Source organism: Mesoplodon bidens, assembly GCF_964165515.1.
Source record: "Mesoplodon bidens genome assembly, chromosome: 1".
Classification (NCBI taxonomy): Eukaryota; Metazoa; Chordata; class Mammalia; order Artiodactyla; family Ziphiidae; genus Mesoplodon; species Mesoplodon bidens.
Window position 1 is genome coordinate 25,917,944 of NC_138176.1, and position 134,395 is coordinate 26,052,338.

At 39.4% G+C, this 134,395-nt stretch overlaps 2 protein-coding genes across 6 annotated transcripts; one reads left to right on the top strand and one right to left on the bottom strand.

The window, feature by feature from the left end:
- Window positions 1–8,475: 8,475 nt before the first annotated feature.
- Window positions 8,476–119,379, top strand: CFAP43 (cilia and flagella associated protein 43). Of its 4 annotated transcripts, XM_081249666.1 has the most exons (38): window positions 8,476–8,741; window positions 10,128–10,381; window positions 16,595–16,691; window positions 21,899–22,066; window positions 25,457–25,607; window positions 31,287–31,446; window positions 35,022–35,089; window positions 36,677–36,808; window positions 41,137–41,253; window positions 47,953–48,033; window positions 52,365–52,513; window positions 54,091–54,194; window positions 56,200–56,340; window positions 57,168–57,340; window positions 58,477–58,626; window positions 60,675–60,805; window positions 62,992–63,139; window positions 65,644–65,745; window positions 66,500–66,577; window positions 82,538–82,663; window positions 87,791–87,895; window positions 90,048–90,164; window positions 91,056–91,283; window positions 92,862–93,068; window positions 93,988–94,077; window positions 94,376–94,456; window positions 95,084–95,209; window positions 100,386–100,505; window positions 103,334–103,441; window positions 105,229–105,315; window positions 106,003–106,091; window positions 107,707–107,920; window positions 109,023–109,135; window positions 110,601–110,760; window positions 115,499–115,663; window positions 117,457–117,537; window positions 118,731–118,884; window positions 119,073–119,379. In XM_081249666.1, the coding sequence occupies exons 1-38, from the start codon at window positions 8,677–8,679 to the stop codon at window positions 119,237–119,239; spliced, it is 5,007 nt and encodes a 1,668-aa protein (XP_081105792.1). In that variant the 5' UTR covers window positions 8,476–8,676; the 3' UTR covers window positions 119,240–119,379. The 4 variants fall into 4 exon arrangements, with proteins under 4 accessions (XP_081105792.1, XP_081105793.1, XP_081105794.1 ...); XM_081249667.1 differs by lacking the exon at window positions 117,457–117,537; XM_081249668.1 differs by lacking the exon at window positions 10,128–10,381.
- A 3,802-nt stretch (window positions 119,380–123,181) lies between these two features.
- SFR1 (SWI5 dependent homologous recombination repair protein 1) lies at window positions 123,182–126,987 on the bottom strand. Of its 2 annotated transcripts, XM_081241447.1 has the most exons (5): window positions 126,906–126,939; window positions 126,594–126,632; window positions 125,938–126,053; window positions 124,914–125,324; window positions 123,182–123,863 (listed from the first exon to the last, which is right to left on the bottom strand). In XM_081241447.1, exons 3-5 carry the CDS (start codon window positions 126,031–126,033, stop codon window positions 123,672–123,674), a joined length of 699 nt encoding a protein of 232 aa, XP_081097573.1. In that variant the 5' UTR covers window positions 126,034–126,053; window positions 126,594–126,632; window positions 126,906–126,939; the 3' UTR covers window positions 123,182–123,671. The 2 variants fall into 2 exon arrangements, with proteins under 2 accessions (XP_081097573.1, XP_081097574.1); XM_081241448.1 differs by lacking the exon at window positions 126,594–126,632 and having other exon boundaries at window positions 126,906–126,987.
- Between the last annotated feature and the right edge of the window lie 7,408 nt (window positions 126,988–134,395).

Sequence of the window (134,395 nt, forward strand, 5' to 3'; positions counted from 1 at the left end):
GCTGGGGCAAAACTTCAAACACCGCAGATGGCGGTCGCACCAAAGTTCAGCCTGCTGGCCAAGAGGTGCTCCCATGACGAGCCAGCCCAGCCGTACAGCGTTGGGGCATTGGGAGCAGGCTTGGTGGCCCTAGGTCACCCAGAGATAATGAGGGCGTGGCGGGCTCCCCGCGGTGCCGGAGGGGGACCCTGGCCCGGCTCAGCATCTCGAGCGAGTGCAGAAGTGCGGCGGCCCTCCGATCCTCACCGCCCCCCAGTGGCCCGGGCACAGAAGAGGGGGAGCACCAGTCGCCCCCCAACCCCCGCGCCCCCGTCCCCGTCCCTGTGTGTGGCTTTGGTCGTTTTTTTGTTTTTGTTTTTTCTCCTACGTGTGGGTTTTTTCTTGGAGCTGTTTCACAGGAATTCGTGTAATAAAGACTTGGTGTTCTCTTGGTGCAATGGAAAAAAAAAATGCACAAATGAAGCTCAGAAGCCTCAGAGCCTTTCCCTGACCCCGATGGATGGTGGTCTCCAGTCTGCCGGCACGTGGGTCCACACCGGATCCAGACCCTGACCTCCCACACCCCGCGCCCTGGCAGCAGGGACCCGTGCCCAGGCCCCAGTCACGTGGCTCCAACTTGGTTGCAGCTCTCCCTCTACCCAAAGGCTGCCCTTACTTCAGAGCCTGTGGTCCCCGGGGCCAGTGCTTGCTCAAGGTTCCAGAACATGCTCTCCTAAAGTTCCTTTCCATAGCCCAGGGTCAGGTCGCCCAGCCACCTGGAGAGCCATTTCCTTTTTCTGTCTGTACTAATATGACTACTGGGGAGGGTCACTGTCTCTACTGTCACCCTTAGGACACATCCTTTTAATTTTAACCCAAAGGAAACAGCACAAATCTGGATATTACTAATCTCAGAATGATGATGCTGCTTTCAAAAATCTCTTAAATACGGGGATTTTGAAGCCCTAGTAGGGGCACATGCTTAGAGTCAGGCAGGTGGGTTATTGAATTTAGTCTGCAGGTCTATGAAAAATGTCTGGCCAGATCATTCACTCAGTTAGCCCCCTCAATTAGGAAAGAGGGGGTTCCAGGGCACGTAGTACAGATACTGTGTGTATCTGAAAAGAGTAGTCAATGTCTTATTTGTCTGCAGAGATTTCCAAGCTGGTACCTCCTGTGCTGTTTACTTGGGCAGGAAGGAGCAGGGAGTGTTTTTATTTTGATTAGCTCTGTATTTGGAGCTGCAGAGTGAGGTGATAAGCAGGCCCATCTTGGAGACTTCCTGCCTGAGTTTGATCCTGACTCCATGCCTGTATTAGTTTGCTAGGGCTGCCATTAACAAAATACCACACACTGAGCGACTTAAGCGCTGGAAATTTATTCTCACAGTTCTGGAGGCTATAAGTCCCAGATCAAGGTGTGAGCAGGGTTGTTTCCTTCTGAAGACTGTGAGGGAGAATGTGTTCTGTGCCTCTCCTCTAGCTTCTGGTGGTTAGGTGGCAATCTTTGGTGCTCCTTGGAGTGTAGAAGTATCAACAAATAGCTGCCTTCATCTTCACATGCCCTTCTCCTTGGGTGCATGTCTGTGTCCAAATTTCCCCTCTTTATAAAGACACCGGTCTTTGGATTATGGGCCCATCCTACTCCAGTATGACCTCATCTTAATTTAACTAATTACAACTGCAATGAACCTTTTTCCAAATAAGATCACATTCTGATGTACTGAGGGTTAGGGCTTTAACATACGAATTTATGAATTCATAATTTATAATTTAACTTATGAATTTATTATGAAATCATATGAATTACAATGACCCCTTATTAACCATGTGAATGTGGGCAAGTTCCCTCTGTGTTTCAGTTCCCTCTTCTGTAAAATGTGGTGGTAGAAACTTAATGCCTCTCTTATAGAGTTTGAAGAAACATTAAATTAGTTAATAAATAAGAAATACTTAGTTCGTGGCACAGAATGAATGTTAAATAAATGTTTGTTATTATTAGATACTAAACAAAAAAATTAGACCACATTTCTGCTAAAACATGAGTCTTGCTTAACTCTTTTTTAGAAAATTAACTGTTTAGAAGGCCTTTAGTACATTAATGATATGCAAATTAACCCTGTGAATTTAAACATAGCAAGGCAAAACCTCTGGTTGGCCAAACTAGTGATTCCAGGTGTAGGGATTATTTGAGAACTTTTATTTGGAATGGCTCGTCCCCTAATTAGTATGAATAGTGCAACATTTTGTTGCAAGGATGAGAAAGATCCAGTTAATCAATAAAGTAAAATGTTAATTCCTCAAAGAAAGAAGTTGAGACTCACTCCCTCTTGTGAGAGCACCGGAATCACAACTAACTGCTGAACAGTCATCAACAGGAAGACACTGGAACTCACCAAAAAAGATACTTCACATCCAGAGACAAAGGAGAAGCCACAATGAGATGGTAGGAGGGGCACAATTACAATGAAATCAAATCCCATAACTGCTGGGTGGGTAACTCACAAACTGGAGAACACTTATACCACAGGAGTCCACAAACTGGAGGGAAGGCTCTGAGCCCCACGTCAGGCTTCCCAACCTGGGGGTCCGGCAACAGGAGGAGAACTTCCCAGACAAGCAGACTTTCAAGGTTAGCGGGATTTGATTGCAGGACTACAACAGGTCTGGGGGAAATAGAAACTCTGCTCTTGGAGGGCACACACAAAGTAGTGTGAGCATCAGGACCCAGGGGGAAGGAGCAGTGACGCCACAGGAGACTGAACCAGACCCACCTGCTAGTGTTGGAGGGTCTCCTGCAGAAGCAGGGGGCAACTGTGGCTCACCGAGGGGACAAGGACACTGGCAGCAGAAGTTCTGGGAAGTACTCCTTGTTTTGAACCCTCCCAGAGTCCGCCATTAGCCCCACCAAAGGGCCTGTAGGCACCAGTGCTGGGTCGCCTCAGGCCAAACAACCAACAGGGAGGGAACTCAGCCCCATCCATCAGCAGACAAGTGGATTAAAGTTATACTGAGTTCTGCCCACCAGAGCAACAGTAAGCTCTACCCACCACCAGTCCATCCCATCAGGAAGCTTGCACAAGCCTCTTAGATAGCCTCATCCACCAGAGGGCAGACAGCAGAAGCAAGAAGAACTACAATCCTGCAGCCTGTGGAACGAAAACCACATTCACAGAAAGACAGACAAAATGAAAAGGCAGAGGACTTTGTACCAGATGAAGGAACGAGATAAAACCCCAGAAAACAACTAAATGGAGTGAAGATAGGCAACCTTCCAGAAAAAGAATTCAAAACAATGATAGTGAAGATGATCCAGGACCTTGGAAAAAGAATGGAGGCAAAGATTGAGAAGATGTAAGAAATGTTTAACCAAGACCTAGAAAAATTAAAGAACAAACAAACCGAGATGAACAATAAAATAACTGAAATGAAAAATACACTAGAAGGAATCAGAAGCAGAATAACTGAGGCAGAAGAATGGAGAAGTGGGTGGGAAGACAGAATGGTGGAATTCACTGCTGTGGAACAGAAGAAAGAAAAAAGAATGAAAAGAAATGAAGACAGCCTAAGAGATCTCTGGGACAACATTAAACGCAACAACATTCGCATTATAGGGGTCCCAGAAGCAGAAGAGAGAGAGCAAGGACCTGAGAAAATATTTGAAGAGATTATAGTCGAAAACTTCACTAACATGGAAAGGAAATAGCCACCCAAGTCCAGGAAGCACAGAGTGCCAGGCAGGCTAAACCCAAGGAGAAACACGCCGAGATGAATAGTAATCAAACTGCCAAAAATTAAAGACAAAGAAAAATTACTGAAAGCAGCAAGGGAAAAATGACAAATAACCTACAAGGGAACTCCCATAAGGTTAACAGCTGATTTCTCAGCAGGAACTAAATGTAAGACTGGACACTATAAAACTCTTAGAGGAAAACATAGGAAGAAAACTCTTTGACATAAATCACAGCAATATCTTTTTTGACCCACTTCCTAGAGTAATGGAAATAAAAACAAAAATAAACAAATGGGACCTAGTGAAACTTACAAGCTTCTGCACAGCCAAGGAAACTATAAACAAGACGAAAAGACAATGCTCAGAATGGGAGAAAATATTTGCAAATGAATCAAGGGACAAAGGATTAATCTCCAAAATATATAAACAGCTCATGCAGCTCAATATTAAAGAAACAAACAACCCAATCAAAAAATGGGCAGAAGATCTAAGTAGACATTTCTCCAAACAAGACATACAGATGGCCAAGAGGCACATGAAAAGCTGCTCAACATCACTAGTTATTAGAGAAATGCAAATCCATGACGTATCACCTCACACTGGTTAGAATGGGCATCATCAGAAAATGTACAAACAACAAATGCTGGAGAGGGTGTGCAGAAAAGGGAACCCTCTTGCACTGTTGGTGGGAATGTAGATTGATACAGCCACTATGGTGAACAATATGGAGGTTCCTTAAGAAACTAAAAGTAGAATTATCATATTACCCAGCAATCCCACTACTGGGCATATACCCTGAGAAAACCATAGTTCAAAAAGACACATGCACCCCAATGTTCATTGCAGCACTATTTACAATAGCCAAGACATGGAAGCAACCTAAATGTCCATCGATAGACGAATGGATAAAGAAGATGTGGCACATATATACAATGGAACATTACTCAGCCATAAAAAGGAACGAAATTGGGTCATTTGTAGAGACGTGGATGGACCTAGAGACTGTCATACAGAGTGAAGTAAGTCAGAAAGAGAAAAAGAAATATTGTATGTTAATGACTATATGTGGAATCTCGAAAAATGGTATAGATGAACCAGTTTGCAAGGCAGAAGAAAGAAGTTGAAAGAAAATTTACTGTCCTAGGAAACTACAGCTCTGTAGTACTGCTCTGCATTATAGTGAATCATCTCCAAGGCCTTTGTGGTTGTGTGCATAAGATGTGAACATCTAGATACACACTGCTGTTAGCCACAGGTAAAACGGCACAGTAGTTGTAGTTTTTGTAGCTGTAATTGTCAGTCATGTTAACCTGAGGAAGCTAAACTGAACTGATTCTGCTGGTTAAAGATAAAGAGTTAGAGGTCCTCGTGGTAAGAAATAGTTTTCTTCCTTCTAAGTATCACCTGTTTTTATTGCCCATATACACCTACTTGATAAGAACATTCTTCTGTGAATTTTCAGGAATGCAACTGGAATAATTTTATACTATCTAATATATAAGAAATTGATATTAATGAGGTGTTTTTATACATGCTCAGGTCATGCCAGGTTTCTACCAGTAAAAACTTATAGCCACAGGACATGTTGTTTTTTGGAAAGCATTATTTCTTTGTCTCCAGTCTAAGGGAACACAGTACACAGACCTTAAAGGCAAAGGAAATTGAAAGGAAGTCAGATAAAAGGATATAAAATGGAAGGTACTGATGGATTTTAGTGCTTTTAAACTTTCACTTTTGTGAGAAGTTTCAATGGAGAATTTAATGCAGATGAGACGAAGCTTTTGAAGAGGATCTTAAGACTTGATGAGATTATTCAAACTCAAATCCTGAATATGTAATGATGGTAAACCACAGTCTTCAAAATTTTTTGTACTTAATGCTCTCCTAAAGTGCTATTTTAAATGCTATTTGTGCCACAATGCAAATTGTCTCCTGTTTTTGCCCATGAATGGCCCTTGGAATTCTTTAAATGATGTCTGTGTTAGAGTCCATAGATACCAGTTCTGCAAAATTGCCCCAAGCAACCTCACAAGCCTCCATGGTGAAGCCCCTCTACCTACAGGTACTACCCACAGGGATAAATACCTAACTTTTTGTTACACTGTAATGTATTTTATCATACTCCTTAAAAATAACCCCGTTTTCCCCTTTCATCAGCCGCTACAAAGTCTTCCTCTGACATTATCTTGTCTTTCACTAAGTACCTGGTTTGTCAAACATGTGACATAGTGCCACCCACAAATGCAGCAAGGGGTGCTCTGGCCATGGGTCCCCTGCTTTAAAGGACTCAGGCCTCTGTCATGGGAACAGCAGGTAACAGCACCCAACATTCTGCCAGCACCACTGCTGTGATTAACCCCTTTCTGGCTCCAGAGTTCTCAGCTTTTTTCTCTTGAATGCTGTGAGGTTTGTGCTTTGTGCCCCTACTGATACCAGTACACCTTTCACAGTGAGAACTGGAACTCATTTTCCTTATTTCTTTCTCCCAGTCCATTCTCTGGGATAGTCTATCTTTCCTCTTCCTGACTAAGAAATAAAGGCCACTCATCTTCCTCTGATCTGCATGGTGCAGAGGTCAGGGCACCTTCTCCTGAATATCAGCCACAGATATTTCCCAGAAACCCAGCTGGAGACCTCCGTTTTCATCTAAAACCCAGTCAGGATTTCATGGAGTAATATAGCCACAAGATTGCTTTTTCAATTTGATTCTGTTCAGTTCCTCTTGCTCTAGCACAGGGCAAGTTCAGATTCCCAGAGTCATAGCTGATTGCAGCCAAGGTCAGTATTTGTTTCCCAGAGTCCACACTTCCTGCCCACCTTACATACTCTACCTACCATTTACTCTGGGAACAGTGACAGGACTTGCCTCATCACATTCTTCTCTAGCGGTGGCTTTAAAATGCTCAAGTTGTAGTTAAAGGTATATTGTGTTTTGCAGGGTGGTGCACGGAGAGCTTGATGGAAATACAAATCAGCCAACTAGTGAGGGAGTAGCAACAGAAACTGCCCAGAGCTTAAGAAGCACTAGAGGAGAAAGCTTGACTGTTGTCCAACACACTTCTCCCTGTGACTCAGCAATGTTGGATTTTGTCAGCCAGTTTTGTGTTTGGCATTCACACTAAGCACTGCCTGGGTTTGCCACTTGCATTTCAGCAAAGAAATTCTTCAAGGCAGAAACACATAGCTCCACTCCTTCCTCATGCCACCTCAGCAAAGGACACAACCATCTCTGACTGTGATGATCAGACACCCAGGAGCATCCTGGATTCTTCCTTCTCTCTTACCCCTCTTTATCAATCCATCAACAAAGTCTACAGGTTTTTACCTTTAAGATATTTTTAACACATGGACTCAACAGTGGCTTTCAACTGGGCGTGATTTTGTCCCCCAGGGGACATTTGACAATGTCCAGAGATATTTTTGATTGTCACACCTGTGGAGGTGCTACTGGCAGGGATGCTGCTAAACATCCCGCAAGGCATGAGACCCACCCCACCCCCACCCCCATCCAGTCCCAAATGCCAGTAGTGCTCAGCCTGACAACCCTGCTTTGCTTCCCTTGTTGGGACCATGAAATCGACTCCTAGCAGATCTTCCTACTTCTATTCTCTCTACTCTCCTACACAATTGATTATCCTCCTGCAGCCAGAATGATCTTTTATAAACATAAATCGGATCATGTCATTCCTCTCTTTGAAACCATTTAATATATTTCTGTGGCTCTTAGGATAAAGACCAGAATTCTCAACTTGGCCTTTACCTTGTGCTTTGCTCCTTCTCCAGCCTTCAGTGTTTTCTACTGATCACCCTCTGCTCCAATCACACTGCCCTTCCCAGTTCATGCCATCTGTTTTCCTGCCTTAATTCCTTTACAAAAACTGTTCTCTGCCCATTCCCCATCCTCTACCCGCAGCAATCACTCCTCATCCTTGAAATCTCAGTGGAAACAGCACATGCACACAGAAACCAGCTCTGACACTACCCATCCAACCAGGAGAGGACCACAACACAAGCCCTATAATATCATGTTCCTTTTCTTCTTCATTCAATCTGCGGTTCCTACATTTGTGTAATGGAGTGGATGTCTATCCCTCACTCCCTGGGTCCCACCAAGAAGGAAGTTCTTCTAAGTTCCATGAAGGAAGGCACTGTATCTGGTTTGCTCACTATTTTGTTCCAAGCAACTAGCACAATGCACAGTAATACTGGGTAAATATTTGTGAGTGAAACGAAGAGAAGGTGGCAAGATGGGAAGGAGAGACCTATAGAAGGGAAGAGGAGAGGACTGGAGAGGGGGCAGGGCAGAAGGAAAGTAGGGGAGGGCAAGAGGGTGTAGGAGAGGGAAGGGAAGAGGCAAGGAAAAACTGCTGACCTTTTGATCAGTTACTTCCAGAAGATTTCTGCCTCCTTGAATAGTTGAGGGTCCATTAGAGGGTGTAATAAGTAATTAAAGGCTTGAAGCTCTAGATTTAGACTAGCTCTGGCTTTAAGTCCCACTCCGTTTTGTAGCCTTGGACAAATTAATTCTCTTATCCTCTTTTCCTTTTCTATAAAATGGGGCTGATTGGGGGGTTTGAATATTAAATGAAATAATATCTGACCGCGCTTGGAAAGACGTCTGGCACGGTCACCACTCAATATTAAAGTCTGCTACTGATATTTATTAATTTTGTAATTATATGCCCCGTACTGGGCCGCTCCAGCACCCACCTTGGGGCCAGCCCCTCTCTTCGCTCTCCGCTCTCCCATTGGTCAAGACCGTCAGCGCTTCCACCAATCCGCTTGGCTCGAGACGGAGCAGCTGAAAGGACAGAGCCAATGGGCGCAGGCGTTGCGGTCTCCCGGATACGGTGTAAGCAGTGGAGACCGCCAACCCAGCAGCCCGGGGCCTCAGTGTAACCGTTGCCGACGCTGGCCTGGGTCCGGCGTTTGCTGCCCCCGGCCCGGCTGAGAGACACACGGCCCATGGCGCAAGGCCGGGAGCGAGATGAAGCCCAAAACGTCGCCCTCGGCGCGTCCCTGTCTGTGAGGTGCGGCGTTCGCGGCCCCGCGACTTATTCGTCTAGTGGAAATTCTTCCCTCACAGCTGCATCCTTTCCCTATCCTCCGCTTCCTCCCATCCCTGTAGACCTGCTTTCACGCAAATTCGACCTCTTTTCTTTCAACCCCCAACGCCTTCCTGCAGACTTCCTTTCTCTGTGACTTCTCTCCATTCCCCTCGTCCCCTTATTCAATGACCACATTTCCAGCTCTTTCCACGCCCCCCCGCGTCCCTCACTATGCTGTGACCCCAACCCTCGCTGGCTTACCCAGTACTGCTCTCCTCCACCCTCCATTTCTGCCTCCTCTTTTTGGCTATTACCTTCAGTGATCCGTTTTGCTTTCATATATATTCCCCACTCCCCACCCCCATCCCAATGACAGCCCTCCTCCCATCCTAGTGGGCTTTGGTGATTTTCCCCGAAGTTAGGGCCATCAGTCCCTTCCTTCTATCTCCTACCCACCGACTCTGCATTTGTTTGCACTTATACTGGCCTTTGAAAAGCATAAAGCGCTGCCCAGGTGTAAGTTGGTATTGCTCTCCTTCCACATTCTGGAGTGTTACCTGCACTATGTTCACGCAGCATCCTCCACCAGTCCTGGCTGTACTCTCCATTCCCATGAAGTTTCTCTCCAAACCAGTGTCTTTCTCTTGCCCTCTCCACCATCTTTAAGCATATCTTTACTATTTAAATAGAGGTAGACTCTCCCCATCTTCTCAGTCTCTCTCTCCTTGGTCTAGCTTACACTCACCAAACACTCCTTACTTAAAAATATGTGACTTTTGTGTTCTAATCTTTTCATTCATGTTGACTTATTCCTTTTACTTTCTGCATTTATCTCTACATTTGAGATCTAAAATATGGCTACACATGCTCCATCTTTGTAAAGAAGTAATTTCCCTACTGGGCTCACAACCATAAACAGGCAGTCCTATTCAAAGTTGTTTTTTTTAACGTTTATTTTAAAAATCAAAACTAATTTTAAAGGTAAGGACCAGGATGCACCCTGTTTTCAATTAGGACCAAGCTCTTTTCTCTCTCTGTTGTTTTTACTTTTTCTTTTCCAAGTATACAAGACCCCAGGAATCCTTCTGAGATTTTTTCAAGTTTGAACAGAGGTTGTGCTTCACTGGAAAAGCTCTCTGAAGAAGGTTCTTGAGACCTATGGAACTTTAGGTGGCATTTAAGTTTCTGTAGTGCCTGGACTCAAACTGGTCTCACAGCAACCTTGTGTGTTTGGGCAGAAAGGGAGTGAAAAGAGAATAGATATGTTTCAAAATTTTTGATGATCTTTTGTTTACTTTGTTTAAAAAAGAAAGAAAGAAAAAGTATTTGAAATGCATTTTATTGATGTTGATGTATCTTTTCCCAAAGATGGGTGCAAGGATTCCCCAGGCAGAATGTTCATTTTGTCAACGACAGCACCATTTGCTACCCTTGTGGGAATTTCATAATATTTATTAATATTGAAACCAAGAAAAAGACTGTACTCCAGTGTATGAATGGAATTGTGGGTGTCGTGGCAACTAACGTTCCTTATGAGGTTGTGGCTTTTTCTGACCGGCGGCTGAGACCTGTCATCTACATATACAACTTTCCTGGATTAACCAGAAGGACCAAATTAAAAGGTATCTTACAAGACGCTTCCTCTGCCATGACTGAAGGATTTTGTTTTAAGACGTGACCAGATCTAGCTCTTATACATGAAATTTTTTTTGAAGGATTGTTTTTTCAGTTTTGGTGGGTTTTTTATTTGTTTTGTGTTTTGGTAATACACATTTATAAGGAAGGAATCAGGCTGATCACTTAGAATTTAATTAAGTAGGCTAGAACCTTGCTACTTAATATGTGGTCTGCTTACAATTAGCATTGCGTTACCTAGGATGCTTATTATAAATGCAGAAACTGCTGTCATCCAGGACCTACTGAATTGTAATCTGCGTTTTAACCAGGTTCCTTAGGTGATTCATACGCACGTTAAACTTGAGAAGCGCTGGGCTAGAACACTCTATTAGAGCACTAAATGTTGTTCGTAAACCTTTTTCAGAACAGTATTTTCTTTCCTTATGATTTATGGAAAATCTAACTGAATGGATGTTGTATAACTTCTAAAGCTAAGTCTCTGAGCCTCAATTTCCTTATCCATGAAATGGGGATAATGGTATCTACTGTTAAGGCTGTGGTCACAATAAATGAAATTATGTGTAACATATGTAATTATATAATACATTTCATATATATATATGGAATGTATATATATATATATATATAATATATATATGTCATATATACAATGTCAATCAATGTTTCCTACCATTTAAGTTATTACTGACTCATTCATAGATACAGCTGACCCAGGCTGCGCTGTTGCACATATACTAGGGCCTCCATGTAACGATTCCCTCATTTCACATATCTTGGACAGAAAGCTTAGGAAGGCTTGAGGCTGGTCTCAGTTCTATAGCTTATGATCAAAGAAGTGTTTTGATCATGCCAAGGATATTCACTGTAATTTAACATTTTATTTGTGGGGAAATTTGTCTGTGTTCTTAACAGACTAAAACAGCATTTAAAACATAACCCATTCATACATTGGGAACCGTCTACAGGCATATCTTGTTCTGTTGTGCTTTGCTTTATTATGCTTCATAGATACTGCATTTTTTACACATTGAAGGTTTGTGGCAACCCTGCATTGAGCAAGTCTATTGACACCATTTTTACAATAGTATTTGCTCACTTCTTGTCTCTGTGTCACATTTTGGCAATTATTGCAATTTCTCAAACTTTCCCCATTATTATTATATTTGTTATGTGATCAGCGATCTTTGATGTTACTATTGTATTTGTTTTGGGGTGCCACAAACTACACCCAAATAAGATGGCAAACTTAATCTCTAAATTTTGTATATGTTCTGACTGTTCCACCAAACAGCCATTCCCCTGTCTCTCTCCCTCTCCTCAGGCCTCCCTATTCCTTGAGACACAACAGTATTGAAATGAGGCCCATTAATGACTCTACAGTAGCCTCTAAGTGTTCAAAGGAAGAGTCGCACATATCTCACTTTAAATCAAAAGCTAGAAATAATTAAGCTTAGTGAAGAAGGCATGTCAAAAGCCCAGAAAGACCGGAAGCTAGGCCTCTTGCACCAAATCGTTAGCCAAGTGGTGAATGCAAAGGAAAAGTTCTTGAAGGAAATTCAGAGTGCCACTCCAGTGAACACACAAATGATAAGAAAGCAAAACAGTCTCATTGCTGATATGGAGAAAGTTTTAGTGGTCTGGATAGAAGATCAAACAGCCACAATATTCCCTTAAGCCAAAACCTATTCCAGAGCAAGGCCCTAACTCGCTTTAAATCTGTGAAGGCTGAGAGAGGTGAGAAAGCTGCAGAAGAAAAGTTTGAAGCTACCAGAGGTTGGTTCATGAGGTTTGAGGAAAGAAGTCATCTCCATAACATGTAAGGTGAAGCAGCAAGTGCTGATGTAGAAGCTACAGCAAGTTATCTAGGGCTTCCCTGGTGGCGCAGTGGTTGAGAGTCCGCCTGCCAATGCAGGACACACGGGTTCGAGCCCTGGTCTGGGAGGATCCCGCATGCTGCGGAGCGGCTGGCCCCGTGAGCCACAATTACTGAGCCTGCGCGTCTGGAGCCTGTGCTCCGCAACAGGAGAGGCCGCGGTAGTGAGAGGCCCGCGCACCACGATGAGGAGTGGCCCCCACTTGCCACAACTAGAGAAGGCCCTCGCGCAGAAACGAAGACCCAACACAGCCTTAAATAAATAAATAAAATTAAAAAAAGAAATGTGTCTCTATGTTGCCCCTGGCCTTTAACCTATCTGCAAATTTTCAATCCTGTCTCCATTCCATAAGGGCTGGAGGCCAGATCTAGGCTCATACTCCACTGAGACCCATTAACTGTAGATTGTCCCATGGGCCAGGCAGCTGCTTGCCTGATACGGGACCCAGCTGAACCTAAAAAAAAAAAAAAGTTATCTAGAAGATCTAGCTAAGATAATTAATAAAGGTGGCTACACTAAGCAACAGATTTTCAATGTAGATGAAACAGCCTTATATTGGAAGAAGATACCTTCTAGGACTTTTATAGCTAGAGAAGAGAAGTCAATGCCTAGTTTCAAAACTTCAAAAGACAGGCTGACTCTCTTGTTAGGGGCTAATGCAGCTTGTGACTTGAAGTTGAAGTCAATGCCCATTTACTATTCTGAAAATCCTAGGGCCTTTAAGAACTGTGGTAAATCTACTCTGCCTGTACTCTACAAATCCTGGATGACAGCATATCTGTTTACAACATGGCTTACTGAATATTTTAAGCTCACTATTGAGACCTACTGCTTAGAAAAGAAGATTCCTTTCAAAATATTACTGCTTATTGACAGTGCACCTGGTCACCCAAGAGCTCTGGTGGAGATGTACAATGAGATTAATGTTGTTTTCATGGTTTGCTAATGCAACATCCCTTCTGCACCCCATGGATCAAGGAGTAATTTCAACTTTCAAGTCTTATTATTCAAGAAATACATTGTGTAGGACTGCCATAGATACTGACTCTTCTGATGGATCTGGACAAAGTAAATTGAAAACCTTCTGGAAAGGGTTTACCATTCTAGATGCCATTAAGAACATTTGTGATTCATTGAAAGAGGTTAAAATATCAATATTAACAGGAGTTTGGAAGAAGTTGATTCCAACCCTGATGGATGACTGAGGGGTTCAAGACTTTAGTGGAGGAAGTAATTGCAGATATGGTGGAAATAGCAGGAGAACTAGAATGAGAAGTGGAGCCTGAAGATGTGACTGAATTGCTGCAATCTCACTGTAAAACTTGAAGAGATGAGGAGTTTCTTCTTATGGATGAGCAAAGAAAGTGGCTTCTTGAGTTGGAATCTATTCCTGGTGAAGATGCTATGAGGTTGTTGAAATGACAAGAAAAGGTTTAGAATATTACCTAAACTTAGTTGATAAAGCAGTGGCAGAGTTTGAGAAGATTGACTTTAATTTTGAAAGGAGTTCTACCCTGGATAAAGTGCTATTAAACAGCATTGTGTGCTACAAAGAAATCGTTCATGAAAGGAAGAGTCAGTTGATGTGGCAAACTTCATGTCTTCTTTTAATAGATAGCCACAGCCACCCAGCCTTCAGCAATCACCACCCTCGTCAGGCAGCAGCCATCAACATGGAGGCAAGTCCCTCCACCAGCAAAAAGATTATGACTCACTTAAGGCTGAGATGATGCTTAGCATCTTTTGGTAATACAATATCTTTAAATTAAGGAAATTACTTTTTTAGACATAATGATATTGCACACTTAATAGACTACAGTATAGTGTAAATATGACTTTTATATGCACTGGGAAACGAAAAAAATTTGTTACTTTATTGCAATATTTGCTTTATTGTGGTGGTTTGAAACCAAACCCATATCTCCAAAGTATGCCTGTACATGGACCGTAACTACCCTTCATCTTTAAAATTTCCACAGCTTTACAGAAATAGAGACACAGATGTAGAGAACAAACTTATGGATACCAAGGCGGGTGGGGTGGGATGAACTGGAGTTTGGGATTGACATGTATACACTACTATGTATAAAATAGATAACTAATGAGAACCTGCTGTATAGCACAGGGAGCTCAATGTTCTGTGGTGACCTAAATGGGAATGAAATCTAAAAAAGGGGACATATGTCTACATATAACTGATTCACTTTGCTGTACAGCAGAAACTAACACAACATTGTAAAGCAATTATACTCCAATAAAAATTTTTTTAATTAAAAATAAAATTAAAAATAGTTTCCCCAGCTTTATTATTTGGCTGTAGCCCTGTACAAGCAATTGAAAGTTAATTCAAACCAATAGCCAACATTAGTTTTGAATAATGAAACTCTAAAGACATTTATAATAAAATTAGGAGTAAGTCATCAAGGATGCCTGTTGTTACCACTAATATTAAAACCAACGTGGAGTTTCTAGCCAACGCAACCAAATATGAAACTGAAAAATTATACCTACGGGAAAGGAGTTAATGCATAATAGTGTACTGGGACTAATAAAATAATGCTCAGTAAGATGCTGGTTTCCAAATAAATATCCATACAATTAGAAGATTTAAACACTTAGGAATACTCCAAAGAAGAAATGTGGCTGACCTTAATGAAGAAAACTACAAAAATCACTGATATAAAATATTTAAACATAGAGACGCATATTCCTGCATAGAGAGTCCAGTTATTATAAAAATATTTCTGATATCTTCACAGAGTATAATTCATAGGTTTATCCTATGTTTTAGAGAGCCAGGAGTACTTAAATGAAATGAGTATTCTTCCAGAACAAAAAGTAGAGAATGGGAATAATTTGAAAGAGCTTGATGCCAAGGCAGAGGGCCCTCTTAGCATTATGGTGCTATAGTCATGTAGAGTGTTGTATTGGTTCAGGGATCACTCCATCAATGGAAGAGTTGAAGGCTAGGGACAGACTCTAGAATGTATACAGCTAAGTATATGATGAAGATGCTCCCCTACACATACACACACAGTAGATGATATGGATTATTCAACAATGGTATTAAAACTATGAGAACAAAAGTATCAAGTTAGGTACTCATACTGTACATCGAAACATATATCAAACAAAAATAAGAGTTCATTATAAACAACAAACCCATTGAAATGTAGAAAAAGCATGGTAGAAAACAAATAATTTGAGGATGGGAAAGAACTTTTCACACGAAGGATAAAATTTTAAATAGACATGGTTTTGACTACATACAAATTTAAATCTTATGAACATCAAAAATACATGAAAAATTAACAGGCAAATAATAAACTGAGGGAAATATTTGGAACAAGGATGACCAAACATTTTCAGAGCATTTATGAAACAATAAGAAAAAAAGACAGATATTCATTAGAACAATGGAACTTGCCCAAACCACAAGACTACCAACGACCAAAAACATAAAAACTCTTCCATCTCAATATTCATTCTAAAAAGTGTCTTTTAAACCAAGATGAAGTTATTCTGCTTATCAAGGTCACAATTTTTTTAAAGTTCATAATTGCTAGGCAGAGTGCAGTGAAATTGATAACGTTCTTTTTTGTTGAAGGTGGGGGTAAAAATTGATACAAAGACATGAATGTAAAGACAGACATAGGAGAAGGCAAAGCTTGCATCTATGGAACCACACTGAAGAAGAGCAGATAAAGGAGGGGAAACCAGAGGCTCATATGCAAGGAGTCAGAAGCCGACATTTCCCTGTTTTAGCATCCTCATGATGCACATTTTAAACACATTGCTAAGATTTTTAATATCACGTTTCATTTCTTCAACTGTAGGTACAAATGAGAATAGACCTTGTATAGTTGTTCCAAGAACTGGAAGATACTAAGCTAAGGGCCAGATATGGCCTAAGAGTCAGAGATATGGAAGTATGCTAGAATTATTCAACTCCCCAGGGTTTTTCAAGTTGTTTGAATAATTTTTCTAATTACCATGTTTCATATATTTATGGAATATTTTATGGTTCTTGGGCCGTTTCAAGCCAAATGGGGACATACATGGTGCAGCATGCTCAGTTTTGCACTGAAGACTAGAGAGAGTGACCTTGTGGTCTTAATTCACTCTAAAATCTTTTAAGCATGTATCTGAACTTAGCTCATAGCTTTCTGTTAATAGTGTTAGAAATCAACCAAGACATCTCTTATTCCAGGAGCCAAATGCTTTTGAATTATGTAAAAATTATTAGATAAGGGAAATTAAACTATAAGACTCTAGTTAATCTAACATAATGATTAAATCCTTGTAATGGATTTTGTATTTTAGGCAATGTTCTTCTGGACTACACTTTACTTTCATTCAGTTACTGTGGCACCTACCTGGCTAGTTACTCCTCCCTCCCAGAATTTGAACTGGCCCTCTGGTAAGTTGCAGCCTCCTGCAGAATTTCTTTCATTGGCTCACATTTTAATCCTGTCCTTCTGGATTGTATCAAAGGACATATACATGAAAAATCCAGAACAAGGAAAAATGGAAGGAATAAAAGTCCTAATCATAAGGCTTAATATAGTCACTACTTTCAGGCAGAAAATTGGCAGGGCAAAAGCTAAAAGAGATTAATTACCGTCTCTCTCTTTTTGTTAACCTGTTATAATATTTCCTTTGTCAGGTACAGAACACATGGATAAGTACATAAAGTTTCATCTTTTCTTAAAACAAATTGTACCTTTGAATTATTTTCATATTTTCCACTAATGTTGAAATTAAGATGGTCTCTATATTAGAGCTCAGTTTGAGTAATTGTTTTTAGGGACATTAGAACAATTATATGTTCAGAGAATGGAACATTATATCCCATTTTCCAGCTGTAGGGGAAATACTTGTGAATAAGGCACATGCCTGGTCTTTTCTGGGTCAGTTCATGTGGCCACCTTCAAAGCTGCACTCACTCTTCCATCCATAATATAAACTGCTTCAGGGGGGAATTTATCTTATTAAGGGGAAGAACAGAATGTTCCACGAATGATTGAGGACACTCCTTACATACCAGCATTTCTCAGGAAAAAATGTAATAATCTAGATTCTGAGAACAGCATTTAGTTTATGCAGAGTTACTTTTTTAAAAAACAGCTTTACTGAGGTATGACTGGCGTATAATATACTGCTCACACACACACACACACACACACACACACAACTTGATAACTTTTGACTTACCCATAAAATCATCACCATAATCAGGATAATGAATATATCTATCATCTCCGAAAGTTTCCCTTTGCTCTTCAGACCCTTCCTTACTGGCTCTTGCCACACATTCCTGTACACCATGGTTGCCCTGCCCCTTGCCCCCAGGGAACCACTGATGTGTTTACTCACACTCTGGATTACTTTGCTTTTTCTAGAATTGCACATACATTATATACTCTAATTTTTGGTCTGGCTTTTTCCATGCAGCACAGTTATTTTGAAATTCTCTCATGTACTGTGTGTTTCAATAGTTCATTCCTTTCTATTCCGTAGTATGGATGTACCACAGTTTGTTTACCCACTCACCTGTTGATGGTTGTATTTGTTTGCTAGGGCTGCCATTAACAAAGTACCACCAACTGAGTGGCTCAAACATAGAAGTTTATTGTCTCACAGTTCCGGAGGCCAGAAGTCTGAGATCAAGGTGTCAGCAGGGTTGGCTCCTGCTGAGGACTGTGAGGGACAATCTGTTCCGGATTGTGAATAACTGTCTTCGTGTTCACATGGTGTTCTCCTTGTATGTGTATCTGTCTCTTCATTTCCCCTTTTTATAAGGATACTAGTCATATTGGAGTAGGGCCACCCTAAGTGGCTTCATTTAATTCAGTAAAGACCCTCCTTCCAAATAAGGTCACATTCTGAGATACTGAGGGTGAGGACATCAACCCTTGAATTGTGGGGGACACAATTCAACCATAGCAATACTTAAAGGATGAGTAGGAATCAGCTTTGTGAAGAGGAAAAGGAAGAGGATTCTAAGCAGAGGAAAGGCATGTGCAAAGTCCATGAGGCCAGAAAATATGGCGAGTTTGCAGATTTAATTAAGAGATCATAATGATGAGAACAAGAGATCAGCCACGAGAGGCAAGCTCAGAGGGACAGTCTGAGGCCAGCTCATGAGCAGCCTTGTAAATATGTGACCATGTGGTTCACCATCCAAATCAGGACACATGTGAGAGTGAAAGGGGTATGTTACCAATAATTAACACAGAAGGATACTCACCCTATGTATAAGTCATGCTAGTAGGCACATCCTTTATCCTAGAGACATTGGGAGACTATTAAGGATTTTAACCAGGGATGTGACATGATTAGATCTGCATGTAAGGACACTCCTTGTAGTCACATCATGGAAGGATATTGGAGGGAAGTAAGCCGTGAACATCAATTAGGAGGCTGTGGTGGTCCAGATGAGAGATGGTTGTGGCATGGACTGGAGTGGTGAGTATAGGAACAGAGAAATGTGGAGATGTTTAGGAGGCAGCACCATGAGGCTTGGTGACCGACTGAATGTTGGGCGTGGTGCTGAGGGAGAGGGACAGCTGAGGGTTTTACCCAGAGTTGTGACTTGGGAAACTTGAGGATGTTACGGTGCTTGTTGTGGTGCCGAAAGATACAGAGAGCATGGGTGGAGGGAGGTTGGACGAGGCAATGGGGAAGATGAGTTGGGACAGCTGAGTGTGCCTGAGATGAAGAAATGGGGATGTCTAGTTGGCAGTTGATATATCAGTTAGGATTTAGGTTCAGTTGCTGTCACAGAAACCCAAATCACCCTAAAGAGGTGGCTTAAACAAGACTGAGGTTTCTTTCCCTCCCATGCAGCAGTCCAGGTATGAGCAGCCCATGGCTGGTCTGGTGGCTCCCCAGTGTCTGGGACCTGTCCACCCTATTTTGTTGTTCTCCTACTCCTAGCGTGTTGCCCTCACCTCTAGTCTGAAGTGGGGCACCAGCCATGTATTCTGGGGAGCCATGTGGAAAGGAAAAGCATAAGGGGAAGGGCACAAACATTTGTTGGGATGCCTAGCCTGGGAGCTGCACACACCACTGCCACTTAGATCCCACTGGCCAGCTTAGTCACACGTCAAATCAAGCTACAAGGGAAGTTGGGAAATATGGTCCTCACTGTGGGTGATGTGTGCCTGGCTAAAAGCCAGGGGTTCCGTTACTCAGAGGAGGAAATGGAGAACAGATGTTGAGAGACACAATTTGTCACTGTCCTAGATAGCCAGACCCAGAGCCCAGGAGAGAGGGCTGGAGATTAACATTTGGGTGTTGTTAAATGAGATTCGTAATCAAAGTGCAAAAAGTGGATTAGAGCACCTACAGAGGAACCTCGAGACAGAACCTAGAGGTTCTAAAAGAGATTGAAAGAGGCAGAGGGATCTCCCAGGACACTCAGAAGGAGCAGTCATGGAGCAAGGAGGGACAGAGGCATGGAGGTTCCCGAATATGCCTCAGCCTGGATTCCAGAGAAAGCAGAGCCTGAGGCAGAAGCTCACCAGCAACTTCTTCAGGAGGGAGTAAAGTTCCAGGTGGGAGGCAAGCTGGAAAAGGGGGCAGGGAAGGGGCAGGAGCCAATGTGAATGCGCATTGCTTTACTGGGCACCACTTGGCTGCTCTGTCCCGCAGGTGGTCTTCTGAGAGGCTGTAATGGACTCCTGTGAACATGGACAGTCCCTGGGCTATGACACAGGGGGCTGGGGAAGGGAGAGGAAGATACGGGAACTTACCCACCTAGTCCCGTTACCCTATCGATCAAAGTTTCCCTGCCCAGGATATTAACTCTGCCACGCTTTCAGACTTATTGCAACTTGGGATGGCCCTGTGCGTGTGGAGCGGGCATGAGGTGTACCCGTGAAGTTAGTTGAAGCCTACACTGCTGGACAGCCACCGAGTCAGCTAGGCAGAACAGGTGGTTCAGGTCCCAGAAACAGTGTGAGGCCGACAGGTATGGGGTGTCCCATAAGAGCTGTGTGACAGAGAGTCCAAGAGTCATCCCAGAAGGTAGTTGTGGTGAGCGGAGTCCAATCCTGCAGAAGTGAAGTTAGACAAGGACCGAGAAGTGCCTGCTGGGTTTGAGATGAAGGTGGATGTCAGTGGATCTTGGAGACACACAGCTTTGTCGATGGAATGGTGGTGACAGGATGCAGATTTCCTGGAATGAGGAGAGAGTGGGCGTGAGAAAGAGGAGGCGGTGAGTTTAGAACAACTCGCTTGGGAAGTCTGGCTCGAAGGGCGGGAGAGAGACGTGGAAGGGTGAGACTGAGGGAGGGCTTTTTTTTTTTTTTTTAAGATAGTACAGATGAGCGCTTAATTTAAGTGCTGACAGGGAGGAGTCAGGAGAGAGGGAGAGTCTGAAGATGCAGAAGAGAAGGAACAATGGATAAACTAACGTTCCTAAGAAGTCAGGACCTGTAGGGTCCAGAGCACAGGTGGTGAAATTGGCCTTAGGCAGGAGGAAGGCTATGCCTTCATTGTAACAGAAGAGGAGAGGGAAAGAATGATACAGATCCTGGCAGGTCACTACACTCGCTAGCAGAAATTTGGAGGGATTCTCAGCTGATGGCCTCTGTTTTCTTTGTGGAAATCAAAGCCATTTACTGAGAGTAAGAAGGAGGTGGAGGAGTTTGAGGCTTCAGGAAAATGGAGAGTATCAGAAAACCAGCACTTTAGAGAACAGGAGAGAAAACCAACCAGAGAGACATAGCAGGACTGGAGGTGGTATAGTGGGTCCCCGGGGTGGTAACCACGAATTCATAATGTCACTGACACACGTAGTCCTGTGATCTTTCTTCTTTTCTCTCAACTGCCCAGGCTTTCAGTCGTATCCATCCAGGGTTGATGGGTTTTCCCAGGCATCTGAGGCAGAAAGTCAAAAAATCCAGGGAACCAGTGGTACCAGCAAGAGAATGGTTGATATTGATGGATGGGACCTTTGTGACGGGGACAGAAAGAGGTGGAAGCAGGAGGGAGCTGATAGACAAGGCGAGCTCCACACCTATTAGTTCCAATTCGCAAACCACAACCCTGAATGGAGTTCTGGCTCCATTCAGGAGCCAGACAGCTCACATTAATTTTTTTTCTGTATATGTCATCAAGCAAAGGAACTTGCTCATGATAGGCATTCAAGATATTCCCTCAAATAGGTAAATGATTTAGTCTGTTTTAAGGTACTAGTACTGTGACTTTAAAAGCTCAGTAAATGATCTACTGGCATCAGTGTGTACAGCACGTCTCGATCTATGAGGGGTACTCATGTGTACTAAGAGATTTAGGTACCTACACTTACTTTTCAGCAAATGCGATGATATATTCCATTTTCTAGATTTGAACGGGTCAAATCCAAATTTGATAAGGAGATAAAGCAGCCTTAGTAGCATATTGAAGAGTGATATTTTAAAATAGTTATTTTGCTTTCCTAGGAGGGCACACTATAATGATAAGCATAATTATTTATACATTTGATATTAAGATCATAGATTAATAAATTATATCATAAATTCTCAATTTATGTAAATTGTTTTCAAATAATTAGATAGATGTTCTCAAGATATGAAGTTCAAACGAATTATTTTTCACCAAACTCAATTTTCCTCTCAGGAACTGGGAATCGGGCGTCATTTTGTGCAAGAAATCACAGCCCGGTATAGATGTGAGCCAGATGACTTTTAACCCCATGAACTGGCACCAGCTGTGCTTGTCAAGTCCAAGTGCAGTGACTGTGTGGACAATCGAAAGAAGTAACCAGGAGCATTATCTCAAAGCAAAGTAAGAGACTTCATTACAACACAGCAAAGTGGGTATTTTTGTTTGCGTTCATGTAACGTGATTGGATCACTTTGGTGAATTAAGTGGCTTTATACGTGCATCCTTTTTGTTTGTTTGTTTTTTAAATACTTTTAAATTAAGTTTTATTGGAGTATAGTTGATTTACAGTGTTGCATTAGTTTCTGCTGTACAGCAAAGTGAATCAGTTATACATATACATATGTCCGCTCTTTTTTAGATTCTATTCCCATATAGGTTATTACAGAGTATTGAGTAGAGTTCCCTGAGCTATACAGAAGGTTCTTCTTTTTCCCTTCCTTCCTTCCTTCCTTATTTATTTATTTATTTATTTATTTATTTATTTATTTATTTATTTAAAGCAGGTTCTTATTAGTTATCTATTTTATACATATTAGTGTATATATGTCAATCCCAATCTCCCAATTCATCCCACCACCATCACCCCAACCTCCCTGCTTTCCCCCTTTGGTGTCCATACGTTTGTTCTCTGCATCTGTGTCTTTATTTCTGCCTTGCAAATGGGTTCATCTGTATATACGTGCATCTTAACTTAAAACGTTCTGTCTACATATATCAGTATAATTTCCTTGGAGTGGTTGTTTGCATTTCGAAAGGATTCTCTGTGCTTTGATTTCCCACTGAGTTTCTTTTAAATATCAAGCTTTTCCCACATGGCTTACTTTTCCAAAATTGTATTTGCTCTTACTATTTCAAAACATGCCTATTGTGTATATATATATATATATATATATATATATACATATATATATATATATTTAAAGGTCATGTTATCACTCTTTGCTCCTATTACTTTGATGCCCAATTGAAATCTCAAAACTAAGAAAACTAAGAAATTTTTAGATATGGGAAGTGTGTAGATTATACCTTCAGCCACATTATCTGTAAACAAAAGGGTAGTTGCATGTAGTGAATTCATGGAATTGCCTGTTTAAATAGAACTGGGTCAAAGAGAAGTTCTATGACCAATGTCCTGGTGATAGCTGATAATAATGGTAACTTTGTTGAAAAGAATTCAAAGACTCCAGGTGCCCCTGAGCTGACCATTCTCATCATACTCCCCAAAGTCAAAGACTAAGGAAATGTTGGACATACACATCCTTGAAATTGCAGTTTTTGAAACACTGCCTTCTTGAAGAGAAATGTAAAGCTAGTACCTGAAGTTTTCGAATGGGAAACCCTAAGAGAGGCACTTCGTTCTCCTCAGTATTCTTTATGTCTCAATTTCATCTTTACAAGGACCCACTGAAGAGCCAAATCTGTCTCAAGGCAGCGTTGACAACACTGTCCCTTTTCATACAGTGGGTAATGTCTCTGTCAGATCCTTGCCACGGCAGGCAAGTAACTTATCACATCTTCCTCTCCTTTTGCTTCCCCTGAATATGCTTCTTTAGTTCTGAATGTTGAGTTGTGATTTCTCTATAGGCAAATAAAGTGGGAGGCAAAGTGAGTGGATTGTCCTGGATCAGGAAACAAGCAGGATTTGAAAATACTTAGTTAAGTCTTGCATTGGAGTAGTAAGTACTGTTTTTGCATGATCATTTTTCAAAATTATTCATCATTCATAAAACATAACCAAAAACATTTGGAGTTTAACACCTAAAGCCATGAATTCTCTAAACTCACTTTATAGCCATGTTGTGGTTTAAAAGTAAATATTTGGCAAATCTGAAAATAAATTCTTGATACCAGAGGTTATAAAGGTAGCTGAATACAGCCTACATTTATGGGTTTTTTGGTCCATGTGTGTTGCCAATATTTAAAATTTGAGAAATTTCTCGTAAATATACAGATTATGATTTTCTCTTGAAATTTTGGAACCAAAGTTCTCACAAGTCAGCAAACCCTCTTGGTTGGAACTGAGTGGTGCCGGCCAGCTTTAGGGGGGGTGTATAGAGAACAAAACTCAGATTTTCTTTTTCTATGTAGGGAAGAGCCTAGTTCTTCCCTACTGTGTTTTTCTTCCCCATGAGTCTCCTTTACTATTCACAGTGAACACTTCAATTCTGACATTTGTGGAGGAGGTTTTTCCCGGCACCAAGCAAGTCTCCTTGATACCAGCTGGGTGTCTTACCATTCAACTCAGTTCTGACGCTATCTACCCAGAGACAGAATCAGATTCCACAGGCCAAGGGTTCAGTCCTACAAGACTGACCTCCCCTTTCCACTTCAGATGCTAGCTGCAGCCCAGGTTGTTACCTGTACTTCTGACTAAGTGGCTATAGTTAGAGGTTTCAATGACCCCCTCCTTGGGTTCCATTAATTTGCAAGAGCAGCTCACAGAACTCAGGGCAACACTTACTTACATTTACTAGTTTATTAAAGGATATGATAAAGGAGACAAATGAGCAGCTAAATGATGAGACACATAGGGCGAGGTCTTGGACGGTCTTGAATGAAGGGATTTCTGTCCCATGGAGTTGGGCTGCGTCACCCTCCCAAGTGTATGTGTTCACCAACCCGGAAGCTCTCCAGACTCCCCACCATTGTGATTTTATGGAGGCTTCCTCGTGTCACATGATCAATTATTTGCGGCATTTCCAGCTCCTCTGCTGTCTCTGGAGGATGGGAGTTGGGGCTGAAACTTCCAAGCTTCTAGTCACGGCTTTGTCTTTCTGGTGACCAGCACCCATTCCGGAGCCACCCAGGAGCCCACCTAGAATCGCCTCAGTAGCACAGAAGATGCTCCCGATGCTCTTATCACTTGGGACTTACAAGGGCTTCAGGAACTCTGTGCCAGGAAACTAGGAAGAGACCTATATGCATATTTTCCACTGTCTCACAGGAGGGAAAACACTTTCCCATCTGCCACAGTCCTACCTGGCCACACATCACCTGCCTAACCCTTGGCAGTGTTCAAATTTACAATTCCTGCTTTACATATTAACTTTAAAATTTTTTGAAAAATCTCTATATACTTAATTTATGACTGTGTATTACTTGTACTTTTATGATATATATATATATTTTATTATTTTTTATCTTTATTTTTTTTGTGGTATGTGGGCCTCTCACTGTTGTGGCCTCTCCCGTTGCGGAGCACAGGCTCCGGACGCGCAGGCTCAGCGGCCATGGCTCACGGGCCCAGCTGCTCCGCGGCATGTGGGATCTTCCCAGACCAGGGCACAAACCCATGTCCCCTGCATCGGCAGGCGGACTGTCAACCACTGCGCCACCAGGGAAGCCCTATGATATATATATTTAAATCTAGTATTTGGTTTCATCTGGTTTTTGCTAGGTTTTTTTAATGAGTTGTAACACCTCCCATTTTGCTTACCACTGATATGCAGCAGTTCCATCAATGACTTGTTTCTGTTAATCTGATTATTCTGATGTCTCTTTTATCCACAGGTCAGTAAAGCTGCCTATGGAAGATGGGTCATTTTGTAATGAAACAGATGTAGTTTTTCCCCAATCATTGCCCAAAGATCCTATCTATGGACCTGTGCTCCCCGTGTCAGCCATTGCCGGACTAGTGGGTGAAGAGGCAGAAACTTTCAGGGTAATGACCTGGCCCCGCTCCGTGTTTGCCTATTTGCATTTATGACCATCCCGTGAGCCACGCAGGATAGAGAGGCTCTTCCTGGTTTTTATTTCAGACTAGCCCTGGAGGCCACGAGAGATGAAGGCTCTGGAGTTTTGAGGTTGGGTGACTAGGAAGAGGATGGTCTTGCTAACTGAAACAGGGGGCCCAGATGTGATTTCAGTTTTGGACATACTGACTTTGGAGTGCTGGGCAGCATCTCGGTGGAGATGCCAGGTGGAGATGCCAGGTGGAAGCTGGCAACTTGGACCTAGTGTCAGGGAGGAGAAGGCAGGGCTGGAGACACAGTGTGTGGTCAGAGTCATTCCCCCAGAGAGGATAGTGGGAGCGTGGCGGGGGGCAGGGGATAGGAGGTGAGGAAAAGGAGAGAGAGGGTGTCAGGGAGGAGAGCCGGAGAGGAAGGAGTCAGCCAAGAGACAGGAGGAAGAAGAGGAGCCTGAGGAGGAACAGTCACAGAAGCAGGAGCAAATCCAGGAGAAAATGAGGCCATGGAGAATGGTGGAAGAAAGCTTCATAAGGGAGTTTGCCAACAGTTACTCAGTTTTTTTCATTCAACAGATACTTATCAAGCTCCTTGTAGGTAGCAGGCACTGTTTCAGGCAACAGGGTCGTATGGCGACCAACCAGGCATAACCCTGCTTCTCGGAGCTTCCGTTCTACCAGGGAGACAAACAACCAGGCAGCACCACCAACACCAGAAGTAAAGAGATACAGCAAATCGTTGTGAAATGTGACAGTTGTTACAACAGGATAAATGAGAGGTGGGCGTGGAGGTGAGGGAGAGATTAACATGCTGCTCAAGGAAGGCCTCTGGGGAGGTGACTGAAGGACAAGGAGGCGCTCCTCCTACTATAAGCAGGGTAAAGAGTGTTCAGGCAGAGGGAACTGCGCCTGCAAAGGCCCTGGGGGAAGAAAAGAACTCAGTATGTTTGAGGAGCTGAGAAAAGAGCCCTGTGGCTGGAGCAGAGTAAGTGAGGGGGAATGAGGTGCAGTGATGGTCAAGAGCGAGGCAGGGAGCAGAGAGTTACACATGCAGGGCCTTTGGGATGAAGGTAAGCAGCTGGATTCTGCTGAGCCTCTGGAACCTGCGTTATGTGAATGCTTGTGTGAAAGCTCCAAGCCCAGGAGAACCGAAGTAGAGTTTCCCCAATGTTTCTGAACACTGCAGAGAATTAAGCTATAGATGTTTAAAATAGTTGCATGTGATAATTAGTTTATCAAAAAATCTCTGGCCAGCAAGGGAAAAGGTTGTATGCTCTTAGTATTTCCTCTAAAGGATGACAATTACTCACTTTTTTTAAATTACAGAAAATAATTCCTTTTAATAGTACTGGTCTTAACGCTTGGAAATGCAACCACGCTCAGCCACAGTGGGGCAGCAAAGTAAAACCAAACACATCAGCCATCAAGGTTTACAACTTGAAACAATGTTTCTATGCTTAGTTTTTGATGCCAAAGAACCCACATTTTCAACCATCTCAGATTTGTGTGCGTGTGTGTGTGTGTGCAACAGATTTCTGTGGGAGCCCCCATCGTTCACCCTTTGTGCCAACTCGATGGTTCCTACATAAAACATTTAAAATTCAAGCAATTGTTCTTGTTATTTGAAAAGTGCTATGAAATGCCACTTTTAAATAATTAAATGTGGAGTTACCATTTTTTAAAATGCTCATAATAAACAGACATCTTTATTTCCTAGGACTTTTGTAATTCAGTGCATTTTAACCTTTTTCTGAAATAGAAATTTAATATTCAAGTATGACATCTCTAAATCATACAGGGAATATTATTAAGGCCATTTACTTTACATTTAAATTAGAAATCAACTTTCCCAGTATTTACTTCTTTCATCTTATAGACAAATAAGGTGAGAAAAATTGCTAAAACATTGAGTAATGTCTATACAATGAGTGAAAGCATAACTAAACTTAGATCTCAAATGTCTTGATTCTATTTCTTCCTGTGAATGAAATTTCTTGTGACCCAGTACCAATGGCAAAGAAACCAGTAATGACTTGACCTATTTAAGGGTCTTAAAATTTGACAAATGTGGATTTTTATAAAATTACAAATGTTAAATACTCCCCTTATTTCTCTTATAGCTAACACTAGAAAGACACATTAAATAGGACTTTAAATAGGCCCGCATCACGTTACACAACTTATTTGGGGCATTAGAAATGGTATCCAGTAGTAGCATGGGGGAAATCAAAGGCAGGTGTTATCTGGGCAGAAATTGGATCCAAGATAGTGAATTTAATCTCAAGGGTCCAGTTTTCTTTTTCCATCTACTTTTTTTTTTTTTAAGCAGAAGTTGCTAAATAGAAATTCCTTTTAAAACTCAAGTATTCTGACACATATTCAGATGCTTACAATTTCTAAAGCAATATTAAGTTGGGCTTGAGTTTTTTATATTTGGTCCTCAAGTGATCAAAATGTTTGATTTCAGAGGACTAAACAAGGAGGTGGTGTTACCAACAAATAGTTTTAAACACTATTGGCACCTTTTCTTTTAAAATTCTCAATTTCCAGCATTGAAAATTATTGTTTCTGCTTGCACCCCATAATATTACATTCATTTTTAAATGGCCCAGAACATATTTACTGATGAAAGAAAGTAATAGGAAGACAAGCCCAGGTTTATCTTAAAGTAAGAAAAGCCACACACAATACTAGTTTAATATACCAAGGCAAGAAAATTCCAAGTTTTAATTCTCACCTTCTGTGGCATACATACAGATTCACTGGTATTGTGAGAACCAGATATGTGTGGTTTTTTAAAGATTTTTGAGCCCATTGCCATACGAGGTAAGAGTCTGTCTTTTTGTGATTTATAGTCTAAGATCATCAAGACAACCCAGGCAACTTTTAAATAATGATGATTAAATAATGGTAGTCAGTGAGTAACTCTTTTCCCTCTGAGTCAAATCTCAGTTTAGACACCACAGAAATGTCATTAATCAGCAACAGTTTAATCCTTTTGAGTGGTTTTGTCCCCTTTCTTTTCCTGCCCACTGGGTGGCGAAATTGTTACTCAAGTATTTATTTTCTAACAATCCAAGACTATGAGGGCATGCAATAGGCCAATCATACAATTAAAGACAATGTATCCCTTAAAAAAATTATCATGTGGAGTGCTTCTATGTATGATTTCTGCCTTAGTCATATTTCCAGGTCCATCCCAAATGATAATTCTCTCTCTGTCCACTTCCTTCACTCTACCAAGAAGAGCAAATTGCTCTCTCATAGATTCTCTTGTAATAGTTAAACACTCTTCTACTATAGCCTACTATGTTTTCTGATTCTGATGTTTGTTGATACTACTTCTTCCCTTGATAGGTGATTATCCTATTGAGAAGAGGGTTCTCTTAGCAGTTGGCACAATACCTGCTATATAATCAACATTCAATAAATGTTTGTGGAAATATCAATTATGCAACAAATTTATATCGGTTGGGAATCCAGCAGAATAATTACTTTGGCAGTGCTACACCTGCTTTACCTTGAATCTGTAAACCTTTCCTAAATTAAAGAGCAGTATATATTATTCAGATAACTGAGTATTTATTACAACTTGGTGGCTTGCATTATCGAAGAGTTTTGAATGAAAAAATGGCTGTTTATATAGGTTTACAGTATTCCCCAACTATGAAACCTATTCCACCTTCCCCTGCTTTATTTTTCTCCCACAGCACTTTCAAAACATAACATTCCATATATTTAACTTCTTAACTTATTTTTACTCTGTTTTCCCTCACCAGGATGTAAGCCCCATGAGGGCAGGTTTGTGTGTGTGTTTGTGTGTGGGTGTGTATTTTGTTCACTGCTACATCCCTGTAATTAGAACAGTGCCTGTTATGTAGCATAAGTATTTGTTAGATGAATGAATAAAGGAATGAAATACATACGGAGCTCTCAAGGAATTTAAGAATTCTGTTAATTTGGCCATTAGCTTATTAAAAATGTTTTCTGTCCCAAATAAGGATATACCACTTTTATAATTAGAAACAAATAAAAATATTATTAAAAAATGTTTTCTGTTCCTATGGCTGTAAGGATGCCTAAAGAAAACAAAGACGTTATGTTGTAGCTAATGCAATTCTAAATAATAGTATAGCATTAAAAAAAGACTAATATAGTATTAAATGTTATATTGCAAACAAATGCATCTGTAAATAGATAAATAAATAAAAGTAAGGTAGTATGTTTGACTTGTTTAAATAGAAAGGAAAGAATGCCATGTTATGTTATGTTATGTTATGTTATGCCATGTTATGGTACCCTGAATTCAGGATCTTAATCAGTGCTGTGGAGGGCACATGCCCAGAATAGCTGCCATGGCTATTTTGACCTCTGGGAAGGAAAGCAGGTGGTCCAGGGCTTACAAGGATGACTGTTCTGTGTGGACAGAAAGGGGGAGTGACCTCTCCCCTGCTGGACACAGTGTTTAAGGCTGCAGGGGGCATAACACTGAGATATTATCATCTAAGGCACAGATCAGCAAACTGTCACCTGCTTTTACATGGCTTCAAGCTAAGACTGTTTTTTACTTTTTTTTTTTAGTGATCTTGGGGTCTTCTTTATTTATTTTTATTTTATTTATTTTTGGCTCTGTTGGGTCTTTGTTTCTGTGCGAGGGCCCTCTCTAGTTGTGGCAAGCGGAGGCCACTCTTCATTGCGGCACGCAGGCCTCTCACTATCGCGGCCTCTCTTGTTGCGGAGCACAGGCTCCAGACGTGCAAGCTCAGTAGTTGTGGCTCACGGGCCTAGTTGCTCCACGGCATGTGAGATCCTCCCAGACCAGGGCTCGAACCCGTGTCCCCTGCATTAGCAGGCAGACTCTCAACCACTGCGCCACCAGGGAAGCCCCTGTTTTTTACATTTTTAAGTGATTAAAAAAAAAAGGGATATGTGACAGAGACCTATGTGGTTTGCAAAGCCTATTCTCTACCTGGTCCTTTACAGGAAAAATTTGCCATAGACCCTTGGTCCATATTATTTTTAGTTCCCCAAACCAACATTTCTTCTAGGTACGTCCCAAAGATTTTGTGCATTTCTCTCTGAGTTTTCCACGGAATCAAAGTCAAGTAGGATGTTTCATGCACTAGAGAGGCTACCAGAGGCAGACAAAGTGTCCTCTTATTCCCCGTGACAGTTAACCAAGCAGAGGATCGAGGCCAACCTCTCCATAGCCACTCAAGGAAAATCACATTCATGTCCCCCTGCAGAACCAGGAGGGGAAAGGTTGACCAAAATCTTCCTCAAATGGTGTGATTTTAGCTAAACAATGACTTTCTTAGATCCAAGATATCAAAAAGTCCACCAAGAAACAGTGTAGAAGTTATTACTCAAGACTTTTGTGGGACTTCCCTGGTGGTGCAGTTGTTAAGAATCCGCCTGCCAATTCAGGGGACACGCGTTCGAGCCCTGGCCCAGGAAGATCCCACATGCTGCGGAGCAACTAATCCTGTGCGCCACCAACTACTAAGCCAGCGCGCGTAGAGCCCGTGCTCCAGAACCAGAGAAGCCACCGCATGTTTATCTGTTTTGTCTTGGAAATTGTTTTTGCTGAGTATTTCTCTGGCTCTTCAGCCATGACTGTTGTCTTAACACAAGGTTTTAAATCTTTCCTTGAAGCCTAAAGATGATCTATATACTTTGCTTCACCCGACTATGCACTGCTGGACTCCAACAAGTGACCTATATGTTGGCTGTGAACAGGGTCATCTTTTAATGATTAGTGGAGAAAACTTGAAGGTAACTGTGCTTAATAAGATAGAAGATGGACCACCAAGGGGTAAGAAACTGCTTTGCTTTATCTTCCCAGAACTGTAGCCATTGGTGATGGTTTTGCACTTGACAATGGATGTTTTGTTGCCTATTTTTCTCTTTCTAGAGACATCTTTGATTCCTCCTTCTTTATCCTCTAGTTCATTACCAAGTCCTCTGGATGTTTCTTGTAGCTAACTAATGTTTATTGAGTGCTCTATGCTCTAGACTTCCTGCTATCACTCTATATGTATATTTCACATACTCCTTAAAACAAATTTGTAAGGAAATACATTTTTATCTTCACGATATAGATGAGGAAATGAAGGCATTAAGAGGTTAAGAAACATGCCCAAATTCACGTAACTAGTAAATTATGGAGCTGACACCTGAACCCAGACAATGACTTCAGAGTCCAAGTTCTTAGCTACTATGCTATATCCTTTCCCATACATATATGCCTGTTGTGTTTAATCAGCTAATGTGCCTTCCACAATGACCCTTTCTCCACAAGACCTTCTTTTAAGACCAACTTCCGCCTTGAAAATTACTTTTTGTTGCTTGGTTAGACTTTCTGAGAGAATTTGACCTATTCTCCTTGGATCTGGTGTCCATTCCTGGTCCCATCAGCAGTGGCCAGAGTTGGGCCTGAGTCAGAGAAGCCAATGTCACCTTGTGGGGGCCTATGTGTAGACACTTTGAGAAGGGATTCTCACCAGGGCAAATTCTCCAACCTGACCAATGCACTCTCCACTCCAATTCCTCTTATTATTTCACACCTTGATTTCTGCAGCAACCTTAGGGCTGACTTCATTGACCTTAATCCACAGCTGACCCAAATCAGGCATCTCATCCCTGCCAAACTTGAAGACCATTTTCAACGTAAAACTCAAGGACTACTTGCCTTGATTTCAAGCCCTCTCTAATCTGATCTTACCTGCGCCATTAATATTATTTTAATAATATTATTAAATATTATTATTAAAAATATTATTATTTTAATAATATTATTTCCTGCTACTCCCCAGTATGAGTCTCCTGATCTAGCCAGTCATTTCTTCCCATCATTTTACAGACATGCCACCCTGCTCATTCCCTTGCCACCTTACTCTCTGTATCCTCCAGTTCCCAGCTCAAACACCAGGTCCTACAGCAAGTTTTCCCCAGCTGCATGTCCCTTATCTGCTCCCTCTCCTGTTCCCTGACTCACTCCACTGAGAAAGTGAAGCCATTAGGTTCAACTTTCCTACCCCAGTCCCCATCTCTCTTCCCTTTACTGTCACCTGTACTCTCCAGGCCCAGTCCACCCTCTGATCTCATGTCCACAACGCCATCCCTCAGCTCTCTAAAAACTAAGCCTCTTTTCTGGCCTATCTTTCCAGTTTCAGCTCTCCCACTTGATCCTTTTAGAAGTTCTCATCATTCCTGTGCTCTCTCTAAATTCTGCCTGCTGGCATTTCATTGGTAGTTACCTTTGTCTAGGATGCCCTTCTCTTCCTTGTCTACCTGGAAAATTATCCATTCTGGAGCCTTCCTCTGTCCTCACTCCAACCTACAGGCAAAATCAGGTGCCCCATCTGGGGTTCCATCAGACTCACTTCTTTGTTAGAGCCTCATCCTGTGCTGTTACAACGCCCCATGTGCCTGTCTGTCTTTGCCACTAGTCACCAACTCTTTGAAGTTAGGAACTGTGACTTACTCAAACTTGGCTCTATAGTTTGATTCCAGAGATTGCTAGGGAGTAAACTGGCACTTCTGTGTGTTTGTAAAGTGAATTATCAAGCAATGTTTCACATTTCCAAATCCCTATCACACTTGTAATGTTTTACACAATTTAGGACTTAGTTGTATGTAGTCTTTTTTTTTTTTGGCCACACCTCGCGGCATGCTGGATCTTAGTTCCCTGACCAGGGATCGAACCTGCGCCCCCTGCAGTAGAAGTGCAGAGTCTTAACCAATAGACCACCAAGGAAGTCCCTGTATGTAGTCTTATAGTGTTCACTATTTCCTTCCTGTACACTATTTTTTATTATTTTCATGATACAAATACTTTCAAATAAATATTTATCTAGCTTCTACAGTGTGGAGGACATTAAGCAAGGTGCCTCCAAGTTGACATAGGTGGCAAATATATAATCTCATAGTCAGCACCTTCAAGATGCTGATTTATATTTTATTAAAGAGAATAAGGCAAGTTGATAAATAATTGCAGCCAGGAAAATTAAGATGTGAGGAGAACTTCATAAAGTGCTATGGGAATTCAGATGAGGGAAAACTGCCAAGTTAAGTCATTTTGTAGGTGGCATTTAAAATAGCCCTTAAAGGATGGGTTCAAAGAGATGAGGGTAGGTGGAATTTGGGGCAATGGTATCTGCATAAACAAGAAAACATGGGGAAGGCTGAGAAAAATAAGTGGTGCAGTTTGTCTGGAGCATCGAGTGTTATGCAGGAATAGTGAGTGGGGAACAAAGGACATCTATCTGATACCATATCTGACCTTGAATGTCTGACTAAGGCATTTATACTTAATTCAGCTGACAGTGGACTGACATCAACTCCTGAATGGGGATGTGCCCCAATTGGAATTGTGCTTGAGGAGATTAATTATCCATAGTTCAGGGAAGCACAATCCTAGAAGCGGGTGGCTATAAGTAGCAGGCACCTAGACTAGGCCAGGAGTCATAGCAACCTGGACTCTAGTGGCAGTTGGATTGGAAAGAAGAGACTGCTGGGGTGAATAATCTTTGAAGGAAAGGACAGTATGTGTCTTAGCATCTGGCAAAATGCCAAGCATGTAGTGTTCAGTAAGTAAAAGTCTGATACATGTCTCTGAGCCTTTGATCTTGTAGTTCTTGTGGTTTATCTACGTAAAAGGTAATATGCTTTTGTTACTTTCCCCAGGACAATATTTTATTAATAACAACGTTCTTTTTTTTTTTGCGGTACGTGGGCCTCTCACTGTTGTGGCCTCTCCCGTTGTGGAGCACAGGCTCCGGACGCGCAGGCTCAGCGGCCATGGCTCACGGGCCTAGCCGCTCCGCGGCATGCGGTATTTTCCCGGACCGGGCACAAACCCACGTTCCCTGCATCGGCAGGTGGACTCTCAACCACTGCACCACCAGGGAAGCCCCAATAACAAAGTTCTAATAGATCACTTTTTCTTTTTACTTTTTTAAGTCCACTGTGTTTTATTTACTGAGGTATAAATGTATGTACCATAAAATGTACAAATCTTAAGTATACAGCTTAATAATAATACAGTTTTTGTCTTTTTTCTTTCTGACCCCTTAAAATCTCTGATAATTGCTTTCCTAAAAAAGAAAATATATTAACTATATAATTCCACAATGTTACTTCCATAGATCTGATGATACAGAACATTAAAAGAAAAAAACTTGTGTGATTTACATCAGTAGTCATTGCAAAGCAGCTTTTATTCTGCATTGTTTGAGAAGCATAGCGCATATCCTGATAGGAAGTTGATTTGTGGAAAGAAGAATTACAAAGAAATGAATAGTCCTAGGAAAGCAAGTGAGATTAATTACTCTGTACAGCACTTTTAATTATGTGTCACCTGTTTTACCTTGTTTTTCTTTTCCAAAGTGGGAAGAAATCTTGTCAGTCCAGTCACCATGGCATATCAGAAGGGAGGCGTGCTTGCTTCTGGAATTGTAATGTATTTTTTTCTTCAAAATTAATTGCTTTCAAGAAAATATACAAACATCTGAAGCTAACACAACGTTGTAAATTAACTATACTTCAATTAAAAAATGGTTAAAAATTTATTTCAAATAGAAAAAAAAGAAAATATACAATTTCCATTTGCTGCCATTTTCTATGATGAGCCATAATTTGGGATGTCAAGTTCTGTCAGATTATTAATTAAAATTCTGTTTTGGGGAGATGTTTATTGTAAAACTTTTTATTATGAAGAATTTCGAATATATACAAAATTAGAGATAACAGTATAATGATCTATCATATGTCTATCTTATTGCAAATAAGCAAAAACAGGATTAAAAAATCCAACCCCCCAAACACACACACACACACACACACACACACACACACACACACACACAAAGGAGTCAAGTCTTACAGAGTTCACCAGCCAGTAAGTGGAGAAGCTGGGACTTGAACCCAGGTGTGGCAAACTCCAAAGTTCTTGCTCTCATTTATTACGGCACACAGCCTCAGTAAGTATGAAAAGAGGCCAGACCAAGTTACATTTCCATGTGGTTGTAATCAATACTAAGGTTTGGAGCCGACCTACACTAAAATCTCAAGTCTACTGGTAGCTGTCTCAGAACCCTGTTAGCTTTGTGTCTTCTTTTGCCACAGATCACATCTCCAGGAACCTAAGGGCAGCTAGGCAATGATGTCAGAATGAGAGATGTAGCTCCACCAACAAGAAACAATCTGGAACTCATTAACCTACATGTAGCTTGTAATCTCCTCTCCCCAGCCTTGCAATGGACTACTTCCTCCTACATTTAGTCTGCATTTGTCCTTCTCAGGGCCACCCTTGGTGTGTTTTTTTAACCTAGTTTAAAGGAGAGATTGGAGCATCTGCTCTGGTGAGGGATGGAGAATGATGATGGGCTTGGAGAAAGCACCTTGCACATTTCTCCCCCCAGGTCTCAAGTCTGAACCCAGCCGTTTTTCTTGAGAGTAGTTAAATTAACCTAAAGCTGTTTACAACTAACTGATCAACATTTAACCAACCCTTTTTACTGGATACTTGCCCTGTTTCTAGCGCTGTGTGAAAAACTAAAAAAGAAAATACAAGGGAAACAGCACACTCCCTAACTTTGAGTCATTTAGAGATTTAGGAAATGCACATAATGATGATTATACATACATTAAGGCTAAGGCCTTTGAAGTAAGGAGACTTCTGGATACCAGCCAAACGATAAACTCTGCCTCATCTGCCCCACCTCCTATATAATGAAGAATGTGGTAAGAAGATAAATGCTAAAGAAGTTCAAAGAAAGGAGAGATCAGTCAAATTTTAGGTAATTGAAAAAGGTGTCACAAAAGAGATAAAATTGAAAATTGACCAGGAAACATGGTTAAAAGTTGGCTAAAGGTAAGAAACCACGGCATTCTAGATAATGTAAACATAGATGATGATTCCAAACATGAATAGTAGATGGTAATCAATAATTCTTAGCTTGTTTGATGAGGAAAGTGTATTGAATACTATGCATTGATCAAGTCTAATTTTCTTCATTTATCTCATTGTTTTTGGTCTCTAGGATGGCTTTGTGTATTCTTTTCTTATTAAAGATACAAATTACAAAGTAGAGGATTTTCTTGAGGTTGAAGGGCCTGTGGAACATTTGATGTTTTCTCCCAGTTACAGAATGTTGCTGATTCAGACAGACAAGGTATGCTAGATGGTGGTTTCTTGACATGAAATTTCAGATATTATTATTATCATCATTGCACGACAGGAATGAAGGGCAGAGTGTGTTGCATAATGATACACTACTAGTCAGGACTCTTTAGCTTGCAAATGAAAAAATACCCAATTTAAAAGACCTAAATAACAGAGGGATGTTTGTTTTTGTGTGTATATCTGAAAGCAAGCAAGGAATTGATATAAATCCAGGAGCTCCCGTGAGGCTGCATGCCTTGTTTTTCTGCCATGTCTTGGCTCTGTTTCCTCTTTGCTTCCTCCTTTTCTATGCAGACTCACCCCTGTGGTGTCAAGAGAGCCTTCTGCAACTCCAATTTTGTATTTTTATCCTCTTGGTGACCCTGGTAGAAAGATACCAGTTGGGAAAAAAATGTCCTGGAATCTAGACTCATTGTACTAACTTGGGTCACCTCTCTACCCCTGGGTCAAGTACTATGTCCAGAGGGATTCTAAACTCTCATTGACCAGGCCTAAGTCACATGTCTACCCTTGGACCCTGGGTAGAGTCAATCCACCCAAACATGAACTGAGACTGGGGTCATGGGTGGTTCTCTAAGGAAAACACAGGTTCTGTAAGAGAAGGAAGGGAGGGAAATAAATACAGGATAAAATCAAATGCCTACCTGAATTATACTGTTGGGAAGACTCCTAGGTCAGGATATATTAGTTTATATTGTTAGGCAATGATTTTAGATGAATTACAAGTAAAGTTCAATGATTTTCTGCCTAAAAGAAATTTAAATTTAAATATGGAAAGACTTAAGTGTCTGTAATTACCAGAAGTTAAACTGTGTTAATGATGTTTTAATAAATGACAAATTTAAAATATCTATGGAGAACAGGAAACAATAAAAAAGTAACATAACAGAAGGGAGAAAGACACAAATAGAAGTTCTAAAAAAGAAAAATATACTAACAAAGAAAAAATTAAATGAATATGTCTGACAGAAGACTGGAGAATCAATGAACTGGAAGGTAGATCAGAAGAAGTTGTCCAGAATGAACTCAAGTGACAAAAGTATGGGAAATACAGAAGGGAGGGTAAGAGAAATGAATGATACAGTGAAAAGATCTAACATGTATTTGATTGGAATCCCAAAGAGGAGAGAGAGTGAGACAGAGGTAATATTTAAAGAGAGATTTTCCAGAACTGATTAAAGACATGAATTTACAGCTTCAAGAGGCCCAGTGAATCCCAAGCAGGAAAAATATACACACTTAGACTTAACAAAGTGAAATTTTTGAAAACCAAAGACAAAGAGAAAATCTTAAAAGTAGTCAGAGAAAAAAACAGATTATTTCAAAGGACTTTCAGTTACACTAACAGCTGACTACTCTGGCAATAATGTAAGTAAGAAAGAGTGGAATGAGATTTTCCATGTAGTGCTGGGGTCAGGAAACTGTAGACCATGGGCCAAAAACAGCCTGCTGCTTGTTTTTGTAAATAAAGTTTTACTGGAACACAGTCAGACCCACTTGTTTATGTATTGTCTATGGCTGCTTTCACACTACAATGGTAGAATTAAGTAGCTGTGAGAGACCATATGGCCTGCAAAGCCTAGTATATTTACTAGCTGTCCTTTTATAGAAAAAGTTTGCTGACCCCTGATTTAGTGAAATAAGGTTACTACCACCCGGAATTCTATACTCAGGGAAAATACTTTTCAGTACAGGGGTAAAAAAAGACTTTCTAGACACTCCAGGATTGAGAGTTTGTTAGCACATCATCACTAGAGAAAATTCTGAAGAATGTACTTCAGGCAGAAGGAAAATGACCCCAGGTGGAAGGACTGTGATACAAAAAGAATGAAGAGCAGTAGTAAATGCGTAGAGAAATGTAAGTGAACACTGACTGTATAAAACAGCACAAATAATTCAAAGTTGGGTTTAAAAATTACATTGAATTAAAATTCCAGACAACAATAATGTAAGTTGGAGGGAAAGGAGTAAATGGAATAATGTATTTCAAGTTTATTTTATTTCCTGGGAAGAGAGTAAATGTTTTAAGTAACTTCTGATATTTATAAGCTAAGTATGCATGTTCTGACTGCTAAGGTAACCATAAAAGAACTGAAACATCAGATGAAATTTCCACATCATAGAGGGGCGAAGTGAAATGTTAAAAAAAAAAAAAAAACAACCCAAAACAAGGTAAGAAAAGAGAGAAAAATAAATACAAAACAAGTGAGAAAATAGAAAGCATGAATTAAAATGTAATGTTTAATCTCAAATATACTAGTAATTACAAATTAAAGCAAAACAGAATAGTTGGTCTAGTTAAAAGGCAAAGATTACCATCTTTGATTAAAAAAGAATCCAGGGCTTCCCTGGTGGCGCAGTGGTTGGGAGTCCGCCTGCTGATGCAGGGGATGTGGGTTCGTGCCCTGGTCCGGGAGGATCCCACATGCCACGGAGCGGCTGAGCCCGTGAGCCATGGCCACTGAGCCTGCATGTCCGGAGCCTGTGCTCCGCAACGGGAGAGGCCACAGCAGTGAGAGGCCCGCGTACCGCAAAAAAAAAAAAAAAAAAAAATCCAAACCCAACTCTGCACTGTTTTCAAGTGACATATCTAAAGCATAAGATTGAAAGTAAATTTAAAAAAAGACAGTAACATTGAAAATAAATTAAAAATTGAAAGTAAATTTAGAAAATGGGAAAAGATATATCATGCAAACATTAACCAAAAGAAAGCCTTTGGAGATATATTAATATTAGGTAAAAAAGACTTATAGGCAAAAATCATTACTAAGAATAAATGGGCTTATTTTAGAATAATAAAAGGTTAAATTCACTAGGAATACATAAACTTTTAAAATATATATGTACCAAATAAAATAGCCTCAAAATATATAAAGCAAAACATGACAAAATGACAAAGAAAAACAAAATCATGATCTCAATAGGAGATTTTAATATACTTTTCTCAGTACATGGTAGAATAGACTATGTGTACTCAACATAGCAGCCAAAGTGAGCAAAGCATCTCTCTCTACTACTCAGAGCCCTCCAGTGATTCCCCATGTTATTCTGAGTAAAAGCCAAAATCTTCACTATGCTTTACAAAACCCTTCATGATATGGACTCCACTCCCCACACTGGCCTTATCTCCCATGACTCTTCTTCTTATTCACCCTGCTTCAGTCATGCTGGTCATCATGCAGCTTGCTTATACGCACCAGGCATGCTCCTCCCTCAGAGTGTTTGCACTGGCTGTTCCTTCTGTCTGGAATGCGTTTCCCACAGAATCCACATGAATCCCTTCCTCATTTCCTTCAAGTCTTTTCTCTAAACACACCTTCTCTGTAAAGCCTTTCTTGGACACTCTTTAGAATTTCATCCTCTTATTTTGCCATGTCATATCCTCTTTCCCTGCTTTATTTTTTTCTTCTTACAATTATTGCTCTTTAACTTACAATATATATTATTTAGATACCTTATTCATTGACCAAAGTCCCCAGTAGAATGTAAGCTCCATAAGGGCAGGGAACTTTTGTCTGTTTTGTCCTCTGATGCAGCCCCAGCATCCAGAGCTGTGTCTGGCACAGTGTATCCACTCAATATTTGTTGAAGGAATTAATGAAAGGTAAATGAATGAAAGGTAAAAATCAGTAAATACCTACCAAATTTTAGACTTTACAGAGTTGTATTTTTTAGATAAACAGGAGCAAAAATATTCATGTTTAACCTAAATAAACTTGAAGAACTTGTGATCAGTTGAAAACAGACTTCTTATTGCTAGTTAAATAAACATACCATATTATAGTTACTTGGCAGGGATGCATAATGTACAGGGTAGATTTTTTGGAGAGGTGAATTTGGAACCTGAGAATGATAAACAAGTCATAAGTAACAGCTTCAGCCACACCTCTACAATTTTCACAAATGTACATTTAAAAGTTTTTGTTAGTGCCCACCGTGGTCTAGTATGTGATAGAAGTTAGTTCATCTTAACAACTTTTCTGGTTTTCTATATTTTCCAAATTTTCTGCATAAATAGACATTATTTTTAAAGTCAGGAAAAAGTGCTTTGTTATGTATTGTAATCTTTAAAAAAATGCTTGGAAATGGAGAAAAGAAGAAAGTCTTATTTATTGATTATTTTAATTGAGGAATGAATGAATGAATCAATAAACATTTATATTTTAAGCTCCTCAAGGTCAGGGCCTTACTGAGTTTATCTCTACTTTCCCACTACCTTTTCTCACACAGTGCCTTGTTCACAGTAAGCATGTAATAACTATTTGTTGAGCTGAACACACAATTGCATTGTTTTTTTCTTTTTTGGTATATTTACAGGGATCTATTTATATTTACACTTTTGATGAGGAGCCAACCTTTGAAAAACTCCTAGCAGCTTGTGATGGGAAATTTCAGGCAACAGACTTTATCACACCTGGAAATGAATACTGCATGGTGAGGAATATTGTATTGTTTCACAGTAGGATTTATGGGTAAGATTTTGGAAGTTCATGTGCAACCTGTTGTAAATCCTTGCATTGGGATTGGGAGCAAGAAGTCTTAACCACTGGACCACCAGGGAAGTCCCCCAAGGGTACTCTTGAAGATGTGGTAGAAATGCCAACTGCTTCCATCATCAAATCTACTCCCCAGTTAGAATGACATCGTCATATTGTGACTTCGTAATATTAAGTCTCTGAACATGACCGAAGCAATTAAAATCTTAGGAGCCATCCTGTTTGTTTGTTTTTATTTTTTAACCTTTTTGTTTTATACTAGAGTATAATTAACAATGTTGTGATAGTTTCAGGTGTACAGTAAAGTGATTCAGTTATACATATACATGTATCTATTCTTTTTCAAATTCTTTTCCCACTTAGGTTGCTACATGATATTGAGCAGAGTTCCCTGTAGGAGCCATCCTGTTTGTATTCACCATCCAAGTTTTCCAAGCCAGATCGTTAAACACATTCATTGCTAATGAGTTGTCAACACTTATTAAACTATTGGTGTTTACCCTCTCAGAGTGATGCAGCCCAATCTGAAAATGAAAATGAAATAGTTGCCATGCACAAAACATGTATTCAGTCTACTTAGAAAAAAAAAAACAAACCTTCCCTCTACATGCAGAAAAGAACATTTTTTTGTGGTGTTTAACTGCTTACTTTTAGTTGATCTCAAGAAACATATTTCACTTTTCATATGATTCATCAACAAATCCATTAAGATTTTGGGAGTTCTAGCAAATAAAAAAATACATAGACTATGGAATAGGTAACACTTAAGGTTTCTTCCAATCTTCAGATTCTGATTATGTGATTTTTCTTCCAGATGTTCTCTGATAAGAATTATGTCTGTTTTTAGGGTTGTTTCAACTCAATAAAAAAGTTTAATACAAGATTTTCATGTTTAGGATTTAGATACTTGATCCATAGTATCATGTTACCCACTCCCTAGTATTCAAGAAACAGAATTTAAATTGTATCACATTGCAGTTACTTTAAGCTGCTTTCAGTCTTGATCCTGCGAAAGAGTCAAAATTATCTGTAAAAATGAATATGAACTTTGGGCTTCCAGTCCAGCATGTAAAGAACCTCACAACAAGAAAAAAGCTGAATTGGGCTTCCCTGGTGGTGCAGTGGTTAAGAATCCACCTGCCAATGCAGGGGACACGGGTTCAAGCCCTGGTCTAGGAAGACCCCACATGCCGCGGAGCATCTAAGCCCGTGCACCACAGCTACTGAGCCTGCACTCTAGAGCCCATGAGCCACAACTACTGAAGCCCATGTGCATAGAGCCCATGCTCTGCAACAAGAGAAGCCACCACGATGAGAAGCCCACACACCACAATGAAGAGTAGCCCCCACTTGCTGCAACTAGGGAAAGCCCATGCACAGCAACAAAGACCCGATGCTGCCAAAAATAAATAAATAAAATTAATTAATTAATATATCTTAAAAAGAAAAAAGCTGAATAAGTTTAAAATCAACAATTCCTCTTAGACCCATCAGAGAATTGAGGTCACAGGGAAAACCACTCCCCCCAAAATTATAGAGACAGACAGGCAGATGCAAAGAATTACAGCTTACTGGAGCAGATGCCCAGAAGTAGAAACCACCACTGGAGCCAGTACCCAGGGGGATTATGACTGGAGAAACTGCACATCTCAGACCAAAACAAGGACACCAGAGGAAATTTTAGTTTCTGACACATTCAGCTACAGCAAACAGTAAACACAGTCTAACTCCTAGCCAGATAAACATAAAACTTCACACTACAGCCTATTTAATTCATGTTCTTTTACCCAGTACATCATGTCCAGCTTTGAACAAAAATTATAAGGCATACTAAAAGACAACAACAGAACAGACACAGAGCAAGCATCAGAACTAGACTCAGATATGACAGACATGTTGTAATTACCAGGCCAGAAATTTAAAACAAACTATGTTTAATATACTAGGGATTCTTATGGAAACAGTGGACAACTTGAAATAATGACTGGATAATATGAGCAGAGATGGAAACTCTAAGAAAGAAAAAAAGAAATATTAGAAATAAAAGGCAGTAGAACAGAAATGAAGAATGCCTTTGGTGGGCTCATCAATAGACTGAATATTGCAAAGGAAAGAATCAATAAGCTTAAAGAAATGTCAGTAGAACCTTCAACACTGAAATGCAAAGAGAAAAAAGAATGAAAAAGAAAGAAGAGAATATCCAAGAACATGGGACAATTATAAATGGTATAACATACACATAATAGGAATACCAGAAGGAGAAGAAAGGAAGGAAGGAACAGAGGAAATGTTTCAAGTAATAATAGCTGAGAATTTTTCAAAATTAATGACAGATCCAGGAAGCTCAGGGAACACTGGAGGGATAAATACCAAAAAATCGACACCAAATCTTGTTATATTCAAATGATAGAAAATCAAAAACAAAGTAAAAATTTTGAAAAAAATCCAAAGGGAAAAAAACCTTACCCTTGAAGAAACAAAGATAAGAATCACAGTGGTCTGCTCTTCAGAAATCATGTAAGCGAAAGTAGAGTGAATATCTAAAGTGTTGAAAGAAAAAAAACCAACAACCCAGGATTCTATATCCAGCAAAATTATCCTTCAAAAGTGAAGGAAAAAAAATTTTCTCAGACAAATAAAAATTGAGGGAATTTGTCACTAGCAGAACTGCCTTGCAAGGAATGTTAAAAGAAATTTTTCAGAGAGACAGACCAGCAGGCAGAAGATCAAAATCATAGGTGAATTGAACAATACCATCAATCAACTGGATCTAATTGACATCTATAGATTACCTCATCAAATGATAGCATAATATACATTCTTCTCAGGCTCACATGAATTATCCACCAAAATAGATCACATTCTTGGTCATAAAACATACCTTAACCATTTAAAAGAAATACGTTCTCAGGCTACATGGAATTAAATTAGAAGTAAATAACAGAAAGGTAGCTGGAAACTCCCCCAACCCCAAAATAATTGGAGCGTAAACAACACACTTCTAATAACACATGGCTCAAAGAAGTCTTAAGAGTAATTAAAAATTTGAACTAAATGAAAATGAATATACTAAATATCAAGATTTATGGGATTTTGCAGTGAATACAGGGCTTAGAGGGAAATTTATAGCATTCAGTGCATATATTAGAAAAGAAGAATGTTTAAGATCAATAATCTAAGCCCCCACTTTAGGAAATAGAAAAAAAAACAAAATTAAATCCAAAGTAAACAGAAGAAAAGAAATAATAAAAATGAGAGCAGAATGCAATGAAACTAAAAATAGGAAATCAGTAGAGAAAATCTAAGAAACCAAAAGCTGGTTCTTTAAAAAGATCAATAAAATTGATAAACTTCTAGCCAAGTTAACGAGGCAGTGGGGGCAGGAGGGAGAGAGAGAGAGGAGATACAAATTACTAACATCAGAAATGAAAATTAAAGAGGGGTCATTACTACTGACCCCAGGGACATTAAGAGGATAATAAAAGAGTACAGTCGGGCTTCCCTGGTGGCGCAGTGGTTGAGAGTCCGCCTGTCGATGCAGGGGACACGGGTTCGTGCCCCGGTCCGGGAAGATCCCACTATGCCGCAGAGCGGCTAGGCCCGTGAGCCATGGCCGCTGAGCCTGCGCGTCCAGAGCCTGTGCTCCGCAGCGGGAGAGGCCACAACAGTGAGAAGCCCGCGTACCGCAAAAAAAAAAAAAAGAGTACAGTCATCCTTCAGTATCCATGGGGGATTGGTTACAGGACTCCCCGTGGATACCAAAATCCATGAATGGTCAAGTCCTTTATATAAAATGGCATAGTACAGTCAGCTCTCCAGATGCAGAACCCACAGATACAGAGGGCCAACCATATTATGAACAACTCTATGCCTACAAATTTGATAATTTAGATGAAATGGACCAATTCTTTGAAAGATATAATCTACCAAAACTCATACAAGGAGAAATAAATAATCTGAGCCTATATCTATTAAATAAATTGAATAAATTGATTTATTAATAAATTGAATAATAATTGAATACATTAAATAATAAATTGAATAAATAATTAATAATAACATTACAAAACAAAACCTCTCAGCAAACAACAAATAGTGGGTAACTTCTTCAGTCTGATAAAGGACATCTTTAAAAAAGAAAACCTTAATGAAATCAACTGGAAGTCCTAAATGCAATAAGACCAAAAAAAGGGGGGGTGGGTATGGGGAATAAAAGGTATTAAGATTGCAAGGGAAGAAATAAAACTTTGTTCTTAGATGACCTGATTGTCTATGTAGAAAATCCCAGAGAATCAATAAAAAATCCTTCTGGAGCTAAGTGATTATAACAAGGTTGCAGGGTACAAGTTTAATATACAAAAGTCAATTGCTTTCTTATACAAGCAGTGAAGAATTGGAATTTGAAATTTAAAACACAATACCATTTACATTAGCCCTGAAAAAGTAAAATAGGAATAAATCTAACAAAATATGTACAAGATATATATGAGAAAAACTATAAAACTCTGATGAAAGAAATCAAACAAGATCTAATAAATGCATAAATATTTCATGTACATAGGTAAGAAGACTCAGTATTATTAAGATGTCGATTCTTTCTAACTTGGCTTATAGATTCAATGCAATTCCGATCAACATCCCAGTAAATTATTTTGTGGATATCAATAAAATGATTCTAGAACTTAGTGATTCTAGAATTGGGTAGGACTAACACTACCCAATTTCAATATTTACTATAAAGCTACAGTAATCAAGACAGTATGGTATTCATGAGAGAGTAGACAAACAGATCAATGGAACAGTGTCTAGAAATATAGTCAACTGACCTTTCACAAATATGCAAAAGCAACTTAATTGAGAAAGCATAGTTTTTTTCAACAAATGGTGCAGGAGGAAATGGACATTCACATGCCAAAAAAGAAAAAAATCTAGTCACAGATCTTACACCCTTCCCAAAAAATTAACTCAAAATGGATTGTAGACCTAAATGTAAAATACAAAACTATAAAACTCCTAGGAGATGACAAAGGAGAAAAATCTAAGTGACCTTGGGTTTGGTAATGACTTTCTAGATACAATACCAAAAATGCAATCCATGAAAGAAAAAATTGATAAGCTGGATTTCATCAAAATTAAAGACTTCTGCTCTGCAAAAGACACTGTTAAGAGAAAGAAAAGACAAAGCACAGGCTGGAAGAAAAATCTTTGCAAAACATATATCTGATAAAATACTGGTATCCAAAATATACAAAGAACTATTAAAACTCAACAATAAGAAAATAAACAACCCCATTGAAAAATGGGGGAAAAAATCTGAATAAACACCTTAACACAGAAGATATACAGATGGCAAATAAGAATGATGAAAAGATGTTCAACATTTTTCGTCATTAGAGAATTGCAAATTAAAACAATGCTACACACCTATTAGAATGTCTAAAATCCAAAACACTGACAATACAAAGTGCTAGTGAGGATATGGAGCAAAAGAAACCCTCATTCGCTACTGAGGCAAAATGGTACAGCCACTTTGGAAGACAGTTGGCAATTTCTACAAAATTAAACGTATTCTTACCATATGATTCAGCATCTGGGCTTCTTAGTGTTTACCCACATTAGTTGAAATCTTATGCCCACACTAAAATCTGCATGTGAATGCTTATAGCATCTTTATTCATAATTGCCAAAACTTGGAAGCAATCAAGATGTCCTCCAATAAGAGAATGAATAAACAAACTGTGGTACATCCATACAATGGAATATTGTACTAAAAAGTACTAAAAAGAAATGAGCCATAAAGCCATGAAAATACATAGAGAAACCTTAAGTGCATATTGCTATGTGAAAGAAGGCAATCTGAGAAAGCTGTATGGTTCCCTCTGTAAGACATTCTGGACAAGGTACAATTGTGGAGACACTAAAAACAATCAGTTGTTGCCACAGGTTCAGTGGGGAGGGAGGGAGGGATCAAGAGGTGAAGCATAGAGGATTTGGGGGGCAGTGAAACTATTCTGTATGATACTGTGATGGTGGTTACATGTCATCGTACGTTTGTCAAAATCCACAGAATGTATAACACAAAGAGTAAACCCTAATGTAAACTATGGCTTTAGTCCATAACACTGTATCAATATTGGCTCATCAATTCTAACAAATATACCACAATAGTGCAAGATGTCAGTAACAGGGAAAATTGTATGGATATTGGGAAGGGCAGGGAGGGAAGTGCAACTCTCTACTTTCTGCTCAAATTTTCTGTAATCCTAAAACTGCTCTTAAAAGCAAAGTCTATTAATTTTTTAAAATACCAATTGTGATTTTCTATTTCTAGGCTTATTCACTAGGAAATTCATTGAATTTCCAAGTAACTTATTTCAATTATGTTACACAGAAAAAGAAAACTTTATTTCACTTTTCTAATCCTAATTAGTTATTATGTGTTACTTAAATTGCATTAAAGGTAATAGTTAGTATTTGTTCAAATCAGAAGTATTGACATTGAAATTGTAATTTTAATCCACATAAATAAAATGAAATTTTATACTAAATCATCAGATTGACATACTAGAAAGGAATTTAGAACATACTCCCATAGCAAAGTCTTGTTTTCCATTTGAGTTTTCTTTTTCTTTTACAGACTCTCACACAGTCAGGAGAAGTTTGTGTTTGGGACATAGAGGATGGTGCTCGTGTCAGCAGGATTTATCTGAATATCCCAGTAAGTGTGCCTTATAAATGAATTTAAAAATATATGTATTGAATTGTACTCCAACCTACTTTTTCATATTCACATGTCAATAGGCTGTGGAAATACTAATTACAGAGGCCTTATTGCATTTTTACCTTATATATTAGAGTAATTCTTGTGTATAAAGTATATTCCACAGCCCAGAGGGTGGAACATAAGATACTCTATTGGTGTATGGGAAAGAACAAGATTTTCTGTGGTGGCAGTTATTCCTGAAACTCTAATGGTTTATATCTCACTCAGGCTGTAAGTTCATTGTGGATTGACAGGTTCTCTGCTCCACACGGCCTTTCAGGGAACAAAGTCGACAGAGGCTCCACCAGCTAATAGCTCCTCAGTGCCATGGTATGGGAAGAGTGCTGGAAGGTCTTGAATTAGCAATTAAGTGCTTTTACTAAAAAATGAAACATCTCCTTGGCCATAACTAGATAAATGACCCCATCTAACCTCAAGAGGATCAGTTAGAAATGAAAGAAAGGGACTCCCTGGTGGCGCAGTGGATAAGAATCCACCTGCCAATGCAGGGGGACATGGTTTCAAACCCTAGTCTGGGAAGATCCCACATGATACAGAGCAACTAAGCCTGTGTGCCACAACTGCTGAGCCAGCGCTCTAGAGCCCGTGAGCCACAACTACTGAGCCCGCGTGCCACAACTACTGGAGCCTGCATGCCACAACTACTGAAGCCCGCGTGCCTAGAGCCCATGCTCCACAACAAGAGAAGCCACCACATTGAGAAGCTCGCGCACCGCAATGAACAGTAGCCCCGCTCGCCAAAACCAGAGAAAGCCCGCGTGCAGCAACAAAGACCCAGTGCACCAAAAATAAATAAATTAAAACAAACAAACAAATGAAAGAAAAGTACCACTCTAACCAACTTGAGCCAAAAATTAAAAAGTGGGGGTTATTGACTCAACTATAAAGTATAGAGTTTGTCTGGGCTCAGCTGTGGCTTGATCTAGCAACTCAAATGATATTACCAAGGATCTTGTTTTCCTCTCTGTCTGTATACTATGTCTTTAGTTTCATCTTAGGCTGCATTTAGTGGTACCCAAATGCCACAGGTACCAATGTCACATCAGATCATCAGGGAAGAAAGCCTCCTACAGTGGGAGGAGGAAGAGAAAAGAAGTTTCTCCTTTTCAGAAGGCTTAGTAAATACCTCCTAATGTCTTAATAATAACCCTGAACTAATCACTGTAGACAGGGGGATGAGAAATGCTAACTGGCTTAAAATCAGCCATGGAAATGGGAGTCAGATCTGTTCCACTCAACCCTGAAAATAGGGGAGAGATGGTTTCTCAATGGATATTCAAGAAATTTTCCAGAAGGAAGGTGTATTGATGCTGGGTGGCAAACCACAATTCCTTACCTAAACCTAACCCTAGCCTACCATAAGGTGATACCATTCTTTCCACCATGTTCATGGTGTGTTTTACATAAAATAATATTTTTAAAACTATAAAAAGACCAAGAAACAGTGGTAATGCTATTTTTTCTTAAATTATCATTTTCTGTATTACACAGTTCTAGATGAGATATGGATCTTGGTAGTAGGAAGAGAAGTTACAATCCTTCTCTGCTATAAATTAAAATCCCAGTTGTAATACAAGATGAAGTGTCATACCTCACATAAGAGGATTACAAGATGCAAAAGGATGCAAGAGGATTACAAGATGCATAAAATTCAATGAGATAAAAAACTCATCCTAAAAAGTAAAGATAAAAATTCTTACCTGGAAGAATATGTGTAGACTCCATAATCTATGTGACAAGGTTTATATGTATTCATTTCCGTTAGAATTACTAGAACTAGAAAAATCTTAAAGCTCATCTGATCACACCTTTTACAGTTGAGAGCCATATGGATGTTTAACAACCCACCCAAGGGTCTGTATAATCAGGACTTACCTTGCACTTCCTGGCTAAGGAGGGACATAGGTACCACCGAAAGGCCCTCTTTCTGCTTCAGATATCTTCCCTTCCTCTGATCAGAGGGGAGAGATTTGGACGACTGTCACAGTTAATTAGACAACCCTTCATTGAGCTGCAAACCAGGCATTGTACACTCGTGTAGTTCAGCTCTTATTGGGGAGAGTCAGTGGTTTCTCCTTACTGGAGGATACTGCTGCCCCATGGGGAAATGATAAGTGGATTGACCCAGCAGTGCTGAGGCCAGATCTCCCTGCCTGTGCCGGGGACTGTGTTCCCCATGAACATTTTAGGCAGTGGTCCTTAGAGAACCCTGCTCAGCATCATGATGGCGGGATGCCTGAACACTACTGGCTTCCCCTGATGGTGCTTGCTAGGTAACTAAGACCCTCCAAGCATTGCTGTACATATTTAGCCTAGTCCACAACAGCCCTGGAATGGAGGGTAATTTCAACTGATTATTTCGAGGAAACACAGACACACAGACACACGTACACACACACACACACACACACACTGAGATCTCCCATAAAGGCTTTTAGCTAAAAAAACAAACCCTCACCACTTCGTTTCCAGTTTCATACTGAGATACCACTAAAGACTCAAACTGGTCTTTAAGGCTTGGAAAATTCACTTTAAAAAATAAAATGAAAACCTGCTCAATGGGGAAACTGTGCATTCTAATGGGGCAGGACACCTGAGTTTTCCTCTGAGCTTTGTTACAAGCTATGGGATCCTGGGGCAAATTGCTACATTTTTCTTTGCCTCCGTTTTCTAGTCTGCAAAACAATGATCTCTTTAAGATCTTTTCTATTTCTAACATTCCATTATTTTATTCAAAACAAACTACAAAATGTAATTATGTTACCACCCCTTTCGAGTTGGGCCCCAGTAGGGGTCCTCTTCTCTGGTGTTGCCCATGCCAATCGATTGAGACCGAGTTTGGTTCAGAAACAAAGGAAAGTTTTATTCTTTGATCAGAGAACGGAGAGGTGGGAGCTCTCGCTCTAGAGCACAGGTTTTTGGGACAGGGGATGGGTGGGGATGCTCTATATGGTTCTCCTCATTGCGGGGACGGGGCGGGGGGGTTGGAGCTCTCGCGGGGCTAGTGCGGCTGTGCTGCTCTGGCTTCACATCCAAGTTCTGGGTGCAGTGTCTCTGCGCACTGCCTGCTACTGCCGCCATCTTGAATTGCGGTGTCACTGGCAGCGCTTCTCCACACGGCCACGGAGTCGAGGTGTCACTTTCCTGGTCTGAAGTGCTGGGTGCAAGACTGCGGCACACAGCACCCTATGAGCAAGTAAAACTAGATGAAGCACAAAAGAAGAGGTTAGACCTTATCACCTAGATTCCATCTTATTTTTCCCAGAAAACCCAGTGGGCTTTGTCAGTGACAACTATAGAGGAATGAATCTGATTCCTTAAGTATCATGACAAAATATTTATTCTCTTAGACATCATCTTCTGTAAATGATTGCGACATAAGCAGGAATCTGTGATGCATTTCTTTGGTGACAGGCCACATGGTCCAGTGATATATTGGGTTGGCCAAAAAGTTCTGTAACATCTTATGGAAAAACCCAAACAAACATTTTGGCCAACTCAATAGTTATTTTCTTAAGTCTTCCTCAGTTATGCCAGCATCTCAGGATCTACCATTATCCAGCAGTTGAATGCTGATTTTTAAAAATCGCTAACATTCTATAAAGATGTCCAAAAGATGCTAGGAATATATTTTAAATTTCTTATTTTATTTTTCATTATTATCAGGTATAATCATTTTGCAATCACTTAAGGATAAAAATGAAGCCATGGTTTAAAGTTCAAGCAATTTCCTTATATTTTTATCATTCTAATTTTAGGATAAAAGGGGATGATGTACAGATTGCTGTGACTTCTTATGCTACTGATTAGCTGAAGAATGTTGAGTGTATAATTTGTAATACCACACAACACTTGCCACTCTTCTTGTTCTGCAGGCTCTTCAAATAAACCGTAGAATTCTTATGTGAGGGAGAGCAGGTTTCATTTTCTGGCACAGTGAAGTTGAGCATCTGGGGGGTTATTTTATTTTATTTTATATTGAAGTGTAATTGATTTACAATACTGTGTTATTTTCAGGTGTACAGCATAGTGATTCAGTATTTTTGCAGGTTATACTCCATTATAGGTTATTACAAGATAGCAGTTATATTTCCCTGTGCTCTACAGGATACCCTTGTTGCTTACCTGTTTTATGTATAGTAGTTTGTGTCTGTTAATCCCATACCCCTAATTTGTCCCTCCCTCCTTGTCTCTTCCCTTTGGTAGCCACAAGTTTGTTTTCCATATCTGTGAGTCTGTTTCTGTATGGCGTTTATTTTAAACAGGCAACGGTTCTGGCTTGCTCTCCCTCCTCCCTCTCTGCAGCCGTGGGGACCGAGGGTGGCTTTGTCCACTTCCTCGACATCCAGGATGTTGAATCCCCTCGCTCAGTTCATAAGGCCTATCTCTCTGAATCGCCCGTGCAGCATCTTCTGTAAGTAGTACCTGCTTCTGGCAGCAACTTTGTCAGGCCTGTGTGTTGAGAATTCCAGTGAAGCCCTAATTTCTTTCAATTTTAAGTTTTACATGTGTTGTTCTGAAAATTAATATATTGACTCTGCTCTACCTTCAAGAAGTACAGAGCAGTGTATGGTACAGTTTCCCACGCTTGTCCCTGAATACCCAGTTCTCCTCGCTGGAGGCAGCTTGTTACCAATTTCTCATGTCTTTTTTCTGGATATATTTTATTCACAAACAAGCAAAAAAGATAAGTACTTCCTTTTAATTATATGAATACATATCAAGCACTTAGAGTGTGCCAAGCACTTCTGTTGTATTAACTTCATGAGATAGATATTCTTATTGTGTCCATTTTAGAGATAAGGAAGACGATGCACAAAGAATTTAAATAATAATTAATATTACACGCGTAGTAAATGGCAAGTTTCAGGATTTGAACCGAGGCAGTTGGGCTCCAGAGTCATTGCGTTGGCTCTTACAGGGCAGCAAACCATATACAATGTTCTGCACCTCAATTTTTTTTTTCCACTTAATGGTATGTCTTAGAGAAAGTCTTCTATCCACACACGAAGACCTTCCTCATTCTTTTTTACAGCTACATAGTATTCCATTATATGGGTATACCATAATTTTAAAAAGACAGTATACTGATGGACATTTAGTTGATTTCAAATTTTTTGAAGCAATACTTTTAAGAAGACAGCACAGAGCATTGGATTTAGATTCATGTTATTATTCTTTCTTTCATTATATCCTAATAGTCAGTATTAATAAGAAATGACATTTATGCCCTGTTTTACAGCTTGAGGTGCCGTCACACATTGTAGCTTATTGAGTGTGATATTTGCCACACGTTCAGAAAAGTATTATGCTCGTTCCTATTTCACAAGTGAGATAATTTAGGTTCAGAGAGGTTAAGGGAAGCATTTGCCCAAGATTACTCAGCTAGTGCCGGGAGGAGCTGGGTTTCCACCATCTGTGTTGTTCCTACAAGCTCTGCTGCCTCTGGCTCAGTGGGGAAGAATCTGTAGTCTCCCTGCATTTACATTCTGCTCCTCTGTACTGTATTTTATGGTGCTCCTTTTTCAGATCTTTCTCTCTTACCCTAATAGGCATTTCCCACTTGTTCCAATTTGATGATAGGATAGAAACATTTCACTACATTCTTCCTCTTTCTGCCAGGATGGGTACTGAGAGGCATTGGAATGTTCCACTCATCACTACTTTGACAATTGCTTATGTCCACTTGAAATATTAAGAAAGCTTTACTGTTATATTTCATTTACTTATGATGAAATAGTTACCCATTTTTAGTGAGTCTTCTTGACCTTATACTTATAAGTTGCAACTGGGAAACAGTATTAGCCTAGAATGTAATGATTACGTTTATATATAATCACTTGCCTTTTATAAGGTCTGATAATATTAAAAATCACAAACCATAAGAATAACTGGTTTTGGATGTATCTCCATACTGTCATTCAATAAATTTGTTTACCATCTTATTAGTGAAACAAGTAGAATCTGATAATCAGATTTCTTCTTTTCTAGGTATGACCAGAGAGGAATGTATCTATTAGTTGGAACGTCAGAAGGCCACGTCTTTGTTATCAATGCCAAACCCTCAAGCTTATTTCAGATTCTTGGATTCATAGGTACTTACGTAGAATGCTTATTAACCTAAAATATTGGTCACTTTATTCCAAAGAATTTAAAGTTGTGAAAATGGGGCTATGGTGAAACAATTACTTGTAGCATGTTTTCTAAAACAGAAACATTTAAATAACTGTTCAAAGTTACTTAAGAGAATTCCCACATCATATTTAGAGGTTCTGATACATGTACTTGGTACATAGTTGATGGTAAATAAATCTTCTTGAATCAATTAATGAATTAATGAAATGGCTAAATGTTTCTAATATTACTACAAAGGAACGTTGGGTTGGTTTATCCCTGAAACACTTTTTAAATAACATTTGATCTCTATTTAATTAAGATATCTAAAGAAAGTTTTGTTCCATGCATCTTTAGAGTTTCCTCTTTAAACAAAATGACATCCAGCTTTTTCAGTAATGTGCATCCAAATGCCCAGGTAAACCACAGATTTGGTAGGTGAGATAGCACTTAGGTGATAAATAGTAAGAACTAATACTTTTCTTTCTGGCTTTACATACCAAATATGTACGTATATTTTAAAATCTATGTATTGGTTTTTAAAAATTGAGTGCCTGCTAGGTGTAAGATGCTGAACCTAGGCTCTGTGGGAGCATGGGAAGGTCAAGGAGACAATTTAGTGGAAGAGTAATAGCAGAGAGCTGTGTAGGCTCAGGGGAAGAAGCAATTAATTCTGCCATGTGTGAAGAAAGGAGTCGAAGTGATGGGGTGGCACAGAGGACTGGGGGAGAGTTTTCCAAAGACTTAAAGTAGTGGAGGATGGGGCTTGTTGGTATTCTAGCTTGGGACAAAAGTTTGAGCAAAGGCACTTGGAATGGTAAGAAGTCTGGTGTAACAGGTAAATAAGAGTTTGCTAGATGATGATCATGGTGACAAAGTCTGAAAGAAAGTGGAGCACGCTGAACATCATTCCAAGGAGTCTGGACTTTGTTCTGTAGTTAATGACACATCATCAGATGTTTTCAAGATGGGACTGGTGTGATTTGACTTGGTTTTTAGAGGATGACTCTGGCATCACTGTGAAGGCTGGAGCAGAAAGGCAAGAGAATGGAATAAAAAAGACGAGTTAGGAAACTATAACATTACAGTAACTTAGGCAAGAAATGATATTAATCATAACAATAGCGAACATTTATTGAGGGATTCCTTGCCATGTGATAGCCAGTGTTCTAAGTACTTGGCAAGTGTTAATTCATTTAATTCTTACAGACAACTTTTATGAGGTAGAGACTACTGTTATGCCTAATTTAAACATAAGACAATTGAGGTACAATGAGGTTAAGTATTTGTTCAAAGCCGTGAAGGTAGGTGGTGGTGGAGCCAGGACTCAGACTCAGGAAGACCGGCTCAGGGCTTGTGCTCTTTTCCACAATGTACGAGCCCATGCAGCAGTCATGGGAAGAGAAAGGAGGGGACAGCTCTGAGTGATGGAATTGGTAGGACTTGATAATTGATTATATGTGAAAGGGAGTGATCAGCAATGACTCCAAAGTTTCTAACCTGGATGGTGGAAGTTTGTGCTGTCATCAATTGAAGTAAAAACTCAGGGAAAAAGAATGTTATGGAGGTAGAGGGATAGGGTGAGCTGACAAGCTCTGTAGAGTTGAAGCCAATAAACTCTTCATTTGGGAATCTTTACCATAAATTTGGAAATGAAGATTCGTAGTTCAAAGTTTAATGATAGAATTCTGATCTTGAAATCCTAGAAGCTGATGAGATGGTTTAAGACAGAGTTGAAGCAAATCCAATTGTTTAATGAGGTCAAACAGGTAACCTAAATATGTAAATTAGATGGAGAAGCCTCCATCTGTTCATCAAAAATGTTTCCATCACTTATGTTTAAAGGTCACTTAAATATCCAGTAAATAAATTTGGATCTAAAGATTTAGTGAAGGCAGTTCTATAATGTGATATCTTACCTGAGTATAAAAGATTCTATAAACTTATCAGCGATGACTTGTGGTGTTGATTTCCATTTGCTTTCAGAGGTGGGCAAAGGCATTTTACAAATATCCACAGTGTCTCCTTTGGAAACAGATGTAGTAGAAGTGATGGTGCTTTCCCCACTTCCAGAAACAGGAAGAAGCAGGCTGGAAATATTTACTCTGCCTAAAATACTACCACAAGGTAAAGAAAAAAATGAGCAACAAATTCTGTCCTGGGCATCCAGTTGAATAGCTGCTATAGCTTTCCTTCTTTTTTTTTTTTTTTTTTTTCCTGGTGATAGCATTTTTTTTTTTCCTTTTAACATGTGAAGAGGTTTAAAATGGCCACCACCTTTTCTGTGTCTTGCAAAATGAAATTGATGTGGCTGCTAAATAACATGAAATGTGGACTTTCCTCTAGGTCCTGTCATTCATATGAATCTGTCTTATTATCAGAGAAAAAACAAGATCAACTGTCACTTTTGTCAAATTGATTTGTCATTTTGTGATGTCTCTTTTTTGTAGCCTTAAATATACATAGTCAAATTCAGATAGGTTACTGTGTAGTTACTTTCACTGATAAAATTATAAAGAAAGCTTTCAGGATAAAAAGGTCTGATAAAATAGACACTTTCTTTGTTTTATCAATAGATAACAAATATATCTGGGTAGCTATTTTGCAAATATATAATTATAGAGTATAAGAGAGTCAAAAACCTCAAAGTACTTTTGTGTCTTAATTAAGACTCTCTAGACCATCATGAGTTTCTTTTAATGCTGTGTCTCTACTTAACTGATAAAATTAACCAAGGCTTTATGAAAGATATTTTACTCACTATTAGTCATTTAATACTCAAGTATTTCTAACAGAGCCAAGTTGCTTTCCAACCATTTTTATCTCCTAAGAGTTTCTGCATTAATTGAGCATTTAACTTTTTAATTTTGCTTTTCATAGTTTTCAGAACAATTTTTAAAAAATAAAATCAATATATGGTGCAAGTGATTTCTCTTCTTCCCCAAATCTTATAGTTTCTGCAAGCTTTGCTGATGAACGAGGGAGGCTGAGAGATGCATTCATTCATAAGTTCGTGTATGAGATAGAGCACACTCTGTCTTCAGCTGTCTTGAACTTTCAAAGTAACCGAATATATGGCTTCTGTAACCAAGTGCCATACATCTGCAGCTATCTTCTTCCTGAAAAAGTATGCCAAAACTTAAGCGTGCTATCATTTTTCTTAGCTGTCAAGACTGACACATCGTATCAATTAGACGTGACCCATGCTTTAACACTCTAGTCCAGTTAACAAATGTCTATATTATAGTAACATAATTTCTTTGAATTAGATATATGTTAGCATGATTTGTTAATTCATCATAAAATACATTTGAGCAACCTCACACTTACAACATCATACTTGTCAGATAAAAGTGCAGATGACACGATATTAGTTTAGTGCGTTTCAAAACTATTTTTTAAAAATCTATCATTAGAAAATCTATTCCACAGGTGTCAGGAGCTACAGGATTGATGATTTTTGGTGGAACTTTGTACCTGAGTCCTAAAGAAAATTGCACAAAATACCTAAACTATGTTTCTGGCATCCTTTCATCATACTCTCTTCAAACTTCTCCCATACTGTGTCATTTCCTGCTACATATACTGACCCAGATTATCTATCACCCTTGCTTTTCTAAATCCTTCAATCAAAGGGCTCCTCTCCCAGAGTAGACAATGTCAGTAAGGTCTGAGACAAAGACATTCAGAGATGGAAGAAATGGTTTATCGTAAGGAGGATTCAAGAGAAGCTTCCTGGTCGAAGTAATATTTGCACTGGACTTTGAAGAATAGTTCAGATTTAGACATGAGAAATATTGCATGCAATCTTGGCAGGGAGGTGGGGTTCCTGATGTAGGGAGGGGGGCCAAATTGGTGGGGATGGGATGGGGAAGGGCATTCCAGACAAAAGTCACAACACATGCAGAGGTTTGAAGGTGGGCATACATGAGAAACATGGGGGGAAATTGACTCATTTATTTTCACTTGAGCACAGGGGTATATGAAACAGATTAGTGAGAAACAAAGATTGTCAGTTGTAGGCTGGGATTTTTAATGGTAGCTAATATACAAAGAAGACTTTTCTTAGTTGGCCAAAACGAACTTTTACTTGCCATCAGAGATGGAAAATGTGGTGCAAATACAGGTGCCCACTTTATCAGGTATCAGTTTATTTACAATGACAGTGTTTTGGGATTTGAATCTGACTCTATATGCTCAACTGCAAACCCCAAGTTACCACTCGCCTGATCTTTTCTATAATGTGGTCATTTTCTTTGGCAGGAACATAGTGGTATTTGCATTCTTAAGTCATACCAAAAAGTACAAAGCAAACAATATGGACCTGGAATGCTCTCTCTGTCTCCGCATGGATCGTGGCTCATAACAATAGCTAAATGTGGAATTCTGTGTATCCGAGATATTCATACTTTGGTAAACTCCTTTTTTTTTCCAGTTATGGGATGTGTGTCTTGATCTTATATAAGGAACAAAAGCTCTTACAATAGGAATTGGAACTCTTAAGTAAATTGACTCACAACTTATTTAGCCCTAATGGTGTTATTGATTCCAACACTGGGTGTATTTATGTGCTAAGGTTTGAGTCTCTAAGGGAGGAAATGCCAACAAATAGACTGAGATCTTGCAAAGAAGGAACATGGGGCTGGGATACAGTAGGTGAGCTCCAGCCCAGCTCCATCACCACTTACTGTGTGTCTTGGAAACTCACTGAGCCTCACTGAGCTTCAGCTTCTCCTCTGCAATTTTAGGGAAGCCTTGCCTGCTCTCACCCTGTGGGATCCTGGTGAGAGCTGGTGAGAGGGTACATGCAAAACTTCTTTGGAAATAGTGAATTGCTGTGCAAACCTAGGGTTGATTATGGCTAGCTCCCTGGCCTGGAGGGCCTCTAGGCTGGTTGCTGCCACCCCCCCACCTGACTCTTCATGTGATGCTAGAGCATAAGGGAGAAGGGTGTGGCCCTTACTGAGTCCTCCCCTATCACTTGCAGACCTGGATGTCACCAGTACCACTACCATTTCTGATTTCCATTTTTCTCAGATCTCTGAAAAAATGGAAATAGTTTCTTCTCCCAAAAAAGTGAAAGATCCTTTTCTAGGTTTTGAGACCAAGTAGTACTGGTTATCAATTTAATTTAATTCGGTCAGTTATTTTTACCCAGGGATCTACCCCACACACCCGAAGCATCACAATCACCCCACATGACACTCTCCCATGGGGCCACAGGTAAACTGGGCCCTGGCTGTGCATATCCAGCTCTCCTTGGTCACTTGTGCAAGAAAGCGTATTTGGAATATAGTTGGGCAAAAGTGATATTATATAGGAAAAATCCTAAATCCCTTAGAAATTATTTTTAGGTGAACAATGTGCAAACACTGCTACATTGTCTCTTTTTCAAATGATTTGTAAATGTACGCTACAACTGATAGTGGCAAGACGTCAGAGTTTTTCTGGGTGAGTCTATGCAAAGTACCTCATATAGGAGGTTACTCATGGCAGTACTGTTTGTAAAAGCAACCTAATGTCCATCATCAGAGGACTGGATAAATAAATAATGATACATAAACAGTATATAAATAAAGTATGGAATATTATGCTGTAATACAGAATGAGGAAATCTTTATGAAACGGTATGAAAAGAATCCCAAGATATATTGTTAAGGAGGAAAGGCAAGGTGTGTAATATACGTTTTATGTTACAATTTATGTTAAAAATTGTTTGTATAAAAATTTGTTTATGTACATTAAAAAAACTCTTGAAAGGATATTGAAGGTACTAATAATATTGATTGCCTTTGGGAGGTGTTGGGGAATGGGGGCAGGAAGGAGATTTCACTGCATACTCTTTTATAGTTTTTTAATTTTGAAACATTTGAATGTATTGCCTATTCAAAAATTTAAAAAATTTTAAAGGCATCATGGTTGATAACTAGTGTGACAAAGAAATCTCAGTTTTTAATCAAAGAGTTTAAACCATTGCACTGTACCAATTAGTGATTTGTTCGGGTTCTAATTAAACTGGTTTAATTGGCATCCTCTGTCATTCTTCACAGAGCCCATCACCTTCTCTCATCACACCCAGCCTCTCTGCACATAAAGGGAACTTGCCTAATCCTTGAAGGCATCTGAATTTGCCCGCACTGCTTGCTCAAGGCCCCTTCTCGTAGTCTTCAGCAAGTCCATTCACCTCTCTGTGTCTGATTTTCCTATTATAAATTGATGATAATAATCCCTCTTCTTCCATATTACACAGAAGGGTGAACAAACCAGTACTGGTGAATGTATTTTGTACTAGGAATTTTCAGTGCTATGTATTATTAAGAGGCTACTCCATACCAACTAAAATGCTGTTAACAAATAGAAAAAGGTTTATCCACAAGCAAAAGTGCACGTAACCCCCTTAGAAAAACCATGTGGTAGAATCGCATTTGTAATTTCTGCACTTTGTTCCTAAAACTATTAAGGAAACATTTGTTCGGTGTCGGAGTCATTCTCACCAGGGGCATGGAATTCAATCGGTGAGAATTTCAATGGATGGACAAAGCATTCTGGTGAATGGGAAGGATGACAGCACGCTTGTTAACCTGAGGTGGAGGTGAGTACAGTATACAATGAGCAACCTCACATGATACGGTGTTTTAAAATAAAGATGTTGTTATTATTTAGGTAATAGCAAGGCCAACACAACAGGAGACAACTGCCATTGAAAAGATTGTTATACTAATGATCCCAAGAGGAGGGGATAGGCCATGCTATGGGGGGGCCACATGGGGAAGCACCAGGGAGGGTAAGGAGGCAGAGGGAGCAGGGAAATGTGGGCAAGTGTCTTCATTATGGTTTCTATGGGAAGGAGCAGGCAGGCTTAGGATTGACCAGTTTGGATAATTTCAGTGGGTTCTGGGCCATAGGGGCTGCTGCTAGTTTTCTGGTACTTGACCCAGGGATGATTAGGATAGAAATAGTGGTCCCAAGTGTGAAAGCCCAATAGAGGATTTGGTTGGGGATGTGGGCTCTGAGTTGGTGGGTTTGCATTTGAAAGGTGAGCTCCAGATGAGTTGTTTACCATCTCTATGCATTGCTGGTCCTGGGAGGGGCATTTCCTCCAAGGTTATTAGCAAGACCCCAGATGTCAAAGCATCAAAATACAAAAAATAAAAAGACCCAGTTAAGACCTATGAAGTGACCAGTCCTCCCTTTCATAACATCTGTTGGAGGAGCACAAGGAATGAGGACAATTCTGAACGGTAGATCATTTTTAAAACTCCTATTTATCCCTAAAAAACCTGACATAGGTATGTACGTATCTGTAAACACATACGCGTTTACTTTCCTAATTAGACTTTGCCTAGACAATATTAAATTATTTAGACTTTGCTTAGACTAAAATTAAAGTTCTAAATAAACAAATATTAGCCAAGCATACAGATAATGGCCAGGGCATAGAGAACATGAAGGTGACACCTTGGACTTGAAATGTTACTTTGTTTGATCTGCCGATGCATGTCACTAGTCAATGTGCAATTCATTTCCACAAAAATACTATTTCACGGTGCCTCCTGTGAGCAAAACAATAATAAAACATGGCGTATCTCAGTGACACTGTGAAATGTTACATATTATGGAGATTCTATATCATAGCAATTTTGGTCACCACTTATTTCAAAGACCCATTTGACGACTGACTGTATCATCATGCCCATTTTATACGTGGAATCCTGAATAAAACACCAACCTGTATCTCACTATATAAATCCTAATGCGTTCTTTGTAGTAAGGGATCACATAGCATCTCAAGTAACAGCAAACGTGCTGGAGCCCTATTTACAGCAGTGAGGACATTTCCATCCATTGGCAGTTAATCTCATGGACCTCTGACTCAAAAAAACAGTTGAGTTTGAAAACTTGGTCCAGCACTTGTGACCTTAGGCATCTGACAACCCCTCTAAATCATCTGTAACCATGTTATTCAAGGTGGAATCTGCAGCACCTGTGAGCTTGTTAGAAATGCATATTCTTGGGCCTCATCCAGACTTTTCGAATCAGAATCTCTATGGGTGGGGCCCAGGAATCTGTTTTTTTTTTTTTTTTTTTTTTTTCTTTTTGCGGTATGCGGGCCTCTCACTGTTGTGGCCTCTCCCGTTGCGGAGCACAGGCTCCGGATGCGCAGGCCCAGCGGCCATGGCTCACGGGCCCAGCCGCTCCGCGGCATATGGGATCCTCCCAGACTGGGGCACGAACCCGTATCCCCTGCATCGGCAGGCGGACTCTCAACCACTGCGCCACCAGGGAGGCCCAGGAATCTGTTTTAACAAACCCTCCAGGCCATGCTGATGTGCCTGAAGTTTGAAATGCCCTGGTGTATTGAGTGGAAGTAATAATACTTTCCTGAGTGTGGGGTGGGGGCTATGAGGACTGAATGTGGTAATGTGGTTATATATGTGAAGCAGCACAGCACCTACTATCTCTGAGGGTTCAACCAGAGCAGTGGCTCTTCTGCACAATGACCGGGGTGGATGGGTACAGAGGGCATGTAGGGTAAGGGTATGGGGACAGTGTGAAGAGAGATGACCCCAGGGAGGTCAGGAAGTTTGTCATGTCCTGGAGCCCATGAAAGTACTGTCCTCTAAGAAGCAGAGTCCTAATAACTACAGGGCACTGCGGAGAACTATCCACATATTTCTTTGTGTAGAAATGGTTAGGTATCTGGAAATAATACTGCTAAATGTGTCTTTTTCAAATTGTGATTTTGTAGCCTATGTGTTTTCTTTTTTATTAATATAGGCAGTTTGGAGGAAACTTAGCCAATGAAATTCTTGAATATAGTCAGCAACTTTCAACTTACCTGAAGAACACCATGGACGAGGAGAATGATTATTTAAGTATAGCAAAAAAAGATTCCTTGGGTTTGGGATCAGAACCTGAACATGCAGTTGAGTTTCACTATAGTTTTCTTTCTCCTTCCTTCCTCCCTCCCTCCTTTCTTTCCTTTTTTTTTTTTTTTTAATTTTATTTATTTATTTATTTATTTTGGCCATGTTTGGTCTTTGTTGCTGCGTGCAGACGGACTTTCTCTAGTTGTGGCGAGCAGGGGCTACTATTCCTTGTGGTGCACGGGCTTCTCATTGCGGTGGCTTCTCTTGTAGCAGAGCATGGGCTCTAGGTGTGCAGGCTTCAGGAGTTGTGGCATGCAGGCTCAGTAGTTGTGGCTCGCGGGCTCTAGAACACAGGCTCAGTAGTTGTGGCGCAGGGGCTTAGTAGTTCCGTGGCATGTGGGATCTTCCCAGACCAGAGCTCGAACCCCTGTCCCCTGCACTGGCAGGCGGATTCTTAACCACTGCACCACCAGGGAAGTCCCTCTTTCCTTCTTTTTTCCTTCCCTCTTTCCTTCCTTCCTACCTTCCTTCCTTCCTTCCTTCCTTCCTTCCTTTCTACATCAGATATCAGTTTTCAGTTTGTGGTTTTCTTTTAGCAGATATTTTAGTAATATTCCTCTTTATCCAGCTACCTCATGATTTTCAAAAAGAGCATACACTACATATAAGAGAAAATATTCAGCCTTTCTCAAAGCAATCACAAATATCACATTTCAGATCTCATTTAAACCATAGTACAAGATCTGTCTGGGCTTGCATGAAAAAAAAATCTACTACAATTCTGGCGCTTGTTCAAACTAGTCTCTCTATACTTTTACATCACATACATTATTTAGGATGTGTCTAGCCAGAGAACATTTATTCACTCAATCATTTAACAAATATTTATCGAGTGCCTACAAAGTGCTGGCCTCTGGGGGGTACAGGCATGAAAAGATAGGAAAAGTTTCTGCTTTCATGGAGCTTACATGCTAATTGGGGATTGGGTGTGAGCAGAGAGAGATAGATAAATAATCAAATAAATAAGAAGAAAATAGGTAGTAACAAGATCTATTTACCAAATAAAAATGGTTTGGTGTGATAGTGTTTGGCTGGAATAGCCCCTCCACGGAGAAAGGCTGTGATCTGACTTAAAAGAAATGTGCCAATACGTGGGGGAGGGGCAAGCACTCAGGGCAGAGGGAGAAAGCTTGGCACATTTGAAGACCTAAAAAAGGCCTGTGCAGCTGAAGTGAGCAAGGGAGAGAGTGGTAGGGGATACGGTCCTGGAGGTGGGAAAGAAACAGGTAAAGAAGGGCTTTGTCAAGCAGGTAGCATTTGGACATAATTTTACATGTAATGAGAACCTATTAAAGTGTTCTGAGCAGAGGATTTACAAGATCTTATTTACATTTTTGAAATGATTACTTCTGCTGTGTGGAGAATGATTCCTGTAGGGCACAAGAGTAGAAGCAGAGAAGGAGTTAAAAGGCTTAGGTACCAGTGATAGAGGTGCAAGAGTGTTGTGGAGAGGTGGTAGTTTCCAGGCCGTTTGCAGAGGTAGAGTTGACAGAACTTCTGATGAATTGGACATAGAGGGAAAGGGAAAGAAAGGACTCAAGGATGACTCCTAGATTTTTTACTTGAAGAACTATGTAGAAGAAGGTACCATTCACAGAGAAGGGGAAGACGGTGGGGAGAGGAGCCACTGTGGGGAGGAAGAAGGGAATCTAAAATCAGTTCCCTGGACTGAGCATGAGAATACTGTTAGACATCCAAGCGAGATACCAAGTACGCCATCGTGTAGATGTTCTGGGGAGAGTCCAGGACTTGAGATGTGGATTTGAGAGTCAGGGGCATATGAATGGAATTTAAAGCCATAAAACTGAGTAAGATCATCATGGAAGAGTGGATGGTGAGAAACAGAAGGGGACCAAGATAGAGCAACTTCTAGAACTCCAGGAGAAGAATTCAGGGAGGCGAAGGAGATTGAGAAGGGGCAGCCAGTGAGGTTGCAGGAGAACCAGCAGAGGGTGACATTCCAAACTCAAGATTTTTTGCTGCAAAGGGAACACAGAAATGGGGTGGCAGCTAAAGGGGAATGTGGTGGTCAGTGGAGAGTAGCTTTCCTGGGACAGGAGATTCCAGAGCATGTTTAGATACTGTAGGGAAAGATTCAGTAGAAGGCAGAAATGGATGATGCAGAAAGGTGATGGAAATTTTTTTTAAGTGCCAAGGCTTCAAGAAGGAGGAAAAGATTAAGATCCTAAGCACAAATGGTGGGGAGGGCCTTGATAGGCAGCAGCATTTGGTCTACAGTAACAGGAAGAAGGCCAAGAGTGATCTGGTGAACGTGTGACCTGTCTGATCATTGCTGCTTTCTCAGTGAAAAGTGTGGCTGATAGAAGCACAGAATGGAAGGAATAAAATTAACTAAACATTACATCTTGAGCAGGCAAAATGTTTGGTAGTATATTTTAAAATGCAACAAGTGAAGAGGGATCCAAAGCAATTAAATGAAGTAGGGTAGGAGGATAACTTGATGAATTTTTAATTTAAGATATGTCTGTCTTCTTCTAAGATAAATGAGAATGTGAGGTTAAGCATTGACTCATTACAAGAGGAATTAGTCAAAGTTGATAATACGGCGGAAATTCCCTGGATACAACAAAAAAGCCAAGAGGTATTTATAAAACATGAGAGAAGTTTGAAATAATGCTTTGTAGGGGTGCCAACTAGATTCGTTTCCCGTGAAACCCCTTGGAAAGTTAGAAAATGGAAAGAGATACTACTTGGCAGACCATTACATCGTATAAGTGTACCTTCCCTGATAGCAGGCAAACACACTAAACACGGCCCAGTCTTTTAGATTAAGTTATATGAGCTTTAAGTGCTGTACTTAGGCTAATACGAAACCCGAGAAAAGTGTCCACATAGGCCAAAGCAAAGAATGAACTAACATACGTCATGCTGAAGTACATTTGGGGGGATGCTGCAAGGTAGGCTTAAATAAAAGGGGTGGGCCCGGAACAGAAGAGACATTGTGGCTTCTGATGTGCAGAAAGGTGACATAGGTGGCAGCCTGTGTCTGGATTTAGCCTGCTTATCGAGTCTCACTCAAGTTCCCAATAAAATAGCAGACTAGTTTTCTGTTATCAACTGTTCTTTAATTTTTCACTAAATTATTTTCTTTCTGTTGGCCTTATCATTGACCTCAGTTCCAAGTTGCTTCAGTGGCCACTTACATAGTAGCACTTTAGACTTAAGCAAAGTATTGCAGTGGTATTATTTCATGTACACTTTATGAGTCTTTAATTTTTTTCCTTATTTCTGTTTCTAGGGAAGTGCTATCTATGTATCTAAGTATGTACATATGTATCTATCATCTCGCTATCGTCCCTGTTGCTTGTTTAAATGATGTACTTTCTCCATTCCAGGCCATCAAAAATGAGGTTAAACTGTTTTCCAATAAAAGGAAAGAGATAAAAAGAGGAATCAAAGCACTTGCTAAAACTGTAAGTGTTGCGATTCCATATACTAATACATTTGGCCCTCGGTCTAAAGTTACGTTTTGAACTTTATTTTGTTCAACCCAGCATGAGACACTACACCCCTTTTTTTTTCTCTGCCTGTAAGCTTAGTTTTCTGGGGCACTTTAATAGGGTATAATTTTTATCATAGCATACAACATATAAACAGTGGTTTTCTTCCTGTCTTCCCCAAATACTGTCTTTAATACTTATTTTTGTCAAAGTTATACATTTACATTTTTACAAATTAAATAATACAGAGTTATGTAATTAAAAATAATGTTTTTGGGGCTTCCCTGGTGGCACAGTGGTCAAGAACCCGCCTGCCAGTGCAGGGGACATGGGTTCGAGCCCTGGTCTGGGAAGATCCCACATGTCGTGGAGCAACTAAGCCCATGCACCACAACTACTGAGCCTGTGCTCTAGAGCCCACGAGCCACAACTGCTGAAGCCCGTGCGCCTAGAGCCCGTGCTCCGCAACAAGAGAAGCCACCGCAGTGAGAAGCCTGCGCACCGCAACAAAGAGCAGCCCCTGCTCGCCGCAACTAGAGAAAGCTCGCGCACAGCCACAAAGACCCAATGCAACCAAAAATAAATAATAAATTTTAAAAAATGTTTTTGTAGCAGCATCTGCTCTACTTTTCTTCACTATGATTCCTACAGTCCTGAGGTAAATGTTTTCAGTTCTTTCAGCCTTTTTGTTTGGATATTTACCTCCATCTTTTTTTTTTTTTTGCGGTACACGGGCCTCTCACTGCTGTGGCCTCTCCCGTTGCGGAGCACAGGCTCCGGACGCGCAGGCTCAGTGGCCATGGCTCACAGGCCCAGCCACTCCACGGCATGTAGGATCTTCCCAGACCGGGGCACGAACCCATGTCCTCTGCATTGGCAGGCGGACTCTCAACCACTGCGCCACCAGGGAAGCCCTCTCCATCTTTGTAATGGTCTTCTTAATGCTTCTATTTCTTGATATTTCTATTTTGACACTCACTGTGGGCTTTCTGGTGTGGAAGATGAGTACTCAGGCTCTTTTACACCCTCTACCATTACTGTATGCACATAAATCAATACTCAGTAGGTACACTATTATAGTTATATAAATATTCTTCAAAGCTGAGCCACATGGTATATTATGATTACATTTCCATTTCTACAACTTTATTTTTCCTGGAATTAATAATTGCCTTTGTTTTAGATTAAGCCTTTCTATTCCAACTCTCTCAAAATGCTAGATACCTGAGGTAATCAATCTGTCAGTGCATTTGTGTGTGTGTGTGTGTGAGACCTCCCTTCTAGAGCTTTCTATCTTCCAGCACTAGTCTACGCACCTTGCTCTCTAGACCAGGCACACAGCTGCTGTTCTAGGGACTTCTCTTGTCCATCTTCCTGGGAAATTGTCTCACCTGCCTCCTGAGTTAGAGCCCCTGTTTCCAGAGTCCTGTGTGTTTTTCTTTGTCTTCTTGGTGTGCATCTTCCAGTAGCTTTCTAAGCAGGACTGCTGTGCAGGCCCATACTTGGGAACGTCATTTATCATGCAGCTGTGCTAGTGTCATTCAAATGTAATACAGTGTGAGGGGTGCCTGCCCCCTAGAGGTGTACAATGCTTTGGCTCTGTTCTTGAGAAAGGGTACATAGGAGGTACATTTTTTGAGATGTGGTTTTTCTCAAATACAATGATTTACCCTCAGAATTTTGAAGACTTGCTCCATTGTCTTTTAGCTTTCAGTGTTTGCTTTAGAGAATTCAATTTCTTTTTGATTCCCAGTTCTCTAGGTAACCAGATTTTTATCTCTGGAAACTTACAGGATCCTTTCTTTTTCTCTGGTGTTTGGAAATTTTACAATATGCACCTTCATACCTTTGATGGATATTCTTGATTTGCTGGTGCAGACATACTCTTCACCCTTTTTCACCCTGCTCCTAGCCCCAAGAGGCTGGCCTCTGTGGATGGCATCAGTGAGCTCTCTTGCCTCTGTCTTCTGTTTGGGTTTAGACAGTGAGTGGCATCAGCAGACGATCAAGGGGCAGGAGAAGACAAGGTCAGGGTCTTTATTTCTCCAGTTTCCTCTCTGTGGTGTTATGAGTTGGCAGTGACTGCTAGCCCTCTCCTACAGCTACTGATCTCCCCAGGTTCTAGTAACCACTTCCCATCCTTGCCTTTCAGACCTGGGAGTGGTGATAGCTTCCCGTGGTTGCTCGCCTGAGATGCTTTATCATGCCTTGCTGATTTCCCTTACCATGCCAAATCTGTTTTAAAGGTCCCTCTCCCCATTTTATGCTGTTTGTGTCATTCTGTTTCATACCAGGACCCTAGCTTGTTTGGGCTTTCTTGTCTCTTTTATGTGCTAAGCACTGGAGCACTTTTAACAAGAAACCTGTCTCTTTCAGGTCTGGGAAATGTTCTTTAATTATTTCTTTGGTAATTTCCTCCCCTTAATTTTTGTTTTCCTGATTACTAATGAGGCTGAACGTCTTTTCATAACTCTGAAGACGGAATTTCCTCTTCTATAAACTCCCTGTTCATGTCCTTTGCCAATTTTTCTATCAGGTTGCTGGTCTTTTTCTTGTTGATTGTAGAAGTTCTTTACTTTTAGTTTTAGTTTATATTTCTTTATAATAATTAGCATTAGCTAAGCTGTGATAACAAACTCCAAAAATATAATGGCATAGGGATGAGAAGTTTATTTCTTTCCTATATAATCATTCTGGGTAGGTGTTCAGGTCAGCAACTGCTCTGTTCCATGCAGTCATTCAGAGACCGAAGCTGACAGAGATTCTGCTGTCTCTAGCACATGGCTTCTAAGGTTGCCTTGCTTGATCTCATTCCACTCAGCTGGAAGGGGAAAAGAGCATGGAGGCGTGCATTGGGCAAATCTGGAGGTAGCCCTTATTATTAGGTTGAACCACATGAGATTGCTGTTTTATATGGTTCAGCCCAATATACTACAAATATTTTCTGTTTTGTCTCAATTTTTATACTGTGCCTTTTAATTTATTTTATATATAAATTTATTTATTTTATTTATTTTGGCTGCGTTGGGTCTTTGTTGCTGTGCGCAGGCTTTCTCTAGTTGAGGCAAGCCGGGGCTACTCTTCATTGTGGTGCGCAGGCTTCTCATTGCGGTGGTTTCTCTTGTTGTGGAGCACAGGCTCTAGGCGCATGGACTTCAGTAGTTGTGGCATGTGGGCTCTCTAGTTGTGGCTCGCTGGCTGTAGAGTGCAGGCTCAGTAGTTGTGGCGCACGGGCTTAGTTGCTCCGCGATGTGTAGGATCCTCCCAGACCAGGGCTCAAACCCATGTCCCCTGCACTGGCAGGTGGATTCTTAACCACTGCACCACCAGGGAAGTCCCTATACTGTACCTTTTTAAATGCAAAATTTTAAGATTATGATCCAAGTGTATTGATCATTTAGAGCTTTTGCTTTATGTGCATGATTTTTAAAGCCTTCCAAATCGCACGTATTTTCTCCTGATACTCCTTTATTTCACCTGTTATTTATTTTTGTGCGTGGATATGAGGTATAGATATAACTTTATTTTTTCAAATAAGTAGCACATTTCACCAATGCTTTTTATTGAATATACCATCCTTTTCCCGCTGATTTGCAGTGCCTCCTTCATCAGTCCCTGGATTCCCATGAATACGGAATTATTTCTAGACACTCTGTGTTCTGATATCGAGCACTGATCTTTTCCTTAGCCAGTTCCAAACTATTTTAATTGCTATAGCTTTATAAAATGTTTTTATATCTTGAAAGTAATTCTCCCTTTGCTCTTCACTTTCAGAAAATGTTGGCCTCTTTATGCACACTTACTTTTTCATCTGAATTTTAAAATTAGCTTGTTGAGCTCTGTAAAAATCTCTGATTTGATTTTAATTGAGAATAACTGCTTACAGTGTGATTTGGTGAAGAATTTATTTGCCATCTCTGAAATTTATTACATATCTATTGTATATATTTATAAAATATATAAATCTTATATATTATATATTACATATAAATAAATATATATCTTTATTCAAATTTTTAACAAGTTCTTTAGTGAAGTTTTATAGTCTAAAAGTGACTTTGTATACATCTCTTATGAGGTCTTTTGTGAGTGGAATATTTTCTATAACATTTTCTAATTGGATACTACTGGATATGAATGTTACTAATTTTATATATGACCACCTTGCTGAATTCTCTTTTTAGTTCTATTGCTTTGTCAATTGATTCTCTTGGACTGTCTAAGTAGACTATCATATATTCAGAATATCACGTGTCTCTTATCAATCTTTATATTACTTTATTTCTTTTTTTATCTTATGGTAAGGGCTTCTAATGTAACAGTGGTCATTGACAGTGGACATGCTTGTCTACTAACCTTAATGGAAATGCTTCTAACTTTTAAGTGTGATGCCTGCTGTAGTTCCTGCTAGATAGCCTTTAACAAGTTAAAGAAATGTCATTCTATACCTTGTTTTCTAAGTCTTTTTTCTGTGGTTTTTTTGTTTTTTGTTTTTGTTTTTCCTAATAAAAATGTTGGTTTATTCTGAGGGTCAAGTGAAATGATATATTTTAAAAATCTAAGAGTTTTTATTGTGAATTTTATTTTGAAATTTATCAAATGCCTTGTATTCTTTGTATTCCTCAGATAGACATTGGTCATTTTAAGCAGTACACCACATTCATTTTGCTAATATTTTATTTAAGAATTTTTAATTTCTAGTTGTAAATAATATTGATCTAATTTTCTTGTACTTTGTTTAATTATGGTATCAGCATTATCAAGTGATTGAGTAGCTTTCTACTTTTTTCCCCATTCTCTGGAATAGTTTGTATAGAATGGGAATTCTCCTTTTCTTTAAGGTTTGATAAACAACGCCCTCCTCCCCTCCCACACACATATAAAACTATCTGGGCCTGATGTCTGTTGCAGAGTTAATTTCTTCTGATTGTGTCAAGTTCTTCTGTGGTCTTTAGTTTTATCAAGTTTTCTATTTCTTTTCAGGTATAGATTTGATAAATAATATTTTCTTAGAAAAGTGTCCATCTAAATGTTTAATATAAAATTATATAATATTCTTTTTTTTATATTTTTGTAATTTTATTGTTTCCAAGGTTTTTATTCTTTATACAAAATTTTGTCTCAGTACAATTTTGATTAAAAATTGTATTTAACAATGCAAAATTTAAAAAAAAATCTTGTTTTACTGAATTCCATTGAAATGTTTTGCTTTCAAACTGCCTTTTTTTTTTTCTAGTAGGTCTGTGTCTTTATTCCTGTCTTACCCTATGTTCTTCATGACATTTTTTTTTCTTAAATTCCATATATATGTGTCAGCATACAGTATTTGTCTTTCTCTTTCTGACTTACTTCACTCTGTATGACAGACCCTAGGTCCATCCACCTCATTACAAATAGCTCAATTTCATTTCTTTTTATGGCTGAGTAATATTCCATTGTATATATGTGCCACATCTTCTTTACCCATTCATCCGATGATGGACACTTAGGTTGTTTCCATCTCCGGGCTATTGTAAATAGGGCTGCTATGAACATTTTGGTACATGTCTCTTTTTGAATTATGGTTTTCTCAGGGTATATGCCCAGTAGTGGGATTGCTGGGTCATATGGTAGTTCTATTTGTAGTTTTTTAAGGAACCTCCATACCGTTCTCCATAGTGGCTGTACCAATTCACATTCCCACCAGCAGTGCAAGAGTGTTCCTTTTTTTCCACACCCTCTCCAGCATTTATTGTTCCTAGATTTTTTGATGATGGCCATTCTGACTGGTATGAGATGATATCTCATTGTAGTTTTGATTTGCATTTCTCTAATGAGCAAAGATGTTGAGCATCCTTTCATGTGTTTGTTGGAAGTCTGTATATCTTCTGTGGAGAAATGTCTATTTAGGTCGTCTGCCCATTTTTGGATTGGGTTGTTTGTTTTTTTGTTATTGAGCTGCATGAGCTGCTTATAAATTTTGGAGATTAATCCTTTGTCAGTTGCTTCATTTACAAATATTTTCTCCCATTCTGAGGGTTGTCTTTTGGTCTTGTTTATGGTTTCCTTTGCTGTGCAAAAGCTTTTAAGTTTCATTAGGTCCCATGTGTTTATTTTTGTCTTTATTTCCATTTCTCTAGGAGGTGGGTCAAAAAGGATCTTGCTGTGATTTATGTCATAGAGTGTTCTGCCTATGTTTTCCTCTAAGAGTTTGATAGTGTCTGGCCTTACATTTAGGTCTTTAATCCATTTTGAGCTTATTTTTGTGTATGGTGTTAGGGAGTGATCTAATCTCATACTTTTACATGTCCCTGTCCAGTTTTCCCAGCACCACTTATTGAAGAGACTGTCCTTTCTCCACTGTACATTCCTGCCTCCTTTATCAAAGATAAGGTGACCATATGTCCGTGGGTTTATCTCTGGGCTTTCTATCCTGTTCCATTGATCTATCTTTCTGTTTTTGTGCCAGTACCATACTGTCTTGATTACTGTAGCTTTGTAGTATAGTCTGAAGTCAGGGAGCCTGATTCCTCCAGCTCCATTTTTCGTTCTCAAGATTGCTTTGGCTATTCGGGGTCTTTTGTGATTCCATACAAATTGTGAAATTTTTTGCTCTAGTTCTGTGAAAAATGCCAGTGGTAGTTTGATAGGGATTGCATTGAATCTGTAGATTGCTTTGGATAGTAGAGTCATTTTCACAATGTTGATTCTTCCAATCCAAGAACATGGTACATCTCTCCATCTATTTGTATCATCTTTAATTTCTTTCATCAGTGTCTTATAATTTTCTGCATACAGGTCTTTTGTCTCCTTAGGTAGGTTTATTCCTAGATATTTTATTCTTTTTGTTGCAATGGTAAATGGGAGTGTTTTCTTGATTTCACTTTCAGATTTTTCATCATTAGTATATAGGAATGCCAGATATTTCTGTGCATTAATTTTGTATCCTGCAACTTTACCAAATTCATTGATTAGCTCTAGTAGTTTTCTGGTAGCATCTTTAGGATTCTCTATGTATAGTATCATGTCATCTGCAAACAGTGACAGCTTTACTTCTTCTTTTCCGATTTGGATTCCTTTTATTTCCTTTTCTTCTCTGATTGCTGTGGCTAAAACTTCCAAAACTATGTTGAATAAGAGTGGTGAGAGTGGGCAACCTTGTCTTGTTCCTGATCTTAGTGGAAATGGTTTCAGTTTTTCACCATTGAGGACGATGCTGGCTGTGGGTTTGTCATATATGGCCTTTATTATGTTGAGGAAAGTTCCCTCTATGCCTACTTTCTGCAGGGTTTTTATCATAAATGGGTGTGGAATTTTGTCAAAAGCTTTCTCTGCATCTATTGAGATGATCATATGGTTTTTCTCCTTCAGTTTGTTAATATGGTGTATCACATTGATTGATTTGCGTATATTGAAGAATCCTTGCATTCCTGGAATAAACCCCACTTGATCATGGTGTATGATCCTTTTAATGTGCTGTTGGATTCTGTTTGCTAGTATTTTGTTGAGGATTTTTGCATCTATGTTCATCAGTGATATTGGCCTGTAGTTTTCTTTCTTTGTGACATCCTTGTCTGGTTTTGGTATCAAGGTGATGGTGGCCTCGTAGAATGAGTTTGGGAGTGTTCCTCCCTCTGCTATATTTTGGAAGAGTTTGAGAAGGATAGGTGTTAGCTCTTCTCTAAATGCTTGATAGAATTCGCCTGTGAAGCCATCTGTCCTGGGCTTTTGTTCGTTGGAAGATTTTTTATCACAGTTTCAATTTCAGTGCTTGTGATTGGTCTGTTCATATTTTCTATTTCTTCCTGATTCAGTCTTGGCAGGTTGTGCATTTCTAAGAATTTGTCCATTTCTTCCAGGTTGTCCATTTTATTGGCATAGAGTTGCTTGTAGTAATCTCTCATGATCTTTTGTATTTCTGCAGTGTCAGTTGTTACTTCTCCTTTTCCATTTCTAATTCTATTGATTTGAGTCTTCTCCCTTCTTTTCTTGATGAGTCTGGCTAATGGTTTATCAATTTTGTTTATCTTCTCAAAGAACCAGCTTTTAGTTTTATTGATCTTTGCTATCGTTTCCTTCATTTCTTTTTCATTTATTTCTGATCTGATTTTTATGATTTCTTTCCTTCTGCTAACTTTGGGGTGTTTTTGTTCTTCTTTCTCTAATTGCTTTAGGTGCAAGGTTAGGTTGTTTATTCGAGATGCTTCCTGTTTCTTAAGGTGGGATTGTATTGCTATAAACTTCCCTCTTAGAACTGCTTTTGCTGCATCCCATAGGTTTTGGGTCGTCGTGTCTCCATTGTCATTTGTTTCTAGGTATTTTTTAATTTCCTCTTTGATTTCTTCAGTGATCACTTCGTTATTAAGTAGTGTATTGTTTAGCCTCCATGTGTTTGTATTTTTTACAGCTCTTTTCCTGTAACTGATATCTAGTCTCATAGCATTGTGGTCAGAAAAGACACTTGATACAATTTCAATTTTCTTAAATTTACCAAGGCTTGATTTGTGACCCAAGATATGATCTATCCTGGAGAATGTTCCATGAGCACTTGAGAAAAATGTGTATTCTGTTGTTTTTGGATGGAATGTCCTATAAATATCAATTAAGTCCATCTTGTTTAATGTATCATTTAAAGCTTGTGTTTCCTTATTTATTTTCATTTTGGAAGATCTGTCCATTGGTGAAAGTGGGTGTTAAAGTCCCCTACTATGATTGTGTTACTGTCGATTTCTCCTTTTATGGCTGTTAGCATTTGCCTTATGTATTGAGGTGCTCCTATGTTTGGTGCATAAATATTTACAATTGTTATATCTTCTTCTTGGATCGATCCCTTGATCATTATGTAGTGTCCTTCTTTGTCTCTTCTAGTAGTCTTTATTTTAAAGTCTATTTTGTCTGATATGAGAATTGCTACTCCAGCTTTCTTTTGGTTTCCATTTGCATGGAATATCTTTTTCCATCCCCTTACTTTCAGTCTGTATGTGTCTCTAGGTCTGAAGTGGGTCTCTTGTAGACAGCATATATATGGGTCTTGTTTTTGTATCCATTCAGCCAATCTGTGTCTTTTGGTGGGAGCATTTAGTCCATTTACATTTAAGGTAATTATCGATATGTATGTTCCTATTCCCATTTTCTTAATTGTTTTGGGTTCGTTATTGTAGGTCATTTCCTTCTGTTGTGTTTCTTGCCTAGAGAAGTTCCTTTAGCATTTGTTGTAAAGCTGGTTTGGTGGTGCTGAACTCTCTCAGCTTTTGCTTGTCTGTAAACGTTTTAATTTCTCCATCAAATCTGAATGAGATCCTTGCTGGGTAGAGTAATCTTGGTTGCAGGTTTTTCTCCTTCATCACTTTAATTATGTCCTGCCACTCCCTTCTGGCTTGTAGAGTTTCTGCTGATAGATCAGCTGTTATCCTGATGGGGATTCCCTTGTGTGTTATTTGTTGTTTTTGCCTTGCTGCTTTTAATATGATTTCTTTGTGTTTAATTTTTGACAGTTTGATTAATATGTGTCTTGGCGTATTTCTCCTTGGATTTATTCTGTATGGGACTCTCTGTGCTTCCTGGACTTGATTAACTATTTCCTTTCCCATATTAGGGAAGTTTTCAACTATAATCTCTTCAAATATTTTCTCAGTCCCTTTCTCTTTCTCTTCTTCTTCTGGAACCCCTATAATTCGAATGTTGGTGCGTTTAATGTTGTCCCAGAGGTCTCTGAGACTGTCCTCTGTTCTTTTCATTCTTTTTTCTTTATTTTGCTCTGCAGCAGTTATTTCCACTATTTTATCTTCCACCTCACTTATCCGTTCTTCTGCCTCAGTTATTCTATTGATCCCATCTAGAGTATTTTTTATTTCATTTATTGTGTTTTTAATCGATGCTTGATTCATCTTTAGTTCTTCTAGGTCCTTGTTAACTGTTTCTTGCATTTTGTCTATTCTATTTCCAAGATTTTGGATCTGGGAAATAGAATCTTGGATCATCTTTACCATCATTATTCTGAATTCTTTTTCAGGTAGACTGCCTATTACCTCTTCATTTGTTAGGTCTGGTGGGTTTTTATCTTGCTCCTTCTCCTGCTGTGTGTTTTTCTGTCTTCTCATTTTGCTTATGTTACTGTGTTTGGGGTCTCCTTTTTGCAGGCCGCAGGTTTGTAGTTCCCGTTGTTTTTGGTGTCTGTCCCCAGTGGCTAAGGTTGGTTTAGTGGGTTGTGTAGGCTTCCTGGTGGAGGGGACTTGTGCCTGTGTTCTGGTGGGTGAGGCTGGATCTTGTCTTTCTGATGGGCAGGTCCACGTCTGGTGGTGTGTTTTGGGGTGTCTGCGGACTTTTTATGATTTTAGGCAGCCTCTCTGCTAATGGGTGGCGTTGTGTTCCTGTCTTGCTAGTTATTTGGCATAGGGTGTCCAGCACTGTAGCTTGCTGGTCGTTGAGTGAAGCTGGGTGCTGGTGTTGAGATGGAGATCTCTGGAAGATTTTCGCCGTTTGATATTATGTGGAGCTGGGAGGTCTCTTGTGGACCAGTGTCCTGAAGTTGGCTCTCCCACCTCAGAGGCACAGCACTGACTCCTGGCTCCTCAATTTGGGATGATTTGTTGTCCATTCATGTATTCCACAGATGCAGGGTACATCAAGTTGATTGTGGAGCTTTAATCCGCTGCTTCTGAGGCTGCTGGGAGAGGTTTCCCTTTCTCTTCTTTGTTCTCACAGCTCCTGGGTCTCAGCTTTGGATTTGGTCCCGCCTCTGCGTGTAGGTCGCCAGAGGGCGTCTGTTCTTCGCTCAGACAGGACAGGGTTAAAGGAGCAGCCTCTTCGGGGACTCTGGCTCACTCAGGCCGGGCGGGAGGGAGGGGCACAGAGTGCGGGGCGAGCCTGCAGCGGCAGAAGTCGGCGTGACGTTGCACCAGCCCGAGGCGCGCCGTGCGTTCTCCCAGGGAAGCCGCCCCTGGATCCCGGGACCCCGGCAGTGGCGGGCTGCACAGGCTCCCGGAAGGGCGGTGTGGACAGTGACCTGCGCTCGCACACAGGCTTCTTGGCGGCGGCAGCAGCAGCCCCAGCATCCCACGCCCGTCACTGGGCTCCGCGCTTTCAGTCGTGACTCGCGCCCGTCTGTGGATCCCCTTTAAGCAGCGCTCTTAATCCCCTCTCCTCGCGCACCAGGAAACCAAGAGGGAAGAGAAAGTCTCTTGCCTCTTCGGCAGCTCCAGAGTTTTCCCGGACTCCCTGCCGGCTAGCTGTGGCTCATTAGCCCCCTTCCGGCTGAGTTCTCGCCGCCAGCCCCAGTCCTCTCCCTGCGCTCTGACCGAAGCCCGAGCCTCAGCTTCCAGCGCCGCCGGGGCGAGCAGACAAGCCTCTCGGGCTGTTGAGTGCCGCTCGGCACCGATCCTCTGTGCAGGAATCTCTCCGCTTTGCCCTACCCAGGTATGTGGGGAGTTTCTTGCCTTTTGGGAGGTCTGGGGTCTTCTGCCAGCGTTCAGTACGTGTTCTGTAGGGGTTGTTCGACGTGTAGCTGTATTTCTGGTGTATCCGTGGGGAGGACGGTGATCTCCGCGTCTTACTCTTCCGCCATCTTACCCGGAACTATAATATTCTATTTTTTAAGTCTCTTCTGATTTTTCAGTTATAGTTCTATTTTATTCCTAATGTTGTATGTTTATGCCTTTTATCTTTTTTCTTGATCACACTTTCCAACAGAATTTCTATTTTATTAACATTTTTGAAGAAGCAGGTTTAGTTTTATTGATTTGACTCTGTTATTATAAGAAAACTATGCAGAATTTTATACCTATACATTTATAAATTTAGGATTTGATCAATTTAGAATTTTATTCATTCTTCCTTGCTTCATTCAGGTTTATTTTTCCTCATTTTGTTACCTTTTTTAGTTGAAAATGTGGTTTATTTCCTTTTTTTTTTCTATTATGCATGTGGCCATAAGTATTCCTCTGAGTACCACTTTGACTAGATTGCACTGATTTTGATATGCAATTTCTCATTATTGCCTAGTTGTAAATATTTCTAATTCCATTTTGAACATATCAACCAAAGGGTTTTCTACAAGAGTGTATGTATTTTTCTATTTTTAATTTCCAGATTGTTTTGTCTATTATTTATAGATTGTTTTGTATATCTTTCTGTTGCTAACTTTGAACTTTATTTCACTATGCTCAGTAAATAAAGCTTGTTGAGATTATCTCTGTGGTCTTGTATCTGGTCTTTTGTGAGTGTTCCATGTGTTTGTAAAGAGTATTTATTCTCTGGGTTTTTGGAGGGGGAGGGTGGGTAAAATGTTCTTTAAATTCCTATTAGATCAATCTAATTTTGTTAGTTAAGTTAGCAAAGTTCATGTTTTTGCTATTTAAACTGTTTTCTAGGATACGATTAAGTTTGGCAGTTTATCCTTGTATTTTTATCATATGTATGTTAGATACAAAAATGTACATGACAGATCGCCTTGGTAGATTGTTTCTTTTATCCCTATGAATATTTAGCTTTGTCTCTTTAAATGTTCTTAACTCTACATTTTGATTTTAAAAACTTTTTTATTATTATATTTTTATTTATTAATTTTTTTGGCTGTGTTGGGTCTTCATTGCTACGCACGGGCTTTCTCTAGTTGCGGCAAGTGGGGGCTACTCTTCATTGCAGTGCACAGTCTTCTCATTGCAGTGGCTTCTCTTGTTGCAGAGCACGGGCTCTAGGTGCGCGGGCTTCAGTAGTTGTGGCACGTGGGCTCAGTAGTTGTGGCTCGCGGGCTCTAGAGCGCAGGCTCCATAGTTGTGGCTCACGGGCTTAGTTGCTCCATGGCACACGGGATCTTGCTGGACCAGGGCTCAAACCTGTGTCCCCTGCATTGGCAGGCAGATTCTTAACCACTGCACCACCAAGGAAGCCCCTTGATTTTTTATATTAATATTTTTTGCTGTATTTCCTTTTGCTAGCACTTATTTACATATCTTCTTCCATTGCTTTATTTCCAAGTTTCTTCTGTGCTCTAATCAGTATATAGCTGGATTGTTTTCTTTAAATCCTATCTAAAAGTTTTAATAGGTGAGTTTAGCCATGTTTATTATAATTATTGATATGTTTACACATAATTCCTGCCATTTGATTTTGGGCTTTCTGTTTAACCTATTTCCAAGTTTTTTCTTTTTCCCTCTTTCCTATCTGCTTGGATTGCTTGTGCATTTTTTGTTATTCTTTTTTCTTTTTTTTTCCAACTATTTTGGGAGTCATAAATATATTCTTTTTATAAAATTCTAACTCACATGCTTGACCTCCTATTTTTTTTTTAACATCACCTGGTGCCTTCCTACTCAGTGGTATAGAGCACAGAAGCATTGACACCACCTGGGATCTTGACCCCATCCCAGATGTCCTGAAACAGAATCTGCTATTTTCACAAGATCCCCAGGTGATTCATAGACACATTAAAGTTGGAGAAGCTCTGGTTTAGCATGTATCATACCATATCTGCCCTCCAGATAAGAACCTCAGTATGCTTATGTTGTTCTCAGTTTTTACGTTTTCATCTCCTTCTGCTTCCCCACTTTCTCTCATTGATATCATTTAGAATTATAGTTTAAATTGGTACCTTTAAAAACTCTTAAAAATGTGTAAATCTTATTTAGACTTAATAAGTCTTTCTGCTTACCTTCCCTCTGGCTTCAGTACGTCCTTAATAATCCTTTCAGAGGGGTAGGTATTAGTGAACTTTCTGAGCCCCTGAATTTTTACAAATGACTCTACTCTATTTTGACCTCACACCTGAATGATGGTTTGATGACTATAGAATTAGAGATTCAAGGTTTTTCTTTCACTTAAAACTTTGATCCAAAGCTATTGATCCATTGTATTCTTGCGTTCAGTGTTGCTGATGTGAGTTCTTCTATTAGTCTAATTCTTCTATTTTTGTGATACTCTTTTCCTCTTCAGAAATGTTTAGGATTTGGTTCCTTAGTTTCCCGACATTTCTTTCTGTAGACCTGGGCTGGCTCAACACTTGTTATACCCTTTGAATCTTGAGTATTCATGCTTCATTGTGTCTTTAAAAAATCCTCCCTTATTGTTTCTTTAAACATCATGGCTCCTGTTCTCTTTATTCTCTCCTTCTTAAAGTCATATTAGTAACAGGTACTTCTAGATATGTCATACATGTTTATTAATTTTTCTTTCACATTTGCATCCTTTTATCCTTTGTTACACTCAGGGAGAATTTTAACTGACTTTTACAGATCATTAATTATCTTCAACTGTGTCCATTTTGCTATTCAGCCCATCTGTCGAATTTTTTGTTTGTTTCAAAGATTAAACTTTTAAGTTCCATAATCTCTTGGTTTTTTTTGTTTTGTTTTGTGGTACATGGGCCTCTCACTGTTGTGGCCCCTCCCGTTGCGGAGCACAGGCTCCGGACACTCAGGCCCAGCAGCCATGGCTCATGGGCCCAGCTGCTCCGCAACATGTGGGATCCTCCCGGACCGGGGCACGAACTCGTGTCCCCTGCATCGGCAGGCGGACTCTCAACCACTGCGCCACCAGGGAAGCCCCTCTTGATTATTTTATGATCTAATATTTTGCATCCCTAGTTACTGTAAAATTCTACTCTTCTTGCTTAATTAACTCTTTCTCTTTGCATAACAAGTTTTCTGTTTATTAAATTTATTGTCTGTCTTCAATGGTCTTGTTGTTCCCCAAATATTTTGTGATCCATTTTTATTTTCCATTTTATTGCATGCTCATCTTTTTTATTTTTTTAACATCTTTACTGGAGTATAATTGCTTTACAATGGTGTGTTAGTTTCTGCTGTAAAATAAAGTGAATCAGCTATACATATACATATATCCCCATATCTCCTCCCTCTTGCGTCTCCCTCCCACCCTCCCTATCCCACCCCCCTAGGTGGTCACAAAGCACAGAGCTGATCTCCCTGTGCTATGCGGCTGCTTCCCACTAGCTATCTGTTTTACATTTGGTAGTATATATAAGTCCATGCCACTCTCTCACTCTTTATAATTGAAATTCCCTATTAGAATTTCACTACACCAGTTCAGCAAGCTTGGGAAGAAGATGTGTAGGAGATCTGACTTCAGCAGGTATTCCAGTCTACCTTATGCTGAGCTGTCCTGGGGACCCATGGGGCCATGATGCATCATTCAGATCCAACTGATTTTCATCCTTCAGACTTTACAGTTTCCATGCTATTGAAGGATCCTTTTTTTCTCCCTCTTAATTGCAGTGTTGGATTTATTGATTTATTATACACTTTTTTTCCTCTTAATTTTATGGATTGGGGCAAGAAAGGAAGATTATAAAGCCCATTCTCAGTCAATTTTGAAACTGAAGTCCTCATTTTTTTCTCTCATATTGTCTTTGTTGTTTTTGTTTATTTGTAAGGGCTCTTTATATTTTGAAGATATTAATATTTTGTCATATATGTTGTAATGTGTGCCCTTTGTCACTGAATTGTTTAGAAGCTATAAACTTTTAAAGATATTTTTATTATAGACATGTTCAAATATATATAAAAGTGGAGGGAATACTAATATAATAAATCTAATCACCAATATTTTTGCTTCTATACACCATCCACTATCCTCTCCCCTGATTGTTTTGAAAAAGACCCCAGATGTCATATCATTTCACCTTTAATTATTTAACTATGTGTGTCTAAAAGATAAGAACTCTGAAAATACTTAATAATAATACTACTAGCACACCTAAATATCAGTAATTCCTTAATATCATTACGTATTTTTGTTGTTTTTAGATGAATGAACTTTTATGGATTAAACCTTAAAACCTAAATAAGCCTATTACCTAATTCTTTATTTGATAGTTACATTTAGATAAACAGAATATCTTTTTTTTTTAATTGGTTGCTGTCTGAAGAGACTCAGAAAACCATCCGTTTAAAGTTTAATTCTTTGCTTGTCTCCATCCTTTACTATTGGAAAATTCAGATTCTGGACATGATGGAAGAAAATGAAGCAGTAGATAATATTGCAAAATTAGAGCAACAAGAATTTGGCCTGGATCTTGAAGAACTGGAAAGACTCCACGATGAAAGTGAGGAAGAAGTGGCAAAGGTATGGAAAAATCTGATTTAAGCACCATAAAGATTTAATAAAGAAAGTAAAAAGGAAATAGGAAGGAAAACTTTTCTAGGATAATGCAAATAAAACAAAACTTTTCCAGCATGATGTGAATACAGCAAATTCAGTGCATACAAATGGAATGAGTCAGAGAATTATTGAATTTGGGATTCAGGGGAAAGAAGAACATCTAGACCAGCCAGACATCTGATGTTTGTCTCTCCCCCATGACATTAATGCCAACCATCTTCCACCATATATTTGAACATTTTTAGAGATCTCTTCAGCCACTTCATACCAACTTCAAACTGATTTTTGGTTTAGTAAGCCCTTTCTTATTTAGAGTTGAAATCTTTCTCCCTGTACTCACTGATTCTTCTACTCTTTGAGCACCATCTCTATAGCCACTGTGAAAGTGGTTAGAGAAGACTAGCAATTACCATGTTTCCTATGTATCTTGTCTAGGCTAACTATCCCAGCTCCTATGATATCATATACTGTAGTTTTAATAGTTTTATTATTATTGTAGTTTTCCTCTAATTTCGTTTTATTTCTGTATGGTACCCACAAAAGAATTTTAATTATTATCTTTCCAGTTTAGAGAAAAGCATAAACTGAAACCTCCATTTTTCTAGGTACTGTACTTCTATTAATTCACCCTTTGCACTGTTGTGTGACAGTCACAACACATTGCTTACTCATATGGATTTTATTTTGGGTAAAAGCCTTAAGAGTGTTTTACACAGGATGTTCTTAAGCAAGCTCTCTCTCAACCTGCACAGTACATTTGATTCTTTGAGTGTGCAAGTATAAATACATTTCCCCCACTGAACAAGAGAATTAAATAAAGCTGGATATAAGGACATTTAAGTGGATTATAGTTGGTTAAACGACTACACCAAAAAGAGACTTGTTATTTGACTGATGATTCTAGGAGAGAAATCTCCAATCATGTGCCCCAGGACTCTGTCCTGTTAAACATGTTTATTAATGACTGGAGTGAAGATGTGAAAATGAGGCGGGTCTGTCCAAATGGTAAATGACATGAGGCTGAGAATGAGAGGAAATATATTAGATAACAGAATTAATACCAAAAGTACCTCAAGGGACTAACTCAAGGAGATAAAATTCATCTGGATGTTCATTCGCCCATCCATTCATTCATTCTGCAACATTTATTGAACACCTATTACATGCCAGGCACTACTGTAGGTGCTGGGGATACAATGAATAATACAGATAGGTCCCACCCACATGGGGCTACTCTAGTAGAGAACAGAGACCATAAACAAATCTCTATATATTATATGATGGAAACAAACCAGATTCGATAATAGATGTGGGGGATCTACTTCTGTGGTCAGAGAAGACAACTTTAAAGAGGGGACCTTTCAGTTGCAAACTAAGAGAAGAGAGGGAGCTGGCTATACAAAGATCTGAGGAAAGAGAATGTCAGGCAAAGGGAGCAGCAAGAACAAGGGCCCTGAGGCAGAAATTGCTCAGTGTATTCCAGGGCCAGAAAGGCCAGAAAGGCTGTGGCACAGTGGACAGGAGAGGGCCTCACAGAATGAGGTGGGAGAGGTAGGCAGAGGCCAGCTCTGAAGACCTTGTATGTTGTGGTGAAGAATTTGGCTTTTGTTTTTAAACATACAATAGGAAGCTATTAGAAATGATCCCTTTTTCTTATTATAGCAGATAGGCACCAATCTAGGGGCTTTTTGAATGTTATTTGATCATCACAGCAATCCAAAAATGTAGGTTATTGTTCTCCCCACTTAAGGAAACTAAGGTTTAGGTGCTCGAGTCACTTGGCTAGGAGCCCACAACTCGAGTCTGAGCAGGTAAGCAGTCCTGGTCTGCCCACCAGACTTCTGGCTCATCCTCCTCGGCCCTGGCCTCACAGGCCTGGAATGCCACCTCCTATTCTGGCACCACATCCTCCCAGCCCATTCATCTTGGTCACTCTAAGATGAGTTCGGCTTAGGTGCCTGCTGCTATGCTCACCCTCCCATTGCTTTTTTCTCCAAGCTCTTGTCTGACCACTCAGCCCCATGAACCTGCTCCTCTGGACTGTTGACCTACTGACCACTGATGAAGCCACTCTGCCCACCTGACCCCCACCCTGTGCCTCTGCCCCAGATGCCCCATCCCTTGCTGCTTATCAAATTCCTGTGCATCCCTCGAGGAGCCTCCTTTATCCTCTGTCGCAGGTTTTGGTACAGAGAAAGGCTCTTCACATGCTCATTTCCCTCACGTTGTTTAGTTTTCCTGAGCTCCGGGCTTTTGAAGAGATATCAGCCCTAGATTGGGCGTGATAGTAGAACCAGACAGTCCAGAACAGAACAGTGCTAGCAGATGGCGCCATAAATCCACCTGGGAGCAGAACACTAACCCCTGGGAAGAGCTAAGGATCCCAGTCCTAAAGGGACCAGGCTACTAGCCCACCCTGGTCAGGATCTCAACAATAGGGCAAAGACCAAAGCCCAGTAATGACCACCTAGACACAGTATTCACATTATTCTGGAGGGATTGATCAAATAGCCTCAAGAGTAGCAAGGGGAGGAATGGAGGAGCCTGGGAATCAGACAGGTTCTGACAATTAATATGCCAAAACAGCTGTTTAAGGAAAAATAATTTAAAACTACAAAGCTACAGTAATCAAGACAATATGGTACTAGCACAAAAACAGAAATATAGATCAATGGAACAGGATAGTACCCTCAAAATGTATTAGAGACCTAAATGTAAGACTGGACACTGTAAAAAAAACTCTTAGAGGAAAACATAGGAAGGACACTCTTTGACATAAATCACACCAAGATCTTTTTTGATCCACCTCCTACAGTAATGGAAATAAAAACAAAAATAAACAAATGGGACCTGATGAAACTTAAAAGCTTTTGCACAGCAAAGGAAACTATGAAGAAGACGAAAAGACAACCCTCAGAATGGGAGAAAATATTTGCCAACGAATCAACGGACAAAGGATTAATCTCCAAAATATATAAACAGCTCATGCAGCTTAATATTAAAAAAACAAACAACCCAAACCAAAAATGGGCAGAAGACCTAAATAGACACTTCTCCAAAGAAGACATACAGATGGCCAAGAAACACATGAAAAGCTGCTCAACATCACTAATTATGAGAGACATGCAAATCAAAACTACTATGAGGTATCACCTCACACCAGTTAGAATGGGCATCATCAGAAAATCTACAAACAGCAAATGCTGGAGAGGGTATGCAGAAAAGGGAACCCTCTTGCACTGTTGGTGGGAATGTAAATTGATACAGCCACTATGGAGAACAGTATGGAGATTCCTTAAAAAACTAAAAACAGAATTACTGTATGACCCAGCAATCCCACTTCTGGGCATATACCCAGAGAAAACCATAATTCAAAAAGACACATGCACCCTAATGTTCATTGTAGCACTATTTACAATAGCCAGGTCATGGAAGCAACCTAAATGCCCATCAACAGAGGAATGGATAAAGAAGATGTGGCACATATATACAATGGAATATTACTCAGCCATAAAAAGAAATGAAATTGGGTCATTTATAGAGACGTGGATGGATCTAGAGGCTGTCATACAGAGTGAAGTAAGTCAGAAAGAGAGAAACAAATATCGTATATTAACGCATATATGTGGAACCTAGAAAAATGGTACAGATGAACGAACCGGTTTGCAGGGCAGAAATAGAGGCACAGATGTAGAGAACAAACGTATGGACACCAAGGGGGGAAAGTGGCGGTGGCAGTGGTGGTGGTGGTGTGATGAATTGGGAGATTGGGATTGACATGTATACACTAATATGTATAAAATGGATAGCTAATGAGAACCTGCTGTATAAAAAAATAAATAAAATAAAATTCAAAAAAAAAGAATCAATGAAATCAAAAGCCGATTCTTTGAAAAGATTGATAAAATGAATAAGCCTATAGCTAAGCTAAGAAAAAACGAGATAGGTACAATTACTAATGTTAGGAATAAAAGAGGGACATCACTACAGATTCCATGGAAATTAAAAAGGAATAAAGGAATTCTATGTTTTTGAAGATTCTATTGTTACATTCTCTAGCTCAGAGATTCTTTCCTCAGCCATGTCCAGTCTACCGTCATGTCCAGAGCCCATCAAATACCTTCTTTATTTCTAAATAAAGAACATTTTTGATCTCTGGAAAAAAAAAAGAAGAAAAAATAATTTAAAACTGTATTAGCCATTAACTCAATGGGTAAAATAAAAAATAAGTAAAATGCAAATTAAACAAGGTATTTGTTCAGACAGTGAATAAAATAAACGTGAATAAATGAGTAAATGAATGAATGAATAAATAAATAAGACATTTTCTAATCTGGGAGATATTATTTTCAGCTAGTTTGCTAACGATCTGCCAACAAAGTGAAATGCAAAAAAAAGAGGTTCTGTACAACATTGTAAATCAACTATACTTAAGTAAAAAAATTTTTTAAAAAAAGTTTCTGAAGAGGACCCTAAGGACTAAGGATTGTTAGGTGTCACTTTCATGCCAGCTCTTTTGGCAAACTTTATTAAAATAAGAATACTTAATCACGTAAGGAGGTAAAACTAATTGACGTAACATATGTTTCTAAATGGCAAAAGGTACATCATACGATCCCCAAGAATAGTGGAACATTCATTTCACAGTGGACATAAACAATAGAAGAATATAGTGCAATAAAGACCCCAAGACAGAGGTCACAAAATGCCACTTCAAATATACATTGACAAGGATTAAACCAACATTTACATATTTCAAACTCTTCTAATAAAACAGGAAGACTTGGCACAGTGGGTTTGCTTTACCACCTTGCGCCAACCAGCCAGATCTGTGATGGTGTGTGTGTTAGCTATCCAGCTACCATGGCTGTGCAACTGCCCACACACCTGCCTTGGCTCCTGTGTAGGACCTGCCTGCCTTAGTGGTGTTTGTGTTGACACCCTAGTCCTCAAGGAATGGAATCCTAAGCCTCCAGACTAAACCAAAGACAGGGAAGTATCCCCCTCCAAGTGCATCTGGTTTTTACAATTGAGATTGTTTTTGAGGCCACATTTTCATTCTTACTTTTCCCTTCATTTGTGTTCCTTAAGATAAGAAAGGATGCTGAGATGCAAAACCTAGCCAAGAGATATTTGGCTGAACTTATCAAAGGAGAATGCTGGAATTCGATGGCTGTGAAAGGCCGAGCTCTTAAGGTAACAGATAGAACTTCAGGTACAACACCTTTGCCAATGAAAATTTTCATGGAAAGTCTCATGGCAGAAAATTTTAAAAAGAAAAAGTTTAAGAAAATCCATATATAGGAAAGCATTCGAAGCACACGTTGTCCCTTCTTGTACTGACTCCACCTCGATGTGTCATTTTCCCTTGTCTCGTTCTTTACTCTCTGCTCAGTCCCCATGTGCTTCTAAGCCAGCATCTCTTAAGCTTTGTTTCAGCACCTCTTTCCCTCTTTCCTCTACGACACCACCTGCATCCGGGTCTCAATATCTGTCTATTCCAAAAAGCCACTTCACTCACATTCCACACAGATTGAAAACTAGACATAATATTATTCACATTTCATTTATTTAATTTATTTATTTTTGGCTGTGTTGGGTCTTTGTTGCTGTGCACAGGCTTTCTTTAGTTGTGGTGAGTGGGGGCTACTCTTCGTTGCGGTGTGTGGCTTCTCATTGCAGTGGCTTCTCTTGTTGTGGAGCATGGGCTCTAGGCACACGGGCTTCAGTAGTTGTGGCACGTGGGCTCAGCAGTGTGGCTCGCCGGCTCTAGAGCACAGGCTCGGTAGTTGTGGCGCACGGGCTTAGTTGCTCTGTGTATTATTCACATTTCTACCTGTACCTACCTTCATATTTTCTTTTTTTTTTTAATATTCACAGTGAGATTTTTATGATCTTTTTTTTAAATTTATTTTTTTATTTTTGGCTGTGTTAGGCCTTCGCTGCTGTGCACGGGCTTTCTCTAGCTGCAGTGAGGGGGGTCTACTCTTTGTTGCAGTGTGTGGGCTGCTCACTGTGGTGGCTTCTCTTGTTGCGGAGCACAGGCTCTAGGCACGCAGGCTTCAGTAGTTGTGGCACGAGGGCTCAGTAGTTGTGGCTCGCAGGCTCTAGAGTGCAGGCTCAGTAGTTGTGATGCACAGGCTTAGTTGCTCCGCGGCATGTGGGATCTTCCTGGACCAGGGCTCAAACCCATGTCCCCTGCATTTGCAGGTGTTCTTAACCACTGCACCACCAGGGAAACCCCTGCCTTCCCATTTTCTAAAGGACTGTGTTTTGTGCCTTTTTATTGAGATTCCTCCCAACACAGTTTCCCTCTTTGTGTAGGGTGACCAAGAGTCCTAATTTATGCCTGTGGTCCTAGAGTAACTATTAACAGCGCCTTTTTCACTTTCAAATATGCCCCCTGTTTAGATAATGAAGTATTGGTCACTCTCCATTTATGTGATTGAGTATTGCTCTAAAACAGGGTTTCTCGAGAATGGCACACTTGGGGCTGGATAATTCTTTGTTGTAGGGGCTGACCTAAGGATTGGAGGATTTTGCAACATCCCTGCCCTCCATCTACCAGGCCCCAGCAGACTCCACCACCCCAATCAGTGACAATCAAAAATGTCTCCAGACATTGCCAAATGTCCCTGGGGGGCTGGAGAGGATGGGGACAGTAGCCAGCAAAATCACTTCTGGTTGAGAAGCACTGCTCTAGAAATAAATCTATCACAAAAGCACAGTATTTTTTATACAAAGTTTACACCAATACTGAAGGCATACATTGTTTTATTTTATTTCTTTTTTTTAAATTGAAGTAGAGTTGTTTTACAATGTTGTGACAATCTCTGCTGTACAGCAGGGTGACTCAGTTATACACATATAGACATTCTTTTTTTATTTTCTTTTCCATCATGGTTTATCACAGGATATTGAGTATTGTTCCCGGTGCTATACATTAGGACCTTGTTGTTTATCCATTCTAAATGTAATAGTTTGCATCTATCAACCCCAAACTCCCAGTCCATCCCTCTCCCTCCCTCCTTCCTCTTGGCAACCACAAGTCTGTTCTCTATGTCTATGACTCTGCTTCTATTTTGTAGATAAGTTCATTTGTGCCATATTTTAGATTCCACATATAAGTGGTATCATATGGTATTTGTCTTTCTCCTTCTGACTTACTTCACTTAGTGTGATAATCTCTACATTGTTTTATTTTAAAGAAAGCTTCCATGGGCCACTTCACTCATGCATGATAACCTATGGATTAATTTTGATGAGAGAAAACATGCCCCACTCTGCCCCAGATACACACAATTGTTCTAAAAATGGATTTATTTCATTTTGCTCTTTTTTTCCCAAGTGCTTTCACAACCCATGTGTGGTTGAGAACTTCCCAATGAAAGAACGCACAGATGAAGAGTTGAAAGAATTGAAGAGAGTTGTGCAGCAAAAAAAGACTGAAGCGGAGTGTCTTAAAGTACAATTTTAAATATATATGTGTTCATCTAAGTGACATGTTTTGTTTCAAGATTTCCTTCATACAGATTTGAGTTGGAATACTACTTAAAATACGTTTAGATATTGTTTGTGTTTATATTTATATTCCTTGTTTATGTGTAGGAATATATTCTAATGAATATAGGAGCCTATATCCATGTACGGAGCCTATATCCTAACAACATTGGCTATCCCTCAAATATGATGATATACTTTTAAAATTGAGATTTGGGATTTTGTTCTTGTCCCGGTCAGAAGTTCTTCATCCACATATACTCTTTTTACCACCTCTTATCACTGGGGATTGTGTTTTAAGATAGTTGGCCAAGGATGAAGTAGAATCTGTTTTGGTGGGATTTATGGTTTTCCTAAAGCAATCCTAGCTTTTTTTCCCCAGCAATCTCTGTCAAACCACTTAAAAACACTGCCCAATTGGTGTAGTTTCATTTTGGCCAGAACTTTGCGTCCATTCTTTTTCTAAAACGGAAATGAAGGCATGCTTAATTCTTTTTACATACACATACCAGTCCTATGTGAATAAGTTCCTTTGTAAAATAGGAAGAGAAAGTATATTTTTTAATGCTTAAGTACCAAGAAAGACTCAAAATATTTACAAGCAGCTGTCATCCTGACAGAAAAATATGAATATTACACACTATCAAGAAGAACTTTTACTCTTATGATTTATCTACCGTCTATCAATTTCTGAGGTTTTCTCTTCAGCAGGTTCAAGACATCACTTTAAATTCAGTTGTTGGCAAGACAATTAACATCTTAAAATGATTGTTGAAATAATTAAGTTGTCCCAAAATTGCCCTTTAGAGAATTCTTCTAATTGCATAACTTTCATTTCATCTTTTTCTATATTTAGCTACAGAAGGAAATTGTAGAGGTTCAGTCTGCAATTACCTTGGTTAAAAAGCATCATGAAGAGGAGGATGAAGAAGAGGAAGAAGATGGGACAGCAAAAGATACCAACTTGCCCAATTACCTGCTTGGTAGTCTGAGTACCGATTTTAGGGTGCATACCTCTTTGTTGTCAAGCCAACTGGAGCTTCATTCCAGAGAGGAGAAAATCAACCAGATTATATTACTGAAAGTGGGTGAATTTTTTCTTTACCCTTGTAAATCTCTAAAACTTTCCATGAGGTGTCTTGCAAAGGCTCAAACTGAAATCTAATGCCAATCAAATGATGTCTTTAAAGTACACAGAGAAATATCCACATGGCTAGCATCCATGTTCTTTAAACAGAGCTCGTGGACAAGAGTTGTTTTCATCCATTTGGAGTGGGTTCTGTGATACCAGGTTTTCTAAAGAGCACCCTCCACTGGCTAACACCACAAACCATTTTTCTACTTAGATCTTCGGGAAACTCAAAGATAAAAGAAATCCTTGAATGCCACCTTCTAGGTAACCCAGATATCAATTAGGACCTCCTTGTAAGATCAAGATGTGAATGCTTATCTATCTCCTTAATCTAGGAAAATACAATTTCCTCTCTAAGATTTCTGTAAGTGCTGGGGCTCAGGGATAAGGTATGGTGTCCTTCAGGCTCTAAGCTCCTACTCCTTGCTTTCCACCAAACAAGTCAGTTTCAGAACGCACCTGTACATGCCTACTGAAGGTTTTTGAAAACTCAGTAACTGAGATTGCACCAATGCAGATGGTTTGAAATTTAATGTTTGGCCATTCGTATTCCTGAAGGTCCTTCAGCCATGTCTGCAATTTGAGTTCTAGCCTCCTGCTGTGTTACTCTGCTCTCCCTTCCTATCTTTTTCTCTTCTTTGTCTCCTCCAATACCTAAAATTCGTGTTCATTTATACTGAGAACTGTTGAGTTATCCCTTTTGTTGCTTAGCTTCTGCTGACCTATGCCCTCAGTGTCTCACCTTCCTGCTGCTTTATTAAGGTGTTTTCCTACAAGAAAGTAATCTCAGCCTGAGAGAAATTCTGGTGCCAGCCGTTAAGATCATTTTCTACCCTGCTTTAATGGTTTCATCTTCAGTAGGATAAATATATAGACTGAAGTCTGATGGTAAAGTCAGACTTTTAGTTTGACCCATCATTCTTCTCATCAGCAGAGCTAGGGGCAATCCAGTTGGACCCACATCCACCTTAGTAACTGGCTGATCCAACTGGACAGCTTGGATTCCCTTTCTACCTGAAAATGACCTGTCCATACAGGGGAAGAATATTGTGTGTAGTTGTTCTTCTCTGGAAGATTCTCCAGATCTCTAGAGGCCATCTTTTCCTCACCTCCTCTCCCCAAACCTGGATCCAAAGAAAAGATATTTCCCAACTTTAATACCGAATATTGCTTTTTAAATATTTTTATGATGGATTTTTTTAAGAACATACACAAAAGTAGAGAGAATAGCCCAAAGAGCCTCCAAGTAGCCATTACCCACTTATCAATATACCTGCACACTGAGTTACCTCATACATTTCTGGAAGTACGTTGTAGTATAACAGTTATGATGTTGCTTAACCTTACCCATGGTGGGATGCCACTATAGATTACTGAACCAAGAAGTGACTTAATATAAACAGTATTTGAGAAAGATTACTTTGCTTATAATTTGTAAAGTGATTTTGGAGGGGAAGTAAAGCTGTGGGACCATGTTGCCAGTAAGGGTATAATACATGGTGTGTTTATAATAACATATTGATATTTTAGGATATTATTTACAAGGTAAAAACTGCTTTCAATAATGAGTTTGATGCGGCATATAAACAAAAAGAGATTGAAATTGCACGTGTGAAGGAAAAAAATGTAAGAATTCAAGAAATCGTTTTGGATCTGGAGTTGGAAGAATCAGTCTGGCAACCAGAATTTGAGGACTGTGAGAAGCCAGAGAGAACCCTTATTGTGGAAAGTACTGAGGTACGATTATCCGTACATCATCTCTTCCCTTCTTTCTCATGACATTTTCCAGGCTCTTATTTATTCTTCTTGTTTTTGCTACCAGAAGCAACCGTATAAGGTAGCATTCTTGGTTACAAGTAACAAAAACAGTTAACATAGCCCCAGCAATAATGAGGATTTCTTCTATGAATGCCATAGAGTCCAGAGAAGATTTGGACACCAAGAAGCAGGAACCACACACTGGAACCTAGTGGAGAGTCCAGAAGTACTCTTTCTTCATCTCTTGACTCACTTCTCTCTGCATTTCAGCTGTCTCTAGCAGTTTCTATGTTATATCGCCTATGCTCAAGAGAGCAACTTGTCCAAACTATAATCTCTTAGTCTTAGTTCTGGATTCACCTGGGAAGGGGCTTCTTGGTCCAGCTTGGGTCCAGCACCTGTACCCATGGAGGTTGGGTCACATAATGGGAATGAGGCTGATGGAGCTCCAGTAATTATCTAGCCATTAGAGTAGTATGGGTCCCAGAGAAAGGGACTCACTGGACAGCCTTCTTAAAAGGTGTTTGGCACAAATGCAGTTACAAATAAATGCTTAAAGAAAACAATTCAAATATAATCATATTTCATTTATAAAAAGTAACTCAAAGAGAATACCCTTGCTCACATGAAACCATCTTGATTACTTTGGGGCAAAAGATAATAGTGTTGCTTAGAAGTAATAACAAACACTTATACAGTACCTGTTAACAGTAACTATCTATTTTTCTAACTCTCTCATTTTGGACCTCATCTTCATTCCAAGATAGGAAATTGGTTGCAAAATCTGGATAGTCCCTCTATCTCCTTAATCCCTTCTAACCTCCTCCTGGTGTGTGGAAAGGAGGTATGGCTTGAATTTTGTAAGAATAACAGCAGGAAACCACATTTTCTCTTTCAGATTATAACCCAGAAACATATTAATCCATGGCAAAAAGCCAAAACAGAATTGCTTGTGACCCGTGAAATGGAGCGAGTGCTTCTGTCACAGGTATGCAGTTTGTTTTCAAATGGTACCTAAGACCCTTTTCCTTTTAGGGATATTTGTTCCTAATTTGGTTGAATAGTCTTGTACTCCACTATAGAAACACATCAAGGCATTTGTTGTGGTCAGAAGTCACTGGAATCTCAGTGGCCTCCTCTTCTCCCCTCCATGCATGCCACTGCCCACCCTCCCCAATCCTAAATGCAGTCATTCTAACATTGGGGACAGGGGGGCTGTCTCCAGTGCCACTGGAGTGTCAGATCTCTGTCTCAGTGACCCTCTCTGACCTTGGCTTTTTCCCAAGGGCCCCAACACAAGACGCCGAGCCCTCATGGACATGATGGGAGGAGTTCTGGAAGTCAAGAAAGAAGACATTTTGAGAATGGTGAGATTCCTGGTCATCCTTGTGGAAGGTGGAATGGGATGGAAAGAGCTACTTAAATGTGACCATTTTTTCCCATGTGAACCTGAGTTGTAGAAATTCTACAGCGACAAATATACCACCCCCCAGTACCTTATAAACTTACCACATCAGGCAAAGAAGAGGAAGTTTGAAACACCAGGCTTGCCTTCCAATCTGATGAAAAGCAAACAAATGAACAACAACAACAAAACAACCACAGTTGTTTGGGTCTCTACAGAAAGCAGGGATAATACTGCACCTCTAATTCTCCAGATACACCAAGAAACATTCCCTTTGATACCTGACATAGGTATCCCTGGAGCTCAGGCATAGTTCTAGCTATGAAGATATCAACTCACACTTCTGAACTTGTCACCCAAGAGTCAGGGTATATCCCAAAATGCTTGCCCTCGCTTAAGTGACAGAAAAACCATTGTAACATTTTTTCATATCCTTTGGTCAAAGTGTTAGGTCATTGCCTTGCCAATGTGAAGAACTATACCCTTTTAAAGGGCTCTTTTTTTTTTAACTGTATCAATAACTCTGAGTTTTACTGTATTGCTATATTTATGTTTAACCTAGAATATATGCTTTCCTTTATCTCTTCAGGTGATTCCTCCACCTGCTTTCATGTCAAAACCTGATGCTTTGTGGTCTGAAGAGGAAAGGAAACAATTCAAAGAGTATGAGAAAAAAGTCAAGGAATTAAATGAAGAAAGAGATAAGTATAGAAAGGTCAGAAGAGCAAAGAATATAACCTACCTTATCAAGGGTTTTGTTTCAGTATCTTTTCAAATGAAGTGCTCTTTATTTTCTCAGTGTCTTTAGTAGCCTAGGGATGGTGTTTTGGCTTAAATTCTCAAGAGAATTTGAAGAAGCGAGAGGAGATAAATTTAAAGGCTTAGTACAATTTAAAACGAAAAGAACATATAGCAATTTTTTAAAGTTCTTACTGATTTCAAATTTCACATCATTACAGTTCATTTGGTCCTTCCTTCATTCTTCAAATATCTAATGAACACCTATGGTAGTATGTTCAAGGCACTGCAAGATACTGCTCTCTATTGTCTACATCAATTTGAGTTGTATACTGTTGCTTGACTTGCTCTCAATTTCAAGGAAGAGACTTGAGAGAAAAATGACACAGTCAATAAAGTTCTAATTTGAGATTTTTGCAATGCAGGTCTCCCACTTTTATCCTTCCATCACAAAGAAACATTCCCACATTAAAAGTGCTTACAATTATAATAGAGATGTAAAAGGTGATGGTATACAACCAAGTAAATGATATTTATTCTTCTGTGAAGAAAGTAAAATCATACCATCATTTGAGGCAAGGCAGTTTGTCAGCTTTATGGTGAACAATTCCTTTGAACGTATTGTTAACTTGTCCCTGTTTTTATTCACTGCAGTCCTCTAACAATGTCTTTGTGTATTATCCAAAATGAGTAGTTTTGAATGCAGTAAAGATTTCAAGAAGTTACAGAGTATAGATGCCTAAAGTGGTGCCATTTACCCCACAGTCTTGCACTGTAAAATAGTCTGCTGCCTACACCTTCACCCCCTGCTCCTTGGCCATGCTCACTTGGTAAAACCTCAGCCTTGATTAAACCAGGACTCAACCTTCTCTGCACCTGCACCATGCAGTGGGTAAAGGAAAAATACTGACTGGTTTCAGTCTAATGACCTTAATCTTTATTGGGTCCCTAAAGCTGCTCAACAATGCTATTACCCCTAGCTTTCAATTTCCCCCTAGCTTAATCCACATCACCTGGGGGATCTTTTTTAAAATACAAATTCAGAGTCCGTCATTCTGAGGACATAGAAGGACCCTGAGATTCTGCATTTCTAACAAGTAACCACATGGTGCAGCTTCTGCTGGTGGGTGGACTACAAGATCCTAGCAAGATCCTAGAGGGCCACTTCATGTGTTCTCCCCTATCCTCAAACCTCCAACACCTGACTGTCAACTTACTCTCACCTTATTTTCTTTTTCACTGGGAGAGGAGAAGCAACTAAAAGAGATTTTCCTTACGCCTCTCCCGCCACATCTACCACCTACCTGCATTGCATCCAGAGATCCTCCCTGCCTTTCTGTTCCTTATGGGTGAAATGGCCTTGCAGCTGCCCAAGCCTGGTCTTCCACTCGTGCACTAGGTCCCATCCCATCTTACCTGTTCATTGCTGTTACTCCAGCAATTTGCCCCTTTTCCCTGCATCGTCAGTTTTCCCTCTCTACTGGATTTTTCCATAGACACATGCTATACACATTGTATACATCTCTCATCTTATAAAAAAGAAAAAAGGACTCCCTTGAACGGGATTCTGGAGTTCTTTCTATTATTCTTGTGACTTTGGGGTTAGTCTGAATTTATTTCAAAATAAAAAGTTAAAAGAAAAGAAAAAACAAACACTCCCTTGACTCCACTTTCTTCTCAATCCACTGCTCAATGTCCCCTCAAAAAACTGATGTTCGCTGTCTCTAATTCCCCTCTTTTATAAGAATCTTTTTTTAAAAAAACTTACGTTATGGAAAATGTCAAACATATATGACCCCGTTATGCAGCTTCAACAATTATTGACTAATGCAAATCTTATCTCATTTTATACCTCTACCTACTTCCCTGACACTGAATTATTTTTTCACTCATTTGTAAAAAAATTTTTTTTTTAATTTATATTTTGGCTGCGTTGGGTCTTCATTGCTGCGCGCCAACTGTGCTTTCTCTAGTTGCAGCAAGCGGGGCCTACTCTTCATTGCGGTGCGCATGGGCTTCTCATTGCGGTGGCTTCTCTTGTTGCGGAGCACGGGCTCTAGGCGTGTGAACTTCAGTAGTTGCAGCATGCGGGCTCAGTAGTTGCGGCGCATGGGCTCAGTAGTTGTGGTGGCCAGGCTTAGTTGCTCCATGGCATGTGGGATATTCCTGGACCAGGGATCGAACCCGCGTCCCCCACACTAGAAGGTGGATTCTTAACCGCTGGACTACCAGAGAAGTCCCGGGAATGGGAGAAAATCTTAATGTGATGGATTCTGCATTGTATATTCATCCTTCCTACTTGGTCTCCCATCTCTCACCTCCCCTGCTTCTCGTTTTTCAGCATCTGATACAGACATTTTTAGACAAAATTAGATTCCCCCAGGAATGTTTGAGGGAAAAACTTGTGTTTTTAACCAATACTCTTTGAGTTCCCACTATGTGCACTATGTTAGATCTAAGGGACACATGGTGAATAGAAAGACACAGCCCTCAACCCTCAGTGTTCACTATCTGGTGGTGAAGGGGGTTATATATTAACTGGACATTCACAAAATAATTACTTAACTACAGTGTGATAAATTAGGAAGGACAAGTTCACATGCCATCTATAACAGTAAACACAGAGGCACTGACTTAGATCAGGGTGTTCACCTGGTCCCCTTTACAGGCTGGCCTACCCATCCCTTTGCTGCTGTGAGTGCTGCAGCTAAAGGCTTATACCCAAGGCCACTGGAGTCTTGTCCTTGGCTGACCAAGGGGGCATTATTGTCCAGAGACACTGCAAGGTTATACCACTGCTCCCACCCAGAACAGCCAGCAATTGACTGATGAGATGGGGGTATGAAAGTCCAGCCCTCTCGGCTCAAATTGGGACAGGTCAGCAGAGCCTCTCTATCACCCTTATACCCCTGAGAATCAGGCCAGGGCTGGGCCACCTGAGAGCACATCATAGCTCAGCTCCTGCCCCTTCCTACCTGTTTCCCTCACCCCCATATAGGTGTCAAAAGAGCACTCCCTCCAGAAAGCATGTGCACCGGAATCCTGTACCAGACTTTGCTGCTAAGACTCAAGATAGTGCCCAAGACAGGACCCAAGAAAGGCTTCCTTGAGAAAGTGGCATTTGTTCTCACATTAGAAGAACGAGAAAGAATGAACAGTTTGAAGAGTGAGGGAGGGACAGCCGGCAGATGGAAAAGCATGGAGAAGGGCCTGCAGTGATCAGAGTGTGGGGCATCTGAAGAACAGTTTTAGCAAAAGGCCTTTTTGATATCATAAAAAGTTCCTTTCATACCAGAGAGCTTCAAAGGCCTGAAAACTCAGTGTTTTAAAGAAGGGGACATAGGGGACCCTTGGACAATCTGGCCTCAGGAGGCTGAGTCTTTGGCCATTTGCCATATAATGATGCTGCCATTATCCAGAAACACCTGAACTTGATAAACAACTACTAGGAGGCCACAATTCATAGGATTTTTCCATTCCTATGAGATAGTGTCATAAATTATTATAAGCAAATTGGCCCAGAGCTGTATTTGTTTTATTTTTAATATTTCCTCATTGCTTAATTAGCCTAATTTAGGCGGTGTTTCTCCTTGTATCATATATTTCTATACATTTTGCTAAACTTCTCTCTCCATAATCTTCCCAGAGTTAGTCTCTTCCTTTATTAAACCAGCATAGAGAAAACTTGGTTTTTTAAAATAAATTTAAAATAATAACGACATTCTACCATCATAGTAATAGTTGATTCAGTTGAGAATTATCAATGGATGCTAAAAGTTTGTTGAGAAACAAGATTTTTTACATAGTCTCAAAGTATTTTCCCACAAGTCAATTACAAATGGAAAAGCGGGAATGGTACAATAGAGAAACTAGCAGACGCTGCCTAACCCCGTGATCAGAGTTAACATCAGCCAAAGTGAAATGAAGCAGCATTGTGTCTCCTGAAGTGGTGCACTGGGAAGGATACAACATGATTTGTGGAGCATTCCTGCTAGAAATGTACATGCTGATCTAAGCATAGGAAACGCCAGACAGACCTAACCTGAGTAGCAGACCCCAAAATAACTAGCCTGTATTCAAGTGTCTGCAGCTTATTCTGAAATGGTTGAGAGAGAGAGAGACAGAGAGAGAGAGAGAGAGAGAGAGAGAGAGAGAGAGAGAGAGAGGAAGGGGGGGAGATTTAGCAAGCGATAAAGGAAATGGGGTAGAATATTAACTGTTGATTAATTTGGTTAAAAGCATATGAGAATTCTTTGTCCTATTCTTGCATCTTTTCTGTAAATTTGAAGTTATATCAAAATTTAAAAGTTACCAAAAATTTCTTAAGGTAAAAATAGTTTGTAACAGTATGTCTAGGATTGATCTGCAGATGTCATTCTCTTTAAAAATGTAAATTTATATCTTTCTACTTACCTACTGTGTGCTTAGTGCTAAGTCTTGCTGGAATTTTAAAGAAGGAGGTGGTACTTTTTCCTTCTGATGTAGAATTATTTAGAGGGAGAAAACATACAGAAAGCAAGAGAGAGTATAAATAACGTAAATATGTATATATACAGTTCACCCCTAAATGACTCAGGCTTAGGGGCCCTGACCCTCCTCACAGTCCAAAATCCGAGTGTAATTTTACTGTTGGCCCTCCACATCTGTGGATTCAACCATCCGTGGATGGTGTAGTACTGTGATACATATTTGTTGAAAAAAAATCTGCGTATAAATGGACACACACAGTTCAAACCCATGTTATTCAACCACCAACTGTATTCATAACTTAAAAAAACAAACCAAGGTTTCTTAGGGCCAGATTGTGTGCCTGGAAATTTCTGTCCTGCATAGAGAGTCAGAATTTTCTGGAAAACTTTGCTGCAATTTGTTTTACTAGACCTCTGTCTGCTTGCATCATTAGCCCTGATCACTGATTTTAACTTTTTTTTTTCCAGTGTAATCTTTTTTAAGCAAAAATCTCAGATTCACAATATAACAGACCCAGCAGAAACATCTCTGGTTAAAGGGGGAGCCCAGAGTACCTCAGGAGGCCTGCCCTCCACCTGCCCCTTTGTTTTAGCAAAATGTAAACAACCACTTCCTAGGTTGTTTACATCAAACAACCACTTTGATGTTCCTAAATGTTAACTTTGCTGTTGATTTCCTTTTAGTCATTAGAAACAGAAATGAAGAAACTTCAAAACTCTATTCAAGAAAGCACACAGAATTTTGATGAACATTTGAAAAGACTCTTTGAAAGGAGAGTGAGGGCGGAGATGGTTGTCAGCCAGGTAAATAAAAGCTTTACTTATATGACTTGTTCTTTTAAGGAGCCTCCAGGGCCTCTCATTGCTCTTAGGACAAAGACCAACACCCTGTCTGGCATCCAGGTCCTGCACTCGCTGGCCATGACTCCTGCTCCAGCCTCATCTGTGCCCACCCCCTCACTTGCCATGCTCAGTTCTCTGCCTCCTGTTCACATCTCCTTCCTCCCAACGCGGCAGTAAGACTCTGCCCACTTCTCTGCTTCCTGGGCTACATCGACTCATCTGTCAGGCTCCAGACTAGGTTAGATCTTCTTGTTATATACTCTGTTCTTTTACTTCCTATCACTTATTACAACTGAATTTTAATTTATTGTGAATCACTTTTTAATGCTCCCAAGACTATAAGCTCCATGAGGGTAGGGACTGAGTCTGTCTTGTTCATTTTTGTATTTCCAGCAACTAGCAAAGGGCTGGGTTCATCCTGTATGTTGAATGAATGAATAATGTACATGCCCCAAAAGATCAGATGAAAAATCTGACTTAATTTGATTCAGCAATAAGAATATAAATGAAGCATACAATAACTTAGAAGCAAGAAGACCAAGAATGAAGGCTTTAAATTCTGAGGGAAAATTATTCCTAACATTAGATTCTATACCTGACCAAACTATCAACTGAATATGAAAGGAGAATAATATTTTGAGAAACGCAAGGTCTCAAAAATTTATATGCACCCATTCTCTGGAAGCTAATGGAAGACGTATCTCACCAAAGCAAAGGGGTCAACCAAAAAGATGAGAGAGGTTAAGGAACCTCCAGGAGGATGTCTGTATTGTCAGGGTCCTAATAGGAATGGTACCCTGAAAGGGTTACATTTAAGAGAGGTAATGCAGGGACTCTTCACTGAGGTATGGGCAGGGTTAAGAGAAACAGTAAAGAATGGTGAAACAGCCGGAGACTAGAAACGATGGGAAGCCAGTGTCATCCCTAGAGTTAAAGAGGCAAGGGAAGGGCACTATTACCAGGACCCAGCAAGACCCATAGCCATGGGAGAGGGACTGTGCCTCAGTTATCATGGCCACAGATAGAAGAACATAATCACTGGCCGAGCAGGGAGGGGATGTATGCATATGGTAGTTGGGTGGGGGGAGATTGGGAATGAATGCTCCAGCATTAGTCTTAAGAGTGCATTAGTCATAATGGCCAAAAAGTAGAAATAATCCAAATGTCCAACAACTATGAATGGATAAATAAAATGTGGTTTATCCCTATAATGGCATACTATTCAGCTACAAAAAGAATGTAATAATACATTCTACAATATGGATGAACCTTGAAAACATGCTAAGTGAAAGAAGCCAGACACTCCAGGCCACATACTGAATGATTCCATATATATGAAATGTCCAGAATAGGCAAATCCATAGAGACAGAAAGTTAATTAGTGGTTGCTTTGGGTGGAGGCACGAAGGCCTCTGGGAGGTGTGGGGAGAAATGGGAAATGGCTGCTAACGGATTTCTTTTGGAAGTGATGAAATATTCTAAAATTGTGGTGATGGTTGCACAACTGGGAATCTGATTTTTAAAAACCACTGAATTACAGACTTTAAAGGAATGAATTGTATGGATTGTGAAATACATCTTAATAAAGCTGTTATTTTAAAAAGATATACTTAGAACATCTTTTCATACAAGACAATGAGGAAACTATCAAAGACTACTAAGTAACATCAAAAGGACTCAGGAGTCAACTTTAAAAGCTCCCCTAAATGGGACAATTTAAGATTCAACAATAATAATAATTGCAATTAACTGAAACCTATCAAATTTGTTAGATTAATGAATGTGTGATATTTTAAAAATAAAAATGCCATCAAAGGATAACAAATTTATTATCTAAAAACTAATAAAGAGCAAGTGTCAAGTATTTACTGTTTTCCTGTATGAACTACACTGCTAGGTAACCAAATAGATAGGGAGAAGCATCCCTTTGTAAGAGGATTTCAATCAGTAAGTGAAAAAGGAATGCCAGAAATATAAAATCACCATTTTGCAGCTCCCAGTGGATTAATGGACCCAGGCATTGAGATCTACAGCTGCTAACATCTCAAAAAGAAAGACAATTTGATACTACCTGTTTCCTGATCCAAAAGCACAATATCCTTTATGATCTTCATAAAAGGATCAAACATAGGTCTGATCTGTCCTCTGATTTAGCTGCCAATTTTCAGGAAATACATGGGATAAAGGACCCTGAAAAACTTGCCATAAGTATGCAGTTAGCAAAACCCAGACTAGGTGAAACTACAGATAACTGCAAACAAATGTGAGGAAAAGAAAGGGCTGAAAGGGAACCTGTGGATTATAAGAGACTTTTAAAATGTGACAGTTTTTTCACCAGCATGTTATACAATAGTGCCTAGAGATACATATTTGGGTAATAATACTGCAAAGAAACATAAAGAGGTGATTACTATAAAAGTCAGGACAATGGTTATTATGGGGGTTGAGATTAGAATGGGGACACATGGAAAGGGCTCTGGTAAAGTGGTAAAGTTCTAGTTCTTGAGTGGTGATTACAAGTGTGTTTTGCCTTTATAATAACTCATTCAACTATACATTTGTTTTACGTATTTTCCTATGTATGTGTTTTATCTTACAATGAAAACTGAAAAAGGTAAAAACAACTGGGCAGTTATTGCAAGTTTATATTCCCTTCTTCTTAATAAGAATTTCTCTTACTTGTATGTCATAAACTTGCTTGATGAGTGCCAAGTCTGTGACCCTCAATAGGAAATCCTTTCAAAGGTAGGCATATTGATCATTTTCCCCCTTTTTAAATATTTCTATAGGAGGAATTGAAAATAAACAACCTTGTGTTTTCCTTACTGTTGGATGAAGAAATAAGCTCCAGAGAAGCCTTCCTGCAGAACTACCTTGCAAGGAAGCAGGAGGAGAAAGTAAGTATAGTGTCTGATACCTGAGTACAAGCATCTTCTGACAAAGGGGATCCCTCTTAACAAGAGCTCACATGCCTAGCCCCTTCCTTCCTTCTACATTCCTACTCAACTGTGTGCGTTCCTTGGCTCCCTGTCTGGGACTTTGCCCCAGGGTCAGATGAAAGTGCCCACTCCAATCCGTTCATAAAGTTATGTGATTCTGCGTCTGCAATCATTTAGTCAAACAAACTATGTAACTTTCATATGACATATGGTTTATAAAATGAGGCCATGTGGCTTCATGGTTGAAGGGGCCCACTTTTTTCTTTTCTTTTTTTTGTGGTACGTGGGCCTCTCACTGTTGTGGCCTCTCCTGTTGCGGAGCACAGGCTCTGGATGCGCAGGCTCAGTGGCCGTGGCTCACGGGCCCAGCCACTCCGCAGCATGTGGGATCTTCCCAGACCAGGGCACGAACCCGTGTCCCCTGCATTGGCAGGTGGACTCTCAACCACTGCGCCACCAGGGAAGCCCCAAAGGGGCCCACTTTTAACCACTGACTAGCTATGGGACCTTGGACAAGACACATAACCTTTAAAGCTATTTTCAAGCTCTTCTCTAGGGAATATTGTTCTCTCTGGACCATTTGGCACCCTAAGTTTCACTAAATATATAAGTAATGGGTTAGCTTATAGAATGAAAAGCTGTCATATTTTGAAAAACTCAAATAGGAGCATGAATAGATATGTTTCATTAAAGAGACAATGAATACAAAATACATGTCACATAATAATTTTCAAAAGATGTCAGCTTTTATTAGTATTAATAAATGACATTTATGAATGATATAAAGTATCAAATGACATATGTAATTATTGTTGCCAACAGTCTGTTAAAGAGCATATGCAAAGCACCTTCTAAATACAACCCTACTCATAACAACCCTGCAGAGTATGGGATTTCTTTTGTAGATGAGGAGTCCATCTCAGAGAGACTGGTAATAGGCTAAGTCACTCACTAGTGTGTAACATACCAGAAATTGGAACTGTAGATATAAATAAAGACCCTCCAAATGAGAATAAGCAGACTATTTATTCAGAGCTTGGTATAGTAAGGGAATTAGCCACCATCACTTGTGTTTGGCAGACACTCGAAGGCAGGCAGGGGATAAGAAAGCTTTATAATGAATAGAAGAGAGGGCTTCGGCTACTCCCTGATTCGAAGTAGTTGGCATGGAGAAGCCTGGAGCAAGTTAATTAGAAGCTTGGCAACCTATGTGCCTGGTTTAGGAAGCAGCTTTGGCTTTCTCTGGTTGGTCCTAAGTTGAAAATGGTGGCAAAAATTAGGAAAGCTGAAAGTTATTGACCAAGTCCTGGCAGTTTAGGGCCAATCGCTGCAGAGGCTGTGGTTTCACTTCCTGGCTGGTTGTAGGTTATGGGTCAGGGCTCTATCTTTATATACGGTCTGGCCGTTGTCCATTTATACATTCAGTCTCTCAGAACCAAGGTCCATGCAACTCCCAAGCCTGTGCAATTTCATCATCCATACTGCCCTGCCAAGAGTGTAGTGTGCTCCCTAGTCACTTACACACTCACATACAGAGCTGGCTACCCTTCGAAACAGGTGAGTGGATGTTTGTCCTTTCAGTCTCCAGTCAGTTTACTTTCTTCTGTGAACGTTACCTGTAATCGATACTTCACTTCACATTTATCTTGTACTAGGGAATTCCTTGTTCTTTTCAGTATCCCCAATATTTTTGTTTATCCTGAAAAATCTCCAGTTCCAATCTTCTATTCCCGATGTTATTATAGAGCCAGACTACAGAGGCCATCCGGAAATCTAGAGAAGACCTCGATATGTACAAGGAACACTACGACAACTTACTGGCGGAAGACAAAGTGAGAGCTGTTGTCTCACCCACTCGCTAATGCAACAGAGTTGCTGCTGCCTGGATTTGGGGAAGATTAAGAGGGATATAATTTAATTTCCTCATAGATTTTTCTCCTACTGTAATTCACAGTTATGGGTGTACTTCGTTCTATGCCACTGTGTATTTCTAAAAATCACTGTGTAAAATAAATTTTTGTAAACTTCTCTCGTTCAAGCTTTCTCTTGTACAAAAAAGAGAGAGCTCATCTAGACTTTGGAGCTTTTTGAACTTCAGGTTGCAAGCCCCATTAGTTGGTTATGAAATCAATTTAGTAGGCTATGATCAGCAGATTTATAATGGAAAAGAATAGGATAGAAAAGCAAACAGAAGAATAGAATAGAACGGAATAGAATAAAATAGAGGTAACTTGCATGTTTTACAGGTAAATATCATTTTGTGAAACTTCAGTTCTGAATGATTTCTAAGACCTCTTATATGAAGTAATGTTTTAAATTTACTGAGGTGCTTCTTGTTCAAAGTAAATCTTTGTTAAATCCTTGCACAGTGAGTGGTCACCCTCTAACAAGGTTATAAACCAAGTTTTCATGGATTTTTAAAATCAAAGTGATACAACCTATATTTTAAAGAGTATTGTCAACACATAAAAGCCTTCTGAACAAAGTTACAATCCTGTCAATGATATGTTTTCCCTTAGGTTCTAGATCGCAGCTTTAAAAAGGAATTTTCTGAAATTCCCAGTCATCAGGTGGATATACTCTACAAACTTTTTAAACGCCGACCAAGGTTTGTTTCCTCTTTGCTATCATGTTTTTGAGAAAAAAAATTGTAAGCGTTATTAGATGTCAGCTTTTTCTCCCAATTAGTTCGTAATACTCAGTGTAACATCTTTTATGTGAAAATGTTCAAGTGTCTTGATCATAACTCAGTTTGTTAAAGATCATCCTTATATCTTACAGTAGGCAATGAAGACTAAGGATTTCTTTTTTACTATTTAAAAATAAAGTATCTAGGTAATCATAGTGCTATTATAGGTTCTATTTTATACATGAAAGTAGTTCCTCGTAAGACACAAATGGCAGACAGATTTATAAACTGTTTTTCCCAAGATGTGTTCCAGTAAGTATGAGTCCCTTGCAGTATGAATTGGAATTACCCATAAAAGGCTTCCAGGACAAAATAAGTTTAAGGAAATGCTGGGTTGAAAAAGATAAAGTTAAAAGATTTTCTTTACTGAAGAACATTTCAGAAGTTTTTGTAGCCTTTGCATCCCCAAGTATAAGAAATAGAGTAGGAAATGTTTTCCAGACTTATTCCACCACAAATACCCTTTCCTCAGAGCATCTCATGTGATTTGTGTTCAAGACAAAGTTTGAAAAATGCCAGTATAAATGATTGAAAATAACCATTATCAGAAGAGTTCTAAAATATCTGATTTTTATACCGAGAGTAGCATTAGAATTACATTTCACACATTTCCAAATTTTTATCAGTTCAGATTTCCATAATTTTTAATCAGACATAATGTAGGAATCATGGAGTTTGTCACAAAGATATAGGTTCATTTGTGTCTGAGATGCAAACTCATTCTCTCACCTTTGACAGGTTACATGCAACCTGAGGAATTCAGTCTAGAGCAAGCCTTATGTCTTTGTTTCCCTATTTTAAAAGGAGTGAGTTACATAAGCCTGTGAAGAAAGAAGTGAGACCTCCCATATACTGGGAGGCAGCAGTGGAAAAAAGCATAAACTCTATTGTCCAACAGAATTAGCTTTAAATCCTAACTCCACATCTATCAGACCTGTGGCCTTGGCCAGTCACTTCTCTCAGAGCCTCACTTCCTTCATCTAGAGCAAGAGGATAACAATAGTAACTTCATGGCGTATTGTAAATCACCTTGAGAGTGAGTGCCTGGTACAAATCTCTGTACCCTTCTCTTCCCAGCTGCAGGTCAGGGAAACAAAACTAATCCATTAATGTAGATAAAAAGAGGCACTTCTCCAGTTGCACATATATCTGAACATTTTCCAGGCTACTCACCTGCAACAAGGATACCAGCAGAGGATATATGGGGCAGAACCCGGGGACATCCACGCTTCCCTCAGGCATTTACCTACCTGCTTAAAATGCCCAGAAGGGAGACATTTTCTAGTGCAGGTAAAACTGCCAGTGCTGACAGCAACTGGGGACATCTATAGTCCAGCTGAGGTCATGTCTGGGGATCCAGAGAGGATGGAAGAAGGTCCAAGTGGGTGCTTTTCTCTTTGGGGTCATCCACCCACTAGCCACAGGAAACTGTCATGCAGTGTCACACCTCTGCTAAGGGTTACATTAATTTAACAGTGATTTTTTTTGTATGTGAGAATGTGAAAAGTTGATGGGCTTTTATTGGTAATACCAGGATTCACAAACAAAAAGTGCATTCCGATACGACCAGTCTTGTGCCTTTTGGAGAGCGACCAGGATCTGGGAAATTGAATAAGGATGCCTTTGCCCAGTTAATGAAAGCCATGGATGACTTGGACAGTATTAATAACATGCCAGAAGGCTTGGACCCCTCCGTCTGGGAACATTTCTGCATGACCAGACGAGCGAAAGTGGAAAATGAACAGAAAGTATATAATAACATTTTATTATTTTATTTCATTTCATTTAGTGTACTAGTATCAAATATATAGTTTATGGTGGTCAGTGCTTCTAGAAAAGCTACTTATATTTAGGTTTTCCCACTAGGGTAGTAGTTAGTAATATTAATAATAATGATAAAGAAATAAAATATTAACCTCAGTCCTATTGAGGGCTAAGTACTTGTAGACCCAAACTGATGGCCACTAGCCACACGGGGTTATTTTTTACTTGAAATAAATGTGGACAGTTCTAATTGAGACATGCTGTAACTGGAAAATACACACAGATTTAGAAGACTTAGCATGAAAAAAAGAAGGGAAAGTGTCTTAATATTTTTTATATTCCTTACAGGTTGAAATGATAATGTTTTGGATATATTGTATTAAATAAGATAATAAAATTAATTTCATCTGTTTCATTTCACTTGTATAATGTGGCTCCTACAAAATTTAAAATTACATATGTGGCTTGCATTGATGGCTCACACGACATTTCTCTTGGACAACACTGTTGTAGATACAACTTCTCCTGTCTGCTCTGGTCCTGAGTAGTCCTCATCCCTTTTTGCATAGAAGAATTATATTTCACCAGAATCAGCTTTATAGTTTTACTAGAATATTTTGTTAATGTGACAAAGGGTAGCAATTTGAGATTGTGTTTAATTAGGAAGAGACTCCTTCCTCTTGCTGCTTCTTGACCACACCTTGCCCCCGCCCTGCTGCCAGATTACCTAAATTGTGTGCCGCATGCGTCAGGCTGTCATATTTTTGTTAAAGTATCCATGATTGTAAAACTTTATCTAAGATGATAAGATATAAGAAAAATTCTAGTTGCTTGCATATTGTCTTTCAGTGAGAAGCAAATTTGATAATTTTCTAATTATTCATGGGAGGTACCATGTAAGTTTTGGATTTCTTATCTTGCATAATGGCAGGATTTAAATTTTTGTTTATTTCTTAGAAAGTTGGACTTGTTAAGGTTTTGTAACAAAGTTAAAAGATGTATATTTTTTAAAGTTCTTTAAAATTAGTTTGCTTTTATTTCTAAAGCTCCGTATGTTCTGAGATGTTGGTGGTTTGGTTTCTTCAGGTAAAGCAGAAAGCAGCTGGCTTAACAGAAATGGTGGCTTTCCTCCAGAGGAGAACTGAGGATGATGAGAAGGTGCAACATGAACTTGAAAAAGTGTTCCATGAGCTCATCCTGTAATTTGAACCTTTCATTCATGTTCATTTATTCAAAATCTAGGGCTAAATTAGGTTGTGTTATCACAGGGAGAGAATGCTGACTCACTGGCTTACAGCTGGCACTGGCTTACCTATATTCATGGCTTTGTAACTTCTCTTTGAGAAAGTGCATTTTGTTACATAAGACCTTATTTCAGAATGAAATTTGCCTACATGCTCCACTGTTCTTACTGCAAATGGTCAAGGTTTTTTTTTAACTCTTCAATTTTGTTTTTTCCCTTTTTTAAAATTTGAAGCATAATTGACTTACAAAATTAGTTTCAGATGCGCAACATAGTTATTTGATATTCCTATACATTACTCAATTATCTCCATGATAAGCCGTTACCATCTATCCACACAAAGTTATGACAATTTTTTTTTTTTTTTTTTTGCGGTACACGGGCCTCTCACCACTGTGGCCTCTCCCGTTGTGGAGCACAGGCCCCGGATGCGCAGGCCCCGGACGCGCAGGCCCAGCGGCCATGGCTTACGGGCCCAGCCGCTCCGCAGCATGTGGGATCCTCCCAGACCAGGGCACGAACCCTTGTCCCCTACATTGGCAGGCGGACTCTCAACCACTGCGCCACCAGGGAAGCCCAAAATTATGACAATTTTATTGACTATATTCCCTATACTATACCTCACATTCCTGTGACTTAATCAAATAGGCAAACTTGGGGAAAATCTTTTATTTTAATCTCCTTCCACATGTTTCTGCTGGTAAGTACTTTTAAGCTCAAGCCACACAAGCAAACTGTATGGAAAATTAAGTAGATATCCAAGATATTTCCATGTAGATGCCTAAGTAGCTAATATTTTTTCTTCAAGGGAGCTTGTTGTATTTTCCAGAGTAATTGGGATACTGTTTTAAGTCCTTGCTTCACTTTTGGCCATATTTACAGCCACATTGATAAATACTCCTCTGATGTTCCCAAATTCATCATTAAACATCATTTTCAGATCTAGGTGATAAGTAGGAATATGAATTACCTAAAAATAGATTTGATAAGTAGCATGCAGATTAAACATTGTTAATATAATATCAGAGATCAATACATAAAGTCAGAACTTTAACAGATTTGTTATTTGGTAGCATCTCTATTTTTTCCACTTACATTCAAAACCATATTAATCTTTTCTTAATCATGAAGTAAAACTTTATGAATGTGTTTCTGTCCATACCATTCTTTGAGCAGCCCAAGTGTAATTCCACATCAGTAAGAAGAGGTACCATAGAGACCTCTAGGAAAGCTTGTCATTGGGAAAATATTTTCCACATTAATCTCCAGCATGTTTTCCTTCAACTTAAGGAAAATTAATTTTGAATTTTATATTCAATTTTTATATCATATATTTTATCGAATTTATATATCAGATGATAGATGAAATTTGGAATATAAATATATTACAACTACTTACTTTAAAGTCTTTTTCAATTTAGATTACAGGAAGACAAAGTGAAATTCCAGTTGAATTTGACAATCCAAATCCTCCTTAAACAAGGGCAAGTAGAACTGGAGAATTTCCAGTTACTGCTGGATTATTCTGATGCAATCCTCATCAACAAGAACATAATTGAAGCCTTGAATTCTGTGATTCGGGTAATTATCATGCTTTAAGGAGAAAAAACCAACATATCACTTGCTGTACCAAATATTTTTCATCTTCTCCCATTTCTATGGTAAATCATTTTCATTCAGTTGAACCAGTGGTTGCTAACTCTGACTCTACATTAGAATCACCTGAACAAGTTTACAAATGTGTCCAGACCCCACCCCTAAGCATGGATGTTTTTTAAAAGCTTGCCAGGTAATTCTAATGTAAAAGAAGTTCAGGACCACGGAGTTAAATGTTCATCCTAATATACATACTATTATTTTGTTAGAGTAAATCTCTTCGCTTAATGATAAGTTTGATAAGCTTAGGGAATTGATTTCAGACCTTGCTTGTTTTCTGATATAAACATTTAATGTTATAAATTGCTTTCTATGCACTATTTTAGCTGAATTCTGCAAATTTTGATATTTTGTATTTTTATTTTCTTTCCATTTAAAATATTATCTAATTTCCCTTGTAACTTCCTATTAGAAGTTACTATGGGTTATTTAGAAGTGTGTTATTTAATTTCCAAATATTTGTGGATTTTGTGCTATTTGGGAATTATGTGCTAATGTTGCTATACATATTACTTTTATAAATGCTCTTAACCCACAATATATTGTTATTATTGTTGCTATAGATAGTTATCTTTTAGAGTGATGAAAATAAGAAAAAAGCATTTTCTATTCCCCTTCAATTTCACTATTTCAAGAGATCTTTCTTTGTATAGATTGAAGTTTCTGTCTTGTATTATATACCTTCTACTTAAAAAACTTCTTTTAACAACTGAATTGCAAGTCTGTCGGTAATAAATTCTCTCTGTTTTTCCTTGTCTGAAATTGATTCACCTCTATTATTGTAAGATATTTTGCTGGGTTCCCTGGATTGACAGATTCTTTCTTTCTCCCTCTCATTCTTTTCACTTTAAAGGTGTTCATCTTCTTCTGGCTTACGGAACTTCTGACAAGATGCCTACTATATTTTTTTAATCTTTGTTCCTCTTAATGTGTCTGCCTTTGAGATTTTTCTCTTTATCTTTGGTTTTCAGCAGTTTGAACATATGTCTATGAGTGTGTGTGTGTGTGTGTGTGTGTGTGTGTGTGATCCTTTTAATGTACTGTTGACTTTGGTTTGCTAATATTTTGTTCATGATTTTGGCATCCATGTTCATCAAGAATATTGACCTGTAATTTTCTCTTCTTGTGGTGTCTTTGTCTGGCTTTGATAATCAAACAGGGTAATGTTGCCCTCATAAAATGTTTGGAAATATTCCCTCCTTTTCAATTTTTTGTTAAGTGTTTGAGAAAGATTTGTATAAGTTCTGGTATGTTACATTTTCACTTACATTCATTTCAAAGTATTTTCTAATATCACTTATTTCTTTTTTGACCTCACTGATTACTTAATAATGTGGTGTTGAATTTCCACATATTTGTAAATATTCCAGCTTTCTTTCTGTTACTGATTTCTAGTTTCATTCCCTTGTGGTCAGAGCAGATACTTTGTATGATTTCCATCTTTTAAAATGTATTGGGATTCATTTTATGGCCTAACACGTGATCTGTATTTGAGAATGTTCCATTTGCACTTGCAAATAATGTGTATTCTGCTGTTATTGAGTGATGAATTCTGTATATGTCACTTATGTCTAATTAATTTATAGTGTTCAAATCCTCTATTTCTATATTGATCTATGTACTTGTTCTATCCATTAGTGGAAGTAAGATATTAAAGTCTCCAATTATGGTTATTAAAATGTCTATTTCTCCTTCAATTCTGTCAATTTTTGCTTCATATATTTTGAAGCTGTTTTTAGGTGCATATATGTTTATAATTGTTATATATTCTTGAAGGATTGGCCTTCTATCAGCATATAAAAGACAATTCTTGTGTTGAAGTTTATTTTGTCTGATGTTAGTATAACTATTCCAGCTGTTTTTTGGTTACAGTTTGCATAGAAGATATCTTTCCATCCTTTCACCTTTGAGCTACTTGTGTCATTGGATCTAAAGTGAGTCTCTTCTAGACAGAATATTTTTGGATCTTTTTTGAATCCATTGTGTCTATCTTTGCCTTTTAATTGTAGGCTTTAATGCATTTACATTGAACATAATTACTGGTAAAGAAGAACTTACTGCTGCCATTTTGGTATTTGTTTTCTGTATGTCATATTTTGCGGTTGTTCAGTCCCTCCATTATTGCTTTCTTCAGTATATAATTGGGGTTTTTTGCAGAGTACCATTCTGATCCCCTTCTCTTTTCCTTTTCCCTATACGTTTCCTTTTCTGTATGCTTTCTTAGTGGTTACCCCTGGGAATTACAATTGACATCTTAATTTTATAACAGACTAGTTCAAATTAACACCAACTTAGTTTCAGTAGTATGCAAATCTCTGCTTCCATGGAGCTCTGTTTCTCCCCCAGTATGTTACTATTATCATGAATTACATCTTTATATACTATGTGTCCATTAACATAGATTTTAATTATTATTTTATGCATTTTTCTTTTAAACCACACAGGAAAAATAGTACTTACAAAAATAGAAGAATACTGGCTTTTATATTTACCTATGTAGCTACATTTTTTTTTTTTTTTCTGTACACGGGCCTCTCACTGTTGTGGCCTCTCCCGTTGCGGAGCACAGGCTCCGGACGCACAGGCTCAGCGGCCATGGCTCACAGGCCTAGCCGCTCCGCGGCATGTGGGATCTTCCCGGACTGGGGCATGAACCCATGTCCCCTGCATCGGCAGGCGGACTCTCAACCATTGCGCCACCAGGGAAGTCCTACATTTTTTATTTAGTTTTTTTTTTTTTCTTCTTCTGGCTTTGAGTTACTGTCTACTTGCTTTTTATTTCAGCTTGAAGGACTCCCTTTAGCAATTCTTGTAGAGCAGTCTAGTAACGATGGACTCCCTCAGTTTTTGTTTATCTCCGGAAGTTTTAAATTCTCCTTCAATTTTTGTTGTTAGGGTAGGAGTAACAATCATCAGATTTGTTGATGGACTGAATGTGAAGGGTCAGGTAAAGAGAGGGATCAAGAATAAATCTTAATATTTTGGCTTTTGAGCAACTGAGAAGGTGATGGTGTCATTCACTGACATGAGAAAGACTGGGGAGATGTAGCCTTGGCTGGGGACATAGGATGAAGAATGTTGGCTTTTGTTAAATTTGAGATACCTATAGAACACCTCAGTGGAAATATCTAATAGCCAGAATTCAGGGTTGAGATATATATTTAGGAGTGTTCTATATGTAGATCACATATATTTAACTACATATGGATTATTACATATAGATATCTGCATATAGATAATTTATGCCATAAGATTGCTTGAGACCACGTAGCAAGTGGGTAGATAGGAGGAGGGTGTTTGGGCCAACACCCAAAGTCCAACTCTGAAAGATCTAGCAGAGAAGGAGTTAAGTGAGGAGACTGAGAAGGAGCTGCCAGTGAGATAGAAGGAAACCTAGAAACCATAAGAGAAACAGTTCCAAGGAGGAGGGAACCATGCACTATGTCAATTACTTGACAAGAGCAGTCTTAGTGGAGGTTTGGGGCAGGAGCTCAATTGGTGATGGCTGAAGAAACAATATGAAGTGAGGAAGTTGAGACCAGGACTATAAAATAAATCTTATGACAAAGTTGACTGAAAGGAAAGGAGAGAGGAGATGTGGTAGTTCGACAGAAGTGTTTCTCAACCTCAGCACTACTGACATTTTGAGCTGGATGATTATTTGTTGGGGAGAGATGTCCTGTGTATTGTGTGAAGTTTAGCAGCCTCCCTGGCCTCTACCCACTAGATGCCAGGAGCAATGCCCCCCTACAGTTACGTCAGCCAAAAATGTCCGCAAACATAGTTGAATGTCCCCTGGTGGGGCAATATTTCCCACATTTGGGAAATACTGCTCCAGAGAAATGCTTGACCTCAAGATTTTGGAACTGGCGATGACAAGATCAAGGGTATGATCATGGGAGCTGGGTGGCTGAGCAAGATAGAGAAAAGAGCATTGAAAGTGGGAAATTCAAGGAACTGAGGCCAAGCAGTGACCAAAAGATGAAAATAATTTTTAGAAAGAGTAGCAGTTGGTATAGTCCACTAGTGGCATGAACTTGAAAAAGCTAAGTTCTTGAAGCAGAAGGGAAGAAAAATATAAAACATTAACTGATGGAACTCACATACAAATTTATTTTAGAGACATAGTAGTTTCACTGTTAGCAATCTGGGAGAACAACTCCATGAAAGTATTCCTGAACTTCATGTAGGCAATTTGAAATGAAGTACAAAACATCTAAGTGTTTAAATATCATATTTAACCCATTGAATTTTTTTGCTTTCCCATTAGCTACCAACAAGATACTGCTGTGCCTAGTTGCATTAAATTACAATCCTTTATCTATAGTGTCAAGAAGCAGGGCAGACTAGGGGTATAAACGCATACAGATTGGTAGATTGGTGATGGCCAGAGGAGTTCCTGCCTAATCACTGACATAAAAGTAAATTGGCTATGCCATTCAAATGTATCTTCTAATCCCTTCTGTTCAGTAACTACCATGCTTTATAGTGATCAGATTGTGCCCATCAAGTAATTTTCTAATATCTACTACATTTTAAGAAAGAGGATAGAATTATCTCTGCATTCCAAGCATTTTCTAAGAAAAGCATTCAGCTTCAAATATTCTGTATTCTGTATGCAGAATCATATTATATGAATATCGGAATGTACTTTTTCTTTAAGACTCAAGGACAAAAGAAAGTTGCTAGCATGATGGAAAGTAAAGAAGTCCACAAAGGAATAGTTCAGATTGAATGGGAACATAAGAAAATGGAGATGGAAATGGAAGATCTAAATCAGAAGGCTTGGGATATTCAGATGCTGTTTTTTTCAAGAGATCGTCAAAAGGTAAGTTCTCCCTGCCCCCCACTATATAATTTTAATTTCATTCATTAATGTATTCATTCATTCAACCAGTATTTAATAAGAAGCCTCTGTGACGTCAAGCATGTTCTGTGCCAGAAGTAGTTCATAATGTGACTATGAATTCTGTCTGTTTCTTCTGGTAGTTTACATTTGCTGCCTCTGGTTCTTTGTGACCCATTCAGTAGTATGGTTCCGTTTTGCAGTTCACCAAAAGTTTCCTAATTGTCAAGTCTAGTGGTCCCTTTCCCAGTCATAACCATCCCTGTAGCATTTGTCCATCTTCTTTTTTTTTTTTTGGCCGCGTGGCATGTGGCATCTTAGCTCCCTGACCAGGGATCGAACCTGCAGTGGAAGCATGGAGTGTTAACCATTGGACTGCCAGGGAAGTCCATCCATCTTCATTCTTAATTACCCATTGTTTTGGCTTTAATCATCCCTGTTTTCTCCTGTATTTCTTCCAACATGTCATACCACTCTGCCTCTTTTCCTCATTTCTCTTTTGTTTCTCTTAAGTATAGCTATTTTTAAGATTCTGCCCTCAGCTCTGTGTTTCTTTCCATGCCCTCTCCTTTGATGATTTCTCTTTTTCTGACTTTCATGATCACTGCTAAGACTCATCCAAGCTTTCTGGATTCCAATTAAATTCCAATTCCAATCTAAGCTCTCTGAACCTGACCTTTCTCAAGCTCTATTTCTGTATTTCCTACCTCCCAACAGCTCCTCTTCTTATTTTGCTTATTTCTGTTCTTTCAGCCATTCACTCAGGGTTAAAGTTGTTGTCCTTTTTGATTCCTCTCTTTCCCTTGTCTTCCAAGTCTTGACTAGTTTATCCATTTACTCCCTCATTCTCTATGCCCACTGCCTTTACCTTGCTTCAGTCCTTCCTTTTCAATGGTTTAGAGTATTTTACAATAATCTCCTAACTAGTCTCTGACCTTGGGTTTTTCTCTTCTAATTATACTGTATACTGCTGTCCCATTCCTATTCAGGTCTAATAACATTACTACTCTGCTCAAACATTTTAAAGTTCCTCTTCTTACCTGGCACATGAATTCTGAAGTCCTTAAGTGGCGTTCGGTGTCCTTCAAACTATCTTTTGAAATTCATTCCCACTCTTCCTCTTACACATCAGTATTCTCAAACCAAACTGATTTTATTTTCTAGGATTCTACCTCTGTACCTTTGCTTATACTGGTTCTTCTACCTGCAATATTTTTCCGCATTTTTTTTTCACATCCCTAATCTATCTATTTTTCAAGGTCTGGTTTAAATGCCACCTCATCCATAAAGCCTTTTGATTTCCCCAGTTCAGGGAAACCATGGCCCAACTCAAACCACCTTTTAATTTGCATGTCACCTTACATACATTCTGACAACTAATCATACTACATGTTCTCTTTTTCTTGAAGTCTCTGTCATGTTATCTATCTTTGTTATCTCCCTCAGTATCTTTAACTGGGACATTGTTAATATAGGGCTTAATGAGACACTCTCAAATGAGACACAATAAATATTTGGTGAGTTGAATAAGTGAATGAATGAATGAGAAAATAAACTCTAGGCATTTGTAACTGTTAATATATGGATGAGTGTGTCAATAGCCAAATATAAATAAATAGCATGACACTAAAGTCAAGTCAATCCTAACTTGGATAGATAATTTTTATGAGAAACAGTAACTTTCAAAACTAAGATAATCTTTATAAAATTGTCTACTGAAAGAAATAGAGAAAAATATCCTTACATACATTGTGGGGTTTTTTTTCCTCTTAAAGTACCTAAATGAACCAAACTATGAGACTCTGATTGCCATTCAGATTGGAATATTGGAGCAAACCATTGCTGTTTTAGATAAGGTAGGTCTCAAGGATACTGATCATTATAATTACAGTAGTTGTGAATGATTTGAACAAAGTAATAGTTTGCAAATCATGAATTCAAATAGAACCTACCAAAATCTTGGTCTTTTATACTGGTATTCAGGATGTAATTAGAGGTCTCTAAATAGTGTCTTTGCAACTGTAAGCAATGTGGTAGCCTGAAGCACTTCTTTTTTTTTAATTTTTATTTTATATTGGAGTATAGTTGATGAACAGTGTTGTGTTAGTTTCAGGTGTACAGCAAAGTGATTCAGTTATACATATACATGTATCTATTCTTTTTCAAGTTCTTGTCCCATTTAGGTTATTGCAGAATATTGAGCAGAGTTCCCTGTGCTATACAGTAGGTCCTTGTTGCTTATCTGTCTTAAATATAGCAGTGTGTATATGTCAGTCCCAACCTCCCAATCTATCCCTCTCTCCCTTCCCCCAGTAACCATAAGTTTGTTCTCTAAGTCTGTGAGTCTGTTTCTGTTTTGTAAATAAGTTCATTTGTATAACTTTTTTAAGATTCTGCCTATTAGCAACATCATATTATATTTATCTTTCTCTGTATGACTTACTTCACTTAGTATGATAATCTCCAAGTCCATCCATGTTGCTGCAAATGGCATTATTTCATTCTTTTTAACGGCTGAGCAATATTCCATTGTATGTATGTACCCCATCTTCTTCATCCATTCATCTGTCAGTCATTTAGGTTGTGAAGCATTTCTTTTAACATTTGAATTAACCCCTTGGGAGATATCAGAGTGTAGGTGAATTTCCTGGTTCACATTAGGTTATGATTTATGTAGTAGAAGTGTTGATAGTCTTTCCTTTGCATTGTAAAGGCTTTGTTTTACCCTAATTGCCTAACAATGCTCAGTTTTGAGTGTTTAACATATATAAGATGGAAACAAAGTAATCTCAAGGCTATGTGTTTTTTAAATCTTCTCTTATTTCTAAGAATATACAAATTTTTTTCTAAAATGTGTATTAACATACCATTCTATCTTTCAACAAATAATTTAAGTACCTACTATGTGCAGGCATTGTGCTAGGTACTAGGGATATGATGCTAAGATGTCCGAATGATGACAATGTATTTAAATTTTAAGAATAATGTCTTTATATAATATATTTTTTCAAAATTATTTCTGTGGGGTGTCACGGAACAAAAATTTCAGACCCACAAAAAGAATGTGGAAAACTGCAAAAGGCTGCTTAAAAAACTGAGAAGGTGCAGCAATCAAAAAGATGTAGCAAATTATACCCTAAGCTGCAATTTACGAGAAGAATTGGTGGCTGTCTCAGAGAGAAAAGACATCTGTAATGCAGTGGGTAAGATTTTTTTCTTTAATCAACTGTCGGTTTCTTTTAAAAGTGATCATAACTCCTAAAATCCGTACAGTGGTTATAAAGCTACCAGTATTTGTTCCATATGTTTAAATGATTCTGAGTACTGTTTCTGTATTTAAAAGTATAGATAATAAGCCGAATAATTCCTTCTTCTTCATTTCTGGGATAAGGGTCTACACTGACTTGTGAAAAGATTGCCAAAGAACGATATGAAAACATGATGAGACAGCAAAAGTTAACAAAAATCTCAAAAGAACAAGCTGAGCAGACTTCAATACTACAGGCTGAAGTTGAAAGATTAAAGATGAAAACATTTCCTGCTCTCGTTCAAATGTAAAAATGCTGGTGGGAAACATAAGACCAAATCAGTCATTTTAAAAATAATTTCATTTGGTTAAAATGACTTCTGTTTCTCTTATATAAGGAAATTTAAGTAGAGTCTCCTCTTAGTGGCATATTTTTAATAGCAAATTGCTTGATTTTAGCCTTAGTCATTATAAAAATGTTTGTCCTACATGAATAAATGTCTAAAATAACATGAATGATTTTTATTCAAGAATGAACACGATTTTAACTCAGAATATATTCAAGATCTACTTTATTAAGTCTTAATTTGATCAAAAATTATTTTCACCGCAGTAATATAGAAAGTCTTAAAGACAAAAAATTATTTTTAGCCACTACTGGTATTTCTAATTTTATAAAATTACCAGAAATGTTATGAGATTATGAATGATTTTTATCTTTTATACTTTTCTATATTTCCCATTTTCTTCAGTAAGCATTTCTCTATCATCAGAAAAAAAATTAATAGAATGTTTAAGATTATTCCCTGTCCTACCAATGGGAACAAGGTGAATTGTTTACTTTTACCAGGCCCTAAATCATTTGTAAATTACAACATATTTTCTTCTACATAGACGTTCTACATAAACATGACATAATCTTCTATATTCATATGTATTGCAACAGAACTTAATTTTGTGCCCCACACGATAGTTTAGTAAACAGAAAAAAAGCATTTTCTCATTTTGTGATATTGTGATTTATAATAAGAAATATATATATTTGGTCTTTGACACCATTCCTGGCACAGAGATCCTAAAACCCTCGGAATTTCCTAAGTGATGAGAGAGGCACAGGTGTCTTTTTATGTTAATGAGGTGACTTTTGGATTGCACCTAAGGATGGGGGCTGTTTGCCAGGAGAACCAACCCTGTGTCCCAACCTCCCATCCACCCACCCACCCTTACCCACACCCACCCTTACCCACACCCACCCCACACCCCCACCTCTAGGAAGGGTAAAGGGGCTGGAAGTTGATCACCAATGACCAATGATTTAATCAATTGTGCCTATGTAATGAGGTCTCCATAAAAGCCTAGAAGGACAAGGTTTGGAGAGTGTGCCCAGAGAGAGCAAGCAAGCTCTGAGCTTTTCACCATAACTTGCCTTATGCATCTCTTCCATCCCAAGGTTCCTGAGTTAGAACCTTTTACAATAAAATGGTAATCTGATAAATAAAATGTTTCTCTGAGTTCTGTGAGCCGCTCTAGCAAATTAACTGGACCCAAGGAAGGAGGGAATCTTGGGAACCTCTGATTTATTGCCAGCCGGTCAGAAGCACAGGTAACAATCTGGGTTTTCAAATGGCATCTGAAGTGGAGGGCGGTCTTGTGGGACTGAGCGCTTAACTTGTGGAATCTGATGCTATCTCCAGATAGATGTGTCAGAATTGAGTTGAATTGTAGGACATCCAGATGGTGTTTTGAGAATTGCTTGGTGTGGAGAAACACAGACACACACAAAGGAATTTGGTGATCAGAATTCTTACATTTCCATGAAATAGTTTATCACTTTATTCATGTAGAGGATGATAAATAAGTAATGAGAAGATTAACTGTTCAGAAAACTGCTTTGCCTTTCCATAGCCTATGGACTGCTGCATTCCAAGGTAATACCATTGGGATCATTAACCTCAATCTCCAAAGGGTGTCAATGTCTCGATGTTCTGCAATTTGTGAATTAAATGTTAAGTTTAATTAGTAACACCATATCCAATGTACACTGGTGTAGGTAAAGCAAGAGAGCAATTATAAAACATTCTATTTAGAAAAAAAATTTAGAAGTTTTAAAACCTTCTATTTAGAAATTGCCAGGATAGTACCATAATTGATCACCTGTAGAGTGATCAGTGGTGGGAATGGTAAGGAAAATAGAACCAACGTCATTTTGACATCTCCCCTTAGATGTCTAAGGGACATCTAGGTCCCTTAGACCTAGAATGATTCCCGAAGTGGTCGATTTGGCTGATTAAGCAGGGTAGTGCCTATTGGTAACGTTTCCATGTCACCTAAATTAGCTACTGGAGCCTCCATTTGCTACTAAGGCAAGGCCATGGATTTCACTGGACAGTGCCCTGTGGATTCCCAGGTCTTAACAGCCTGTGTCGTTTCTGTTTCTTAGTGTCTACCCTGAGTGATTCTGGCAATGCTCCTTGCTTGAAGGCCTCAGCTTTGAGGCATAAATAGAATGGAGGTTAGCAAGAGCCTCTTGCCCCCAAGCTGTCTTCTAGTAGCAGCACTTTCAGCAAGAGGCATCTTCTGCTTTGGGGTTATTGACAGGTGCTTTGGAAGGGCACATGGGTCATGGAACCCAGTCCTCTCTCTTGGTATGTTCATGGTACTGATTCCTCTCAGCTTCTGCTGAACTAAGAGCAATTATATTTGTATTTTTATAGCCCTTTAAAATATTATCTATATTTTCAAGTAGTAATATATATAATTAATTGGGTCAAACATAACATGGTTATGAGCTCTGTTGCTGGGTTGCTTGGGTTCAAATTCTGTCACTAAATAACTACTTAATCTTAAAATTTCCTCATCTTTAAAATTGGGATGTTGATAATTGTAAAACTCAAATGAGTTAACATACTTTTAAAACTGGCACAAAGCAAGTGCTAAGTGTTAGCTTTCATTTTAATGAATAAAAATAATTCTTATTCAGTAGTTCTTAATAAATATATCCTATTAAATGGAGGTGAAATTCAATAGAAATTATTAGAAAGGGGACTGCTTCCTGGGCATCCCTAGGTCCCAAACTCTCCCATAAGCCCCATCCATACTCCATGACCCACCTCCTCTTGTAGAAGTGCCCACTGAGCTGTTGGAGCCCTCAGCACCTAGCCAATGCCTTAGAAATCCCCATTGCTATACCACCAACTGCTCCCCAACTCTCCCAAAACCAAGAGTCCCACTGATGCTGTAGTTCCCCCAAATGGACGTGTAAGGGTGACTCCAGGGGATGTGCTAGTCAGTAATGGGCAGCTGCAGTCAAATGCTGGTACCATCACCAGGGAAACCACTTCTCCTGCCACATTTAGGACCTCTGGCTGAGCAGCAAGAAGCAATGGAGGCTGGTCAGCACAGCTTCCCAGGGATGCCCATCTGGGAATCCCAGAGCCAGGGAAGGCCAGTCCTCTTGGGTTCACAGAAGCCAATGACAATGGCAGTGTCTAGAAGGCAAGAATTGAGGCCGGGGTGAGGGGTAGGTTACTGGCATGGGCATTAACAATTAGAATGCATGCAAGAGCAGGGTCTTGATATGCCAACATTAATAGTCTGTTGGATGACGGGGAAGTACTGGGCTGAGTAAGGAGCGGCTGGGGGCGGAGGGGGGAAGCTTAGGGTAGTGGCTGTTTACCAAGTAGTAGGGAAGTACTTTTCTTTTAAGATTGGGGGAAAAAAACACAACTAAGTAAAGCTGTCTCAGCCCTTAAAAGGACCCAAGAGACTGGAAACCAGAACCAAAAAGCCACTGACCCACAAAGTTCTCTCTCCATCATCTCTGCCTTTCTCTGTAAGGGCAGACTTAAGCACACCAGCTTTTCTGCTTTCAAGTTCACATACAACAGCTCCAGCCACAAAAAGAGATGGGCTTTCTTTTCTTGAGCTCAATTCCGAATTCTCAAGGACTGGGATGCGTGGGTCATACGTCCATCTATGGCCAGGATGACAGATAACGTACAACATGGCAGCCAGAACCCCAACCCAGTGAAGGTGGGTTTCTGGCTGAGGAGTCACTGTTAATGGAGTAGATACGCTAGCTTTTACCTATTTCACAGATAAAACTAGAAAGGTAGATGAATGTAAAAGGCCCTGTATGCCGTGATGCCTTGAAGTGGGCGATGAGGACATGTGGTTTTATAAGAAATAGATGATCACTTCACTAACTGAGATGATGAATACAAGTAACAAATTTGAAGAGACAGAAACTAATGTAATTTTGAACATATGAGTTTAATTACCTGCTAGACCATCCAGATGGAAATACGTGGTAAATGGGTGGAAACAAAGGAGAGGCATAAACCTAGGAGAGGCAGGCATTTTCAGACAAGTTTAGGTTTAGACATTCACTAGATGGACTGTTTTTTAACATTTAAAATAAAACTTTTACCACAATAAACAGAACAATGTACTAAAACTCACTTCCACAGTTGTCCAAATTATTTTTTTAATCATGATTTAATTTAAAAAATTTTTTTCACCTTTCTTTAACTGTCAAGTTTTCTTTGGCAAATTTATTCAAAACACTAAATTTTCATTTTAGAACCTAGTTTATACTTATATAACAGAGGCCCTAAATTGATCCAGGTTCACCAGGATACCTTTCTCTAAGCCCTAATGGTTTACATCTTCCCTTTAAAATGTATAAATATCTTTTAATTACATTGTCATCCACAAAGACATTCTGGAGAAAAAAATTATGAATTAAACACCTATAAATTCTTCTTCATTTCTGTTATAGTGTAGCAATTTATCATCTAACCCATAGTGGTCTATCAGCTGAGTAAGGCTTAGTTTCTTGTTCTCCTCAGACATAGCTGACTGCAGCTCATAAAGCAACAGCTGGCTACAGCTTCTCCACTTCTTTATTAACATCTGTAACTGAGACAGGTCATTCTGAAACAGAAAAAAAAAAAAAGACATAAATGTATGTCAATAACTAGACAGTCATCCTAACTTACTTAATGAAAGTTGTCAAATCAGTCAATGAGTAGTAGGTTTAAAGGGTAACACATTTGGACATGAATGGGACTTCTACCCAGGAAAAAAGTAGGATGGTTTTAAGTAACTATCACTCAAATTGAGTTCTATGGCTGTTTTGTTTGGTAGAAGCTCTAGGCTATCCTTACCCTCAGGGAAAAATCGAATCATTAAATAGGGCAAAACTATGTAAAGAAGCAACAATATGGGTTAAAAAAAAACAATCTACTTTTTCTACCACAGCTGTACTTTAAAAAATGATACTCAAATTAATATTTTTCAATGTCACTATCTCATAAAACTCAAGTAGTTATATTTAGAGAAGTCCTAAAAATTCAAGAGAGCAAATAAGATACAGTATTCCGTCATTTATTACACATTGCTGGGGAAGAAGGAGCACTTGCAATGTACATGAATGATCCAGGTAAGTAAGGGTCGTCTTCTTCCAAGTGCCCAAATTCTATTTTCTTCAACCTTATCTGGGTTGAAATCTAAAATCTAATATATATTTGTTGTTTCCTTAAAGAAAATGCTCGGAATATTTTAATAATTTGTTACACATACTTGAATAACAAAAGATCATTACCAAAACTACTTTTCATTGTACACTGTGGTCCATTTTTAGCTTTTTTTCTCATTCACTGTCACTGTTGCTTCTGTTCTCATTGCCACTTGCGGCTAACATTTGAAGCTTCTAATACTGCTGTGGGCTGGAAACTAGATAGAAAGCTTCAACTGCACATTACATAAGGGCTGGGACTTTTAAAAGTTATACCTGGTGTTTAGAGGCCTCTACTGCTCTACTCTGAATCTATGATATATTTGAGTTAAAGCTGTTGGAAGCCAGGTTTCTGGATCCTTGGCTTATTTCTTATTATGCTAAAATAAACTTTTTTGAAATACTTTCCTACCATTTATGTAAAAATAAAAAAATTAATTAGGCAATGGTTCTGAAATTCTTCTCACCTTTGATCTATACATTTTGACTAGTTTTAGCCTCCGAAGAAGGTCTTCTTTCTCCTGAATCTGCTTCACCAATTTTGCTTTTTCTTTGTTTAATCCATGTTTGGGAAGATTCTCATTCATAAAGTCATTCCGGAGATCACTGCATGACTCAGAATCAAGTGATTTAGATGCACATGCATTGATATTCTTGAAGGTATTTTTCAAATATGTACGTTCTTCAAATTCACTGTCTATGTGTTTAAAATTTTCTTGAAATTCCAAACAGTTTTCTTCTGTTGAAGGTGCTGGTTTCTCTGCAAAGGTCTGATCATTTTCTTCACTCTCTACTTTAAGTCGTTTGACCACACCATAACAAGAATTAAATGAAGATCTAGTTTTCCTTAATCGTTCCCTAAGGGTTGCACTCATAGGCTGAAAAAGGCATCAAACGTTAATAATGTTAATCAAGAAAAACATTCTTGATATAAATAAATCTACTAGAAATCAAGACCTTACGTTTCTGTGGCAGACAGCACTAGATGACTTTCTGTCTCCATATATCTAAAGTAACATCACAAAATGTCTTTAATTCCTGTAAACTCCACTAAGTTTTAATCCCTTTTTATATTAGCAGAGCCGGCACCCTTCTAAAACAGTGCTGAAACACTTATCTCAGTAATCACAAACATGTGTTCAGCAATTGTCCCAAGCCTGACATGGTTAGGTGCTTCAGAGTTACAGATTAAAGAAACGACCTAGATCTTTCCCCCAAAGACCTTCATGATGTCAGATTCAAACTTCCTGTTTGGAGTGCTGTAATAACTTGAACTGAAACTAAATGAAAATAATTGGGTCAAGATGAAAATTTGAGGGGAAGGTCCAATACATTATCTAAGGGGAAAGACCTAAAATTATGTTAATAAAATTTTTACTTACTAATTTACACATTACGTTAACTGACAATGTTCAGTAGACTTGAAACCACCATTGCCACAATACTTAGAAATATAGAATAGATCCACTGAAAGAACTAAGATTTTCATACTTGTTTTCTTGAACTGCTTGTACGGGGAGATGGTGGATTGGCAACAGCCCGTGGAGTGCTAGGTAACACCACAGCTGAGTCTGATGGACTTTCCATCTTGAAATCTTGCTTTACTTCTAAAAAACAAAAAATAATCACAAAACGGAAATCAAATTAACCCACACCTCTATATATTCCTCAATTTTTATCAAAGAATTTTTTGTTTTACATAACATCACCAAGTAAGCCAGCCAACTTCCTTCTTTCACTTAGTTGTGATTCATTCTTGTTTTTTTTTTTTTTGCAGTTTTCCATTTACTTTCCTAAATCGAATTGTGTTGGTCATTATGGTGACTACTAGTTTTTTTCATGACAAGTTAACTAGCTAGCATCTCGTATGAACAACTCCACATTTGTTTTTATTGATGGATAAAATCTGATAAAATCCTCAAAATCTGCCATATTCGGGGGGGTGAGTTGGATAACAACTTTGGATAGTCGGGAATTCTTTAATTTCATTACGGCCGCTTCACAATGAAAGGAAATGCAACTGAAATCTTGACTCAAAAAAACATAATCAGACCTGTCACGCTACCCTAAATCCTAAAGGCTGTGTGCCTAAAACTAATGACCCTCCAGGCCTGAGGAATAAGGAGCCCAAGCACAGATAAACTTACTCCTGTCTGCACCGTTTTCGATTAAGCAGCGAAGAGACCCTGAAAAGGAGAGACTGAAGTTTGCTTCTCAAACAAAGGCCATCAACTTTACCGGGAAAAATACCACAGGGAGTCCTCCCTCCCCTTCCGCCACTACAGCAAGCCCTCGAGAGACCCCAGGCCTGAGGTAGAGCTGAGAGGTTCCCTGACCAGGGAAAGGGAGCGCTACTCGACTCCCCACCCAATCCCCGAAGAAGTCCAGTTCTCAGACGCCCACTCCACGCCCAGCACGCTACCTCCCTCCGCCATCCCCGGAGAGCGTAAAGAACTCACCCAGCTGCTGCCTGCAGCCGGGAGTCTCAGAGGCGGGTCCGCGCGGGAGGCGGAAGAGACGCGCGATTGGCCAGATTGACTGACGCGCGCAGCTCCACTTAGCCCTGCGCCCGGAGCGGCGGGACTGCGCGCGCGCGGCCGCGAGCCTCCTCAAGGGGGCGGGGCGAGGCGGCGCGGGAGGGGCCGAAAAGCGTGACTGGCCAGGTTGACAGAGGCGCGCGGCTCTTCCCCGCCCAGCGCCCGAGAGCTGTGGGACTCAGCGCGCGCGCGCACGGCCGCAATCCTTAGCAGCAGTTGGGCACTCTCCGGAATGAGCTTAAAACGAGTAACCGATCCCGGGAGGAGCGCGCTTTTATTCACGGCTTCCCCTCCCTCCTCTCTTCTTGCATCACCTTCCCTTCCTGCTTCCTAGTTTTTGTGTGTTTGTGAAGGACGCCTGAGAATGCCCCTCCCGTTCTCCTGGCTCCCGTCAGTCCCTTCTCCGCGCTCCCCCCAGCAAAGGCCTTTCCTCAGACTCCCGGGAACCCAGAGCCGCGCGGCGGGCTGTGTGTTAAATTTACAGCTTGTGAACTCCAAAGGCAGAGACCACGAAAGAGCAGCGCGGGGTTCAATGGCCTGTTCACAGTCAAATACGCTAGCAGTCTCTCTGAGAGCCCCGGCGGATGCAGTTGAGCTCTTTTGTAGCCTTCGCTGCCGCACACTCTGCGGTCCCGCCACGGGTTTTCGGCCGGGTCTACCTCAAAAGTTAGATTTCTTAGCTTGGCTTCGAATCTTGTCGTCAAATCTGAGAGAAAATGTAGCCCAAGGAAATCTGTTGTGGTGCAACACAGGAAGCAGAACAATCAATAAGATTGGGTTGGTCCAGAATTGGGGTGATTGAGGCAGATAGGGCCCTGGCTGAATACTGGGCAGCGGCATCCTCAGTCTAAAATAATCCTCGTTTCCTGTGTGGTGACGTCCCGTTGCTGTGCAACAACAAAGTTAACTAAATTGGGTGGAGCCCTGGGTTTGGGAAAAGACAGCTGAGTAATTTCTGAGTCGCGCGGAAGTTGGGAATTTTAACGGGCCAGTGTTCGAATCCCAGTGAATGGCCATTTTAAACGTTATCCCTGTCTTTTTTACTAACATCTGATAGTAATGGCTTAAAGGTAGCTAGGATCCAGAAGGAATTCACTGAGTGCTAAACAGTGGGATGTAAATATGGAACCTGAAAACAACCTAATACAGTGATTAAGGACATAAATGTTGGAGTCAAATTGCCTAGGTTCAAATCCCAGCACCATCATTTTGTGTGCTTTGTAAGGTAGTGTCGCTGTGCCTCGGTTTCCTCATCAGTAAAGTGGGGATAATAGTATCAACCTCCTAGGGTTTGGAGAATTAAATGAGCATTCATGACAGGCAGTGAAAAGCGTCAGTAGGTATCTAAGAAGCACTCGATAGTTATGCTAGCGATGCAACTATATTCACCATTCCCTAATTGATCTACAGGAATGCATCATATAATCCTTTCACCCCTTCACTTACCTCCCCAAAAAAGGCCACAGATTTTTAAAAAGATGCTGTGATGTGTAGGACACCTCACCATGTAAGCCATAAATAGCAGAAAACTTGGAGCTTCCACATATAATTGGTAATATATTCTGATCCTTCTAAATTTTTCAAAAAGTATGTAAATTAATCTCAAGGAATTTACGAAATGAGAGAACTCATGATTTTGTGATGCAGGTGTTATTCACCTCAGCAAGCCACAGGTCCCAGTCTGTACATTTATTTCTCCCTTTACTCATCCATTGGCATCAGTTACACTGAAAAAAAGCGGAGTGATTTGTCCTGACATTAGAAGCATGACGCACACTCTGCATATTCTTTACACTTTGGGTTGGGTTGTTTTTATGATTCCCTAAAATCAGCTGCCCCAAAAGCCTTTTATCATTATAACCTAAGCTTAGAGCTGTGTTTTTGCTGGCTCCATAAAGGAAAACAACATCTTGCCTAGCAACAGTTCTGACTTGCTTATTATGTGAACTGGTATATTATAAGGGATTGTTTTAGCCAGATTTTCAGAGAACTTCAGAACATGTACTCAGAAGAACCTGTATTTCAGAAATGTGCATTTGCTGACCTACATCTCTGACTTTCACGTGTTGTTAGAATTGAATGATTTTCCCAAATACAAGTTTGCATTTTACTTACTCCCATTATGTACCAAAATGGAAACATACCTTTCACTCTCAATTTCGTGTAAGGGATCTGGAATACAGCCCCTATAGTTTTCATTGTACCTTTAGATAAAGCCTAGCAACCATTTCCATGTCTTTAGGAACTTGAAATCTACTGGCCTATTAGGAGTTTGTTGTTTCTGACACATGACGTTGTATGTTTCATCTGAGACTATCTTTCTTTTTTTTTTAATTTGTTTATTTTATTTTTGGCTGCGTTGGGTCTTCGTTGCTGCGCGCGGGCTTTCTCAAGTTGCGATGAGCGGGGGCTACTCTTTGTTGCGGTGCACGGGCTTCTCATTGCGGTGGCTTCTCTTGTTGCAGAGCACGGGCTCCAGGCATGCGGGCTTCAGTATTTGTGGCACGCGGGCTCTAGAGCGTAGGCTCAGTAGTTGTGGCGCACCGGGTTAGTTGCTCCGCGGCATGTGGGATCTTCCTGGACCAGGGCTCGAACCCGTGTCCACTGCATTGGCAGGCAGATTCTCAACGATTGTGCCACCAGGTAAGCCCCCATATGAAACTTTTCAGGCAGGGAACAATATTGCCCCAGAGAACCAGAAAGCAAGGACTCTTTACTCCACCATAGAGAATAATTTGGGCAATAGAATTCAATGATAATAGTAATTAATACTAACCTAAGGCAGGCTTTCTCTGTTTTTAACTTTCTTCAGTACCCAAGGCTACTATTCACCACTTTGCTATTCATCAGGGTGTGGTAAAATGCTTCTTCCGTTCATTCTTGTCTGTGATTATTGTTGGTGGGGTAATGACATAAACCTAAAAAACTTTATGAGGGTTTCTTCTTTCTTAATAGCAAGAAGAGAATAGTGAATAGTGTCTCTCTCCCTATCTCTCTCTCTCTCTGCCCCTCTCTCCACAAAACCAAGCATAAACACACGCACACACTTTCAAGCCACAATTTAAAATTTTATGGCAGTAATTTTTGTAAAAATTCTTAGCTTTAGCCTTAGTTTAAAAATCTTAACAGTAATCTCAGGATGACCTAAATTCCATTCCATTGACTTTTCTGTATTGATAGGTAATATCCATAGCTATTTTTTAAGCAATTTAAATTATACATACACACTTTTAAAACTGGAATTAAAATCCACTTGGGTGAAGAAGAACTATATAAAATCCACATTATTAAGTTGATTTATAAAGTCCATCAGGACAAGTTAAACTAAATTTATAACACTCACAAGAAAGTCTACTAAATTCTCTCAACTGGCTTTCAATATTTCTAATGACACTGATATGTAAGTTGAAAATCACCTTCAAAAACTCTCCTCTAGGTTTCTCTTGCCATGAATTCAGATCTCATCCTATAGACCTATCCGTGGTGAAGAAGATGTGTTTTAGTGCTGCGTCATCTCATAAATTTCCCTTTGAATAACTGACAAACTCATTCTCCTTTTTTCTCTATTACCTAAATATTTCATATGGAATTCTACAGTGTAATTGGTTCACTTGTAAAGACTGTTGAAGACTTTGTTATCAAAAAGTGACCTTTGAGAGTAAACTGTTTAATATTTTTTAGTCAAGTTAAACAAGAAAGGATTTTATTTTCAACTTCAAGGTGAAAGAGCCCTTGACTTAGCTATTAGGCATGGCTGTGAGGTTGCCTCACTGAGTAGGATGGCTACTTCGAGCCTGGAGATAAGGGGAGGGTCAATGATAAAAACCTGTTCACCACCAGGTAACCAGAAAGTTGATCTGGGAACTAATATTGAGAGTAAAATACTGAACAAGAACCTAAAGAACTCCTTTCACGTGAAGTTCCTATCCTTTTATTTTATTAGATCTGGCATTTCGTCAAGTCCAGTAGAGACTAGAGAAGTAAGAGTATCTATGATTCACTGCTGTTAGTGGGGTGTGTTCTCTTGGAGAAGAATAGAGTGATTCAGGTTAGATTAATAACGCAGTGGGGAAGGCGGTAGGATGTGGGTGAGTGGGAGGGTCATGGCAGAAGAGTTAGATGGTGGGAAAGTAATGGTAATAAAAGTATTGCTCAAGGCCACATCTTTCTCAGATCCTTTATTAACTCAGAAATGTCATTTGGAGAAAAAAGACAGTAGATGTCAGCAAATCCTTAAGCAACAGAACATGTCTTGTAATCATCTTTAACCACCTGAAGTTTGAGAGGTAACAACTCCCAAGATAATTTCACAGTGTTGAAACCTTTTTGAAGTGCCAGCAAGAAGTCAGTTCAGTGTTCTAGCCTCACCTCTCATTACTGTTTTGGTCTTGAGAATATAAAAGGTTTCTTTTTGGCGATGTTTTTTTAAAATGGGGGAGTAAGAGTGTCTATTAGTACCAATAAAATAAGGAGTTAAGATACCATTCTACCATATTCTAGGACACTACTGATCTTTCGGCTTCTGCTCTTCCACACCTTGGCAAAGTTTGATGATAAGAACAATAGTAGAGTAGATCTGTGCATTAGCCTATAACCAGGAATTTTCTGGCCCAGTTCAGGATCTAAGAGCTAGACTGAAACTTAATCCCTTCCCACCACTCCCAAAGGCAACATAAAATGTTTTCATCAGGGACCTTTATGAGCAGTACCAAACCCACTGAATGCTAGAACCCCTGACCAAGAGGTCTGAGCCCCCCCACCCCGGGGAGGATCCCTTGCAGAGGCATGGTCAAAGGTGGGGAAGGCGGCTTGAGCAAAGGTACCTCTTCCTTGATCCTCTCCCTTTCCATCTCCAAGATCATGCCTAGTGCCCATTAACCCCACACTGTGTCTAAATTACACCACTTGTCAGTGATATCAACATTACTCACCTCTCCACCTCTGTGGCTCCCAAGAAATAATGTGTGAAGTTTAATGATGATGCTGGTGACCCACACTCGGCAAATGATATCACTGTTTTTTTATAGTGAAAATATATCTTTCCCATGGAAAAGAAGCTCTTGGAAAAGAAGCATAGAATGCAGCCTACATTCACCCCACATGGTTCTCCAAGACTTCACTCAGCTATTTAGACTTTGTTAACACGAGATTAAGACAGATAATACTTTTCCTTCAACAGTGAACACCTTTAGCTCGAACTCTTCCCAACACTTCCACCTCCCAAAATTTACCCTTATGTGTCACTCTGGTTATTACTATAGCAGCTATCAAGTACTGATATCATCTCAGTTATTTTTCACTTTTTGTAAGTGACTAGCTCTGAGTCAAATTATACTTTTCTTATGGCCACTTTCCAACTTTTATCTTTTTTTTTTAGTCAAGAGAAGTTTACTTAATTTTTGCCAATACGCCACAGTACATGGGAATGTTGGCTTACTCTATCTCCATTGTACTCTTTACTCTCTTTCTTACACTTTTTTATAATGTGTGAATCTATGCCCTTTTATGAATGCTGCATATTGAAAACTCAGCCTCTATGCTGCTGAAGATCTGCTGTGAGTGGAATTCATACCAAGTGCAGGAATAACACTCACCAGCAAAGATGGTCTTCGTGACTTTTGAAAGCCTGTCATTTGGCAGATAACATCCCTTGATACCAAAGAACACAGATTTGGGTTTTGGAGGGCAGAAAACTAATCACGTCCTCATTTGTTAAACAAATTCCTAAGAAACTATAAACTATAAACCACCCATAGGTTTAACCCATAGGTTAAAAACAAACATACAAACGAACAAGCATTACTACAGGTTGGCATTATCTGACATGCTTTCCTAGCTTAACTCTGGGCCATTGAAATAGGGTATTTTGAACCTGCATGTGCAAGTTTAAGATTTTTGTAAAGCTGCCAAATCTTTAATATAAAAACAATTAGCATAAAGTTTGTGCAGTTAAGCTGCTCCAAGAGGAATGAGTTTGAATCTTTGGCAAGATGCTCCTCTTTTTAAAAAACAGTTTCCCAGTGCATGTTATTTTCACTCAGAGCTATTTTCCTCAGGTTTTGAAGCTGATTTTGTTTCATTCCAATAATTGTCTACAGGGATAGCAATTTATTTTCAGTCACTAGCTTTTAGGATGAATCAATCTACCAATTTTACCCACCCATACAACCCTGTCTGCTATGAATACACTACCAAAAAATACACTATTTTTTGCTGGAGAGGGTGTGGAGAAAAGGGAACCCTCCTGCACTGTTGGTGGGAATGTAAATTGATACAGCCACTATGGAGAACAGTATGGAGATTCCTTAAAAAACTAAAAACTGAACTATCATATGACCCCAGCAATCCCACTACTGGGCAAACCATAATTCAGAAAGAGACATGTACCACAATGTTCATTACAGCACTATTTACAATAGCCAGGACATGGAAACAACCTAATTGTCCATTGACAGATGAATGGATAAAGAAGATATGGCACATATATATAATGGAATATTACTCAGCCATAAAAAGTAACAAAATTGAGTTATTTGTAGTGAGGTGGATGGATCTAGAGTCTGTCATACAGAGTGAAGTAAGTCAGAAAGAGAAAAACAAATACCATATGCTAACACATATATATGGAATCTAGAAAATGGTACTGATGAACCTAGTGGCAGGGCAGGAGTAAAGATGCAGACATTGAGGACGGACTTGAGGACACGGGGGGAAGGGGAGGCTGGGATGTAGTGAGAGAGTAGCATTGACATATATACACTACCAAATGTAAAATAGATAGCCAGTGGGAAGGGGCTGCATAGCACAGGAAGATCAGCTCCGTGCTTTGTGAAGACCTAGAGGGGTGAGATAGGGAGGGTGGGAGGGAGGCTCAAGAGGGAGGGGATATGGGGATATATGTATGCATATAGCTGATTCACTTTGTTGTACAGCAGAAACTGACACAACACTGTAAAGCAATTATACTCCAATTAAAATGTATAAAAAATAAATAAATAAAACACTTTTTTATAACAGATTACAGATTACTAGGCTTGTTTACTCCATACTACAAATTATTCTGTAGGTTTAACCTGGGTTTTGATGTCCAAATAGCAGATCAAACACCACAAAACCTGGGCCCACTTAATTAGGGCTAAATTCTGAGAAAATCATGATTTTTTCCTTAACAAGAAATGCATACTTCATGTTCTAAAGACCTTTTGATATAATTGACTAAAAAGGATTATGGAAGTTCATGATTCTATGATTAATATTTTATGATGTAAATATGCATTTAGTAGATATACGTGTACTTCCTTAGGGCTGATAGAGTATTGTAATAATCATGTTAAACTTGATTGTATCCTGTAAGTGAGATAAGCCACGTTTTACAGTAGGTGAAGTTTTAAATGAGTAAGGCTGTAAAGCCA

Excerpts from the sequence above, each read along its gene's own strand:
- CFAP43 (XM_081249666.1), top strand. The coding sequence starts at position 8,677 with ATGGCGCAAGGCCGGGAGCGAGATGAAGCCCAAAACGTCGCCCTCGGC. Across the intron at positions 10,382-16,594 it reads CAGAAGGACCAAATTAAAAG|GCAATGTTCTTCTGGACTAC; the intron begins GTATCTTACAAG and ends TTTGTATTTTAG. Across the intron at positions 63,140-65,643 it reads GATCAGAACCTGAACATGCA|ATAAATGAGAATGTGAGGTT; the intron begins GTTGAGTTTCAC and ends TCTTCTTCTAAG.
- SFR1 (XM_081241448.1), bottom strand. The coding sequence starts at position 126,033 with ATGGAAAGTCCATCAGACTCAGCTGTGGTGTTACCTAGCACTCCACGG. Across the intron at positions 125,325-125,937 it reads CAAGCAGTTCAAGAAAACAA|CCTATGAGTGCAACCCTTAG; the intron begins GTATGAAAATCT and ends TGCCTTTTTCAG. Across the intron at positions 123,864-124,913 it reads TCAAAATGTATAGATCAAAG|AATGACCTGTCTCAGTTACA; the intron begins GTGAGAAGAATT and ends TTTCTGTTTCAG.